The 144,179-nt window shown below is 39.8% G+C and overlaps 3 protein-coding genes and 1 pseudogene across 10 annotated transcripts; 1 reads left to right on the top strand and 3 right to left on the bottom strand.

Moving 5' to 3' along the window:
* Positions 1–8,739: 8,739 nt before the first annotated feature.
* METTL7A (methyltransferase like 7A) lies at positions 8,740–12,186 on the bottom strand. Its single transcript, XM_039241362.1, has 2 exons — positions 11,345–12,186; positions 8,740–9,105 (listed from the first exon to the last, which is right to left on the bottom strand). The coding sequence occupies exons 1-2, from the start codon at positions 11,846–11,848 to the stop codon at positions 8,869–8,871; spliced, it is 741 nt and encodes a 246-aa protein (XP_039097293.1). The 5' UTR covers positions 11,849–12,186; the 3' UTR covers positions 8,740–8,868.
* Positions 12,187–22,385: 10,199 nt separating this feature from the next.
* On the bottom strand, positions 22,386–51,529 carry TMPRSS12 (transmembrane serine protease 12). Its single transcript, XM_039241339.1, has 6 exons — positions 51,350–51,529; positions 44,370–44,925; positions 43,485–43,680; positions 36,096–36,364; positions 26,289–26,431; positions 22,386–22,797 (listed from the first exon to the last, which is right to left on the bottom strand). The coding sequence occupies exons 1-6, from the start codon at positions 51,527–51,529 to the stop codon at positions 22,546–22,548; spliced, it is 1,596 nt and encodes a 531-aa protein (XP_039097270.1). The 3' UTR covers positions 22,386–22,545.
* A 12,577-nt stretch (positions 51,530–64,106) lies between these two features.
* On the bottom strand, positions 64,107–142,119 carry ATF1 (activating transcription factor 1). Of its 8 annotated transcripts, none has more exons than XM_039241366.1 (8): positions 141,367–142,096; positions 131,960–132,058; positions 94,627–94,746; positions 92,414–92,514; positions 76,482–76,612; positions 72,397–72,579; positions 72,152–72,311; positions 64,107–65,654 (listed from the first exon to the last, which is right to left on the bottom strand). In XM_039241366.1, exons 2-8 carry the CDS (start codon positions 132,050–132,052, stop codon positions 65,510–65,512), a joined length of 933 nt encoding a protein of 310 aa, XP_039097297.1. In that variant the 5' UTR covers positions 132,053–132,058; positions 141,367–142,096; the 3' UTR covers positions 64,107–65,509. The 8 variants fall into 8 exon arrangements, with proteins under 8 accessions (XP_039097297.1, XP_039097303.1, XP_039097302.1 ...); XM_039241367.1 differs by lacking the exon at positions 64,107–65,654 and adding an exon at positions 69,081–69,194 and having other exon boundaries at positions 141,367–142,103; XM_039241372.1 differs by lacking the exon at positions 72,397–72,579 and having other exon boundaries at positions 141,367–142,119.
* LOC120237939 lies at positions 133,453–133,492 on the top strand (annotated as a pseudogene).
* Positions 142,120–144,179: the final 2,060 nt, after the last annotated feature.

Raw genomic sequence — 144,179 nt, 5'->3', positions numbered from 1 at the left:
CTGAGCAGCCCTGAGAAGTCCGACTCAGGCTTTGTGCTCTCTCCTGACAGCCACAGGGAGGCGAATGGCTGGGATTGTCTGTCTGTTTCCCACAGAGGGAGTGCTGCAGATAAAAGCTGAGTTAAGAAGACCACCCTGTCCCCCCAAGAAGCTTTGAGTCACGCTGGGGGCGACAGATGAGTAAAGCAACAATGGCAGCACATGAGAGCGTGAGAGAAGGAGCCCTGGCTCATTGGAGCCTAGAGGAAGGACCTAAAAACCCAGCTGGAGAATGAAAGACGTTCTTTTTGGAGAAAGTGACTTTTACAGGATATTTTAGAGAACTTATCAATTTGAGATGAAGAGAGGATGGGGTAGGGCATTCCAGGCAGAGGGCACAGTGTGTGGAAGGTCTCAGAGGCAGGTGGTCCAGAAAGCACAGTGTGTGAGTCCGGGATGGGAGTGGCTTGTAGAGAATCGAGCTGCAGGGCCAGCAGGGCCAGATCACAAGAGCTTGGTATTTTAACCTAGGGATTTTGAAGTTTCATCTGAAAGCCATGAAAAGCCATCAAAGGATTTGAGGCAGGTAGTAATTTTTTTAAAATTTAGGTTCCCGGGAGCAGCACAGAGGACAGATTGGAGGGGTTGGGCTGAGGCCAGCTAATCCAAGTAAGGAATGATGTGTGCCGACGCAACAGAGGGACAGCATCTGACTTGGGAGGTGAGGGAGAGAGAAAGCTAGGATGATGTCCTGGTGTCCAGCTTGAGTGAGAGTGACAAAAATAGTTTTGCCAATTACTAAGATAACAAAAAATACAGAATGGGAAGCAGATTAGGGGTCAAGGAGACCCCATGGTCAGAAACTGGCAGATTTTTATGGCGAAAGGAGGCATGAGTAGGAGTGTGAAAATGGACTGATTTTCTCTGCTGTCCAACTTGGTTAGAAAAGGGACGCAATGTTGTCTGGCAGCTGGAGACAGGGAGGTGGTATTTAGAGGTCTATAAGCTGAAGGATGGGTTTAGTGGGGGAGGTAAAAGGCTAGGAGGCTGTTTCATGACTGGGACTTCAGAGGCGCCTGGGTGGCTCAGTCAGTTAAGCGTCTGACTTGATTTCAGCTCAGATCACCCTCTCACAGTTTGTGAGATCGAGCCTCATGTTGCACTGTCAGTGCAGAGCCTGCTTGGGATTCTTTCTCCCTCTCTCTCTCTCTGCCCCTCCTCTGCTCAAAAATAAATAAATAAGCATTTTAAAAAATGGGACTTCAGGGGCACCTGGGTGGCTCAGACGGTTAATCATTCAACTTTAGCTCAGGTCATAATATCACAGTTCATGATCTCCAGCCCCGCATCGGGCTCTGTGCTGACCGCTCAGCCTGGAGCCTGCTTCAGATTCTGTGTCTCCCTCCCTTTCTGCCCCTGCCCGGTCCATGCTCTCTTTCTCTCAAAAAAACAAATAAACATTATAAATAAATATTATGTACTTATTTTAATATTGTAGCCTTTGCTTTAAAAAAAAGGTTTTTAGCTTTCTTTGTTCCTACACTTTGGTGGACAATAAAGTTGAAAAGAAACTCTTCCTCTGGGATCAGAGCAAATAATCTGTTCCCATAACTTGAGAGCTAAGATAGAATTTGACCTGGGTGTTGCTGATTTTACAGTCCTAATACTGCCTGCTTAGCCTGACAGGTAAACTATGAGCCACAATTAGAGGGATTTGGGAAATCACGTCTGTATCTTTAGCACTCTGTGTAGAAGTTCTTTGCAGCATCTCATGTAGGTGCTGAACTTTTTATTAGGTGGAAACATGAGGGCTTTGCCAAGTTATTTTTTATGGGCGATTTCTTTAACAGTATACCAAGTCTCCAGAAAAACATTCAGGTGTATAATAATCCAGCCGATTGGAATTCTGGGACTGCATTTATAGAAGTAAAATATCTTTTCCTATAGAAAAATCGACTTTGTTCTGTTCCTCTCACAATTGCTTAAGGAGGCCGGGGGCCTGTGAAGAAGCTCCAAGGCTCAGGACAAACAGTTGGAAATTTACAAAGAACTGTTTGCATTTATGTCATTCATCCTCACAAGAATCCTAGGAGATGTAGACGGTGTTCTCTTTTTACAGTGAGTGAATAAGTGTATTAGTAAAATGTAACGTTAGTAAGATTAAATTCAATTAGTTTCAGTTAGTAAGATTCAGACGTTCTGATTCCAAGCCCCACCCTTTTCCCACTGGCCTGCACAGCAGGAAGAAGTATTGAGGTGTCTGTTGACAGTCCTAAGTGCGGAGTTGAGCATTTCATTCTGGAAATGATGAGCTTAAAGGCAGTGGTGGTGAAGGCATGGAGGCCAGTTTGAAGGATTTTCTAGTATGAGAGATGGTGACTTGGATCAGACATTGGTACCTTCCTAGGAAACCACTTCATTGTGCCTCAGGAAAATTATTTGCTGAGTTTTTGTTTTTTCCGTCCTGGGTTATCGGGGTGAATTGGGTGAAGGAAGGCAAAGAAAGCTGAGTCAGTTGCAAAAGGAGTGTTTTTCTTTTCTTTTTCTTTTAGGAGTGTTTTTCTACTACTGTCTCTAGATGTAGTATCTTCCCCTCACCTTAGAGCCAGTTTTCTGCCGTATCCCTGAATCATGCAATACCTAGCAAGTTCCTACATACATGATTTGTGATTCTCGTTGTCCACAATCTATACATATAGTCATCCAGGGCTTAGTTCTCAACTAAAATGGTAGTTGTGGAAAGGCAGTAGAAGGGGCCATCTGAGAGGTATGGAGCGGATTTGATGATGAATTAATTGGTAACTACTTTGGGAGCACCTGCTATATAGTAAGCACTGTGTCTGGCGTGTGCATAAATACACTCACAAGTGTGAGTATTAGTGAATGCTAAGGGATTTTTCAAAGAGGAAGCTTTTTGAAACAGCCAGCAAATGCTTTCTAGAAGGGCCTTTCTTTATCTGGCCCTTGGGAAATAATCATAGGTGTTGAAGAAATTAGCAAGTGTCGCTTATTCAGGGAAGGACACAGTGAATTTTGTTTTTGACATGTTAAATTCTAAGAAATGGCTAAAGTGTGAGGTTTAAGAATCTTTTCCACACAGATGATAACTTAGCCTAGGAGTATAAGCAAGGCTCAAGGGATAAACGCACACTGATTGAGTCTCAGGGGACCATTCACAGTAAAATGGTAGAGAAAGGAGACAGAATGACAGAGACTTGGGTTTGAAGAGACCTCAAGAAGCAGTGTAACATTGTGGAGAGGGCTGGGCTTTGGAATCAGGTACATTTCAGGGGCATACTGGTGTGATCACTTACTAAGTGGCTTTGGGCAAGTGACATTGACCATTTGTCAATGGGCCCTTTCTCATTTGTCAATTGCAGGTAATGTATCTGCCTTGGAGGGTTATGAGTATTCTATGAAATAATTGTGTAAAAACTTGGTGCCTGGCATAAAGAAGGCATGTAATAAATGAAATTTTTTATGATTAGCTCTTCGAGTCTTGGAATAAAAGGATCATTCCAAGCAGAAGGTTGACATCAGTGTAGATCCATTTTAAAGACGGAGAAGGACACAGCCTAAATTAAGGCTGTGAAAGATTTTTACTTTTAGAATGGTAAATTCTGATGTCAATTGTCATTGTTCGTATGTAATTCTCTATAGGGTCCACATAGTTTCCTTTAGGAACAAATTAATACCTTGCTTGGTTGGCAAATTACTATGTTTTATTTTTTGTTGTTTTTTTTTCTTTTTATTTATTTCTAGGAGAGAGAGAGAGAGAGAGCATGAGCAGGGGAGGGTCAGAGAGAGAGAGAGTCACAAACTCTGAAACAGGCTCCAGGCTCTGAGCTGGCAGTCAGCACAGAGCCCGACGCGGGGCTTGAACCCACAAACCGCAAGATCATGACCTAAGCGAAAGTCGGGCGCTTAACCTACTAAGCCACCCAGGCGCCCCAATGTTGTTTTTTTTTTCAGCTGAGCTAGACATTGAGAACATTGGCCCCTCTACATTCATTTCCAGTATCCTCAGTTAACATGACCTCTGTTCTTGATTCTGGCACTTCCATGGGTCAGGGACTTCTGATTATTCTTTTATATTTTGTAAAGATCTTATTTTTAAGTAATCTCTGCAGCCAGCATGGGGCTCTAACTCCCAACCCTGAGATCAAGAGTCACATGCTCCTCCGGCTGAGCCAGCCAGATGCCCCTGGTTATTCTTTAATGTAGCCTGAATGCTTTCGGTTTTAGGTATTGAAATAGGTCAAGTGACACTTACTGAACAGTTTTCTTTTTAGCTTTTATTGGCATTAGACTCCTGTGATCATTGCCCTCCCAACTGCATTAAGAGATTAATGGGAATTGGATTTCCTTAAGCTCTAGGTCGTCTAAAGCAATACCAAAGGGAAAGGCTTCTGGTAAGGGTCCAGAGTACAAAAGGTGCTATTATGCAATATTTGCTTCACTTGCTATCCAAGTATGAAATATGTAGGAATTCAGAAGCAGCAATTAGAATGTTAGAACACTTAGGAACAGAGTTGTTTTACAATATAAACATAAGAAATTCCAAGGGTGTTTTGTTTTGTTTGCCATTAAAATTAAATATTGGGCTCATGGGTCCAGGGACTTAACAAGATTAGGAAGAAGTCTGGTGTAAATAGGAGCCATCCCCAAACACTCCTTTCGGTCTCTAGTACTCAGCCCTGCCTGCCTTCAGTTCCTTGAACACATTGTGTTTCCTCCTTTTATTTGTGCCTGGCACAGGCTGTTCTGTCAGGCTGAAATACTAATACCCTCTGGAATTCAGCTCGGATGAAACCGCTGCTCCTCCCCTCCCCGCCCACGCCAGGGCATCAGATTCCATTTTCCTGGTGCCTGCTGCTTCTCCCTCAAGCTAGCATTTATCACAGCCATATGCTCCCTGAGGGCAGGGAACAATCCAGCTTACTCAGGGCTCTATACCAAGCACCAAGAGTGGAGTACACAGAGGCACTCAGTAGCTGTCGATGGAAGTTCAACATTTGTTGAGTATCAAATGCTTCACTTCATTAATTCCGCTCAACTAACCCTTTAGGTAGTAGATATTATCCTCCTTAACAGATGAGGAAAGTGACAGTAGAAAGGGAAACAAACAAGAGAATCTTTTTTTTTTTTAATTTTTTATTATTTTTTAATGTTTTATTTATTTCTGAGAGAGAGAGAGAGACAGCATGAGCAGGGGAGGGTCAGAGAGTGAGGGAGTCACAGACTGAAACAGGCTCCAGGCTCTGAGCTGGCAGTCAGCACAGAGCCCGACGCGGGGCTCGAACCCATGAACTGCGAGATCATGACCTAAGCAAAAGTCGGACGCTTAACCGACTAAGCCACCCAGGCACCCCGGGAAACAAACAAGAGAATCTTAAGGATAGAGAACCAACTGAGGGTTGATGGAGGGAGGTGGATGGGGGATGGGCTAGGTAGCTGATGGGTATTAAGGAGGGTACTTGTGGGGTGCCTGGGTGGCTCAGTCAGTTAAGCTTCTGACTTCGGCTCAGGTCATGATCTCAAGGTTCATGGGTTTGAGCCCTGCGTCGGGCTCTGTGCTGACAGCTCAGAGCCTGGAGCTTGCTTTGGATTCTGTGTATCCCTCTCTGTCTGCCCCTCCCCTGATCATTCTCTATCACTCTCTGTCTCTCAAAAATAAATAAATGTTTTTAAAAAATTAAAAAGGGGTACCTGGGTGGCTCAGTTGGTTAAGCATCCGACTTTGGCTCAGGTAATGATCTCACGGTTCGTGGGTTCGAGCCCCGCGTCACGCTCTGTGCTGGCAGCTAGCTCAGAGCCTGGAGGCTGTTTCGGATTCTGTGTCTCCTTCTCACTCTGACCCTCCCCTGTTCACGCTGTCTCTCTCTCAGAAATAAATAAAAATCATTTTTTTAAAAAAAGGAGGGTACTTGTGATGAACACTGAGTGTTATATGTAAGTGATGAATCACTGAATTCTACTCCTGAAACCAATATTGCACTGCATATTAACTAAAATAATAATAATAAAGGTGACACTAGAGAAATAACTTGCCCAAGGTCACACAGTCAACAAATGACACAACCAGGACTTGACCTAGGTCACTTGGATGTCAAAGCCAGTGTCATTTTGTCTTTTATTTTCCTCATTGCATGCAATTATCCTAGTGAAAAGCCAGTGTTCTCAGCATGGTACTACATAAACTACACCAGGAAAGCAGACAGTCTCCTCAAAATGCAGCGATGTGGCCACAGTGAGCATTTATGGCGTGCCTTCTCAGCCTCCATTCATCCCTGCTTTCTCCTGGCCTTGTTTTCATTTGGAGGGTATACATACAAGACTCCCTGTCTCCATTCAGAGTCCGGGTGTGCTCAGCCCCAGGGATGAAGCACTTTTACCTTTACTTGAGCCAGTCAGCATAATCCATCCGGTCCAAACATTATGATTGGTCTGGGATGGGCTTGTGACCCCAGATTGTCACTAAGAGCCAGTTGAGACTCAGTGCAGAAACTGGTTGGAGTTTCCGCAAAACAGACCTGATGTTCAGAGGCACTACTTCCACAGACTCACCACCTGATAGGGCTGCCGGGAAGGGCAAATGGGACATCTGATCACATCAGCTGAGCCCTGCTCGACTGTGTGGGAGGCCTTCTGCCCCTGTGCTTTTCACTAATCTGAGTCCTTAAAGTCTTTTTTTTTTTTTTTTGCTTATGCCTTGTTTTGGTTGAACAGTCGTGTCACTTGCAATTGAAGAAATCCTAACCGACACAGGACCTAGAACACATTGGACCTGTTTTACCTTTTTCGGTTTCCATTTTGCATGGGCTTAGGTCACTTCCGTAGGCTGTTGGAATGACCACAGATGTGTGGAGTAAAGCAGTGAGGAGGTGCTGTGGCAGCTACGATGTCAAAAACAGGTCTTGTAGTTTGGGTAACCAGGGCTTCTAAGACTTGCTTAGGAACTCATGGAACGTAAGAAACTTCATTTATTTACATCTCGGGGCCGGGGGGTGGGGGGAGGCCACACTACTCAGACAAGAGGGAACTGATAAGGATGTACCTAGTACCTTGTGCTGTGGCATTCCTTCCTACATGCTGATAACATTTCAGCTTGTCAAACCTGTGGTTTTTCATATTTCTCAATGAGTAGACTCTTAACCAATAGTGAAGTGGGTAGTTAAGGAGGGCCCTACTTCAGAGTGGCTGCAGCGGGAGGAGATTTCTGTTCTAGAGTTCAGAAGGCCTTAGATGAGTATCTTAACCTCACCATAACAGTAACTGTCTTCATGTTCAAGAGAGTTAGAATCGTTACGTTATGTTTCCTTTCTTTCTGCTCTATGAATTTTACAAGTGGGGGTCTTTGGACTCGAACTTTTCAAAACCCATTTTCTGATCCTCCCCCAAATTGCTTTCTCTAAGCAATTACCTGGGTCTAGAAAGAAAAGTCCGTATGCTCAAATAGCTTAATTTTTCCCTTCCAGACGTTAAAAAAAAAAAAAAAATGAAGCCAACCCAGCAAAGACATAAATGATTTATTTCCATTCCTAAGATCTATGTGAATTTACTGATTGATTTGATAATTAAAATAGTCCCTTTGTAAAGTCATCTCCGAAAATATACTAACTTTATTAAAATGCATACAAACTATTGCTGTAAATGCTATTCTTAAGCCCCCTGACCAACCTAACAGTTGTTTTCAAGGCACTTATGATTTTTAGAGGTTCCCGTGGTGGCCGGGAACAAAGAAATCATCTTGGGACCAGAGTGGACATTTGGTCAGAATCCTCTCCAAAATATGTGTCTACTTCTTGACAGATTCACAGATTGTCTGGGTTTTAGGGGTTCTTACAAAGTGTACCTAATGACACAAGGTTTTCCTAATTACAGCAGGCCTTTTCTTTGCCTACAGTTTAAGACACCCAGCAAAGTATATGCTCCCCAATGAGGAAAATGGAGCCAAGAACCTTAAGTGTGTCAACTATTTTTTGGCCATACTCATGTGTCAAGTACCATTTACATCTTAAGCGCTGAAGACTGGAATGCAGGAAAACAAGCATTAGTGGAATACTGAAGTAAACACAGTAAAGCTGGCCAGAACTAGGTATGGCACCCTGGTCCCTTAATTTTGAAAACCGTTAATTTTGAAAATCCTGAGAACAACACATACATTCAGATTTTTTTCTGGAAAAATCGGGACCATTTAGATAAGGATTTTCAACTGGTTAGGATTTCTTTATTCATAAGATCTTGCCACGTCTCCCCTTTGAAAATTGTCTTTTGACTGACTTAACTGCTTAATAGCACCAAGCTCTCAAAAAGCGGGTGAAATTAAAATCTGTCAGGTAACCATTTAAATAGGACAGTTGTGGGTGCCTGGGTGGCTCAGCTGATTAAGCCTCCGACTTCGGCTCAGGTCATGATCTCGTGGTTCATGAGCCCAAGCCCCACATTGGGTTCTCTGCTTCAGCACAGAGCCCCACTTCAGATCCTGTCTCCCTCTCTCTGCCCCTGCCCCCACTTGCACTCTCTCTCTTTGTCTCTCAGAAATAAGACACTAAAAAATGATAAAATTTATGGTATTAAAAAAAAGAGACAAAAAAGACAGTTGGGAGGATTTTGAAGTTACAGAATGAAGTTTGGCAGTAATGGTAAACTCCAATTATGAAAGCCCAGTGTTTCCTTTTTAAGGGAGAGTCCTGTTTGGTTTGGTTTTGATCCTCTGGGAGACAACAAAAAATGGCTAGGTTATCACATAAGCTTTTAGGGGTGAAATTCAACTTAACTTTAAAAAAAAAAAAAAAAAAAGGTTTCCTTTCTCCCAATTAGTACTGTAAGTGTAAAACTGCAGCCTTAAGCCATTTGAACCATGCAGCTGTCTGTGCCCTGCCCCCCCTATTTCACGGCATATCCATAGATGTGAGGGCGCACCAGCTCCAGGGAAAGCGGCGCCTGTAGGTGCTGCAGCTCAAGTTTAGAGAAGCGCGCCCGTTCCAGGGCCTTCCAGCTCTCTCTGGTCAGGTTGCACCCATCAAACAGCAAGTACCAGGAAGGATCCAGGACTTGTTGCCAGAAGTAATTCCAAGTTGAGCTCTCAGCTGCTACATGTTCCAGGAAATAGAAAGCCCCTCCCTGAGAAAGAAAAAAAAAAAAATCCAGGATTTTGGTTTTGGAAGAACAGGTTTCTAAGATGATTTAAGCTTCGATTTCAGTGGCCCCAGAGGCTAACTTGATGAAAAGGCATGGATAAATTTAAAATTTACTAAGACACCATTTTGGCCAATAGTCTCACCTTCTGTCAAATTTTATACAAAGCTGCCAATTTAAGGCAATTAACACATATTTTCTAATCATAAAAGTAATATGTAGGGGCGCCTGGGTGGCTCAGTCGGTTATGCGACTGACTTCCATTCAGGTCATGATCTTGTGATTCATGAGTTCAAGCCCCATGTCAGGCTCTGTGCTGACAGCTCAGAGCCTGGAGCCTGCTTCAGATTCAGTGTCTCCCTCTCCCTGTGACCCTCCCCTGCTCACACTCTGTCTCTCCCTCTCTCAAAAATAAAGAAATATTAAAAAAAAATTTAAACTAAAGCAGTTACTGCTTGGACAGTGTGCTACCTTAATGCCTATCACATGTTAACTCAATCCTCACTATAAACTTATTTGGTAAGTATTATCATTCCTATTTTTACAGATAAGGAACATGAGTCACACAGAAAATAAGCAACTTGCCCCAGTTTACACAGCTTACAAATGTCACATCAGGTTTTATTTGAACCTAGGTGGTCTGGCTCCAGAGGCTGGTAACCCTGCCTCATCAATATGTTTATTTTAGGAAATGTAAAAACAGTTTTAAAAGAAAAATACCCACTATTCTCTCATCTCAAGATAACTACTGTTAATATTTTGTGGGAGGGGTGCCTGGGTGGCTCAGTCGGTTAAGCCTCCGACTTCGGCTCAGGTCATGATGTCACAGTTTGTGGGTTCAAGCCCTGTGTCAGGCTCTGTGCTGACAGCTAGCTCAGAGCCTGGAGCCTGTTTCAGATTCTTTATCTCCCTCTCTCTCTGACCCTCCCCTGCTCACGCTGTCTTTCTCTCTCTCTCCGAAATAAATAAAACATTAAAAAAAAAAAAAAAGATTTTGTGGGGGACCTGGGTGGCTCAGTCAGTTGAGCATCTGACTCTTAAGTTTTGGCTCCGGTCATGACCTCATGGTTAGTGGGATTAAGCCCCATGTTGGGCTCTGTGCTGACAGCAAGGAGCCCTCTTGGGATTCTCTCTCTCTCTCTCTCTCTCTCTCTCCTTCTCCCTCTCTCCTTCTCCCTCTCTCCCTCTCATTCTCTTTCTCTGCCCCTCCTGTGCATGCACACTCTCTCTCAAAATAAATAAACTTAAAAAAAAAGTTTTGTGTGTATCATGTAAATATCTATTTTTCCCTAAAACTAGGATTAAAATGTACATTCTATTTTGTAACCTGCTTTATTTATGTATTTGAATACTATTCTAAAACGTGATTTAAAAACTTTTCACACAATATTTCACACCACTGAAGGTACCATGTCTTAGTTAACCATTCTCACTGAAGTTATTTCCAATTTTTCATTATTACAAATACTATCGCAGTGAATAACCTTATCCATCTCTGTGACCATCTCTAACTATTTCCAAAAAAATAACTGGCTAAAAAGTGGAAGTGCTGAGTCCAAACTCCGTGCCTTCTTAAACTGTTGGTACAGGTGGTCAGACTGCCCTTTGGAAGAGTCACAGCAAGTTTACTTTTGTACTAGCCGTGCATATGAGTGCCCATTTCTTTTTTTTTTTTTTATGTTTTATTTATTTCTAGGAGAGAGAGAGAGATAGCGTGAGCAGAGGAGGGTCAGAGAGAGAAGGAGTCACAGACTCTGAAACAGGCTCCAGGCTCTGAGCTGGCAGTCAGCACAGAGCCCGACGCGGGGCTCGAACCCACGAACCGCGAGATCATGACCTAAGCGAAAGTCGGACGCTTAACCGACTAAGCCACCCAGGCTCCCCATGAGTGCCCATTTCTAATAAACTTTTAACTATCCTTTTTTCCTCTGTATCCTTGGCAAGTTGATGGGTAAAATGGTATTTCATTTTCAGTAATGAAGTTAACCTTTTTGTCTATCATCCCTGGCAAGTACTTCTATGTTTTTGTACTTTACTGTGTATAGTATTTTTTTCCCTGTCAACGTTTTACACTTTTGTGTATTCAGAATCAGTCTTTCCCTTTATAGCTTCTTTCCAACTCTTAAGATTTTACAAAACTCAACAGTGCCTTCTCTAGGAGTTTTACTTTTTATGTTTGAATGTGTGATTCACCTGAAATTGACAGAACTTCTCCCTCACTCACCGGCCTCAGCACTCGGCACACCTCCTGGAGGATCCGCTCCTGGCTCTGCACGGAGCACAGGACTAGGGTGCAGACCACCACATCCACGGAGCCATCGGCCACCTGCTGCATGTTCTCTCCCGTAGCCACCACGAAGCGCTCGAACTGCAGGTGTCGGTTCTCTGCGACGCTCTTGATCAAGAACTTCTCAAAGTTGGGGTTGGGGTCGATACAAGTCACCCTGCATCCAGCCGGGTAGAACTTGAAGTTGGCCCCGGTGCCGCAGCCCACTTCCAGCAGAGAGAGCTTCCCGGAGGGACCCACAAACTCCGGCAGGTTGCTGAAGAGCTCGCGCTTCTTGCTCGCCATCTGTTCGTTGTACATCACGGTGAACCTCCGCAGGAAGTAGGGGAACCACATTTTGCATATCTGGTTCCACAAGCCCAGAAAGTTCAGCAGGTACATGGGAAATAGCAGGATGCCGATGGCCAGCCTGAGGATAAAGATGATAAGCGCCATCACCATGAAGAGAAAGAGATCAACGGGTTAGCGACCCAGCAACCAGATTCCTTTATTGCAGGAGATGGGCTTCTGGCCAGAGCCAGTCCGCTTGCAGATGAAAGAAGAACTGGCTGTGCTAGAGACACACAGCTGAAGTCAAATCGTGGGCAAGAGGCCCATTTCACTCAATTAATAGGCGGTGGGCAAAAGATGCAGCTTAATTTTCATGAAGCGAAGTGAGAAGTTTCCCAGCTTCTCCTTAGAAGGAAAGTTGATTACAGTCCCACCTTCCAAACCTCTTCCTGCTTCCCTTCTCTGGGTTTGGAAACTACCGCTTGTTTCCGGCTGCAGTTTTATACGCACTTTGCGCTTACACACCCGATCTGGGCCCTCTCATGACATCTACAAAGAAAACAGAACCCGTGGGTGGAGCCTGGTTAAACCATACTAGGAAGCTGCTGCCGAGTCACCCTTTTGTACCTCTCCTCCCCCAGCCCTGTTTTTTAAAAGAGGAAATGAAAAGACACGCTTGCCTGACCACAGTTAACAAGAGTTTTCCCCTTTTGCATTCTGCTCTGAGGCTCTCAGACATTCACAACTCAACAGGATTATTTTTAAGTCACAGTTCTGGGCCGCCCGTTTTTTAAAGGGCAAGTTTCAACTTCAAATCGTGCGCAACTGCTATAATATTACTCAGCTAATTTAGATAAAAATAGTCCTCAGAATATTTGTGTTTGAGAACCTGAAAACCTAAAGTACACAGAAAGTAGTTTCAAGCATTCATCTGTTTTGAACAAGAAAGCCTTGGCTTTAGCGTGGGTCAGGAAACACAAAAATTTTCCAAAATTATGGTAATGTTTACTTTTTAAAATTGGGTAATGGATACAGGGGATGTTCTGTTGATTCATTATTTGTGATCCTCTATACATAAAAATATTTTTTCCCGCATTTGACAGCTTTCTTGAGGTGACATTAACATACAATAAGCTGTATAAAGTGTACAGCCTGTTAAGTTCTGACCTAGGTACATCCCTGTGACACCAACACTTTAGTCATCACCCCCAAAAGTTTCCTCTTACCCCTTTGTGATCCTTCCTTCCTGCCCTCCCCATCCCAAGGCAACCACTGATCCGTTTTTTTGTCACTGGAGATGAGTTATGCATTTCCTAGAATTTTGCGTAAATGGAATCAGGCTAGTGTGCTTTTCTGTCTGGCTTCTTTTACTCGGCATAATTACTTTGAACGTGAGCAACATTGTTGCATGAATCCATTGATTTTGTCCCTTAGTAGTATTCCATCGTATGGATGTATAAGTGTTTACCTGTTCACCTGCTGATGGACATTTGGGTTGTTTTTGATTGTTACAGATTGAGCTAATGTGAACATCAACGTACAGGTCTTCGTAGCGACATATGCTTTCATTTCTCTTGGATAAATTCTTATGAGTAGGATATATGGGTCACATGATAGACAAATCTTTAATTTTTTAAAAAAACTCCAAACTGTTTTCCAAAGCGGGCATACCATTTTATATTCTCACTGTAAGGGTATGAAAGATTTAGCTGTTCCACATCCTTACCAATACTTGGTATAATTGTCTTTTTTGATTTTAGCCATTTTAAACGGTCTGTAGTAGTCTCTCATTGTACGTATAATTAGCATTTCCCTGATGATTAATGATGTTGAGCATCTTTTAATGGACTTATTTGCCATTTGTGGTCTTATTTGGTAAGGTGTCTGTTCAGATCTTTTGCCCACTTTTATTTATTTATTTTTTTACAAATAGTTTATTGTCAAGTTGGTTTCCATATAACACCCAGTGCTCATCCCCACAAGTGCCCTCCTCCTTGCCCATCTCCCCCCCTTCCCCCCTCACCCCTCAGCCCTCAGCATTCAAGAGTCTCTCATGGTTTGCCTCCCTCCCTCTCCCCCACTATTTTTCCCCTCTTCTCCCCCATGGTCCTCCGTTAAGTTCCTCCTAATCCTCCTCTACGTGCAAACATATGGTATTTGTCCTTCTCTGACTTATTTCGCTCAGCATAACACCCTCAAGGTCCATCCATGTTGCTACACATTTGCCCACATTTAAACTGGGTTATTTTCTTATTGAAGATTGAGACGACTTTGTATATTCTCAGTGTGTCATTTATCAAATGGGTGACTTTTTCCTAGTCTGTGACTTTTTATTCTCTTAACAGTGTCACCATCTTGGCCCCCTCTACCCTGCTCCCCCTGTGTCTGTCAACCACCAATCTGTTCTCTGTATCTGTGAATTTGTTATTTTTTTCTTTTTTGTGGGGTGGTTTGTTTTTTTTTGTTTTTTGGTTACACAGATGAGTGCAATCATATGGTATTTGTCTGTGACTGGCTTATTTCACTTAGAATAATGCTGTCAAGGTTCATCGATATTGTCTTAGCTGTGTCTTTTATTTTGATAAAGTCCAATTTATACATTTTTAATGTTTATTTATTTGAGAGAGAGAGTGTGCATGCACGCATGAGTGGGAGGAGGAGCAGAGACCAAATCCCAAGCAAGTTCTGCACTGTCAGAACAGAGCCTGACACAGGGCTCCATCTCACAAACTGTGAGATCATGACCTGAGCCAAAATCAAGAGTTGGATGCTTAACAAACTGAACCAGCCAGGCGCCCCTACATTTTTTTCTCATGATCCGTGATTTTTTTTTCCTAAGAAACCCTCGCCTATTCTATGGTTGTAAAGATTTTCTCTTATATTATTTTTTTTGCATGTTTTATAGGTAGAGATTTTATATCTAGGTCTATGATTCAATTAAAGATTTTTTAAAAATGTAGGAGATATAAGGTAAAGGACAAAGTGAACGTTTTCCAGTTTCATTAAAATATAATTGACAGCATCTTACAAGTTTAAAGTTTTTAGCCTGAATGTTAATGTTTTTTCCATATAGATATCGATTTCACCACCATAATTTGTTGAAAGGACTATCCTTTCCTCAGTTGAATTATCTTGGCAACTTTGTTAAAAATAAATTGGTCATATATGTGTGGGTCTACTTCTGGGAATTCTATTCTGTTTTATAGTCTATATGGCCATCCATATGCCAGGACCACACTGCTTTGATTCCTGTAGCTTTATAGAAAATCTTGAAATCGGGTAGTTGAAGCTCTGACTTTTCTTCTTTCTCAAAATTGCTTTGACTATTCTAGGTAGCTTGCGTTTTTATATGCAATTTAGAAATTTAAAAATTATATAAATATACGTATTGTAAATTTTTAATTGCAAATTTAATTTATTTTAGGAATCTTGGGAGTATTCAGATTTTCTAGTTCTTCCTGTGTCTGTTTTGATAATGTGTCTTTCAGAAATTTGCCACCTGTGAAGTCTAAGTTGTTGAATTTATTGGTATAGAGTTGTTCATAATGTTCTCTTATAATCCTTTTAATATCTGTAGGATCTACAGAAATGATACTGATATTTTGTGTCTTTTTTTTTTGGTGAATTTAGCTAGAGATTCTTTATTGAATTTAAGGATAGTTGATACCCATAATACAATATTCTATTACTTTCAGGCGTACAACATGGCCATTCGATACTTACGTGCATTACAAAATGCTGACCACCATAAATGTAGTTAGTTACTGTCCAGCACCAAAGTTATTACAATATTATTGTGACTGTATTCCCTACACTGTACTTTATATCGCTGTATACTTCATATCCCTACTTTATTGCAGTTACATTTGTACCTCTCAATCCCCTTCACCTATTTTGCCCATCCACCGATGCCCCTCCTCTCTGGCACCAACCGGTTTGTTCTCTGTATTTATGAGTCTCTTTCTGTTTTGTGGGCTCATTTGTTTTGTTTTTAATTTTTTAATGTCTATTTTTGAGAGAGAGAGAGACAGACAGAGAGAGACAGAGCATGAAAGGGGGAGGGGCAGAGAGAGAGGGAGACAGAATACAAAGCAGGCTCCAGGCTCCAAGCTGTCAGCACAGAATCCCATACGGGGCTCGAACCCACCAATGGTGAGATCATGACCTGAGCCAGAAGTCGGATGCTTAACTGACGGAGTCACCCAGGCGCCCCTATTTTTTTATTATTTTGAGAGAGACAGAGACAGCACAAGTGAGGGAGGGGCAAAGAGGGAGGGAGAGGGAGAATCCCAAGCCGTTTCCATGCCATTAACACAGAGCCTGAGGCATGCCTTCAACTCATGAAACCAAGCGATTGTGACCTGAGTCAAAGTTGGTTGCCTAACCGACTGAGCCACCTAGGTGCCTGTTTGTTTGTTTGTTTGTTTCTAAATTTCTTTTAATGTTTATTTTTGAGAGTGTGAGCAGGGAGGAGCAGAGAGAGAGGGAGACACAGAATCCAAAGCAGGCTCCAGGCTCCGAGCTGTCAGCACAGAACCCCATACAGGGGTTCGAACCCATCAAAGGTGAGATCATGACCTGAGCCAAAGTCAGACACTTAACCGACTGAGCCACCCAGGCGTCCCTGGTTTGTTTTTTAGATTCCATATATAAGTGATATCATACAGTATTTGTCTTTTTCTGTCTAACTTATTTCACTTAGCATTATACCCTCTGAGTCCATCCATGTTGTTGCAAATGGCAAGTTTTCATTCTTTTTTATGGCTGAGTAATATTGCATACTACAATTCCGTTATCCATTCATCTGTTGATGGACACTTAGGTTGATTCCATATCTTGGCTATTGTATATAATGCTGTAAAGAACATAGCAGTGTATATAGGTTTTCAAATTGGTGTTTTCATTTTCTTTGGGTAAATACCCAGTAGTGAAACTGCTGGATTGTATGGTGATTGTATTTTGAGTTTTTTGAGTCACCTCCACAATGTCTTCCATAGTGGTTGCATCAATTTACATTTCTACCAGTAGTGCATGAGGGGTTGACACTAGGCATTCTGACAGGTAGGGAGTGATATTCTCATTGTGGTTTTTGATTTGCATCTCTCTGGTGATTAGTGATGTTGAGCATCTTTTCATGTGTCTGTTGGCCATCTGTACATCTTCCTTGGGAAAATGTCTAGTCAAGTCCTCTGCCCATTTTTAAGTCAGACTGTATTTTTTTTTTTTTTTGGTGTTGCATTTCATGTTTTTTTTTTTTTTTTTTTTTATTTCTAGGAGAGAGAGAGACAGCGTGAGCAGGGGAGGGTCAGAGAGAGAGGGAGTCACAGACTGAAACAGGCTACAGGCTCTGAGCTGGCAGTCAGCACAGAGCCCGACGCGGGGCTCGAACCCACGAACCGCGAGATCATGACCCAAGTGAAAGTCGGACGCTTAACCGACTAAGCCACCCAGGCGTCCCCATGAGTTCTTTATATATTTTGGATATTTACCCCTTATTGGATACATGATTTACAAATATCTTCTCCTATTCAGTAGGTTGCTTTTTCATTTTGTTGAAGGTTTCTTTTACTCTGCAGAATCTTTTTAGTTTGATGTAGTCCTGATTATTTACTTTTGGTTTTGTTGCCCTTGTCTTAGGAGACAAATCTAAAAAAGATATTGCTAAGACCAATGTCTTAAGAGATTATTGCCCCTGTTTTAGGATTTTTATGGTTTCAAGTCTTGCATTTAGGTCTTTAATTCACTTTGAGTTTTTCTTTTATTTTTTTTAAGTTTATTTATTTGAGAGAGAGAGAGAGCTTGAGAGAGAGAGCAGGAGAGTGGCAGAGAGAGACTCCCAAGCAGACTCAGCACTGTCAGTGCAGAGCTGGGTGCAGGGGTGAATCTCACGAACTGTGAGATCATGACCTGAGCCAAAATCAAGAGCCACTTGCGCAATCAACTGAGCTACCCAGGCGCCCAAGTTTATTTTTCTATGTGGTGTATGAAAATGTTCCAATATCATTCTTTGCATTTTTTGCATATATGCATTCTTTTTCATATGTATTCCTATCACCATTTATTGAAGACTAACTCCCCCCTCCCATGGTATTTTCTTTTCTTAAACGTTTATTTATTTTTGAGAGACACAGAGAGAGCGATAGGAGGGAAGGGGCAGAGAGAGAGGGAGACACAGAATCCAAAGCAGGCTCCAGGCTCCAGGCTCCGAGCTGTCAGCACAGAGCTCGACATGCGGCTCGAACTCAAGAACCACGAAATCATGACCTGAGCTGAAGTCAGACACTTAACTGACTGAGACACCCAAGTGCCCCTCCCCTATAATATTTTCTTGCCTCTTTTGTTATAGATTAAATGACCATATAAATGTGGGTTTATTTCTGGGCATTCTATTCTGTTCATTGGTTTATGTGTTTGTTTTTATTCTAGTACCATGCCATTTTGACTACTATAGTTTTGTAGTATAGTTTGAAGTCTGGGAGTGTGATGCCTTCATCTTTGTTTTATTTTCTCATGATTGATTTGTTGATTCAGGGTGTTTTTTGGTTCCATGCAAATTTTAGGATTATTCTAGTTCTGTGAAAATGCTATTTGCATTTTGATAGGCATTGCATTGGATTTGTAGACAGCTTTGGATAGTATGGGTATTTTAATAATATTAATTATTTTATGCTAATCCATACCATGGTATATCTTTCCATTTATTTGTATTGTTTTCAATTTCTTTCATCAGTGCTTTATAATTTTCGGAACAAGGTCTTTCACCTCCTTGGTTAAGTTTATTCCTAGGTATTTTATTGTTTTTGGTGCAATTTTAAGTGTGATTGTTTTCTTTTTAAAAAATTTTTAATATTTTTATTTATTTTTGAGAGAGAGAGTGAGTGAAAGAGAGAGAGGGCAGGGGAGGGGCAGAAAGAGAGGGAGACACAGAATCCGAAGCAGGCTCAAGGCTCTGAGCTGTTAGCATAGAGCCCAACACAAGGCTCAAACTCACAGACCACGAGGTCATAACCTGAGCTGAAGTCAGATGCCCAATCAACTGAGCCACCCAGGTGCCCTAGTGTGATTGTCTTCTTAATTTCCCTGTCTGCTACTTCATTGTAAGTGTATAGCAATGCAACGAATTTCTACATGTTAATTTTATATTTTGCAGCTTTACTCATTTCAGTTATTAGTTCTAGTAGATTTTTGGTGGAGTCTTGGTTTTGCTTTATATGATGTCATGTCATCGGCAAATACTGACAGTTTAACTCCTTCCTTACCAATTTGGGTGCCTTTTCTTTTTCTTTGTCTGATTACTCCAGCTAGGACCTCCAGCACTATAGTGAATAAAGGTTAGGAGAATGGACGTCTTTGTCTTGTCCTCAGTCTGAAAGAAAAAACTCTGTTTTTCAGTATTGAGGATGATGTTAGCTGTAGGTTTGTCACATATGGCCTTTATTATGTTGAGGTATGTTCCCTCTCAATTCCCTTTGTTGAGAGCTTTTAGCATGAATGGATATTGTATTTTGTCAAATACTCTTTGGCATTTGTTGAGATGTTATGACTTTTATCCTTTCTCTTGTTAATGTGATGTATCATGCCAATTGATTTGCAAATATTGGACACTCTTGCATTGCTGAAATAAGTCCTACCTGGTTGTGGTAAATGATTCTTTTTAATGTATTGTTGAATTCAGTTTGCTGATATTTTGTTGAGGGTTTTTTCACCTGTAGTCTTTATTTTAAAGCCTACATTGTGGGGTGTCTAGGTGGCTCAGTTGGTTAAGTGTCTGACTTTGGCTCAGGTCATGATCTCATGGCTCATGGTTCGAGTTCCATGTCGGGCTCTGTGCTGACAGCTCAGAGCTTGGAGCCTGCTTCAGATTCTCTGTCTCCCTTGCTCTATGCCTCTTCCCTGCTTGAGCTCTCTCTCAAAAAGTAAATACACATTAAAAAATGTTTTTAAGAAAATAATACCTATTTTGTCTGTTATAAATATTGCTACCTGGTGCTTTTTTCCCCTTCCATTTGCATGGTATATGTTTTCCAGTCCTTCACTCTCAGTCTGCATGTGTCTTTAGGTCTGAAATTAGTCTCTTGTAGGCACCATATAGACGGGTTTTTGTTTGTTTTGTTTTCTTTATCCATTCAGTCACCATATGCCTTTTGAGTGGAGCCTTAAGTCCATTTACATATTGAGTGGAGTCTTAAGTCCATTTACATATAAAGCAGTTATTGGTATGTATGTTTTTTTGCCATTTTGTTATTATGTGTCAGCTATACTCAAAGAAAAACATTAAAAATAAGTTGCAATCTGTACTCTAATAGTCTCTTTTGGTGGAGAGAACTGCTATGTAACTGAATTCCAGTTGCCTGAAGTAAGTGAATTCAGTGGGGTAAAAGATGAGAAATTGTTGGTCGTAGCTCCTGCCTGCTTAGAAATACGTACCTAATGAGTAATTAAGGCATACTTTTCTTTTAAGCTTATTTGTTTGTTTGTTTATTTAGAGTGACAGAATGGGGGGAGGAGCAGAGAGAGACAGAGATAATCCCAAGCAGGCTCCACCCTGTCACCACAGAGCCCTACTTGGGCTCCAGCTCACACACCATGAGGTCATGACCTGAGCCAAAATCAAGAGTCCGATGCTCAACTGACTGAGCCACGCAGGCGCCCCAAAGCACACTTTGGAAGTGAGAAGCAAGAGCTTTCCCCCAGTGCTGTCGATATATTTTAGAAGAGTTACTTAATATTAACATTCAGGGCTATCAAGTGAATCTGAATGGTACTCAGGTGGTATAAATGGGAAAAACATAATACATCATGCCGATTGCTATACAAGCATCACCAACTAATTCCTTATAAGACCTTGTTAATGGTGGGGCGCCTGGGTGGCTTAGTCGGTTAAGCGTCCGACTTTCGCTTAGGTCATGATCTCGCGGTTCGTGGGTTTAAGTCCCGCGTCGGGCTCTGTGCTGACTGCCAGCTCAGAGCCTGGAGCCTGTTTCAGAATCTGTATCTCCCTCTCTCTCTGACCCTCCCCTGCTCACGCTGTCTCTCTCTCTCTCCTAGAAATAAATAAAAATATTTAAAAAAAAAAAGACCTTGTTAATGGATAATCTAGGGTCTCTTTTAAGAAAGAGCAGTCAATATCCCTTCAGTGTTGTGCTGCTTATAAACCTATAAAAATTACAGTCTTCTACCCCATGAGTGTTAAACCAAAAATGATCCCTAAGAGAATTAATAGATGCAAAATTAATCCTTACTTTCAGTGAAATCCTGAAATTAAGTTAAAGCAAAGCAAAACAACAAAAACAAAACACTTGGTTTTAGCTTGTTGAACGTAAAAACAAAGATGAGAAAATTAGTTCTCTTTTACAACATGGGTTCCCAAAGTTCAAAGGAGATGTGAATTTATTAATAATAGATACTGAGTCAACTTGCTCTTTTGTTTTAATAATTTATTTTATAGAAGTTTGTCCCAGGTTGGACTGTCTCTTTTATCCAGTGAGCATTTTAGTCACCTCTCCTCACAGTTAATTCAGAGAGCTCAAGGAACATAGAATTGGAGCATGGGCTCCAAGACAATAGGTTTAGAAGTAGGTAAGGGGCACCTGGGGGTCTCAGTTGGTTAAATGTCTGATTCTTGATTTTGGCTCAGGTCATGATCTCAGGGTTTGTGAGATCAAGCCCTGTGTCTGGCTGCTTGCTGACAGTGTGGAGCCTGCTTGAGATTGTCTCTCTGCTCCTCCCCTACGTGTTTGTTCTCTCTCTCTCAAAATAAATAAACTTAAAAAAGAAAGAAGTAGGTAAAATGTTTTAAGAAAGTCACATTATAAATTTTTAAATAAAGGGGATCCTGGGAGGCTCAGTCGGTTAAGTGTCCGACTTCAGCTCAGGTCATGATCTCATAGTCCATGGGTTCAAGCCCCATGTTGGGCTCTGTGCTGACAGCTCAGAGCCTGGAGCCTGCTTCGGATTCTGTGTCTCCCTTTCTCTCTCTGCCCCTTCCCAGTTCATGCTCTGTCTCTGTCTCTCTCTCTCTTTCAAAAATAAATAAGCATTAAAATTGTTTTAAAATAAATTTTAAAATAAAAAGTAAGTTATTTGGGGGTGTCTGCACCATGGTTCTTTTTTGGCATAAGAAGGTAAATATTAATATCTTAGAAGTTATTTTCATTAGAATTTTAAAAATAGCAGGGCACCTGAGTGGCTCAGTCAGTTGAGCAGCCAGTTTCAGCTCTGGTCATGATCTCACAGTTTGTGAGTTCGAGCCCCACATCAGGCTTTGTGCTGACAGCTCAGAGCCTGGATCCTGCTTCAGATTCTGTGTCTCCTCTCTCTGTCTCCCCCGCCCCAACTCATGCTCTCTCTCTGTCTCTCAAAATAAATGAATAAATGTTAAAAAAATTTTTTTAAATAGGCAAATACTTCTTCTCCTTCAAGTATCCTTTGAGAACCAGAAACAAGATGATAATTAAAAATATACACTGTATAGCAAACAAATTTTGAAGAAAATCTAACTTAATAGGAAATGGTTTTGATTAATTTAACAAAAGGATGGCTTTCTTTTTAATTATCAACTCTTTATTATTTGGCATTTATAGACATAAAGTATATATTTAACCGAATATCCTATAAGACTCTCGGGAAGTATTCCAAGTGCAAAATTATGATTATAAAGTAAAAAAAAATCAAAATACATCAAAGAGGCATGTGATTCAGTGTCAAATTTATAATCACTTATCTAATATGTCACAATCCTTTTGTTCCAAAAAACATTCACATAAGAACTGTAAAGTGGGCCATTATTTGCCAAAAGAATAAATGGTTTTCATTATGTGGAACATGGAAAGAGACGCAATGCAAGATAAAGATTCTTCAGAACTTCATTATGGAATTCCTAGTAAGACAACAGAACCTGAGGCCATGAGGACCTGTCCAAGTAGAATATTTACGTTAAATATGCCTTTACTGCTTGCCCGGTAGAGGTGATCTGTCAGCCACTGTTGGTAGAAGGATGGCCCACAATAGACACCAGGAAAATTTTTCCGACCACAGCCATATCCGTAACTGGTAATTCCCATTACAAAAAATCGTCTGTGTTCTGGTAAGTAGCACATTAATGGTCCACCACTATCACCCTATTAAAAAAGTCCCAAAATAGTGTTAGTTGGTTCTAGTAATCTTTAAACAATAGTAAAGCTGGACTAAATCAATCCCATTAATCATACATTGATATAAATATACATTTTCTTTAAAAATGTTTTTAGTGTTTATTTTTGAGAGAGAGAGAGAGAGAGAGAGAGAGACAGCATGAGTGGGGGAGGAGCAGAGAGTCAAGACGGAGACACAGAATCTGAAGCAGGCTCGAGGATCTGTGCTGACAACACAGAGCCCAACACAGGGCTCAAACCCACAGGTGGTGAGATCATGACCTGAGCTGAAGTCAGATGCTTAACTGACTGAGCCACCCAGGCGCCTCAGTATACATTTTCAGTATATCTTCAAGTTATAAAGAGCCACAGATTTTCAGGTTTACATTCCAACTCGGGCAGAAAGCATTCAGTCTGGCCTGATATTTAGAGGAACCATAAATATTGGTTATAGGTAGATATCCTATTTGCATGGTGTTGAACCATGATACTATAAATCATTTGGCTTTTTTAGTGTAATTACTCAGGAGAAATACAATTTAGGAAGGAGTGTGCAAAATACTATAAGTACTATTAGAATACCTTTATTGCTTAATGCTGTATGTGAAAAGTGTAACTTTAAGATGCATAAAGGATTCTTGAAGTTGTGTGCAAGGTTTGCTAACTGGAAGAGAAGTGTAAACTGGCATCTTGCAGGAGATGGCATCTTTCCAAGTGTTAATGTTGGCTGTTGCCGGGTAACAGGAATAAATGGCTAAGCCTCTCAGTAGTATTACAATAATGAATGTCACAGTTTATACAAGACTGTCAGTGCACCAAAGCACTAAAACTAAGGCCTGTTAATTGTCAAAACAACTAGGACCTTGAGATAACTGGTTCAGTGCCTAAAGATTAAGGAATGTATTTCTAAGATGTTTTCAGTTTCTCTATATAAGGTACGCATTGAATGAATAATTATTTTTTGATAATGAAGATTAAAAAAATTTTCTAATGTTTATTGTATTTCGAAGGAGAGACAGTGTGTGAGCAGGGGAGGGGCAGAGAGAGAGAGGGAGACACAGGATCTGAAGCAGGCTCCAGGCTCTGAGCTATCAGCACAGAGCCCGACCTGGGGCTTGAACTCATGAACTGTGAAATCATGACCTGAGCTGAGGTCGGACACAACCAACTGAGCCACCAGGCTCCCCCATAATGAGGATGTTTTGCTTATGAATGCAATTCAATTAGGTTTAGATTCTCTACTGTTTTACTAGCAAAAATTTTAAGGAAAAGGTTATAGCATGGAGTACTGCTTGGGAGTGAAGTGCTAATAAATTTAGAAGTAGTGAAGAAAAGTAGAATAAAGAAAAACTTAAAAAGCACAGGAGACAAAACCAAAAACCAAGTAAACTGGACTTCATAAAAATAAAAATCTGTGCTACAAATGGTAACATCAGGGAGACGAAGACAGAGACCACAGAATGGGAGAAAATATTTCCTAACCATATGTCTGGCAAGAGACTTGTATCTATAATATATAAAAAGTGCTTATGACTCAATAATAAAAAGATAAATAAGTCAGTTTTAAAATGGGCAAACTAGGGGCGCCTGGGTGGCTTAGTCGGTTAAGTGTCCGACTTTCGCTTAGGTCATGATCCTCACGGTTTGTGGGTTCGAGCCCTGCGTCGGCCTCTGTGCTGACTGCCAGCCCAGAGCCTGGAGCCTGTTTCAGAGTCTGTGACTCCCTCTCTCTCTGACCCTCCCTGCTCACGCTGTCTCTCTCTCTCCTAGAAATAAATAAAAACATTAAAAAAAAAATTAAAAAAATAACTAGATAAAATGGGCAAACTATTTGAATAGACAAATCTTCTCCAAAGAAGATTTACAAATGGCTGGCCAATAAACACATGACAAGATGCTTAACATCATTAGTCACTAGGGAAATGCAAATAAAAACCACATTCACAAATACCCCCCTTCACATCCATTAGGATGGCTGCAGTTAAGAAGACAAACAATACGGGCGCCTGGGTGGTACAGTCGGCTGGATGTCTGACTTCGACCTCAGCCCAGGTCATGATCTCCTGGTTTGAGTTGTAGGTCTCTTTGAGCCCAGGTCAGGCTCTGTGCTGACAGCTCAGAGCCTGGAGCCTGATTCAGACTCTGTGTCTCCTTCTCTCTCTGCTCCTCCCCCGCTCATGGTCTGTCTCTCTCAGGAATAAACATTAAAAAATTAAAAAAAAAAAAAAGACAATAAGAAGTGCTGACAGGGATGTGGAGAGATTGGGGCCTTCCTATTGCTGGTGAGAATATAAAATAGTGCAGCCATCTGGAATAGGTTTGGCAGTTCTTCAAAATGCTAAACATTGATCCAATAATTCCAGTCCTACGTGCAGTAAAAACATACTGACACATAAAAAATGTATACACAAATGTGTACAGCAACGTTATTCATAATAGCCAAAAAATCGAAATAGCTCAAATGTCCATCAACTAATGAATGGATAAATTGTGGCATATCCATATGGTAGAATATTATTCGGCAATAAAATGAATAAAATATTAACACATGCTACAATATGGATGAACCTTGGAAACACTACGTTAAATGAAAGAACCCAATCACAAACCATATTGAATGATTCCATTCATACGACATTTCCAGAATAGGCAAATCTACAGGGATTACTGGTTGCCTAGGTCTGAGGGCAGGTGGGTGGAGAATGGGGAGTGAGTTGTAATGGGTAGAGGCTTCTTGGGTTGACAAAAGTGTTCTAAAATTAGATGGAGATTATGGTTGCATTGCTCTGTATATATACTGAAAATCCATTGAATTATACACTTTATTTTTTTACAGTTAATTGTCCAGTTAGTTTCCATATAACACCCAGTGCTCATCCCAACAAGTGCCCTCCTCCATGCCCATCACCCATTTTCCCTTTCCCCCACCTCCATCAGCCCTCAGTTTGTTCTCAGTATTTAAGAGTCTCTTACGGTTTGCCTCCCTCCCTCTCCTTTACTATTTTTTCCCCTTCCCCTCCGTTATGGTCCTCTGTTAAGTTTCACCTGTTCCACATATGAGTGAAAACATATGGTATCTGTCCTTCTCTGCCTGACTTATTTCACCCAGCATAACACCCTGGAGTTCCATCCACGTTGCTACAAATGGCCAGATTTCATTCTTTCTTATTGCCATGTAGTATTCCATTGGAATTATACACTTTAAATGGGTGACTTAGACTTAGATAAATAAGTATCTCAATATAGGTAGTAATAAGAAAAGGAAGATTCAAGACAAATTTTGCCTCAACTTGACCATGAAACCAAGGAAATCAGGAAAGCAATAGGATTTGGATTTTCGGAACGTAGTTAAGAAGGATAAAAAAGAATTTACTACTTTTAATCTTGATAATTAAGACTTTCCCAGAAAGTGATCAAAGGCTTTGCTCAAGTTGCCCTCTCGCTTTAGCAAATATTTCAGGAAAATTATTTGGTCTTACCCGGCAAGTATCAAAAATTCCATCTTCATCACCTGCACAAAATGAAGTGTTAGGAATTATTTGCCCATAACTCTGCTCAGAATCACAAATCTTTCGAGAGATATAATGTACTTCTGCTTCCTGTAACACATCTGTAATATTACCTATTAACAAAAAAATACCAGTAAGCTATTTTGGAGAGCAGGCATTTTGACAGCATATAAAATGTTCATGTTGAATAGGTTTTCTTTCCAAAGTGGTTCAACAATTATGTAAATTGTATCCATATATGCATGTATGCCTAGGAAGATTGTGTGGAAGAATAATTTAATCGTTCATGGTTTAATTCCTTTAAATTACTTTTTGTCTCCATGATTTGCCCATTCTGGACATTTCATCATATAAACGGGATCATACAATATGTGAGCTTTTATGTCCAGCTTATTTCACTTAGTATAATGTAGCATGTACCAACACTTCATTCCTTTTAATGGCTAGATAATACTTCATTGTATGAATATACCACATTTTGTTTATCCATTTATCAGTGAATGGATCTTTAGATTGTTTTGGTTTTTTGCTAATACGAATAATGCTGCTATGAGTTTGAGTACAGCTTTTTGTGTGGACGTGTGTTTTTATTTCTCTTGGGTATACAGGTAGGAGTGGAAGTTCGGAATTACTTGGTAACTGTATTTAAATTTTTGAGAAGCTGCTAAACTATATTCCAAAAAACCTGTACCATTTTATATTGCCCCCCAGCAGTGCATGAGAGTTCCAATTTCTTCACATCCTTGTCAACACCTGTTCCTAACTTTGGATTATAGACATCCTTGTGGGTGTGACATTTATTAACTTTGAAAATTACATTTCCTAACAATTGATAGTGTATAAAAATGAAATACATTTTGGCATTTTGGTTTTATATCTGGACACTTGACTAGACTCTCAATTCTGATGTATTATAGACTCTTTATTAATGCAGATAGTCCCATCATCTGTGAATAATGAGGGTTTTGTTACTACCTAAGTCAGTCATATGTTTTTTGCATCTTTTTCTAGTGTGACTGCACATGCTAGAACCTCTACTACAATATTGATAAAAGTAGTGATGGTGGTGGTGGGGGGAATTGTTCCTGTTTTAAGAGAAATGTTTTTCTGTAATAATGATGTTCGCTGTAGTCTGGAGGTAGATAACCTTAGTATATGTGCTGCCGAAGCGAGCACTGGAGGTAGATAACCTTAATCAGGTTCAGGAAGTTCACTTCTGTGTCTAGATTGTGGTTCAAAAAATTTTTTTTTAATTTATTTATTTTTGAGAGAGAGAGAGAGAGAATAAGCAAAGGAAGGGCAGAAAGAAATGGAGACACAGAATCTGAAGCAGGCTCCAGGCTCTGAGCTGTCAGCACAGAGCCCGATGTGGGGCTCAAACTCCCAAACCACGAGATCATGACCTGAGCCAACGTCGGAGGCTTAACAGACTGAGCCATGCAGGTGCCCTAGACTGTTATATTTTTAACAGAATTTGTTCTGCTCCTGTTGAAATAATCATATTTTTAACAATCCTTTAATCAGTTACTGTGGTGGTTATGTTAAGAGACTTTAACATTAAATCACCTTTACTTAATTACCTTAGATAAATTCATCTTGGTTATACTGAATTCTATTTATATTATTCTTGATAGATTCAGTATGTTTTCAATTTTTTTGGAATGTCTGCCTTTATAATATTGGCCTTTTTTGTACTATACTTACTAATCATAAACTGATTAGTAAAAAGAGAGTGCGTTCCCTCTTTTTGGATTCTTTGAAAGTATTCATATGAGATTTAAACACTCTATCTCTGGTAATTAAGGTAGGGCTCACTTGTTCTGAATTCTGGTGTTTTATTTTTGAAAACAATAATTATTGAATAATCTCCTTTACTCTTTATAGGACTATTCTTAGTTTGGATTACTTTGAATTTTCTAGGAATGTATCCATTTTACCTAAGTATTAAAATTGAGAACATAACATAGCTTAAAGTATTACTTTATCTTTTAATTCATAACATTATTTGTATCTGTGTCTTCTCTACTTTTCTGATCAGTCTCACCAGGGGGGTTGTTTTTTTTTTTTTTTTCAAAGAACTAGATTTTGGCTTTGTTGGTCATCATTTTTCTAACTTTATTTTCCATTCATTGATTGCTGTGCTTACCTCTATTTCTTTTCTTCTGCTTTCTATGGTCATCTAATGTTCTTTTAAACTTTTTTAAGTTGGCTATTTAATGCATGGTGGTTAGCCTTTTTGTCTCTATCAGGTCAGATATTTACTTTTTTATATTTTTGAGCCTAAAGGTATATGTATTTAAAGCTTTGCATTTCCCTTTATGTAGGACCAAAGTTGAGATTCAAGTTTTCTGTGCAGTATATACGTTACAGTTCAAGTCTAAGGATTTAAAGTTATTATGACATAGGAGTTATTTAGTAGTATATTTTGAATGTTCTAAATGTGTGAGTTTTTAAAAAATTATCTTTTTGTCATTCTTTAAAAAAGCTTTATTGGGGCACTGGGGTGGCTCTGTCCTTTAAGCATCTGACTTCAGCTCAGGTCATGATCTCATGGTTTGTGATTCGAGCCCCACATTGGGCTCTCTGCTGACAGCTCAGAGCCTGGAGCCTGCTTCAGATTCTGTGTCTCCCTCTCTCTCTGCCCCTCCCCTGCTCATGTTGTGTTTCTGTCTCTCAATAATAAATAGACGTTAAGAAAATTTTTAAAAAGCTTTATTAATATTTAATTTACTCAACATAAAATTCTCACACTGTAAGCTTGCAGTTCAGTGATTTCTGGTAAATTTATACTGGCACCACAATCCAGTCTTAGAATATTTCCTTCACTCCAAAGGGTCGTCCCATGCTCATTTGCAGTCAATTCCTACCTCCAGCCCACATTCAAAAAATGACTGATATGATCACTGTTGCTATGGGTTTGCCTTTTCTAGAAAGTTTGTATAAAGAAATCAATTGGCCATAAATGTAAGCTGGGTTCCTTTTTTTTTTTTTTTGGACTCTACTGTGTTCTTTTGATCTCTATGTTCTCAGTAAAGAAAACAAACCAATACCATACTGTCTTGATGGCTATAGTTTTATATGAAATTAGAGTAACTCCTTCAGCTCTGTTGTCCTTCAAAATAATTTTGGCTATTGTAGATACTTTGCCTTTTCATATAAGTTTGGTTAAACTGTATGAAGAATCTTGCTGGGCTATAGATAGCAATTGCATTGAACATATAGGTCAATCTAGAGATACTTGCAATATTAACAATAATGAATCTTCCAATACACAAATTATATGACATTCGTTTATTAGGTCTTCTTTACTTTTTCTGTGTAATGTTTTGCAGGATAGTTTTTAATATTTACTTTTTTTTAATGTTTATTTTTGAGAGAGAGCACTATGTGCACGCACAGGCAGAGGAGAGGCAAGGAGAGAGGGGACAGAGAGGCTCTGAAGCCGGGTCTGTGCTGATAGCAGAGAGCCCGATGCGGGGCTTGAGCTCACGAACCATGAGATCATGACCTGAGCCGAAATCAAGAATTAGTCACTTAACTGACTGAGCCACCCGGCCGCCCCTTTAAGTCTTCAATGTATAGACCTTGCACATCTTTTGTTGACTACATTGAATGTAGGTGTGGATTTCTCTTTTTTTAATCTTAATTGGGGATTCATTGAGCTTTTGTAAATGCTTTTCATGAAATTTCAGGAGTTTGGGGCCATATTTTCTTTGAATATGTTTTCTTCCCCATTTTCTCTCTCTTCCCCTTCCAGAAATCCCACTGCACACATGTTGGTGTACCTGATGTTGTGCCAGAGATCTCTGAGTGTGGATTCACTTTTCTTCAATATTTTGTCTCTGTTCTTCAGATTAGGTCACTTCTATTGCTTGTTTCAGTTCACTGATTCTTGTGCCATTTTATATATCTAGACTTTTTATTTAATTCTTTTGAAAAGTGATGATTTCTCTATAGATGTTCCCTATTTGGTAAATTGTTGCCATCACATTTTCCTTTATTTCTTTGAACAACAGTTCCTTTGACTTAGTATGCACATTTGAAGAGCTTCTTTGGGGAGCCTGGGTGGCTCAATCAGTTTAGTATCTAACTCTTGATTTCGGCTTATGGAATGATCTTACAGTTTGTGAGATCAAGCCCTGCATTGGACTCTGTGCTTACAGCACCAAGTCTGCTTGGGTTTCTCTCTCTCTCTCATTTTCTCTCTCTCTCTCTCTCCCCCTCCACTCCCCCAATCTGGCTTGCACTCTCTCTTTCTCAAAAATAAATAAATATTGTTTTAAAGAGCTTCTTCAAAGTCTTTATCTGCTAAATTCGACACCTGAGCCTATACAGAGTCAATAGACTATTGACCATTTTTTCCCCCTGAGAATAGGTGACACTTTTGGGTTTTGGTTTTTGTTTTTTGTTTTGTTTTGTTTTTGCATGTCTTATACTTTTGTTGAAAATTGGACAGTTTAAGGGCACCTGGGTGGCTCAGTTGGTTAAGCGTCCAACTTCAGCTTAGGTCACGATCTAATAGTTCATGAATTTGAGCCCTGCATCAGGCTCTGTGCTGACAGCTCAGAGCCTGGAGCCTGCTTTGGATTCTCTGTCTCCCTCTTTCTCTCCCATGCTTGCATGTCCTCTCATGCTCTCTCTGTCTCTCTCTCAAAAATAAATAAACATTAAAAAAAAAAAGAAAGAAAATTGGACATTTTAGATAATATATTGTAACAACTCTGGATTTTGATTCCTTCTTCAAGAATGTTGTTGCCAGGGGCACAGGGGCGGTTCAGTCAGCTGAGTATCCAACTCTTGATTGCTGCTTAAGTCATGATCCCAGGGTTGTGGGATTGAGCCCTACATCAGGCTCTGCACTGAGTGTGAAGCCTACTTAGGATTCTCTTTCTCTCCCTCTGCCCTTCCCTTGCTCACATGCTCTAAAATTTAAAAAAAAAAAAATGTTGTTGTCGTTTTGAAAGTAACTTGTCTGGACTTAAATTATAGCCTCTGTCTGTTGTGACTGTTGATGTTTCTGCTCTGCATTTTAATTCTGATATTTACCATTAGCCTACCTTCATAGGGCTTGCCGTGTATCTGCATAGGTTAGGGGTCAGTCAGTGATTTGGGCTGCTGGTGAATAAATCTGTGTATGGGTTGGGGAATGCATTCAAAGTCCAGTCAAAGCGAAATCTACTTTGACTTTCTCTTTATTGTGAGTCCTCTCAGATTTTCCTGACACATGTATGGTTTCGCAATCAGCCAAGCATGTTTGGAGAGTTTATTGAGATATTCTATAGCTCTCTCACTTTCAGGATTTTTCTGTCAAATTTCTGACTGTTCTACTGCTGGCCATATCTAGGACTATAATCCCAGGCCAGCAGAGTGGTGGGTTTTCCCCGTTTGTCTCTTGCTGTGTCCATTACTTTTATTGAGAGTGCTGTTAGCCTGGATTTTCATCTGCTGTTCCAGATAGAGTTCACCTCCTCTGGCAACAAGATTCTGTTCTTCAGAACTACTACTGTGAAACTACTGCACTGATTGATCTGAGAAGGGAGTTGGGAGCAACCACAGACAAGAAAGCTGCAAATTCCTCTTTCACCCAAATGTATAGCTGTTTATGATGAACAAACCTTCCTCAATTTGTTGTGTACTCTGGTTGATTTCCAAGACCCTGAAATGGTTGCTGTTGGCAGTTTTGTCCAGTTTATATTTTGGGGGTAGGGGAGAAGATCTGCCAACCTCCCCATGCCATCACAGCCAAAATTAATCTAAATCTAAATTAATCATAATCACAGTTCATAGTTTGTATATTACTTATTCTTTGAACTTTGAGATTTGCTTTATGGGCAAGTGGTCAATTTATTATTATTTTTTAAAAATGTTTCTTTTTGAGAGAGAGGGAGACAGAGTGTGAGCAGGGAAGGACAGAGAGAGAAGGAGACACAGAATCCAAAGCAAGCTCCAGGCTCTGAGCTATCAGCGTAAAGCCTGATGCAGGGCTTGAACCCACAGAAGGTGGCCAATTTTTATAAAGATTCTACCTATTCTTGAAAAGATAAAATTCTCTTAAGTTTTTGAGGGCTATTTGATCAAGCTTGCTAATTATGTCGTTCAAACATTCCAAATCTTTACTAAGTTTTCATCTGTTTGATATGTTAATAATTAAAATAGAGTGTATTAAAATTCCCTGCCATCACAGAGAAGTTATAATGTTTGCTTTACAATTCTACTTTACCTTAATATTATCTGGGTCCTGTTAGGCTCAGAAATCTAGAATTGTTCTATCTTCTTGGTGAGTTAAACCTTTTCTGAATATAAATGACCTTCTTTATCCCTAATATTCTTTTGTCTTAAAGTTTATTTTGTTTACAATTTGCATAGTGATACTAGCTTTCTTTTAATTTGAATTTACTTGATATATTTCTTTACTATTGTTTTACTTATCCTGTTAGGTAAGCTGGGTTCCTACTCCCTAATCTGATTATCTGTCTTTTAACTAGTCGTTTGGTCCATTAACATTTATTGTGATTATGGATATATTTGGGCTTGTTTCTACTGTCTTCTTTTATATTTTCTATTTTTCTCACTTTTCTTATGCTTATTTCTTTCCTGATTTATTAAGATTTTGTGTTTATTTTCTTATTCCATTTGTTTCTTGCTACAAGTTTACATGTTATATCTTCTGTTTGTATTATTGAAATTTGACCATTCATGCTTAAGTCTAATGTTAATCAGTATCTTGAGACTTCTGAATAATACATGGACCTGAGACCACTTTAACTCTGATCATCCATTCTGAAATACAGACTTTCCCCCAAATATTTAAATATCTTGTTTTTAATTCCGTGAATTATGCATTATTTTTATTGTATTCCAAAGTTTCCCAATCTTGGCACTACTGACATTTTAGGCCAGATAATTTTTTGTTGTGGAGGGTGACAAGACTATCCTATGCTTTGAAGGATGATTAGCAGCATTCCTGGCTTCTACCCAGTAAGATGCCAATAGCATACTTAAATCCTTCCTAGTAGTAACACAAGTTTTTTTTCCAAATATTACCAAACATCCCCTTAAGACAAAATTGCCCCCAGTTGAGAATCACTGTTATATACAATATTTATTTATCTTTATATATACATATATATATATATATATTTGCTCACTTCTGCATTATATATCTTCCCTTTAGAATCATTTTCTTTCTTTCTGATACATTTCTTATTTCCTTTGGTGAAAGATTATTGGTGGTAAATTCAGTTTTAGTCCACTCTTATTCTCGAATGATAGCTCTGTTGGATACACAGTTGTAGGTGCATAATTATTTTCTCTCGGTACTTTCACCATGATAATTGTGAAATACAATTGATTGTATTTCAATTGTTAGTATTGCTATTGAGAAGTTTTCTGAAATCAATCTGTAATTATTTTGTAAGGATTTTATTTTTGTCTCTGGCTATATTCAGATTTCCTCTTTGTTTTTTGTTCTATAATTTCATTAGTGCATGAAAAGGAATAACATTTTATTTTGGTTCATGAATGTCTGGATTAATGTCTTCCATCGGTTACAGAAAAATTTCAACTCCGATCCATTGAATATTGCCTCTCTTCTATTCTCTTCATTTGTTCTTTCTAGTATTGCATTAGGTGTGTATTTGATCATAACTTGAGCCAAGATCAAGAGTTGGACACTTAACCAACTGAGCCACTCAGGTGCTCCTTAAGCACATATTCAATGTCACTAGCAAATACCCTCAACGTAAAAGCCAACTTCAGTACTTTAGGTACCTAAGTTCCCATCTTCACACTCAGTCCTTGACCTATGTATTTTCTCTCTTAATAGCTTTCAATGGGAATGTTGGTGTGTGCATGTACTTTACCATGTTGCTGGAGAGCCAACTTAATCCTCAAAACAGCTCTCTCATAGTATTATTTTTTTAATTTTTTTTAATGTTTTATTTATTTCTAGGAGAGAGAGAGCGTGAGCAGGGGAGGGTCAGAGAGAGAGGGAATCACAGACTCTGAAACAGGCTCCAGGCTCTGAGCTGGCAGTCAGCATAGAGCCCGACGCGGGGCTCAAACCCACGAACCACGAGATCATGACCTAAGTGAAAGTCGTACACTTAACCGACTAAGCCACCCAGGCGCCCCAGTATTATTATTTTTTTTAATGTTTATTTTTAAGAGAGACAGAGTGTGAGTGGGGGAAGGGCAGAGAGAGAGGGAGACCCAGAATCTAAAACAGGCTCAAGGCTCTGAGCTGTCAGCACAGAGCCCCACACAGGATTCAAACTCATGAACTGCCAGATCATGACCTGAGCCGAAGTTGGATGCTTAACCAGCTGAGCCACCCAGGTGCTCCTCTCATAGGTATAATTGCTCTCATCTCCCATATCATAAAAACATATGACATTGTGAAAGATGATATAATGTAGTAGAAACACATGAGTTTTGAAGCTGACCAACCAGGATTGAATTTTTACTCTTCACTTAGCTGTATAATTTTGGGCAACTTACTTAACCTCTTCAAACCTCGGTTTATCCATGTCATAGTATTCTTCATGGTGTTATTGGGGGCATTAATGAGAAATGCATTAAGTACCTAGACCTGAATAAATGAAATCTGCTGTTATCATGGTTCTAACTGTTGGTCAAGAGTCAATAACTTGCCCAAGGTCACTCAACTAGTGCACTGCAGGGCTGAGATTTAGTCTTAGGTCTGTGGTTCTAAAGCCTATATTTCTTTATCTTGTTTAAACAGTATTCACAGAGGAAAAAAAGAAAAATAATTCACAGATCTTTCATACATTTATCTGGTATTCTATCTAGTCTACACATATTTATTTATCTAGTAAAAATTTTTTTGTTTGTTTTCTTTTTGAGAGAGAGAGAGAGAGAGAGAGCACAAGCAGGAAGGAGCAGAGAGAGAGACACTGAATCTGAAGCAGGCTCCAGGCTCTGAGCTGTCAGCACAGAGCCCAATGTGGGGCTCAAACTCATTACTTGAGCCAAAGTCAAACACTTAACAGACTGAGCCACCCAGTGGCCCTGATCTATACATATTTAAATGGCTAGTTTCTTTGGTGAATAGAAAAAGAGTTTCAACACTTGATCTCACATATTGCTAACTAGATTTTGATTCCCTCAAGAGCAATTTGTACTTAGTGTAATACTTAGATACTCAGGCTTTACAATAAGGAAGACCTGGATTTGTGTCCTAGCTTCTCAACCTCTAGGAGCCACAGTTCCTGGTCTGTTAAATGGAAATAATATTAACTTCCTAATAGGAATATTTTGAAGGTAAGATAAAAGAAAATGCTACATTTAGAAAAAAAGGTCTAAAACATGGTAAATGCTCTCAAATAGTAGCTATTGTTAACCCCAAAGGCAGAGACTAGTTTCTACACTTATTTGTTCTTCTCAATAGTTCAATCAACCAATAATTAGTGTCTGTGCACTAAAGAAACTGTATGGCAATCCACCTGTTTGATACTAAACAGGACATTAAATTAAAAGGACCTTAAATTTGATCCCTTACAGCCAGAAGCTTATTAAGATAAGCCATTCTCTTATGGCCGGTATAAGCAGAGAAAGTCTCTATTTCTGCTTTGGAAGATAATTTCCTCTTTCCCACAAGGAAGAAAAAAATTCAAGAAAAAAAACCCCATTTCCTTTTCAATGGCTTATAAAGACTAATTGCTCAAGCTCATGATATAAAGAGATAAATCTATGGAAGGATTCACCCTCTCTAATAATCAGGAAAAAATACATAAATAAAATTCAGACTATAATTACCTCCTTCTTTTGTTCTTCCCCAGCCGCTTATAAAACACTTTGTGTTTCGGTCCAGTTTTTGGAAAACATCAAAAGGTAGACAAATAGGCTGAATATAGTCGTTATACTTCACAGCTTTTTTTAAATGAAAAAGCGCAATATCGTTTACATAAGTTTCCAAATTGAAGTCTGGATGGATAATGATTGCTTTAACTTTTATCCTTTTGGAGTATGGGTGACCTCCATGTATGTTATTAGTTCCGATCACAGCTCTCCACATTAAAGGATCTCTGAAAGAGAATAAATGTTGTTATAAACATGTTTATTTTTTTCAATCTTTGTTTATTTTTGAGGCAGAGAGAGACAGCATAAGCAGGGGAGGGGCAGAGAGAGAGGGAGACACAGAATCCGAAGCAGGCTCCAGGCTCTGAGCTGTCAGCACAGAGTCCGAAGCGGGGCTTGAACTCACGGGTGGTGAGATCATGACCTGAGCCGCAGTCAGATGCTTAACCAACTGAACCACCCAGGCACCCTATAAACATGTTTATTAAGTAAGTATTCTTAATCTCCCACTAGTTTTTGTTTTTCTCGGGTTAATCAGAAGAATTGAATCTTACTTTCATGTACGTCAAGTCACATCAAATAAAAGCCAAAATATCATGATGTAGGGAAGGAGAAAAAGATCAATGGGACAGAGGCTCCAAAAAACAGATTTAAGGACATGAGACTTTAATATATGATTAAGGTAGCACTTCTTAACCAGTGGACAAAAGAATGAATTATTCTATAAATGGTACTGGGACACCTAGCTAAACTAACTAGTTTGAAAAGTGAAATAAAATTAAATCTCTGAAAAACATTAAAATAAACTCAAAATGGATTAAATATTTAAATGCAAAAATATTTTTTCAATGCAGAAATCTTTTAAATAGCGTCTTCATTTCTTTTAGAGATATAGAAAGTGGTATGTGTGAGATTTGCTTCCAGATAATTTAAGGGGGAGGAGTTGGTGAGGATAAAGATGAAATAAGATCAGGTATGAATCGATAGCTTGAAGCTGGGTGCTAGGTATATGGAATTCACTAAAATATCCCTTCTACTTTTGTAAAGTTTTGCAATTTTAGAATGAAACATTTGGATATTAAATTAGCATGAGAAGTATAAAAAATGAGAAAGAAAATGTAGATGAATACACAGCATTGATAGGAAAAAGGACTTGATCAAGCATGATACTAAATATATAAAACAGGATGTACTTACGGATTTTGAGAATCTTAAAAAAAAAAAGAACAAGTAAAAAACCAACCCAAAAAATCTTCTGTAGGTCAAAATCAACAATTAAAACCCTAAGCATTTAATAGTTGTTACATCTGGAATTGGACTGGGAAGGAGGGCCTTTTACTTTGTAAACTTTTGTTTACAAATGGTGAAATTCCTTTTATCCTTCAAATTGGCAAAGTGCGTGTGTGTGTGTGTGTGTGTGTGTGTGTGTTTGTGTGTGTGTGTGTGTATAATGCTCAGGATAAACAAAAGTCACAAAAACAAAGGACCTCTTATTTATGTGGAAAGTATAAACAGATGGGTACTTTGCCAGCGGTATCAATAGCCTATAAAAGGTTGCATTGTATTTTATTCTGCAATTCTACTTCCTAGAATTTCTCCCAAGGAAATAGAAGATATTTAGCTATCTTAAAAGTGGATTAGGTAACCTCTAGAAAGTTTACCAAAAAATTTTGAAGCCCAAGTTGTATTTTGTGTAAAAAGAAATCATTGCTTTAAGCTACTCTGAAATAATGATCTTTCTTTTCTTTTCCAAACTTACTCAATTTATATTCCTTACTTCAAATTATATTCAGACCATAAGATTACAAAACAGGCTGTAGGGGGCGCTTAGGCGGTTCAGTTGGTTGAGCATCCAACTCTTGATTTTGACTCAGGTCATGATCTCAGGGTCATAGAATTGAGTCCCACATCAGGCTCTGTACTGAGCATGGAGTCTGCTTGAGATTCATTCACTCTCTCTTTTTCTCTCTCTCCCTTCCCCCCCCTTTACTTCCCCCTGCTTTTCCTTGCTCTCAAAGAATAATAGTAAAAAAAAAAAAGAAAAAAAACCCAGGCTGTATACACTGAACACTGTAAAACATTGCTGAAATTAAAGAAGAGATGAATAAATAGAAAGAGAACCTGTGTCCACGGATTGGAAGACTTAATATTGTTAAGATGACAATAACTACCCAAAGAAATCTATAGATTCAATGCAATCCCTATAAAAATCCCAATGATTTTTTTGAAGAAATAGAAAAGCCCATCCTAAAGCCCTACAGAATGTCAAGGGATCCCCAAGTAGCCAAAATAATCTTGAAAAAGAAGACTCTAGTTGGAGGACTCCAATTTCCAGACTTCAAAACTACTGCAAAGCTACAGTAGTCAAAATAGTGTAGTGCGGGCAGATACACACACACCAAATGAAAAGAATAGAAAGCCCAGAAATACACCTTTGCATATGGGCTCAACTGCTTTTCAACAAAAGTATCAAGACAATTCAGTGGGGGGAAAGGACAGGTTTTTTCAACAAATTTTGCTGGCAAAATTATATTGTACATGCAAAAGAATGAAGTTGGACACTTACCTTACATCACATGCAAAAATTAACCCAAAATAAAGGCCTACATATAAAAGTAAAACAAAAAACTCTTAATGAACACAATGGAGAAAACTTTCATGTTATTGGATTTGGCAGTGATTTCTTGGATATGACACGTAAAACACAGGTAACCAAAACTTAATCAGTTGGACATCTTCAAAATTAAAAACTTTTGTGCATCAAAGGACATTATCAATAGAGTGAAAAGACAAGCCACAGAATGAGAGACAATATTTACAAATTATATCTTTGATAAGGGATTAATATCAAGAATATAAAAAAAAAAACTTCCTACAGCTCAGCAAAAATCCCAATTAAAAAATGGGCAAAGGATTTGAATAGATGTTTCTTCAGCAAAGATCTACACATGGGTAATAAGTACACGGAAAGGTGGTCAACATCACTTGAGAGTGATCACTTCTCATTCAAGAAAATGTAAATCAAAGTCATAGTGAGGGGCGCCTGGGTGGCTCAGTCAGTTAAGTATCTGACTCTTGACTTTAGCTCAGGTCATGATCTCAGGATTGTGAGACTGAGCCCCAAGTTGGGCTGCATACTGGATGTGGAGCCTGCTTGGGATTCTCCCTTCCTCCCTTCCTCCTCCTCTCCCTCCCTCCCTCTCTCTCTCTCTTATCCTTTACCCCTGTCCCCCTCCCCCGCTCTTGCACTGAGAAAAAAACAAAAACAACAGCCACAGTGAGATATACTTCACACGCATTAGGATAGTTATTATAGTAGTAGTGTAAGTGTTAAGTAGTGTCAGTGATGAGCTAGGCATACGGAGACTGATATTCTGAATCGATTTCTAATCAGTGTGGAGTATTGGAAGACAAGAAACAAATTGAAGAGATATTATGCAGAGAGAGCTAACTCTGGGTAATGGAGCTGTTAGTGATGGTGTTATCTGAAAGAACAGAGAAGGCACAGGGTTGTAGAGGAAAGTTTTTTTTTTTAATTTTTTAAATGTGTTTTACTTATTTCTGAGAGAGAGAGAGAGAGAGAGAGCGTGAGCAGGGGAGGGTCAGAGAGAGAGGAAGATACAGAATCCAAAGCAGGTTCCAGGCTCTGAGCTAGATGTCAGCACAGAGCCCGATGCAGGGCTTGAACCCACGAACCGTGAGATCATGACCTGAGCCAAAGTCGGACACTCAACCGACTGAGCCACCCAGGCGCCCCGAGCAAAGATTTTTTAAATTCATTTTCGAACTTGTGAGGACGGCAATCCAGTAGAAATGTGTAATAGGGAGCTGGAAATGTGGCTCACCTGGGGAGACTTGGAAGTGTCCAGTACATGGCGACTGCTGAAGCAAGTAGATGAGACATTCTAGCAAAGAGTACAGATGATAAGGCAAAAGGATAACAAGTGGAACTCTAGAAATATTGCCCTTTAGACGGTGACAAAGACTTGTCAAGGAAAAGGAGGAAAAAGATGGTGACTTAGAAATCGTTTCAGGAGTCTGTGACTCCCTCTCTCTCTGACCCTCCCCTGCTCACGCTGTCTCTCTCTCTCTCTCTCCTAGAAATAAATAAATATATTAAAAAAAAAAAGAAATCGTTTCAAGGAGAGCGGCGGTCAACTTTGCCACAAGTTATAAAGATCAAATAGGAGGGGCGCCTGGGTGGCTCAGTCAGTTAAGCGTCCAACTCTTGGTTTGGGCTCAGGTCACGATCTCACAGTTCATGAGTTTGAGGCCCATGTCAGACTCTGTGCTGACAGTGCAGAGCCTGCTTGAGACTCTCTCCCTCTCTATGCCCCTCCCCTGCTTGCACACACTCTCCCTCTCTCTCAAAAATAAATAAATAAACTTTTTAAAAAATCAAATAGGATGGGGACTAAGAAGAGGTCGTTAGATTTGGCATGGAGGGCGATCCTGAATAGTGTATTTGGCCACAGAACTCAGACTGCAATTGGGATTTTATGCGTCAATGCAGAGGAAGCAAAACGGGGTCACTCAGGGAGTCTAACAGTGACGGGAAGAACAGAAACAGGTTGGGTTCCTTGGTAGGTTGCTTAGGTTTTTACATAACGGTGGAGTGACCCACACATGTGTGAGCACTATAGGGAAGAAACCAGAGAGAGGTTGAAAAATACTAAAGAAACCCTGAGGCATAATGAAAAGGCACAGGTCTGAGAACTGGCTTGAAATCAGGGGGCTGCTACTTAACAGCAGTGTGAGCTCGAGCCAGTTACCAAATCTCCCTGCTCTCTGGATTCCTTACCTGTAAAACAGAAATAATAATAGCTATCTCAGAGGGTTACTGGGAGGGATTGTTTTTTAAACACAGAATTATATTCAATATCCTTAGACAGTACGTAATCTCAGAGCAAGTCTTTTATCAATGGTTGTTTTAAGGAGGAATAAGGGATAATTGATGGTGCAAGGTAAATAAGGAGGAAGTGGAATAAAAAGTGGCAAAGTCAGTCCTCTGACAGGAGGGCGCTCTGAAAAACAGAGACCACGCCTCAGTGACGTCTGCACCCCCAGCCCCCAGCCCAGCCCCTAGCATATAACCTATATCCAGTAAATGTTGAGTGCAGAAGTAAAACCATCAATGAGATTTAGTCTTGAGATATGTTAAGTGGAATATGAACACTATCTTCAAATCATTGGAAGAGGAACTGGGTTCAGTATATCTGGCTTCAGAAAGCAGATAAAAAACCAAGACCCTTATTTTAACGTAAGAAAAGGTGTCTAAGAATTAGAGCTGGCCAAAAAAAGAAATGAGATTCTTCCCAAGGTAGCAGTCCATCATCATAAGAGATGTTTCGAGGAGAGAGCCATATGGTATGTAGTTATGGTTACATGTGTGGGTTTTCATTCTGACAAATCTGGATTTGATCCCTCATTTTGTTGCTCTAGCCGTGAGCAAGGTCCTTAACGCTTAAGCCTCAGGGTCTTCCTACAGCAAAGGATGGTTGTAAACAGTAGTAAAATTAAGTAAGAAAAAAATGCCTGTTATTTTTTCGGCAATAATTATTTCAGACTCAACAGCCCCTTACTTCAATATTGTAAGAAGGATTCAGATACAGGACGGAGGATTGAACCAGACCTTTAAAATGCCTCTTTGAACTCTAAGATTCTATGACAATACAACAAAGCTATATTATTTGACCAAGGTCATATATCTGGTAGGTTTTGGAAACTTTCTTAAAGCCTCTGCACCAGAAGACTAGGCTACAGGTGTCCTCGGTCTAAACTCACTATTCTTCCTACTGTGTCAAAGGACTAGACCAGTAAAAAGAACAATGTTAGAAGTCGGCAGGCAAGAAAAGCTTTTCCAAGAATCTTTGAACCATACCAAGCAGGTTTTTCCTCCCTTGATTCAAGGTCTAAATGCTGTTGAAAAGCAGTTTTTAAAGGTAGCATGTTAAAAACAGTTGTAAAGCACTCGCCTTTGAAAGTACAGAATTGATTCTAACTGTGACGCTTTTTTTCTAGATCTCCACCCTTGGCTTATACCTTAGTACCTTACTATTTTTCTGCCTCTGTTCCTCAAAAGGCCAATTTATGGAACTGAAATGCATGTTTCAAAAATTGAGTAGACAGGGGCGCTTGGCTGGCTTAGTTGTTCTCAGGGTCATGAGTTCAAGCCCCACGGTGGGCAGAGAGGTTACTTTTTAAAAATTAGTATACAGACTAAAACCTTATGTACCCCATCAGGCCAGTTGCCCTCAACCGAATTTTGAATTTATTAGTTCCTCTTAAAGACTTTTCATTCTTCTCTCTTGGAGAATAATTTCTCTTATAAATTAAAGACTAAAGGGAGACTGTATGACAGGTACCATCATTTCCCAGAAGATTTTTCTTAGAGCTTCATATTAAATGGTTATGAGGGTCATGAAGTTCTATTCTAACTGTGGTAAATCCTATTTCTCTAAGACTGACATCAACCATAGAATCAATAAACATTTATTATGTCTTCTCTAAAGTAGGCCAAGACCTATATTAGTCCGAAGAATACAAAATAAAACATGTAGCTCTTGGTTAAAAACAACAACAACAACAACAAAAAACTCCTGATCCAATCATGAGAAAGACAAACACATGGTTACAATATAATTGTAAAACCTAAAAGAAAATTGTCAGTATTTAAGGCAAAGTCTGACAAATTCCAACCCATAGTCCAAATCTGACCTGTTTCCTATTTTTGTATAGCCCGTGAACAAAGAATGTCTTTTATACTTCTAGATAGTTGGGACCCTCCCCCAATAGTATTTTGTGAAACTTCAGTGTTCATAAATATTTATCGGATCACAGCACACTTACTCAGTTGTATTGTCTGTGGCTACTTTGGTTCTATAGCGACAGAGTTGAGTAGCTGTGACAGAGTCCTTAAAACTTTTACTACCTTGGCAGAAAGTGTGTTGACCTCTGGTTTATAGGATTCACATCAACAAATATTCAGTGTGCTAAGCGTAAAGCATCATGGCTATTTGTAAACACACAGCTTAACTGAACATGGCTGAAATCAAATGGTCCTCTGTTATTTTAAAATATTCCCTAAGAGGGGGCGCCTGGGTGGCTCAGTCGGTTGGGCATCAGACTTCCGCTCAGGGCATGATCTCACACTCACGGTTCAAGCCAGGTGCTGGGCTCTGTGCTGACAGCTCTGAGCTTGTAGCCTGCTTTGGATTCTGTCTCCCTCTCTCTCTGCCCCTCCCCACCTCTCTCTCCTCCCAAAATAATATATTTTTTTAAAAAACATAGTTTAAAATATTCCCTAAGAGAATTTTTAAAAATAGGAATTGTGTTTTGAATACATACCTAATGTCCTTAGTGCAGTGGGCAGCTGTGAGGACCCACTTACTTTTCACTAAGCTTCCCCCACATACATGAGCAAGGATGTTGCCAGATTGGATCTGCAGGCTGACTAGCCATGGCCATGCACCAATTTGAGCTTCTGTGCCCCCTATAATGCGAGACCCTTTCAAGGCATCTGCAAGTGGTGCTGTTCCACATTCTAAAAATAAAAATCATATATTATTTGGACTGAACATCTAATAATATGCATTACTTCCTAATCTTAACACATTAAACGTTTAAATTCCTATTTAAAAGATGGATACAGCAAGCTGGACCCCTAAGTCATGCCCATCTTTTGGAAAAAAAAAATCTTAAAGGAGAGTTAAGACAAACATGCCTTAATCGATCACTTACAAATAGGCATTAAATCGACACGATTCATTAATTTTAAAACCCTATTCCTCAAAAATATAAAATACTGAGACTGGGTTCTTTGACCAGGTATCACATTGTTCCTTGTGCAAAATGGCAATTAAAGAGCCTGGGACTGGTAAATCACGGGCTACAGATTATAATACTTACCATTTAACTTGTTAGGTTAATTTTTCTCAAGGGTAGTATGAAAAGGTCACCTACGGGCCCTTTCAACTCTGAATCCACTAAATTATTAATCATTAAGGTGGGAATGGCAAACCTTAATGTTTTGAGGAGCGTACACAGATGTGCTACATAAGCGTATGGCCTTTTTGCTACGACGACTACTACCCCGTCATGCCTGGACTGCTTAGGTCTGTACATTTTAAAGGCTGTTGGAACAGCAGAAAGGGAGGGACCCAAATCCAAACACTACAGAAGTGGGGAAAATGCACGGGACACTGTCCAAAAAGAAGAATGAACGGATACTGCCCTCTCGGTCTGCTGCTCCCTCCTGCAGGGCCTGGTGTGCCCTCCGCCTCGCTCGTGGGACCCCCGGCCACCCCGGTGCAGCCGCCTTCTCCCACCAGGGGCCGCGCCCAGGCCTTTCGGAGAGCGAGGAGTATCCTGTGGACCGGAGAGCGCAGCCCACAAACAGCAGCGCGGCGCTCAGGAGCCCCAGCCCCATTTTGGAACTCCCGGTGCACAAGATGGCGGCAGGCACGTCCTGCCTGCCTGGGCCGTGGGCCGCGGCCGAGGAGACCGGTGGGCAGGTGGTCCGTGGACTAGGAGACCGGACGGGGGTGGGGTGCTCAGGGGGGCCGCGGCCTAAGAGATGAGGTGGGGTGCGCAGGCGCTGCACGGGGTCGGGGTGGGGGGAGGGCGGTGCGCCGACGGTCCGCGGCCTAGGAGACCGCGGTGTGTGTCGGTGGCCGCAGTCTTGGAGACTGGGTGCGTGGGCACGCGGAGTGGAGGCCCAGGCACACTGGGCAGGCCAGGGGCGTGGGGGCAGGAAGCCCGTGAAGCTGGTGCAGTGGCCCAGATGGGGCTGTTCCCGTTGGCGGCCCACTCACCTGAGGAATGCTGCCCTCAACCGGATATGAGCGTTCATTCACTGGCTAGATCCTCTGCGTTCTTCCAGTACAGTTGGGCCCCTGTTGTGGGAGGGGAGGTGCGGGGTCCCGGGGCATTGCTAGCTCAGACTTGTAGGGCCCAGAAGGCTTCCAGAAGTCAGGGCAGCTAAACTGAGGCACGGAAGCTGGGGAGGGGAGACGGAAAGCAGAAGATAGCAAGTGCAGAGGTTGGGATCTGAGGTAGTATAGCCACCAGGGAACCCAATTTCTGTGATACAAATCGATTTCATTGTTTTGTAGTAGTTTGCCTTCAAGTGATCACCTCAGGGTGAGCCGATAAAATCAAATTGCAGGACCACTAAAGTTAAGGACAAAGACTACCCGATGGTAACTGCTCGCTGGCTCTCTCTTTCTCTCACTCACTTCAGTCTGAAGGCTGAAAGGTGCATTATTCCTGGCCCCTATCAGAACCCCTGAGATGCCTTTTGACATTCCAAACATTGTGGGGAGAGGGCAAGATAAGTGGCACCAATTAATTGATCCACTGAACAAGTAGGTATTAACCTCACATTATGTACCCGTACTGAAAAACTGAAATAAATATCACATCCCTGGAGAGGTGTTAAGACCGTCCCTCTGACCCAGAGAACTTTGTAACTTGGCTAGCAGAGAAAATCACCTGGGGAACAAAGAAATAAACCATGACACTCAAACCTAATACAAATTCATACACAAGGGATTGGTGTGGGCTGTGGCAGTCTGGGAAGGCCCCTGAGGAGGGGGATGTGAGCTGGGCCTCGACTGAGGGGGAAGATCAAGAAGAGGAAGGAGATGTAGTAACGACCGGCTAGGCTAACCGTACAGAATAAACAAAGGCATGAACATATATCCATGCATGTTTCCCAAGAGAAACAGAACCAAAAGGGTATTTAGAGAGAATATATTTATTATGGAACTTGGCTCACTCAATTAAGGAGCCTGAGAAATCCCACAATATGTCATCCACAAGTTAGAGAACTTGGAAGACCAATGGCATCAGTCAGTCCAAACCCAAGGGGGTGAGAACCAGGAGCTCTGTTGTGGGAGAGCAGGAGAGAAGATGTCCCAAGTCAAAGTGAAAAGGAGAATTTACCCTTCCTCCGCCTTTTTGTTCTATTTGGGCTCTCAGTGGATTGGATTGAATGGCTACATTGGTGAGGGCAGATCTTTATGGAGTCTACCGATTTAATACTAATCTCGTCCAGAAACACTCTCACGGACACACCCAGAAATACTGTTTTACTAGCTCTCTGGGCATCCCTTAGTCTAGTCAAGTTGATACATCAAATTAACCATCACAATAATGATAATGTAAGTGTGTGTGTAATTTTATTACTGTTTTTACTGTTTTCTATCATCTTACAAACGAGAGAAGCCATGCCTTAAAATTGTTGATCAGGATATGTAAGAGAAAAATTAAGTTAAAGGCTTCTTCATGCTTTTGTCTTTGATTTTTGTTTGGAATCCAGAATCAACATGTATGGCCCTTCTTCCCTTTAGCCGTCATTTAATACAGTTTTTGGATATGCAGTAGTCAGCCTGGAGCTTGCCTCCTACTTAAGGGTAAAGGCATTGATTGCTCAGCAGAACTGAAGAGAAACTTTTCAGTGTGCAAAGGAAGCTGGGGAAGAGGGAGGAAAGAAGCACGCAGCCCAATAACATGGCAGAAGGCCAGGCCTGAGCCTAAAAGAGATCTAGGAGAGTTTCACTGTGGTGGGTTGACCCAGGGTCTTTAAGGACACTGATGATTTAATGTTTGGTTTTAAATTGTTTTCTTGTTGCTCTCTTGAGTTGTGCTGAAGGCTGCTTCTCTTAATCCCACACTGTCAGTAACAAGGGAACAGTGTGGGCTGTGGTTAGTCTAGGAGGTAGGTCACCCGGTGAAGAATTAAAGTAGGGGTCAGTAAAAGGACAGCCACCTTGCTCATATCATCTTTCTGAGGTCGTCATGGTTGGCAGCATTAAATCAAAAGAGGTATTGGGGCTTACAGGTGGTGACGCATGGGAAAGGGAACAGATCAGGGCTGTGCTGAAATCCAGGGGGGTAGGAGGTGGGCCATATTGGAGTGAAACAAGTTGCAGCATGAACTGACCCAGAGGCAGACAGGAAACAAACTTTCTGTTCTCCGAGTATCTTGGTGGAAAGTGATAATTAAAGGAGAGAAACACAGGGTATATTTCTGTGTATGGGGGGGATGTGATCAGACAGAGTATGGCTTTGAAAGCAGGTCAAATGACAGGTCTTGGTATGACAGTTAACAGGGATTCAACACATTCTTCTACATCTTCTGATCAAAACCAGGTGCATGTAGCCAAGTTACGAAAGGGCAATGAAAAATGCAGTGGGGCCAGCAAAGGTCCTACACCTGAGTTTCCTCTGCATTTTCTAGATTTTCACTCTTCTGTAACCATCACTTCCTTTCTTTGTGGGATCCCTCCCATCAGCAGACAGAGGTAGGCAGCTTCCCAAATGACCTCCAATACGCTGTCTCCTGGTAGTCACAGCCTTGTTTAATCACCACCACCACCGCCCCTCCCCCACCGCCTATAGGGTTAGCTGGATTTAGTGACATGTTTCTAGCCAATAGAAAGTGGCAGAGGGAATGGGCCATCCTTTCCAAGATTAGGTGATAGAAAGACTGTGACTTGTTCTTGACATTCTCTCTACCTATTGTGCTCTGAGGGAGGCTGGCTGCCGTGTTGTGAGTTGCTCTGTGGAGTGGCTCCCAGCAGTAGCCAGTGAGGAACGGAAGTCCTCGATTTGATGGCCCAGGAAGAACCAAATCCTACCATGCCCCGTGAGTGGGCTGGGAAGCAGATCTCCCCCTGGTCAACCTTCAGAGGAGAGCACTCAGGCTAATGCCACAATTGCAACCTCATCAGAGATCTTAAGCCAGAGGCACTCTACCAAGCCACACTCAAGATTCGTGCCCCCACAGAAGCCGTGAGACTGTTTTCTAGTGTTTTAAGGCACTGAGATTTTGGAATAATTTGTTATGCAGAGGCAGAGAATACATCTTATTTCTCCTACTTTTTTTTTTAATGTTTTACCTGTCCTTAGGAAGAATATGTGTGTGTTTTTAAATGTTTTATTTATTTTTGAGAGAGATAGAGAGACAGCGTGAGCAGGGGAGGGCGAGAGAGGGAGACAGAATCCAAAGACAGGCTCCAGGCTCTGAGCTAGCTGTCAGCACAGAGCCTGACACAGGGCTCGAACCCACAAACCACGAGATCAAACCCACAAACCTGAGCTGAAGTCAGACACTTAACCGACTGAGCCACCCACGTGCCCCTAAAGAAGAATATTTATAGTACAGTTTATGTACAGTTTAAAGAATAACAATACAAGGATACCTACTTAAGAAAAAACGTTATTGTTACTTTTGAATCTGCTGTGTATCCCTCCCTGTGCTTAATAACCACATATGTCTAGTGGTTACCATACTGGGCAGCAACGTTATAGAATATTTACATAACTGCAGAGTTCCTTTGGACAGCTCTGCTCTATACGGTATGTTTAGTTTTGCATGTTTTTGAACTTCATGTAAGTTGAATCATACAGTGAGTTTTCTTTTGCGGCTATCTTTTATTCGTATTAGTTTCTTGACTTTCATTCATGTGGTTATCTACAATTGTAATTCATTTATTTTACATACACCTACTGTGAATATGATACAATGTATTTATTTACTTTGGAATCCATTATTGATGGACATTTGAATTGTTTCCAGATTTTTGCTATTACAGCTACTACTGTTATGGGTATGAGCATGAGTTTCTCTGGACTGTATGCCAGGTTGAATTGCTGAGTCATAGAGAATACACACCATTACCTTCTCTAAGCAAAGTCAAATTGTTTTCCAAAATGTTGTAACAATATACTCCAACTAGCAACATAAAAAATGTTCCCATTGTTCGTATCAGCACCAAGTCTCTAATTTTCTACCAGTCTTGTGGGTACGAATTGAGAACTCATGGCTTCAATCTGCATTTTCCTGATTTTGAATGAGTTTGAGTATTTGAATATGTTTTCATATATTTAAGAGACATTCAGTAATTACCTCACATTAAGTGCCTACTTAGGTCTTTTATTTGTTTGTCTTATTGATTTCATTAACTGGAAGCCTTTAACCTTTTCATTGTCTCCATAGTTTGCCTGTTCCAGAATGTGACATAATTGGAAGCATACAGTATGCAGCCTTTTCAGATTGGCTTCTTTCACTTAGAAATATGCATTTAATGTTCCTCCATGTATTTTCATGGCTTGATAGCTCATTTCTATCAAGTGCTGAATAGTCTTCTGTTATCCGGATGTACCACAGTTTACCCTTTCACCTACTGAAGGACATCTTGATTGCTTCCAAGTTTTGGCAATTATGAAGAAAGCTGCTATAAACATCCCTGTGTAGGTTTTTGTGTGAACATAAGTTTTCAACTCATTTGGGTAAATACTAAGGAGTGCAATTGCTGGATCATATGATAAAAGTTTGCTTAGTTTTGTAAGGAACTGCCAAACCATCTTCCAAAGTGGCCGTACTGTTTTGTATTCCCACCTACAATGGATGGAGTCGCTCCACACCCTTGTTATTATTTGGTGTCATCAGTATTCTGGATTTGAGCCATTCTAATAGGTGTGCAGTGGTGTCTTGTTTTAATTTGCATTTCCCTGATGGCATATTATGTGAAACATCTTTTCATAGGTTTATCTGCCATCTGTATATCTTCTTTGGTGAAATGTCTATTAAGGTCTTTGGCCTTCTTTTTTGATTGGGTGGTTTTTATTATTGAATTTTAAGAGTTCTTTGTATATTTTGGATAACATTCCTTTATCAGCTATGTCTTTTGCAAATACAGCTGATCCTGGAACAGTGCAGGGGCTAGGGGTGCTGATCTCCTGCACAGTCAAAAATCTGCGTTTTACTTTTGACTACCCCCAAATTTAACTACTAATAGACTGCTGTTGACGGGAAGCCTTACTGGCAACATAAATAGTTGTTAAACACATATTTTGTATGTTATATATAATATATATTGTATGTTCTATATGTAATGTATATATACTGTATTCTTACACTAAAGTAAGCTAAAGAAAAAATGTTATTAAGAAAATCGTAAGGAAGAGAAAATACATTTATAATACTCTACTATATTTATCTAGACTGTAAGTTTACATCATTGATTTACAAGGCGAATCATCTGTCAGTACCTATATCAATACCGTACTATATGACACAAAACACAGTAGATGTTACACATATTCCTGACACTAATCATCAACAATGAAAATAGAATGTGAAAAATGCATATTTACTTATAGGTATAATGATTCATTCATTAATAACAAAGAAGCAGCAATATGATTGCTTTATGATAGCCTAGAATAATCAATAAGATTGCCTCACAGTAGCCTTGCCTGCACACCAACGAATTAATCACTATAAAAAATTTTTTGGCGTACAGTATCACAGTAATAATCATCACACAGGATCAGAAATACTGTTACGGTTTTAAAAAACCACGTACCTGTGATGATAGGCTGATGTGAAATTTCTCCAGTTACAGGAGAGAAACATGCTGTACAATAATACAATTCTTTGAAACCAAAGGTATAAAACAGTAAGAAAACTAACACATTATTAATTTTAAATATGCCTGCGTAAGGACAGGCTGTCTGCTTCTGTACAAGCCTTGTGCATGATGTTCCCCATGATGGACACTTAGGCGATGATGACGATGACCCGAAATGTCTCATGAGTTCTGCATGAAGACACTGACGTACATACACAACACACAAGTTTGTTTACTGGACAACATGGCGGATGATTGTTTACTATTCATTAAGTGGAGATAGCTTATCATAAAGTTCTTCATTCCCCCCACCGCCACCCCGTCTTCATTTTGACTAGGCTGACGAGGAGGGGCTGGTCCTGCTGTCTCCGCGTGGGAGGGACAGCAGGAGAGGCAGGTGCATGTGGTGTAACTTTCTGGAAATACATCGTAATTTCTGTCTTTTTCGCTTTTTCATTTCCCTAAAGATGGTTCCATACGCTACCAATCCTTCTTCCACCGTTTGCTTTAGTTTCAGTGCCCATGTCTGACAAGGGTCCCATCATAAAAGGAGTCAAAAGCAGTCTTGAATAATCAGAACCCTTCTGTCAGATTATTTAATGTCCATTTGTTTCCTGGCACTGCTTCTACATCTTCTCACTGTCTGGCACCGGTTCAGACGCACTCACCTCCGTCGAGTTGTCTTCAGCTAATTCCTCTGCAGTGGTATCTTAAATCCTCTGGGTATCCTCTGGTGTCTGTTAGCTCTTAAATTTCTCCAAAATCCATATCTTGAAACCCTTCACCCCCTACCTTTCTCGCTATATCCATAATCTCTTTCATGATTTGATTGGCTCTGTTGTAAATCCTGTGTCTGACATCTGGGCACAGTTTTCTCCGACAGCAAAGTATTGTTTCGTGCTTCGTGGCTTTCATGGCTTTTTCTATAACAACAATGGCATCTTCAAAGGTGTAATCCTTCGAGGCTTTCATGATGCTCTCTCTGTCAGGGTTCTCTTCCACAGTGTTGACAGTCCTTTCATAGAGCACAGTGTATAATGAGCCTTAAAGGTTCGTATCCCCTGATCTAGAGGCTGAATGAGAGACATTGCCTTTGGGGACAGGTAGATCACTTCGATGCCTTCAGTATTGAACTCATGAGGGGCATTGTCCGATATCAAAAGAACTTTATTTTTTTTTTTAATTTTTTTTTAATGTTTTATTTATTTCTAGGAGAGAGAGAGACAGCGTGAGCAGGGGAGGGTCAGAGAGAGAGGGAGTCACAGACTGAAACAGGCTCCAGGCTCTGAGCTGGCAGCCAGCACAGAGCCTGACGCGGGGCCCGAACCCACGAACCGCGAGATCATGACCTAAGCGAAAGTCGGACGCTTAACCGACTAAGCCACCCAGGCGCCCCTCAAAAGAACTTTAAAAGGCACTGTCTTACTGGCAAGGTACTTCCTTACTTGAAGGACACAAGCATTCCAGAAAAAGGTTCTTGTCCAGGCTTTCTTGTGTGATCAAAAGACAGGCAGCTGGTGTTTATCTTTTCCCTTTAAGCTGGGGGGTTAATAGCATTATAGATAAGGGCAGTTCTGATCAGAAACCCGACCACATTTGCAAAAGATAGTAGAGCTGGCCTCTTCTTCCTGGCTTGAATCTTGGTGCTTGCTTCTCTTTCTTACTCATAAGTGTCCTTTGTGGCTTTTTTTTTTTTTCAAAATGGGACATTTTAGCTGCATTAAAAACCTGTTCAGGCTGATATCCTTTCTCCTCAATGATTTTCTTTTTCTTTTTTTTTAAATCACATCTGGGAACTCCTCTTGCAGCCTCCTGAGCTGCTTCTCCTGTTCCTTGCTTTTTTTGAAGTCAAACCTCTTTTTAAAATGATCATACCATCTTTTGCTGGCATTCAATTCTCCAGCTTTATTTTTTTTAGTGTTTTATTTATTTATTTTTGAGACAGAGACAGAGAATCCCAAACAGGCTCCAGGCTGTCAGCACAGAGCCCAGCGTGAGGCTTGAACCCACCAACTGTGAGATCATGACCTGAGCTGAAATCAAGAGTTGGACTCTTAACTGACCGAGCGACCCAGGCGCCCCTAAATTCTCCAGCTTTATATCCTTCATCTCCCTTTTGCTTTAAGTTGTCATATAATGATTTTTTTTCTCAAATCATATTGGAGTCTATGGGTATGCCTTTCGTATAGTAGTCCCGCAGCTGCATAAAAGATGCATTTTCGAGAAAAGATTTCACAAAAAGTCCAAGGGTTTTTGCACCTGCTGGTGTATCTGCAGTGATGACTTCATGAATTTTCTGTTTTCACAGTGCTCCTTCTGCTGGATTCATTTATCTTGAAACAGGCAATCAACAGCCACAGACCTCAATCTCTGTGACATAGCAAACAATGAAACATTTTCTTGTAATGCCATGACTTTTCTCTGCTTCTCGGGAGCAGTCCAGCATCGTTAGTGCCATTCATATGGATCCCATGGTGTTATTCAAGGTTTACAGTGTTGCACCAAACATGATGAAAAATACTGAGAAGCGTGGGAGGTCCCTTTTGACTGATAAGTTTAGTGAAGAGACCAGCTACTCATGGGGGGAGGGGGGTGCTTTGCATCACATGGTGTTTTAAGCGGATACTTGAGCTCACTGCAAGAGTAACAGGCAGTAGCTATGAAATTTACAGCAATACAGCGTATACTGCAGTTAACTTTATGCAGCTATGATTTAATACTGCATCTTTATGTTTGTTTACATTTCTCTTCACTGAATGGCACAAGTACAGCCTGTATGTGCAAAAGTTTGGAGAGCTTTACCTTTTTATAATAGACTATATTTTATGGTAATAGATGATAGAATAGTATCCATATATTTTATGCATTTATGACATAGCTTTTTCTTAAATTTGTTTATATTCTTAGGCTAAGTGGTTTATCTGCACCTTTTTTTCAAATTGTCAAAAGTCTCCAAAAAATATTCCAATGTATTTATTGAAAGAAATCAGCATATATGTGCATTCCTCAGTTCAAACCCATGTTGTTCAAGGGCCAGCTGTATTTTCTCTGGGTCTGTGGCTTGTCTTTTCATTGTCTTCAAATTGTCTTTCACAGAGCAGAAATTTTTAATTTTAATGAAGTCCAATTTATCAATTCTTTCATCTATCGTGCTTTTGGTGTTCACCTAAAGTCATCAACAAATCCAAGGTCATCTATGTTATTCTCTTGTGTTCTAAGGCTTTTATATACCTCTGTGTTTTTACATTTATGTCGTGATCAGTTTGAGTTAATTTTTGTGAAGGACGTATCTAGATTCCTTTTTTTTCCCCCATGGGAATGTCCAATTGTTTCAGCACCACTTGTTGAAAAGACTATCTTTGAGGCACCTGGTGGCTTAGTTGGTTAAGTGGCCGACTTCGGCACAGGTCATGATCTCACGGTTTGAGTTCGAGCCCCACTTCGGTCTCTGCGCTGACAGCTAGCTCAGAGTCTGCAGCCTGTTTCAGATTCTGTGTCTCCCTCTTTCTCTGCCCCTCCCCTGCTCATGCTCTCTGTCTCTTAAAACCGAATAAGCATTAAAAAAAAAAAAAAAAGACTATCTTTTTGCTTCATTATAGTGTCTTTGCTCCCTTGTTAAAGATCAGTTAACTATATTTATGTGGGTCTATCTCTGGCCTCCGTGTTCTTTTCCAATGATGTTTTTGTCTGTTCTTTTGCCAATACCACTCTGTCTTGATTACTGTAGCTTTATAGTATGTCTTGAAGTCAGGTACCGTTAATCGTCCAACATTATTCTTCTCCTCCAATATTGTGTAGTCTATTCTGGGTCTTTTTACTCTCTGTATAACATTCAAACAAATGTTTGAATGTTTGTTGATATCCACAAAATCTGGGATTTTGATTGAGCTTAGGAATCTTGACAATATTATCTTTCTGTCCATTAATGTGGCATATTTCTCCATTTACTTAGTTCCTTGATGTCTTTTATCAGAGTTTTGTAGTTGGCCTCCTATAGCTCTTATATATACTTTTGGTAGATTGATACCTAAGTACTTCATTTTGGGGAGTGGTTAATGTAAATAGGATTGTATTTTAAATTTCAAATTCCGGTTGTTCATGGCTGGTATACATGAAAGCAATCGACTTTTGCACATTAACCTGTATCCTGCAATTCTGGTGTATTCACTTATTTATTCCACATTTCTTACTGAATCTTTTGGATTTTCTGCATAGATAATCATGTCATTTGCAAATGAAGATAGTTTTATTTCTTCATCCCTGATCTGTATACTTTTGTTTCCTTTTCATATTTCACTAGGACTTAATAGTGCAATGTTGAAAAGCAGTGGTTGGAGGGGACGTCTTGCTTTGTTCCTTACTATAGTGGGAAAGGTGTGAGTTTCTCCCTAGTAAGTATGAGGATAGTTGTAGGTTTTTTTGTAGATATTTATCAAGTTGAGGAATTCCCCCTCTTGTTTACTGGGTTGTTGTTGTTGTTTTTTAATCATGAATGAGTGTTGAATTTCGTCATATGCTTTTTCTGCATCTAGTGTTATATGATGTTTCTTCTTCAGCCTGTTGTGATGGATTGGTTTTATTTTATTTTTTAATGTTTATTTTGAGATAGAGAAAGTGTATGCGTGAGCAGGGAAGGGGGAGAAAGAGAGAGAAAGAGAATCCTAAGCAGATTCTGTGCTGACAGCAGATTGGCTGACAGCAAATTCCGATGTGGGATTTGATCCCATGAACGATGAGATCATGACCTGAGTCGAAATCAGGAGTCAGAGGCTCAACCTACTGAGCCATCCAGGTGCCCTGTGATGGATTGATTCTAAAGTGTTGAACCAGCCTTGCATACCTATGATAGATGCTACTTGGTCATGGTTTACAATTCTTTTTATACATTGTTGGATTTGATTTGCTAATATTTTGAGAATTTTTGCATTTGTTCATGAGAAACATTTTTCTGTAGTTTTCTTAGAATATCTTTGTCTGGGAGGCATCTGGGTGGCTCAATCAGTGAAGCATCCAACTTCGGCTCAGGTCATGATCTCACAGTTTGTGGGTTTGAGCCCTGCATCGGGCTCTCTGCTGACAGCTCAGAGCCTGGAGCCTGCTTTGGATTCTGTGTCTCCCTCTCTCTCTGACCCTCCCCTACTTATCCTTTGTCTCTCTCTCTCTCTCTCTCTCTCTCTCTTTCTCTCTCTCTCTCACTTAAAAATAAATGTTAAAAAATTTTTTTAAAAAGAATATCTTGGTTTTGGATTTAGGTAACTCAAGAAATGAGTTAGGAAATATTTCTTCTCTTTATACCTTCTGAAAGAGACTGTGGAGAATTGGTTTAATTTAATTAGCATAATTATAATTCCTTAAGTGTTTGGTAGAATTCACCAGTGAACCCATTCAGGTATAGTGGTTTCTATTTTTTTTTAATTTATTAAAAAAAATTTTTTAATGTTTAGTTTTGAGACAGACAGACAGAGAGAGCGAGCGCGCGAGTGGGTTAGGGGTCAGAGAGAGAGGGAGACACAGAATCTGAAGCAGGCTCCAGGCTCCAAGTTGTCAGCACAGAGCCCGACACGGGGCTCAAACTCACGAATGGCAAGATCATGACCTGAGCTGAAGTCAGTTGCTTAACTGGCTGAGCCACCCAAGTGCCCCTATTTTTTTGTTGTTGTTTATTTATTTATTTTGAGAGAGAGAGTGCAGGTAGGGTAGGGGCAGAGAGAGAGGGAGAGAGAATCCCAAGCAAGGTCTGCACTGCCAACACGGAGCCTAACGTGGGGCCAAAGCCATGACTGCAAGATCATGACCTGAGCCAAAGTCGGATGCTCAACCCACAGAGCCACCCAGGTGCCCAGTGCTTTCTATTTTGGAAGGTTATTCATTATTGATTCAATTTCTATAATAAATATAGGTCTATTCAGATTGTCTATTTATTCTTGTATGCGTTTTGTCAGATTGAGTCTTAAGGAATTGGTCCATTTCATCTAGGTTTATCAAATCTGTTGGCACAGTTTTTCAGAGTATTGCTTTCTTCTTTTAATATCCACGGTTCAGTAATGATGTCTCCTCTTCCCATTTTAATAATAATTTGTGTCTTTCTTTTTTTCTTAACCTGTTTAGAGGCTTATCAGTTTTATTGATCTTTTTAGAGAACCAGCTTTGGTTTCATTGATTTTTCTCCACTGATTTCCTGTTTTCAATTTCATAGATTTCTAATTTTTATTTTTTTCTTCTGCTTACAGATAACTGAATCTAACAATGTTTCTCTGTGTTTTGTGCTTCTTTTGTAACTTGTTTAGGATGTACTTTATGTGACTTGTTTAAGAAATCTTTCCTTAAGTTGAGGTTTTAAAGGTATTCCTTACATTATCTTCTAAAGGTCTTATAGTTTTTGTCTCCCATATTTAAGTTTTCTATCCACTTGGAATTGATTTTTGTGTATGGTGTGAGGTAGGAATCCCATTTCCATTTTCCTATGTGAATAACCAGTACTTCCAGCACCATTGATTTCATTGTTAAACTTTTTGTATGGAAAAATCATATATATACACGAAAATAGAATAAACCTGACAATTATAATTTCATGGCCAATCTTGCTACATTCATATCCCTATCTACTTTTCCCCACCACCAAAATTATTTTGAAGTAAATTCCAAAAATTATGCCCTTTTCATATAAACATTTTATTATTTATTCAAAAAGCAAGGTATTTTAAAACATATTTGCAGCACCATTATCACACTTAAAATGATAATTCTTTCATAGAGACCTATTGACTAAATCCAGCATTACCCTGATACCCAAAACCAGACAAAAACATTATAAGAAAATACTACTGCAGACGAATATCCCTCATGAATAGAGACAAAAATCTTTGATAAAACATTAGTAGATCACATTCAGAATTAATAAAAAAAAAAAAGATTATACATCATGACCAAGTGGTAGTTCTCCTGAGAATGTAACACTGGTTCAATATTAGGAAATCAATTAGTAAAATCTATCATATAAACAAACTATTAAAGAAAAGCCATATGGGGCACCTGGGTGGCTCAGTCAGTAAGCATCTGACTCTTGATTTCGGCTCAGGTTATGATCTCACAGTTCATGAGTTTGAGCCCCATGTGGGGCTCCACACTGATAGTGCTTGAGCCTGCTTGGGATTCTCTCTCCTTCTCTCTCTGCCCCTTCTCGCTCCTTCACTCTCTCTCTCTCTCTCTCAAAATAAATAAATAATTTTTTAAAAAGCCACATGATAATATCAATGGATGTAGAAAAAGCATTTGATAAAATTCAACATCTGTCTTCGATTAAAAAAAAAAAAACCCTTCTGAATTAGGAACAGAGGGAAACTCCCCTAACATGAGAAGTGACTTCTTTAAACAAAACTCCTACAGCTAATATTATAGTTAGTTTTAAAAGATTGAGTGGTTTCCCCCTTAAGACTGGGAGAAATTAATAATGAAAGAAGTCCACTCTTACCAGTCCTGTTTAACACTGTACTAGAAATCCTAGGCAGTAAAATAAAGCAAGATAAATTAAAGGCTTATAGGTTTTAAAGAGATAAAACTATATTCACAGATGACATTATCTACATTGAGCCCACTCCTTCTGTCTCCAGGGCCCCAGCAATCTACAAAAAAAAAAAAAAAAACAAAACAAAAAAAAAAACACACACACACACAAATACACAAACTCCTAGAATAAGTGAATGTAGCAAGGTAACAGAACATAAGGCGCCTTCCTAGCCGGGAACAACTGGAAACTGAAGTTTAAACATTTTAAATAGCTTAAGAAAAAAAGAAAAAGAAGTAGTAACTAGGTATAAATCTAACAAAATACATGCATAGTCTCTATGCTGGGGGGGGAGAAACAAAAGAAAAAGAAAAGGAAGGAAAGGAAAGGGAAGGAAGAAAGAGGAAGGAGGAAGGGAAAAAAAAGAAAATCTGAGAAAGAAAAAATGTGAGGAAGAAAATTGAAAAAGATCTAATTAATGGAGATATATTGTGCTTATGGACTAGAAACCTCAATATTGTTAAGTGCCAGTTCTTCCCCAGTTGATCTATATATAGGTTTAATACCACCCAATCAAAATCCAGCAGGATTTGTTTTTAAAATAGAATTTATATAGAAAGGCAAAGGGACTAGAATAGCCAAAGCAATTTTAATGGGGAAAAAACCCAAAAACAAAAACAAACAAAAAAAAAACTTGAAGAATTCATACTTCCTGATTTCAGGACTTACTATAAAGTTATAGTAATCAAGGCAGTGTGGTTCTGAAGGGACAGACACATAGATCAATGGGACATAGTCGTTGAAACCAATCCTTTGAAAAATGTGACTTAATGCCTAATATATTATCTTTTCGTAAACACTCTAATGCGTTTGAAAAGAACTATTTCCAGCTTTATTTTCTACATCACATTTCAATTATAAACTGCACATTTTTCACATTTAAACATCTCTGGAATTAGGATGATCTGCCCCTCAGTGACATGTCACACTTTCACTGGCAGTGGCGTTTCTTCCTTACTGGTACTTGAGATAATAGTGTGTCTTACTATCAGTTGTGGTTTACAGTTGGTGAAACTCAGTATATTAGGTCAAGTCTTTTAATTGATTTGATTGTTCAAATCAATGTCTTTACTTATCGTTTTCATGTCTTTTTTTGGTATCCATTATGAGAGGGATGTTAAAAACTTACTAAGATTTTGTATTTTTCTTTCTCATTATATTTCTACATTTTGTTTAATATCCTGATCCTGTATTATTATGTGCATTCAAGTTTAGAGGTGTTTTATCTTCCAGGTGAGTCAAATCTTTTAGAATTTCATAGTGACTGTTTTTGTCCCAAGTAATAATTTTTTCTTTAAAGTCTATTTTGTTCAATGTAAAGGTAGCTTTACCAGTACTTTCCTTTGGCTAGTATTTGAATGGTATAACCCTTTCCATATTTTCCCTTTCAACTCTTCTGTGTCCTTTTTTTTTTATTTCAATTAAAAAAAATTTTTTTGTTTATTTACTGTGAGAGAGAGACAGAAGTGTGAGCAGGGGAGGGGCAGAGAGAGAAGGAGACACAGAATCTGAAGGAGGCTCCAGGCTCTGAACTGTCAGCCCAGAGCCCAACGTGGGGCTTGAACTCACAAGCCACGAGATCATGACCTGAGCCGAAGTTGGATGCTTAACCACCTGAGCCACCCAGGTGCCCCTATTTTAATTTTTTTAAATATTTGTTTATTTTTTTGGGGGGGGAGGGGCAGAGAGAAAGAATCCAAAGCAGGCTCCAGGCTCTGAGCAGTCAGCACAGAACCTGATGCGGGGCTCAAACCCACAAGCTGTGAGATCATGACCTAAAGTTGGATGCTTATCTGACTGATCCACCCAATATGAATATGAATATTTATATTTTAGATATATATTTTGTAAATAACATATAGCTAGATTTTGTTTTCTAATTCAACATGGCACTCTTTGGTATTTAAAACACCCTGTGCATTTACATTTATTGTCATTACTCATATATAAAGATTTCTACCGTTTTACTTTGGGCAGTTACTTTGCCTGTTTCTTTTTCCTCCTTTCCTGTTTTCTTCTGGATTGATGAGTGTTTTCTATTAGGTATAGAATTCTAGATTTTTTTTTAATGTTTATTATTTTTGAGAGAGAGCGTGTGTGAGTGCACACACAGAGAGAGGGAGACAGAGGATCCAAAGCAGACTGTGTGATGACAGCAGAGAGCCCAATGTGGGGCTCAAACCCACTAACCGTGAGATCATGACCTGAGCCAAAGTCAGATACTCAACTGACTGAGCCACCCAGGTGTCCCCTAGATGTTTTACTATGTACAGTGACATAGTGAAAATCAGAGGACTCTTTTGTCATTTCCCCAGGTAGTTTGAGCTTGTGAAAGGCCATGTTTTTCTTTTTTTTTTTTTTTGTATCTTCATCAAGCACAGTGTTTTGTACATAGTCAATTCATAAAAATTGCATTTAATTACTTATGATGGTAAAGAGTAGTGGGCAAAAAAGGAATGTGACCTTTTTCCTTTTTGAAATTGTCTAAATCCATTTTTGTTTAGTATTCTGTAAACTATATCCAAGTGTTCTTTGCACAATGTTTCCTTAATTAAAAAAATTTGGGGAGGGAGCAAGCATTTTTTTCCATACGTGATATTAAATATCTATTGCCAGTGGGAAAAAAAATCTTCGATGAGGTTTTCCTCAAAACAAAGTATTAAATTACCACAGATAAAATCTCAAGTTTTTATCAGTGACCTTTCATTTAGAGAATGGAACATTAGCAAAGTACCATTTATGAACTTCCAAAAAAGACACTATCTGCTAACGTGTTATTTATGGATTCATGTAATAAACATAAAAACATGAACTGGGGGTGCCTGGCTGGCTCAGTCAGTACAACGTATGATTCCTGATCTCAGGGTTGTAAGTTTGAGCCCTATGTCAGGTGTAGAGATTATTTTAAAAAATAAAATCTTAAAAAAAATAATAAAAACATGGACTCGAGGGAAACTGGATTAAGGAAGAAAATGATCTGAAGATAACAAAATGTTAACATTTATTATTATGAGTGGTCAGTGTACAAGGATTTTGTGTGTCAAACTTCAGTTTTTTATTATTTTAGAAGTTTGTAAAACTGTGATTTTTAAAATGGAGGTTGCCATCTAGTGGACACATTTAAACAGAACTTTAAAAATCTTTTGGTGGTAAAGACAACAATGGAACAAATCTTTTAGATTCTTCAACACAGATAGAAAAGAAGGTCCATTCTTGTGGTTAAGACCACAAACTTTGGAATTGATCCACACCTAGGTATGAACCCTAGTTTTGTTGTATAGAGACTTTATTTTGTTTTTTGTAAATGGGATTAGTAACCTTGTATTTTTAATTTTTTTAAAAGTAAGCTGTATACCCAACACGGGGCTGGAACTGACAACCTCGAGATCAAGAGTTGCACGCCTCTTCTACTGAGCCAGCCAGGTGCCCCAAGACTACTATATTTTGTCTTTATTCTTTATTAAAAATTTTTTTTAATGTTTAGTTTTGAGAGACAGAGCACAAATGGGGGAGGGGCAGAGAGCGAGGGAGACACAGAATCTGAAGCAGGCTCCAGGCTCTGAGCTGTCAGCAGAGTCTGACATGGGGCTCGAACTCATGAGCTGTGAGACCATGACCTGCGCCGAGGTTGGACGCTCAACTGACTTGAGCCACCCAGGTGCCCCAAGATTATTTTCTATTGAATGGTTAGATATTATTAGGTTTGAGCCCCAGATCCCTAGTTATGAATACTCCTATAATCTTAGGCAAGTTAACAAGCTCACAGGATGAGCTAGAGATCTAAATTCCACAAGAGCTGTAGCACTGCCTTGTTCATCGCTCTTTCCCTAGTAAAGCCTTTAATAAATAGCTGAATAAATGAATGAATGGATGGCATTACTTTAATACAGTTCCTGGGTACGTTTACTAAGCTTGTTGCACTCAGTGAATAGTAGATATTAAGTAAATGGTATGACTGTGTATGTTGTGTATATAGCAAACCCTGAACTTGTAACAATCTATAACCTATTTACATAAGTTACCAGTTAAAAACTGTTATATATACTTATGGAAGGCAGCAAACTACTGTTATCTGTTAATTTTGAGGAAAAGGATCCCAATCATGAAATGATAAAAAGACTTGACCTCTAAGACCTGTTTGCTTCAAAGAAATTTAATACTGATAAAAGGCGATAGTTATCAGAATTGGTCTCTTAAAAAAATGAGTCCATTAAGCCTCTGACTCCTGATAGTGGCTCAGGTCATGAGTTCATGGGTTCCATCCTCACTGACAGCGCAGAGCCTGCTTGGGATTCTGGCACTCTCCCTCTCTCTCTGCCCCTCCCCAGATCACGTGTGTGTGCTCTCTCAAACTTTAAAAAAAAAAGGTTACGGGCACCTGGGTGGCTCAGTTGATTAAGCGTCCAACTTCAGCTCAGGGCATGATCTCACGGTTCATGGGTTCGAGCCCCACGTCGGGCTCTGTGCTGACAGCTCAGAGCCTGGAGCCTGCTTCAGATTCTGTGTCTCCCTCTCTCTCTGCCCCTCCCCCACTCATCTTCTGTCTCTGTCTCAGAAATAAACTATTTTAAAAAAAGGTTAAATGGCCTAAATCTCCTCCGAATGTCTGTCCCTCAAGACTCTTGCCAGGGGCACCTGGCTGGCTTAGTAGGGTGACTAAGGGAGCTCTGGGGGAGGGGCAGAGAGACAGGGAGACCCAGAATCTGAAGGAAGCTCCAGGCTCTGAGCTAGCTGTCAGCACAGAGCCCAACGCGGGGCAAGAACCCACGAACCGTGAGATCATAACCTGAGCCGAAGTCGGATGCTTAACCAACTGAGCCACCCAGGTGTCCCTACTCAAGACTTGTTGATGGTCAATATTTCCATCACTATAATAATAAATGGACAATATATGTAAAATAGACAATTGAGCCAATGAAATAATTTCACTAGTCTATTGAACTTTTGGAATCTAGTTTCAGGTTTGGACTGTAATCACTTTTAAAATTTCTTAAGTTCCTCACTGGCCTCAAGTTAAAAAAAAAACCTCTTGATAAAAAAAAAAAAAAAAAAAAAAAAAAAAAAAAACCTCTTGAGGGATGCCTGGATGGCTCAGTGGGTTAAGTGTTTGAAATAGCTTGGGTCATGATCTCACGGTTCATTGGTTCACGTCCCGTGTTGGGCTCTGTGCTGACAACTCAGAGCCTAGAGCCTGCTTTGGATTCTGTGTCTCCCTGTCTCTCTGCCCCTCCCCCAGAGCTTGTGCTCTGTCTCTGTCTCTCTCAAGAATAAACAAACATTAAAAACAACAAAAAAACCTCTTGAAACATAGTCTGGTATGCATTTACGGCCTCAGCAGTAGCTTGCTCATGCCTATTATGTATTGCTAGCCTCGGTAACTTGGTGTAGTGAAAGCAAGGCCCTACAGCAAAAGTCTGCAAGCCATTGCTAAGTTTAAATATTTGTGGATGTCACCTGTTAAGGCATTAAGAGCAAAAGGATCTCTACGGCAGCCAAGCGTAACAAATAATCTTTTAAAATCTTGTAAAATAGCCTATATATAACCTTTAAAATACCCCTGGTATAACACACTGACCCTGCTCACCTTCTTCAGGCCTAATGGCCGGAGGCTCTGGCTATATATCAAATAATAAGTGATATAAGTAATCCTATTGGTGATCAAACTTTTTTTCTTCTTTTCATAAACTGCTGCCAAATCAACAGTCTCATTTAAAAAAAATACTGTTAATGAAAATTTTTCATTAGGATTACACAAATTTGTCAACTGTGTTAAGCTTTCTACGTAACAGACTCCTTAACTGTAAACACTTGCCGAACAAGAAATTTAGCTACTTTTAGTTTATTATAATTGGTTCTGACTGAATCAAACATATAAAGATATCTCTCTTAAAACAGGCTGTGTAGACCAGAATTTAAAATTTATCCTCATTTTAAAACCAGAAGGGCCCTATAGTTAGTGTAATTAACAGAGTGGCCATCAGGAAGTTTGTTGATCACATAACAAGCAATATATTTTACATTCAGCAAACTTAATTTTATCAAATATCCTTTAATTTCACAGACAACAATATGATACGTATTGTGTAAGAAGCGCACAACAGTTCTGCAGTACAATTTCAAAGTGTATACACACTAGAATACAGAGGTTAGACACTGGGGTACAGATGGCATTCTTGACCTTTGGATAAACTGCATACAAAACTTGCAATTCAAATATTAGCCAATCTGGAAACTTTACTTCTCATAATATAAAAATGATACTTTGAGATGCAAAATATTTTTTTTTTTACTAAACTATATAAACATTTAAAATAATCATTAAAAACTCAACTTTAGAATTTATAAAGATTAGCTATAAAAATATATTGGCAGTCACTTTTCTTAGAAATGTACCATTCACTACATTACAAAATAGTCTCTAACATAAAATTGCCTTAATAACCATACTATTTTAGAATCTGATAAACCTTACATTAAACTGATTATAAAATCCTCTTGGAAAACTTTGGTATGCATCTTCAGAAGGTTTGTTAAAAATACTCTAATATCATCTCACAGGCCTGTAAACATTCCATTCTATTAAAGCACAACAGAATAGGTAATGTATATTCAACTGCATACAGAATATAGAATCAAAAAACAATTATATATTTGTAGAAAATCTCCATTCCCAGAGTAACCAAAAACCAAACTATTTAAAAGTATCAAACTTTTAAACAGAAGTTCTCTTTCCATTCTGATAAAAAATGTTACAAAATCACCATACTCCATTCATGTACCTTAGATGCCTTTGAGGACAAAGCCTCAAAAATAGTTAAACCCAAGTCTCAAAACCCCTCTCAAGTCCAAGAAACAAACTTTAAAAAACCCATTTCAATGATCTGACACTAGAACAAATATACGTAATCAAAACACATAATTTATATATTTATGTATTAGCTTTTCTATTTGTAATTTAGAATTTATTGGCAGAAATAAAACACATACACACGCGCGCGCACACACGCAAACAGGTGAAAAAGGTAAATTTTAGGAAATGGTACAAATGCAAACCAAAGGGGTAAATTGAAATCAATTTACCGAATATCACCTTCTCAGGCATTTTTGGGTTACTGTCATTTAGGAAACTCAAATTGGCGAGCGCTCACTGGCCCCTTCGTGAGTGGGTTTCATCTTTCCAGAGTTTCCAGCTGTGCCAGGGACTTCCTTGAGCTCATTTTCCACTTTATCTTCTGTCACCAGATCTCTTGCATATGATAATTATCTCTGAGTTGAAAAAGCCTAAATAAAAAGCTTCATTTGACCTTTTAATTTATAAAACTCCACTAAAAAGAAAAGAAATCCATCTAATTTTTAGGCAAGTCTGCAAAAAATATTTTCTTTCTTAATCAAACACTTTTATGGGAATAAAGATCCTTCAAAGTTTTTAACTCTTCTATTAGAGTTTTATTTTGATTTTCCAAGACTGCAACTCGATTTTCCAGGCATTTCACATATTCTTTCTTCTTTCTGCGACATTCTCGAGCAGCTTCTCTAAATATAAGCATTAAAAACCAATGTCAGAAGAAAGTTCACATTCCTTAAATGGTAAATGCACCTCAGTAATCCTGCCTGGTCACCTCTCTACATCTCTACTCGGCGGAATACATGGATCTTAAGTGCAGAATTCAATCAGTTTTGGCAAATGCACATACCTATATATAACTCCCACACTTACCAAGACACAGGACTTCTTTGTTGTCCCAGAAAGTTCCCTCGTGCCCATTCCTGGTCAGTCCTCACCCCCAAACAACTACTGTTCTGATTTTTATCACCACAGATGAAGCTTTTCCTATTCTAGAACCTCAACTAACAGAGTCACACAGTAGACGCCCTTGTGTCTGGTCTCCTTTCACTGTCTTTTTGAGGCTCATGGATGTTGCTTCGCGGCGGTCTGTTCCTTACTGTTGCTGAGTGTGTTCCATTGTGCGACCATCACCAGAGTCTGCTCATCTATTCTCCAGGGCTGTGTCTAGTTTTAGCTGCCATGCATGTTCTTATGCCAGTTTCTTTGTGAGCATATGTTCCAGTACCAAGGAGTGAAATTTATGGGTCCTCTGGCTAACTTCTGACACTGTTTCTTCAATTTTTATTTAGGTTTTAATTACAAACAGTGCTTGATACTCAGTTTTGTACATGTCCTCTTAGAATATTTCTGTGAAGTCACATACATGTATTACTTATGTAGAGAAGTATTATTTTGAGTATTTTCTATATTCTGTATAGGTATAATCTGCAGCTTGTTTTACACTGTCTTAATGTTTCCACATAGGCACAGATCTTTGCCATGTGAACACTTCATTGTTAATTCATTTTTATTTCCCCGTCTCCTAGTGAGATTGAACGTCTTTTCAAAAGCTTATTGGTCTTTTGGCTCTCTTATGGAAACTGCCTATTCATACCGTTTTTCTATTCATACCTTTTCCTGTTTTACAATGAGAAATTACAAAGACCAATGACCTAAGAACTCTGTGTGCATTATACATATTATCCTTTATCTGTTTCTATATTATTTCCTTTTTAAAAGTTTATTTTGAGAGATGAAGAGCGAGTGTGAGTGAGGGAGAGGGGGAGAGAGAGAGAACTTGGGCCCAAGCAAGCTCTGAGCTGTCAGGGTGAAGCCTGACACGGGGCTCAAATCCACAAATCATGAGATCATGACCTGAGCTGAGATCAAGAGTCGGAAGCTCAACCAGCCAAGGCCCCCAGGCACCCCTGTTTTTATATTATTTTCTATCATTTGACTTCTCATATTTTTGTATCCTATGCCATAAGTGCTTCTCTCTTAGTCTTTTTCTTGGCTTAGATTAAAATTCTATGCACTGTATATTTCTCTCAAAGATAATTTTTTTGCTTAATTTTTCACAATTAAGTCTTTAATCCATCTGGAATTAGTTTTGTATGTGATATAATATACAGGAGTTCAATTTAATTTTCTCTCAGATGTGGTGTTGTGTCAGATAACATGTATTAAATATGCTATCCTTTAGAAGTATTGTACTTAACTAGCATAAGAAGCTATTTCTGGGCTCTATCCTGTTTGCTAACGCTATTGTCTGCCTCTTTGCTGATACCAAATTTTGATTTACAGTGGCTTTAGAGAGTATGTTTTAATGTCTAATGGACAAGTAACCTCTTTCTGTTCTTGACCATTCTTGAACACTTTGTTCTTTCATGTAAACTCTTATCTTATTTTGTCCAATTCCATGGAAATCTATAGTTTGAATCCCATGAAATTTATATGTGTATTTTAGCGGTGCCTGGGTGGCTCAATCGACTAAATGTCTGACTCTTGGTTTTGGCTCAGGTCATGATGTCATGATTCATTGAGTTTGAGCCCCGAATGGAGCTCGGTGCTGATAGTACAGAGCCTGCTTGGGATTCTCTGTCTTCCTCTCTCTCTAGCTCTCTCAAAATAAACAAACAAATACGATCCTCTCCTATTGAACTTACTAAGTATTTTATGATTTTTCTGGTCACTAATGTGAATATTACTTCCCATTATTTTCAAGATAGTAATTCACAGTAGAAAAACTTACTAAATTTCCTTATAAATCACTATAATTAAAAAACATTATGAAATAGTATACACACAAAAGACTGTATGTGGTGTAGATATGTTATGAAACATAATAAAATGAACACATGTAAACCCAACACCTGATTTAATAAGAAAATATGATCTATACTGTTGAAGAGCCTTCTGTGCTATCTCCTGATTCCATACCCCTCTCTCGCCCAGAAGCAATTACTAGCTTCCATCTTTTACTTATTTTCAGTGTTAGTAATATTTATAGGCCTCTATTATATATAATTTAGCTTGCTTATATTCTAAAGCTTGTTTTAAAATAATGACACTTTATGTATTGTTACAACTTGTTTTCACTCAACTTTATTTTTCTAATACTTATTCCTGTTACAGTGATCAGTCAATACCCATGAACACTATCAGACTGTATAAATACAACACAATCTGTGTGTCCATTCTGTTACTATGACTATTTAGGTTGTTTCCTGATTTTTGCTGCTGTGAACATTTTTATGCATGCTTCCTGCAAAAGTCTCAGTCACATACCCAGAGTAAAACAGCTTAGTCACACAGCATATCCAGGTCAGCTGTACAAGATAAGGCCAATTAATCCGAAGGGGCTGTACCAACTTTCACTCCCATAAGCAGTCTAAGTTTCATTATTCCAAATTCTTGCCAATTCCTGGTTAGACTTTTAAGATTTTTGCCAACTGGATGGGGATGAATGGTAACTAAGTATGTGGTGTTAATATGCATTTCTTTGATTACTGATTGATAAGGGTGAATAATCCTTCATGATTATTAACCACTTGTGTTTTCTGAGAAATGCCTATTCATATATTTTGCCAATTTTTCTTCTGTTGGGCTGTACTTGATAATTTAGAAGACATTTCTATTTTTTCGAACAAATCTTTTATTTTTTTGTTAGCTATATTGCAAATATCTTCTGGAGGACTGGAGCTTGTATTTTCACTCTACAGATGAACAGAAATTATTAATTTTAATGAAGATTAATGAATCTTTTATGTTAATGTTTGTGGGATGGGTGTGCATTGTTTTCCTATTCCTGAAACCATATTATATATTTTCACCTAAAAGTTTGAAAATTTCACCTTTCACATTTGTGTTTTTAATCCTTCTGCAATGATTTTGTGTATGGTGTGAGGAAGAAATCCAATATTTTTTCATTTATCAATAACTATCCTAATACCATCTACTGAAGAGTCCCTCCTTCCCCTAATAATCTTTCATGTATCAGGGTGTCATGTGTCCATGGATTGGTTTCTGAGCTATTTAACTGGTCATTTTGTTTTTTTCTCAATGCCATGCCAGTATCGCATTATTTCAATTACCACAGCTGTAAGTAAAACTTGATATCTCCTCACCTTATTCTTGTCTGGAATATTTTGGCTGTTCTTGGCCCTTTACTCTTCTATAAATTTTAGTATCAACTTGTCAAGTTCTTCAAACAACCTGTTTGGGTTTTGATCGGAACTGCATTGAATCTATGGATCAATTGGGGGAAAAATAGTCATCTTTATAATACTGAGTTTCCATATCTATGGACATAGTATCTATTTCTCCATTTTATTTAGGTTTTCCTTAAGGTCTTTCAAAAACATTGCACATATTTTTCATAAGTGGCCTGGACATCTTTTGTTGTTAGATTTCTTCTAAAGTATTTTGTTGATAACATAAATGGTATCTTTTCAATAATTATTTACCAAACTACTGCTGATATAAAGAAATACAATTTTTTGAAAATTGGTGTTACATTTAGCAATGTTATAAATTCATTACTTCTAATAATTTTTCTGTAAGTCCATTTCAAAACAATAGACAATTATATAAAAAAATGGTAAGGATTTCTTTCCTTTAAATCCTCATAATACCCCCTGTTCTTTTCTTGTTTTACACTAAATAGTTAAAGGTTTGTTTCTAGTACACTGTTGGTTCCTTTCCAAGCTTTCAAATACTTTGTAGATGATTCTCGTGGATATTCTAAGCAGATGAATATATATTTACTACTAAGAGCGGTTTTTTTCTTTTCCAATTTTTATCATTTTTATAATCTCGACCTTTGATGATTTTCACGCATATTTTTTTTCAGCTTGTATTTATTTTCTGAGAGAGAGTGTAAGCAGGGGAGGAGCAGAGAGAGGGAGACAGAATCTGAAGCAGGCTCCTGTCAGCACAGAGCCCAACGTGGGGCTTGAACCCATGGACTGTGAGATCATGACCTGAGCTGAAATCGGACGCTTAACTGACAGAGCCACCCAGGCGCCCCGTGTTTTCTTTAAATATAGTAGACAGGTAACTGAAGGCTTTACAAAAGGTGTTCTGTTGTGTGCTCTTTCTGATGACTCTTGCTCCTGAAAGGTAGTATGGTATATTTGAATATCTAAGTCTTTGGACTCTGAAACCTGGACCCGTGTGTTTAAATCCTACCTCTACCACTTACTAAGTAGTTTAACCTTGGGCAAAGAAATTAACCCCTCTACACTTCAGTTTCTTCACCTAAGAAAAACTGAAAATAATATTATATACACCTCAAAGATTTTTGTGAAAATTACATAAAGGCTTGGCACATATGATGATGGAGGCCTAACTCCTTGGATAGTCTGTGATTTTTCAACTTGTATTTGTTAGAACTTGATGTATGGGAATCTGTTAGAGCCTGTGATAAAACTGCTTTCTTCCAAAAAGTTGGGGGCACTATGGACCCAGACCATTTTTAAATTACAGCTGACTCTTGAACAACACAAGTTTGAACTGTGTGAGTCTACTTATATGCAGATTTTTTTCTGATAAGTATAGTTCTATAAATGTATTTTCCTTATGATTTTTTTCATATTTTTCTTTTCTCTAGCTTACTTTATTGTAACAATACAGTATATACTACATATAAAATAGAAAATGTGTATTAATCGGCTATTTATGTTATCAGTTAAAGATTCTGGTCAACTAATTTTTGGGAGTCAAAAACTATATATAGATTTTCAAGTGTGGGGCGGGGCAGGGAGGGTCGGCACCCAACCCCTGCATTGTTCAAGGGTCAACTTTACTTGGGTCTTGACTTCATGAAGAATAATCCTCTCTGATCCAGTTGCAGCCTGCACAGACCCCAGGCTTTGTCCCTAGTCCCCCCTGCATACCAAAGCTCTACCAATCACAAAGATTTGAACTGATCTACAGATTATACAGGGGTTGCTTCAGTGCTTATTAACTTCATGGTCTTGTGCTTCTGATTCATTCCTAACTTCAAGAGCTATATCTTACTTGCCTGCAGGCTCATCCAGTCATTTAAAAGGGTGTTTTTCATATTTCATCAAGCTTTTAATAATATTACACAGCCGAGGTCATATGGTCAGAAACAGAAGTCTCATTCTAGAAATTCTTAACAAATCTTTTGGGTTCCCTAGGCACATAATCATATCAATAACAAAAATCACAATTCTTTTCTAGTATTCACCTAACTTACTTCAGTTCCTTGTCTTATTGCAATTGTCAGAACCTCCAGAACAACAGACAATCCTGCCATGTGACCAAGTTCATTCACGATGATGCTTACTCTCAGTTTTTAGTAAAGAAACATTTACCTTGAAGTAATTAAATGCCTCTCTCTGGTCTTTGTATGATAATTTTTATTGCTCTAGAAAATCATCCTTTTATTCTAATTTTCTAATTTACTGGTGAGGAGTTAAAAAATAGAATCCTACTGTAATTTTTAAAATATGTGTTTTATAGGTGGGTACCTACCCTTTTTGATTCCTAACATAGTTTTTATTAGTGTCCTTTCTCTTTTTTCCCTTGAACTCACTGCAGAAGGCTACCCATTATATTCTTTTTCTCAAAAACTGGTGGTTCTTCATGGCTGATGTATACACAGCTTATATAACTATGTTTAAAATACATTTTGAGTGAAAGTAAGTGTTGCTGGAGGTTAAATCACTGCTATATATTCATGGGTAAGACTCATTTTTAGCATTTCTGTGTCCATCAGTTTTTTTAGGAATTCTTTCCTCTTCTCGCTATCAATGGCAAGCAGCAAATTATTATTTTCATTTAACTTCTGTCAGCCCAACAAGAACAAAATATATTGTCTGAAAAGCTGTGCTAGTCAAAAGACACAATAAAAATGAAAGAACTCGAGGTCATATATTAAACAGAGTGTGCAGTGGGACCCATTGGAAATGAACTAGATACAACCTAAAACTCAGTAAAATAAAGTTGAGATAAACCTTTTTTTTTTTTTTTTTTTTTTAAACTAAGCTGTATGGCCATTGTGGGGCTCAAACTCACAACCCCAAGATAAAGCCATGTGCTCCACCGACTGAACTAGCCAAGCTAGCCAGGCACCCCAAATCTCTCATTTTTAATTCACAATTCCAGTTAACAGCTGGTTATGTTTCGAGATTTACAAAAACATTACCCATCCCGGCAGTACAATTTTACTACCTACCTGTTCTTCATCAACCTTATTTCTCTTTTCAGTTGGGGGTCATCTGTCTTAGTTGTCTGAGATGTAAGTGTCACAGGAGAGGTCATCACCACAGTCTGTGGCAGCGAAGTAGCTGAAGGTGTGGTGCGGATCTGATACGTCTGCATATCTCCTGATGCAGCTGTGTGGTCAGAAGAATGAGTTAATTCAGACATGTCTTTGAAAGAACATGGGGATGTTTACCACAGACACTTAGACATACTTACTTTGTACAACCACCTGGTTGCTGGGCACAAGTATTTGCTGTCCATCAGAGGTCTGTGCGTACTGGAGAATTGTTGTGCCTTGCTGAGTACTGCCTGAATTTGTCATGGTTAGTGTCTGAAGTCCCTGTACTCCATCTGTGCCTGGGCTGGCCAGTTGTAAGGCTCCATTTGGGGCAATGGCAACTTTAACCAAAGAGAGAACATAGCTATTGTAAGGCTATACGATACACTAATTGCAAAGGACTGGTGAAAAAAAAAAAACCCAACCACTATATATTAAAACAGGTTTGAGTGCAGTTCCACCTGGTAACTGTTAACTAGTCTGAGCGAACTATATGTAAAAAATAAAATGGCATTTCTCTATAAAATTTTATAGTTCAGATGCACTAATCTGAAATTTAGTCTCAAACTGTAGATCAGTCAAAACACATTTTGGGCTCACTGGAGCACTGCGTGCTAACTGCTAATGTTGTCACAGCAGTTCTGGGCCATTAGGAGAGGGTACCAATGGCTAACTTTTAAAGGGAAAATCAGTAGAAGGAAACATTAACACAGTTTGTAACTTTTATTCAAAAGAAGCATTAAAAAGATTATAAGCTTAAAAATATTTGTGAGTAGATTAAATGTGCCTATGCCTACAGAAAAAATTTTAATAGGATAAAAGGCTACATAATGAAAATATAAATCTTCATACTTTGTTTCTGAGCTCTACTGTCTAGTGGTAACCACTATTAAAATGTACTAAATGTTATTAAGTGATAATTTAAAAAATGTAATCTATTCAAGTCCCTTCCTAGTGAACGTCACCAATAAGGTTGTTGTGAGAAAGAGGTCATATTACTATGTGCCTCACCACATTTTTCAATGAATTATACTTTTTTGTTTATTTTGAGAGAGAGACAGATAGAGCAGGGAAGGGGCAGAGGGAGAGAGAACCCCGTGCAGGCTCTATGCTGCCAGCGCAGAGCCCAATGCGGGGCTCGATCTCACAAACTGTGAGATCATGACCTGAGCCAGACACTTAACCGACTGAGCCACCCAGGCACCCCTCAATGAATTTTACTTATGTTTATGCTTTCCTCTCAAACCTTAAATGAACACCCATAAGATATGACCTAATGGAAAACATTTTAGCATTATGCAATCCCATGTAATAAATCCCCTTCAGAATCTAATGCCTCATCTCTGTGCCCTCTTATCAGCTTATAATGCATGTTATATTCTGGGTATCAGGAAGCCAAAACACACTTGTCTGGGTGTATGTTTTAATTGAAAATATTTTTTTAGGAGTATGTAATTATCCCTCATCCGCTGCCAAACAGCAAACATTCCACATAATTTAATGTATATGACTTTAATGACAGTTAAGTTTTAGATGCAGAGATTTGTTTTAAACTTAGATTAGCAATTGTTTTTAATTGTCTTCCCTCCAACACATATTATGTATATACATATATATTAACGTAAATATATAAACAAAACAAGAAGTCCTATTCTTGATTCCGATTTATTCTACTGGCTGCCCCACACTTGGGGCAACCATTTTCAACCCCAGACATCCTCTTCTGAATGATTTTCCATGTTCGTATAGACGGATACATTAATACACATCAAAATGTGTATGCACACACACACGTATAGAGATACACTTTTTTTTTTTTAAATGTTTTTATTTATTTCTAGGAGAGAGAGAGAGACACAGCGTGAGGAGGGGAGGGTCAGAGAGAGAGAGGGAGTCACAGACTGAAACAGGCTCCAGGCTCTGAGCTGGCAGTCAGCACAGAGCCCGACGCGGGGCTCGAACCCATGAACCGCGAGACCATGACCTAAGCGAAAGTCGGACGCTTAACCGACTAAGCCACCCAGGCGCCCCAACAGATGCACTTTTTAAATGTTTATTATTTTTGAGAGGGCCAGAGAGAGACAGAGCCTGAGTGGGGGAGGGGCAGAGAGAGAGGGAGACACAGAACTCGAAGCAGGCTCCAAGCTCTCAACTGTCAGCACAGAGCCTAATGGGGGGCTTGAATTTACAAGACTGTGAGATCATGACCTGAGCTGAAGTCGGATGCTTACTGACTGAGCCACCCAGGCACCCCTAGAGATACATCTTTTGATGTTAAATATACGTAATAAATAATACAGAACTGTTTCCATTTTTATAACCTATCTTCCTATTTTTGATTAACGTGTATTTTCTGGTTGAGTCTACTCTAAATCTACACTAATGCAGTAGCCATTAGCCACATGGCGCTACTTAACTGAAACAATGTAAGAAATTCAGTTCCTCAGTCTCACCAGCCACATCTCAAGTGCTCAACAGTCACACATGGCTTAGTGGCTACTGTACTGGACAATGCAAATATAGAACATTTTCATCAAGGAAGTTCTACTGGATCAAGCTGCCTTAAACACCACTTTGAACTGTACTTATTTCAATTATATATGAAATATTTGCCTAAGTTTCTATGTAGTTTTCATAATTCTGAACTTTGTCTTAAAATAATCTGCCCTATTAGTATGTCATAATTTTTAACGTGCTAATATGCTGCTTTCAGAAAAAAACTTCTTAGGGGCACCTGGGTGGATCAGACAGTTAAATGTCCAACTTTAGCTCATGTCATGAACTCACAGTTGGTGGTTTTGAGCCCCATTTTGGGCTTTGTGCTGACAGCTCAGAGCCTGGAGCCTGCTTCAGATTTGGTGTCTCCCTCTCTCTCTGTCCCTCTCCTGCTAGTGCTCTGCCTTGCTCTCAAATAAAAACATTAAAAAAGATTTTAAAAAGTTTTTTTGAAAGCAGTAATTAATGGATGTGTATGGTTAAAAAAAATCAGTTTTACTTAAAATGAAAGTAAACTTCTCAACGTTCTCTGATCTTTACTCCCAGGTTTCCTTCCTTGCAACCATTGTTCTCAGTTTTTGTGTGTCCTCATTGAGGTGTTTTTTATGTGTTCTTTAAATAATTTATTCATAACAAATTTCACTGAAGGCCTACTATGCGCCAGGCCTGCTAGGCCAAGAACCCAGCTGTGAACAAGACAGTTCTTTCCCTCAGGGAACTTATCTTTGAGAATTGATCATAAATAAACAGATGTATAATTATATGTAATCTGTAATTAAATATGTACTTTTTAACAATTTCATATAAATAAAAATGTAAGAAAGTTAGCTAAAGAGAACATATTTTACAGAGTGGTCTCTTTGAGAAGTGACACCTGAGCAGAGCAGAAGTGAGGACGTAAAAGCCATATGAGGCTCTGGGAGAAGAATATGCCAGGCAGTGGGGGTGACAAGCCCAAGTATCTTGAGGCAGAAACAAGCTTCATATATCGGAAAGACACCAACAAAGTCTGTGTTGCCAGAATGCCAGACAGTGGCAGAGAAGACTGGAGTTTGGAAAGGGAGGCCAGATATTGAATGTAGCTTAGCCTTATCAGACTTACTCTAGGGATGATGGAGAGTCACTGGAGGGTTTGGAGCCAAAGTGGTGTGATCTAATTGACATTTTAAATAAATCGCTTTGGCTGCGGTATGGAAAACAATGAGAGCAAGAATGGCAGCAAAATGACCAAGCAGATGCGCACTGCAGTGATTCAGATGGGAGTACGAGCCAGGGTCACGGTGGTGACTGGAGACGTGAGAGGTGGGGGGATGGGACACAGATTTTGGGGCAAGGGTCAATTAGACTTGAGGAACAGGAGTTAGAAACGGAAGGAGAAATCCTCTACAAATGGACAGCACAAAGAATTCCAGGGGGTGATGAAGTTACATCTTGACTATGGTGGTTAGACGACTCCATGCATCTGTCAGAACTCCAAAGTAAGCGCAGCACTTACAAGCTGCATGACTCTAAGGACATCATCTAAGCTCTCGAAGGCTCAGTTTCCTCATAAATTGGTAACTGCCTTCCTCACAAAGCTGTTGTAAGGAGTAAATGAGATAATGCTGAAAAAGTATTTTGCATGATTTTTGGCTCAAAATGGTAACCTTCAATTAATTATCCTCTCTACTGAAGCATGACAGTCTTCTCCACACCCCTTCTTTAGATTTTGTGTATCCGTCACATAAAAATGTATTCCTATACGTACTGTACTGTCCACTGCTGGTTTGATAGATGGGAGTTGGAACAGACATAGAAGTGACAGCAGAAACTCCAGGGTTTTCTCCGTCTCCTTTTCTGCCACGTGTATCTTCAGAAGATAGATCTTTCAAAATTTTTCTGTGAAAAATAAAACTGTTAATGCCGGTAAATAGCTTTATAAAAACAAACTGCCAAAACTTTTTCAATCTCAGGTTAAAAGTACAATAATCTAGATATCGAAACCGTTTTGTCAAGGAACCCTTTAGTTGAGCACAGACTACTGTAATGATGTACTGCAGGCGAGTCATGATTTAAAGTTTATGGCTCCCTGAAAAGAGACACTGAATACTCACACAGAGTGCCTTTTAATGTACAAGGCCCTTATAGAGGTAGGAAGTGTCTCTTTCCCCCAGAAGAGAGAGGACTCTGTTGTAAGGTATTTCATTAATTAACAAGAACAGTATTCATTTTCTAAATAGTGACCTTTATTTAAAAAGACCAAATTTGGGTCACCTGGGTGACTCAGTTGGTTGTGTCCCACTTTGGCTCAGGTCATGATCTCAAGATTCAGGAGTTCCAGCCCCATGTTGGCCTTGCACTGACAGCTCAGAGCCTGGAGCCTGCTTCAGATTCTGTATCTCTCTCTATCTCTGCCCCTCCCCCACTCATGCTCTCTTTCTTGCTCTCAAAAATAAAAAGACCAAATTTATTTTTCCAACCTTCAACTCTATAGTGAGAAGCCCACAGTTTTAAGAAACCAGTAAGAAATAAGAATACTACTATAAAAAGCACACGCTACCAGTGATAAACTGTTTATGATTTTTAATATTTTTAGGTAATCTCTCAACCACCCTGAGGCTCAAACTCATAACGCAGAGATCAAGAGTTGCATGCTCCACTGACTGAGCAGCAGGTGCCCCAATAAAATTGTTTAACAGGGAAAAAAAAAAAATTGTTTAACAGGAAGTAAATATAATCCCACAGGTATTCCTCAGACTTGGTAAAATGGGGCTTATAACAAGGAATATGGGAATAGAAAAAGATTCTTTTAATGAAAGGAAAGAACTTCCAAAACACAATCGGGGGTGGAACAACAATTAAGCATTATTTCTTTCTAGAAGAAAAAGAAAAAAGGAATCTTAAGAATTCTATGTTCATTGTAAAAACAAAAAAGAGTCACAAAGGGGGAAAACAACCTTATCATTGAAAAGGATCTTATTTGTTATCTATGCCAACCATCCAGCCTATGCAGGAATGCCCTGGCATTCCTAACAGCCTCTATTTCCAGGAATAAGTCATCTACAACCTCCAAATAGCAAACCATTCAATCATTAAGCCCTTTCTTACTTAGACCAAAAGCTGGTTCTACCCAGTGAAAATTAAGCTTCAATTAAAGAAATTAATGCTATTAGCTATGGGCTTTTGGAGATGTACCTTATTAGGTTGAGGAGCTCCCCGCCCCCCTTTTTAAGTTTATTTATTTGAGAGAGTGTGCATGCACACGAGCAAAGAAGGGTCAGAGAAAGAATCCCAAACAGACTCCATGCTCAGCACGGAGCCTGTTGCAGGGCTCCATCCCATGAACTGAGACATCGTGATCTGAGCCAAAATCAAGAAACATTCAACTGACTGAGCTACCCAGGCACCCCCGAAAATCTCCCATCTATTTGTTTGATGAGCATTTTATCAAATGGATTTGTTTAAAAAAATGCTTTTTCTTGTGTCTGCTGATGTAATCATATATTTTTTGTTTTTATTCTATAAATATGAACAAAATTGATTTCCAGACGTTAAGCCAATTGTGCATTCCTGGTATAAATCCTATTTGTTCATCATGTATAACACCTTTTATATGTCACTGGATTTAGTTTGCTAAAGCTCATATTCTGCTAGGGATCTCTGTTTATATTCATTTATATTGGCTTAGAGTTTTATAATCTCTTAATTAATGAGTTGAAGCCATGTCTTAATTATTGTTGTCACTTGATCTACCAATTATTTGCTGTTTTTAAAAAAATTTTTTTTCAATTTATTTTTGAGAGAAGAGTAAGCAGGGGAGGGGCAGAGAAGGGGAAAATAGAGGATGTGAAGCACAGCTTCACATGTGCTGACAGCAGGGTGTCTGATGTGGGGCTCAAACTCACAAACCGTGAAATCATGACCTGAGCCACAGTCAGATGTTTAACCAACTGAGCCACATAGGAGCCTTGCTTTCTGTTTTAAAAAAAGACTTCTGGGCATGCCTGGCTAGCTCAGTTGATAGAGCATGAAACTTTTTTTTTTTTTTTAACCTTTATTTATTTTTGAGAGACAGAGACAGTATGTGAGCAGGGGAGGGGCAGAGAGAGAGGGAGACACAAATCTGAAGCAGGCTCCAGGCTCCAAGCTGTCAGCATAGAGCCTGATGCAGAGCTTGAACCCATAAACTGTGAAATTATGACCTGAGCCACCCAGGTGCCCCAGAACATGCAACTCTTGATCCTCAGGGTCAGGAGTTCAAGCCCCATACTGGGCATAGAGCTTACTTAAAAAAAAAAAAAAAAAAAAAAAAAAAAAAAAAAAATCAAAAGTCTTATGTATTCTTTTGGGTTATTTGAAGAGTTTTCAGAACTCCATTTTAATTTACCATATGTTTGACTAAATCTCTTCATATAATTTAGTAATTGCTCTAAGGGGCTATAATATAGAGACCTCAGCTACTTAGAATCACTGTTTTACCATGTCAAGTGAACCTTAGAAACCTTACCTCCAGAATGAGTCTCTTTATCTCTGCCCTTATGTTCGTCTGCATACACTAAAAGCCCCAGACAATGCCATATTTTCTTGTCAACCAAACATATTTTAAAGAATTCAATCGGAGAAAAGTTCATTATTCTTGCCCAGATCTTGCTGTTGCTGTTTCTTCATTCTTAAATTTCCAGGCTTTTGTCTGTCTTAAGAGCGTTCTTAGCAGTTACTTTAGAGCAAGTATGCTGTCAATGACTGCTCTTAGTTTTCCTTCATCTGAGAATATTTATTTCACCTCCTACTCCTGAGGGATATTTTCACTAGACAGAGAATTCTAAACTGACAATGCTTTTCTTTCAGCAATTTAAATATGTACTTCTCTTTGGGGCACCTGGGTGGCTCAGTTGGTTAAAGCGCTTGACTCTTGGTTTCAGTTCAGGTCATGATCTCCTGGTTTCTGGGTTCCAGCCCCTCAGGCTCTGTGCTGCAGTGTGGAGCCTGCTTAGGATTCCCTCTCTCTCTCCCTTTCTCTCTGCTCTTCCCCTAATTGCGTGTGCGCACGTGTGCTCTCTCTCTCTAAAAATAAACAAACTTAAAAAAAATGTATTTCATTTCCTTCTAGCCTTCTTGTTTTTGATCAGAAATCTGTAGTGATTCACACTGTTCCCTTTTAAGTAACGTGTGATTTTTCTCTGTGCACAAGATTTTTGTTTTTAGTTTTTACCAGTTTAATTATGACCTGTCTGGGGAGGGGTTTGTGTTTATATATATGGCTTAGTGTTTGCTGAGTTTTTCGAATCTGTGGGTTTCACCAAATTTGGAAACATTCCAAATATCTTTAAATATTTTTTTCGGCAACATACTTTTCCTAAGACTCGAATGACACAAATGTTAAAACCTTTGGTATTGTCTCCCAAGTCTCTGAAAATTAGTGAATTTTTCTCTATTGTTCAGATTGGATAATCTCCAATGAACTATCTTTGAAGCTATCTCCTTATCTTTATTTTCCTATTCAACCCATCCAGTGAGGTTTTATTTCTAAAATTTTTATTTGGATCTCTTTTTATAGCTTCTACTTTTTGCTAGGAGTTTGTCTTTCTATTCATTTTGAGAGAATTCACACTTGTTAGAATATTTTAATAGCAGCTCCTTTAAGTTTCTGTCACAGAATTCCAACATCTGTGTCATCTAGGTGACAGCATCTCCACTGACAGTCTTCCGGTGCCGAGTTAAGATTCTTCTGGGTTCTTTATATGCCAATTTGGGACATTTTCAATATTATGATATCAGACTCTGGATCTTGTGTAAATCCTATGGAGGAATTTTTATATATTCTTGTTTTAGCAGACTATCAACCTAGTTGTGCCAGGCCACAGATTCTGACCAGCATTCAGTGGACTCTGGTTCCAATGTCATTTCAGTTTTCAAAGCCTTTGCAGGGTTACTCAGATCTAGTCCATATGTACACCCTGTAATTACTACTTAGTCTGGGACTTGAGCCATGGTCTGTCCTATGTGTAGTTCAGTTCCCGTAGTCTATATATGCTAGCAAAGCCCATTTTTATTACTTATTTGCTAAAAATTTATGAGTAGGTGCTGAATTTTATCAAATGCTTTTCCTGCATTTATTGAGTTGATTATATATTATATGTATGGATTCTCACTTATGGTGGTTTATTTCCTTGTATGTTTATGATTTTTCACACTGAACTCATATTTGGTTGATCCTAATTTGGTGTAACATAGAAAGCTTAATGTGGGAAGCTTCCTTTCAGATGTTCTAGCTTCCTGCAGGGATCCCGGCTTAATACAGAAATCTCAGGTTCAGAGTCCCTTCCTGCAGCAGACCTAAAGCAATGAGTGTACTTTGGTTTTCATGCTTGCTTCAGCTTCCAGCTCATGTATTTGTACGGTTTAAAAGAAAACCACAGACCCAAAATGGCATCACTTAGGCTGAGTCCCGAAACCAGGGCTTAATACCTAATCTATAAACCTCCCCAAGAAATGTAGTCTTTAGTCAGTCAGAACTTTTCTTCGGATCAGTGCCAATGAGTGCCACACAGACCCTCTCCTTCCCCCAGAGGAGGCTGAGGTCATCTGCATCAAAAGAACCACTGCTCTTCCCACTAAGAAAAAGACACCCTGCTGGAACAATCCTTTTCTTTTGCTAAAATCTTCTTGCCCCATCTTCCTTCCTTTAAAAAGCTTCCATTTTGTACAGCTCCTTTGAGCTCCCCTCTACTTGCTAGATACAATCTGCCCTATTCAGGAATTATTTAATAAAGCCAGTGAGACCTTCAAATTTACACAGCTGAATTCTGTTTAACAGATTTGGTGGCTTCCGGATCAGAAACGAACTTCTGGCAGTATCTGGGGACAATGAAAAACACAGGCACAGAGCCCTGCAAAACCCTTCAGAGTTCACCGTCTTTCTCCCTGTTGCCGAGGGCCATTGGTAAGTCCCTCTCAGTTTTAGCTCTGCGCTTTTTGCATTCAAACTACAGATCTGACTTTCCAAAAAAGTCTAGTCAGGCTGGACTGATAGGAGGTTCTAAGGAACCACCAGCCCTTAGCCCTTGGTTCAGCCCACGCTTCCACCCTGGAATTCTTTCCTAGTTCCAGTCTGCAGTCCCCATTTACTGGAGCATGCTGGTTTAATCTTGTTCATTTCCCTGAATGGAGTCTGTTGGTTTAGTTCACTTTGGGAATTGCTGGTAGTACACAAAGGCTTCTCTTAACCACTCTGCAGTGACAGGTTTTGGTTACTGGTGGTGTGTTGAGGGGCACATATTTGTCTTGTTTTATGTAAATAAAGGTTATTGCTAGTGGAGATTTCAGAAACCAAAAAGCCACAAAAATTAGTGGGCCCAGGTCAAATCGCTTAAGAGCTGTTAGAGTACTCACCACCTAACTTAAGACTCTCAACGTTAGTATAAGCTGGTCCTGTTCTTTGGCCAGCTTAGATTGATACTAGGTCACCCATCTAGTGACATCCAGAAAACTTCCCTGCAGTGAAGCACACTGTAAAACAACTCATAAATCCCACCCAGGGCAAGACCCTTTTAGGTATTAGTTTGGCTCTGAGAAACCCAAAGGCCTAATTAAAACAAATGGGATCCTTTAGATCTAGAGTTAGTGTGCCACCTTCCAGCACACCTGCTTATTTTATGTTTAAGAACTATAGTCCTGGAAGTTAGATACCTAGCAAAATAATTTTTTCTTTTTTCACTAAAACAAAGTGGAATTACAATGGCTGGTATGAGGAATACTGAATTAGACAAGTTCATTCAAGAAGTCCACTTGAAAGCAAGGGTTACCTATTTTAATTAGCAAAAAGAGGCATCCAAAAGATTTCAAAATTCCAAAATAGTTTCATTAAAAACTCATGGCAAATAGCTAATGAAAAAGAGAAAAAGTATCTAAAACAAGACTAGAAGACTGATAGAACTCCTGCCACTCTCTTCTGTCCTTTGAGTATTCATCCTAGCGAGCTTCTGTCCGAACTGCTTTTCCACTCTGAAAAGGCAGTGACCTTTTGAAATACGACCGACCGGCTTGGGGCTCCTGGCGATCCTCTTCAGGGATCTCTCATTCCTTGCTCTCAGGCTGAACTGAGGGCTATAGTAAAAGAATTTCTTAAACTAAGGAGGACCCTCAAGAGTTTTTATAAATAGATTATCTCCTGAGCTGAATTGAGAGAAGAGAAATGAAAATTCATGTTGTCCCTTCCTTTCCAAATCCAGACCCAGTGGATAATAATGATCCTTTCTTTCCTGGGAATAACTATTTCCTTTTTGCTTCCTGTTACCTCCTAAGAATATGGCTTGGCTTTCTGCCTGCCTGGGACATGAGGCTATCTGTTCTTTCTTTGTATATGTTTGGGAGTAACTCCAGATTTTCTTCTTCTTCTGTTTTTAAAGTAGGCTTCATGCCCAGTGCAGAACGCAATGCAGGCTTGAACTCACAATCCTGAGATCGAGACCTGAGCTGATATAGTCAGATGCTTAACCAACTGAGCCACCCAGGCACCTCAACTCTAGATCTTCTTAAGATAGTACCTTTCACTCCTTCTTTGAGGAGACATCTTGAGTCCATAAGGTTGCCAGAAATATTTACTGTTTGTCCCGGCTGAAACCTAACAAGATATATATATATATTTTAATGTTTTACTTATTTCTAAGAGAGAGAGAACATGAGCAGGGGAGGGTCAGAAAGAGAAGGAGACACAGAATCCAAAACAGGCTCCAGGCTCTGAGCTAGCTGTCCGCACAGAGCCTGATGCGGGGCTCGAACCCATGAACTGTGAGATCATGACCTGAGCCGAAGTCGGATGCTTAACAGACTGAGTCACCCAGGCGCCCCCTTAACAAGATATCTGAGAGGGCTTGATAACTCTATAATCAGAAATTTGACCAAATTGGAAGCTGATACTGAGAGCCTGACAGAAATTTTTTGTGAAGACCTTCTTCCCTAAGCTAAATGTACTCGGTGGGAAAGAAGACATTCTTTTTTTTTTTTTTTTTTTTTTTTTTTACAAATAGTTTATTGTCAAATTAGTTTCCACATAACACTCAGTGCTCATCCCCAAAGTGCCCTCCTCCATGCCCATCCCCCCCTCCCCCCCACATCCATCAGTCCTCAGTTTTTGTCAGCATTCAAGAGTCTCTCATGGTTTGCCTCTCTCCCTTTCCCCGACCATTTCCGCCCTTCTTCTCCCCCTTGTTCCTCCGTCAAGTTCCTCCTAATCCTCCTATACGTGCAAACATATGATATTTGTCCTTCTCTGCCTGACTTATTTCGCTCAGCATAACACCCTCAAGGTCCATCCATGTTGCTACACATGGCCAGATTTCATTGTTTCTCATTGCCATGTAGTATTCCATGGTATAGATAAACCACATCTTCTTGATCCATTCATCTGTTGATGGACACTTAGGCTCTTTCCATGTTTTAGCTATTGTGGAGAGTGCTGCTATGAACATTGGGGTACATGTGCTCCTATGCCTCAGCATTTCTGTATCCCTTGGGTAAATTCCTAGCAGTGCTATTGCTGGGTCATAGGGGAGTTCTATTGTTAGTTTCCTGAGGAACCTCCACACTGTTTTCCAGAGGGGCTGTACCAGTTTACATTCCCACCAACAGTGTAGGAGGGTGCCCGTTTCTCCACATCCTCGCCAGCATCTAGAGTTCTCTGATTTGCTCATTTTAGCCACTCTGACTGGCGTGAGGTGGTATCTCAGTGTGGTTTTGATTTGTATTTCCCTGATGAGGAGGGATGCTGAGCATCGTTTCATGTGTCTGTTGGCCATCTGGATGTCCTCTTTGGAGAAGTGTCTGTTCATGTCTTCTGCCCATTTCTTCACTGGGTTGTTTGTTTTTCGGGCGTGTAGTTTGGTGAGTTCCTTATAGATTCTGGATATTAACCCTTTATCTGATATGTCATTTGCAACTATCTTTTCCCATTCCGTTGGTTGCCTATTAATTTTCTGGGTTGTTTCCTTGGCTGTGCAGAAGCTTTTAATCTTGATGAGGTCCCAACAGTTTATTTTTGCTCTTGATTCCCTTGCTTTTGGGGATGTGTCAAGTAAGAAGTTGCTGCGGTGGAGGTCAAGGAGGTTGTTTCCTGCTTTCTCCTCTAGGGTGTTGATAGTTTCCTGTCTCACGTTCAGGTCCTTTATCCATTTTGAGTTGATTTTTGTGCATGGTGTGAGAAAATGATCTAGTTTCATTCTTCTGCATGTTGCTGTCCAGTTCTCCCAACACCATCTGTTAAAAAGGCTGTCTTTTTTCCATTGGATATTCTTTCCTGCTTTGTCAAAGATCAGTTGGCTGTATACTTTTGGGTCCACTTCTGAGTTCTCAATTCTGTTCCATTGGTCTATGTGTCTGTTTTTGTGCCAATACCATACTGTCTTGAGGATGACAGCTTTGTAGTAGAGGCTGAAGTCTGGGATGGTGATACCTCCCGTTTTGGTTTTATTTTTCAGTATTACTTTGGCTATTCGGGGTCTTTTGTGGTTCCATACAAATTTTTGGATAGTTTGTTCTAGTTTTGAGAAGTATGCTGGTGCAATTTTGATTGGAATTGCATTGAATGTGTAGAGTGCTTTGGGTAGTAATGACATCTTAACTATATTTATTCTTCCTATCCATGAGCATGGAATGTTTTTCCATTTCCTTGTGTCTTCTTCCATTTCCTTCATAAGTTTTCTATAGTTTTTATCATACAGATCTCTTGTATCCTTGGTTAGGTTTATTCCGAGGTAGTTTATGGTTTTTTGTGCAATTGTGAATGGGATCCGTTTCTTGATTTCTCGGAAAAAAGACATTCTAAGTGGATGGGTATCAGTCCTTTGGTGTCCTTTAGTCAACTACCCAATTCTTTGAGGAATTAAAAAGAGCTGTCCTTGTTTTAAGAATCTAGTATTTACAGGACAAGAGACATGGTTCCAAGAACAATTCAAAGACCACTAATGTCCAAAACTCCCCTATTTATCTCAAAAGGCTTATAACTGGGGGGCCTGGGTGGCTCAGTCGGTTAAGCATCCAACTTTGGCTCAGATCATAATCTCATGGCTCATGAGGCTCTGTGCTCTTCACCTCAGATGCTGCTATGGATCCCGTGTCTCCCTGTCTCTCTCTCTCCCCTTCCCTTGTTCCTGCTCTCTCTCTCTCTCTAATATAGAATAAAGTAAAGTAAAATAAAACAAAATGTAAATGGGGGAGACTGGGTGGCTCAGGTGGTTAAGCCACCGGCTCTTGATTTCAATTCCAGTCATGGCCTCATGTTTTGGATCAAGCCCTGCACTGACAGTGCAGAGTCTGCTTGAGATTCTCTCACAAAATAAACAACAAAAGATGATAAAATGTTTGGGGCACCTGACTGGCTCAGTCGGTAGAGATGCAAGGTTTTCTTTCCTCTCTCTCTCAAAATAAACTTAAAAAAAAAAATAGCAAATTTAATGGAGGCAATTTTTATCAAGAAACAACAAAAGGGGGAAAGGCCATTTAGAACCTGACTTGCCCAGGGGTGCCTGGCTGGCTCAGCCGGAAGAGCATATTATTCTTGATTTCAGGGTCGTGAGTTGTGCCTCATGTGTGGTATAGAGAGTACTTAATAAAAAGAATAAAAACTTAAAAAAAAAAAAAAAGAATTCGACTTGTCAAGGATAAATCCAAATCTGAAGGGTCTTCTCCACAAGTCTTTGAAAAAGCTTTAGCCATTCAAACAGATAACCTTACCTTATTCCATCTACCAAAACAAAACAAAACAAAGAACCCAAACTCAGACCTAACTTTTATAACTAGTTATTTTTTGTACCTATTTCATGGTAATAATTTTAAAACCGAAGCTATAAGGTCTCTGCAGTCTGTATGTTCACGTGTGTCTATATAGATGTGTTGTAGTTATGTGGTATTTTCTACCTCTGGATGGTATTGCTTAAGTTAATTTGTAAGAGAGCTCTACTTAATTGGTTTAAAGGCAAGCATTTGTAAGGACTGGGCATTCTGAAACTCTCAGAAACTAACACAAATGTTTTCCAATTCAGAGATCTGAAGAAATATTTGACATGAAATCTAGTTTAAGATTGATGGCTTAATTAAAGCAGACATGTCTTTAGAGTTACCAACATTAAATAGAAAACTTTTATTCTACATAAGTTCATGTTATCTCTTACCTGGTCAACAAAAAAAAATAATAGCTTAGGATAATGGCTGACTTTGTCTAATGTTGAAAGAAGTTTCAGTACATAATAATCTACACGTAATTATTAAAAACAAAAGTCTATTAATGAATTTTTCAATGACATTATGTCTTGTTTTCCCCAAATTGGAGGCAAGGGGTGGCAGTAATCTAAAACTTTAAGGTTTTACTGAGTTAGATTAAATGATTTAGCTAACACTAAACTCATTAAATACCTAAATCATTTCCAAATAAGACAAAATGCTGCAACATTAATAACCCTTCTTATTACAGAAAACGTAAAAGATATTTAGATATGTTAATGCTATATCGGGCAATTTTAAAAGACTTGCAAATTTTAACAATGCTTTAGTTTTCAGTAGAAATTCAGGCTTCTAAGGGGTAAGAATTCTAATTATTATATGTAATGAAAGCTAATAAGAAAACATCTCCATGTGCCAGGAAAGATTTTTTTTTTTAAGGGGCATGAGAAATATACTTTTTTTTTTTGTTCTAAAATGAGGATGGTTGTCTTTGAGGAAAAACAGGACAAATCAGAATGTAGAAAAAACAAAAAAAACTGCTGTAGTAAGTTTGTGGCAGAGGAATCCAGCTGATTAAGATTAAAATAAAATTATTTTTAAAAATGAGTTTAATATCAGAAGTAAGCTGGTACAAAATGAGAATTTGGTTTTCTATTAAAACAACAAAGTTCTCTTGGACTTTGTTCTGATTTTGGTAATACTGTGGAAAACTCCTTTAAGTTTCATAATGATCTGTGATCCTGTTTAAGGCAAGTGCCTTAGACCTATATTTGATGCTTTTGATGAACGTCCCAAAATTAAGTTCTATTTTTTTTAAGGTTTTATTTTTAAGGAATCTCTGTATCTAACCCAGGGCTTGAAATGGTGACCCTATGGAGCCAGCTACACCCAAAATTAAGTTCTAAACAAAGTCTTTTTGACTTAGAATATCCCAAAGGATTTGTTATGCTTATTTGATATTTGACAATGCTTCCCATGTAGTTTACATATGTAATTCTAAGCCTTCTTTATATTGTGTTTGGAAGACCATGGCATGTGTGGATAAGTTGATTTTGCTTCCACAAAAATGGCCCCTATATGCCAGACTTCTGCTGTCATGATGTCCTTACAACATGGCAAAAGCCTGCTCCAAGAAGGGCCTCTGGGTTCTTTCTCACGTTCTGGCAAGTTTCATTTTTTGGCTTCTACATTTCTTCACCCACCATGGTATGTTTAAGAGGACTCCAGTTGTAAATAAACATTGGTGGGGAGACTTCTGTAAGATTGAAAAAACATCTTACCATCAATGTCTAACCTGTCAAGTCCATAATCCTGGAAAAACTTTTTGTTCCCAGGGCCTCAAGCCTCCTCCCTGTGAGCACCCGCAGCTGGACTCCATTCATCTGCCACCTCGTATGGCTTATCACTATGTTCTTGTTACCGTACATATGTTTTCTGGATAGACTGAAGTTGCCAGTGTGAGGGCATTAGTCTTGTAGCAGGGGAAAACAAACAAAACCCTCAGAAAACGTGTTTCCCATTTGGCCTGTACTTTCCACTGAGGCACACCCTTCACTGGGCAAACCATCCAAGCCTTGATAAAGACCTTACGAATATCTTGGAATTATCACTACCCCATCACCCTTAATCATCGGGCAAAGTGTAGAGAACTAATGGAATTCCCCAAATCTCTAACCTTGCTGAATTTGGCAAGGTGCTGGCCTATGGTGTCGCCACTAGTTCTGCTCACTCTTTGCAACATACTCCTTAGGAGACAGTCATAGGTAGACCACTCGCTGTCTCCTGGCACACAGCTTTCCGTTGATTCCTTGTTGTCTCAGGCTAGTATAGCCAGTTACTAGAAGTCTTTAATGTCTTATATACTAAAGCCTATCACCAACAGGTTAAAGGAGTTTATTAGACCCTATCAAAGGATCCTGTTGGTCAGTGTGGAGACTGGTGACTGGTATTCTGGAAAGGTCACCAAGAAAAAAGAAAAAAAAAACAACAAAAAACACCAAGAAACAAAACTAACAAACACCCAGCTCGCAAGCCCTGTTGGAAAGTACCTTAGCAATGCTCCTGACTACTGGCATTGCTGCAAAACTAAAAGGTAGGAAGCCTTGGGTATATGGCACACAGCTGCAAAGGTTCCACCTGATACCTGGTCTTGTACAGATGCTGAGGATCAAATTGACAAGAAAGAGAAGTAGCTTACAGCAAGGTAGACTGTTTCCATCCAAGACGATGGATCATACTTGTATTATATTATCTGCTAAGATCCTTAGATCCTCTAGCCAAAGTTGTCCTTGATAATAGACTTGATTCATCTGTTTTCTTGGCTAACACCACCTGCTTTTGTATCTGGATTAATGAACACTTTTGGGGAAGTTAAAAATCAATTACAAAAGAGCACAGGCCAAGACTTTTGGCTTAAAAAAGTGACTCCTTCCATGAGGTTCTTTCTTTGACTTATTTGATTTTGATTGGCTTAGGTCTTGTAGACCAAGGCTCTACAGTGAACTCCAAATATTGAGAATTATTCTTATAGTAATCATAATAATCTCCCGTGTACATTGTATTCTCAAAAGTTTTATGCATGTTCATAGTCACTAACCACCAAACAAATGATCTAAGACTGAAACACAAACAGAATGTGAACCTAAAGCCATGACCTATGAGTATCACAGTGATTAAGTGCATGTGTGCACACAGACACACACACGTCTGAGGTCACACAAACGAACAACAAAAACCACTGAGAACTTTTGAATGGTAACTGAGAGTGGCACTAATACCTTAAAATCTGATCACATCTCTCAGTTAAGCTGAAAGTCTGATCAAAAGGAAGGAACTGTTAAAGAGAAAATCACAGCCCAAAATGGCATTGCTTAGGTGGAGTCCCCAAACCGGGGGGTTAATACTTAATCTAATTGCAGTTTCAACCTTCCCCCAGAAATGTAGTCTTAACTAGTCAGTCAGAAAGTTTCAGAACAGCATCAGTGAGGTAATTTGTCACATGGGCCTTCTCCATCCCCCCAAAGGAAGATGAAAATCTGCAATGATAAGACCTCCTGGCACTTACCCCTAAGGGAAAGATAACCTTGCCTGGAAAATAACTTTCTTGCCTCACCTTCTTTCCTATATAGAAACCTTCCATTTTGTACAACTTCTCGGAGCTGCCCTCTACTTGTTAGATGGGATGGTGCCCAATTCATGAATTATTTAATAAAACCAATTAGCTCTTCAAATTTACTCAGTTAAGTTTTGTTTACCAGTATGTGTATGGTTTTTTTGATTACTGGGAGAAGAGGATATTTCTATCATTTCCTATAAATGCGCAATATGTTAACAAATACTTTAACCAGGAACTTTTGTGCTGGTGAAGCCCCCTTGTTTGGAAATTAAACTTTAAAAAAACTTTTTTTTTTTTTTTTTTAACATTTATTCATCTTTAAGAGAGAGAGAGTGGGGGAGGGGCAGCAACAGAGGGAGACACAGAATCTGAAGCAGGCTCTGAGCTGCCAGCACAGGGCAGGGCTCAAACCCACGAACCATGAGATCATGACCTGAGCCAAAGTTGGACGCTTAAGCGACTGAGCCACCCAGGCACCCAAAAGAATGCAAAAATTAGACAAACTTAGATTAGTTTTATTATTAAACTTTCATTCGCATTCTTTTGGTGACTGCCTCCAATAATCTAAGGTTGTCTAATCAATAACAATATAAATAATCAATACAGGGATCTAATAAGCCATTCCTTGTCTTACATATTTCTGCCTGGTAGAATTCTTTGCATTTTGTTTTTAAACTACCCAAATGAATCATTACTGTTCTAAAAATCAATAGTTCTAAAAAGTCAAAAGTCAATGACTGTCTTAGTTCACCATTCTTATATTCACACTCCTTCCATTTGGACTCATTTTCTTCTTCCTGAAGTACACCCTTTAGTGATTTCTTAAATCAGTTTAAAATGAATTTATTTCACCATTATTTTGGAGTGATTGTTCGGTTGAGTATAAAGTTCCAGACCAACAGTTACTTTCTCTTGTTATTTACTGTTAGCCTAATGGTCATTCTTTTCAAGGTAATTTATCTTTTTTCATTAGAAGCTTTTAAGATCTTACTGTTCTCTTTGGTGTTTTCCAGTTTTATTTAATAAGTTAATCTAGGGGCGCCTGGGTGACTTAGTTGGCTGAGCATCTGACTTTTGACTTTGGCTCAGGTCATGATCTCATGGTTTGTGGGTTCAAGGGGTGCATCGGGCTCTGCGCTGATAGCCTGGCGCCTGCTCGGGATTCTCTCTCTCTCCTTCTCCCTTGCTCACACTCTTTCCTTTATTCTTTTCTGTCCCTGTTTCCTCTTACCTTCTAATTTTGTTCAACAAGTAATTACCGAGCATCTACTCTTGTATGGTCACTTTGCAATGCAAAATTTATTTAAGAGCACAGTCCAGGGTTGCCCAGGTGGCTCAGTTAGTTAGGTGTGCGACTTTAGCCCACATCCTGAGTTCAAGCCCTGCATCGGGCTTTGTGCTGACAGTGTAGAGCCTGAAGAGTACTTCAGATTCTGTGTCTCCTGCTCTTTCTCTCTCAAAAATAATAAACATTGAAAAAAAAATTAAAAACAGAGCAGCCTATGTATTATTATGATAATAATTATTATTCAGTTACCTCTACATATAACATGGGCTTAAACTCACAACCCTGAGATCAAGAGTTGCATGTTCTCTGACTAAGCCAACCAGGTGCCCCTGGCCCACGTATTATTAACTGGAATTCTAAGAGGACAAGATAAATACTGTAACAGGGGTCAGAAAAAGAATGCCACAGAAGACAGACCTAACTTGGTCTTAGGAGTTGGAATGAAGGTAATCAGAGGACTTCTAGGAGGAAATAAGGCTTAAAGCATGTGCAGGAATTATGCAGAATGCAGAAAAATGTGTTTCAGCAAAGGGACAAGAGTTAGGAAGCTAAGAAAGGGAACACAAAGTAGTTCAATTCCTAAAATCTACAGTCATGTTGCTTTTAAAGTTAACTATCGAGGCGCCTGGGTGGCTTAGTTGGTTGGGCGTCCGACTTTCGCTTAGGGCATGATCTCGCGATTCGTGGGTTCGAGCCCCGCGTCGGGTTCTGTGCTGACTGTCAGCTCAGAGCCTGGAGCCTGTTTCAGAGTCTGTGACTCCTTCTCTCTCTGACCCTCCCCTGCTCACGCTGTCTCTCTCTCTCTCTCCTAGAAATAAATAAAACATTAAAAAATTAAAAAAAAAAATAAAGTTCACTATCTAAAAGTAGATGTGGAAATCTAATACTTTGCCAGAAAATAAGATTAAATTCCTCTTCAGCAAAGCAACTTAGGCCCTTCATAATCTGGCTCAAATCTCTCTCTTAACATTTCCCATCCTATATGGACACACGCTTCCTCTTTATATAGTTTGCTTTGCATGGTACCATTCCAACTCATTGTAATAGAACACACACAGGATCTGAAACACCGAGTACTCACCTGTAAGATGGGCGCCGTGCTAGGATCCCGTGGGCTTTCTGTGAAGAGCCTATACTGTCTGATGAGTCCTGAGACTCCTCACTTTCTGATAAAGATGATACCTGAAAAAGAAAAATCCACAATGCAGGTGGAAAACAGTTTAATTTTTACTTTCAGAAAATACGATCTGTCTCCTGCCACTCAAATTCATTTGCCATTAAATCTAAGGTTTAAAATAAAGGAAGATATGAAAAAACAAATTTATTTCAAGAGCTCAAACTAATTAAAGGAATGCACAATACAGCATGCTCAGAACAAAGAATAAAGTCTATCCCTAAGATAAAGCAATACTATTTAAGTAGAGTTATAAAGGCTAGTCTCTGATTTCCACCTTATTTCTATACAGATAAAATTATTAATCTGATTTGGATTCTGGACATGCTAATTTTGATATGTTATTAGATATCCAACTACTATCAAATTATTAGATATAACACTGCAGAAACTGCTAAATATACAAGCCTTTGAGTCAGGCACGAGGTCTTGGACTAGACATATAAACTTGGGAGTCACAGCTCTTTAGATAAGGCTTTAGGGACTGAGACAGGATGAGCTCAATATACAAAGAAGATTACCAACAGGAACACTCTAACATTAACAGGTTGGGGAAAAGGGTAGGAACCAGCAATTAAGACCAAGAATAAGCCACCACTGAGGCAGGTAAGTGAGGTGTCCCACAGAGCAAGCAAAAGCAGTGTATTGAAGAGAATGATCCACCATGTTAAGTGCTGCTAACAGGTGAAGTAAAACAAAGACTCAGAACAGATCATCAGGAATAGCAAGATGGAGGTCAGTAGCAAGGACAGGTATAAACGCATGCAACTTAGAAATCTGTACTAATGGCATATAGCAAGGTACATGGCATATACCATATTAAATGGTAACTGTTAATAAGTTCTATAAAATTATGTCAACACAATAATAACCACATGCAAGTTTTAAGCTATAACAGTATCTTACAATTAAGAAAACAAGTTATTTTCAATTTTTAAAATGTATTAAATTTCCCAATGTGTCCAAAGTTGCACTATGATTTTTTACTTCAACTTTATTTTAAAAAATAAAATAACCCAACCAGGCTTCTAGAAAGGACCTAACAATTCAGTGCTCTACATTACTATTTGTAGAAAGCCTTCCCCTACACTAATCAGACTTAGACCTTAAATTTCTATAAATCTGTTTTACATCCTATAATCTCCCTCAAAAACAAGTTCTAATGTACAGCTATTTACATTTCATATTAAAATCTGTATCTTTTGGCAGAAAAGATGAACTGGTCACAACCTATAGTAACTGAGAGATATGTCCCTTTTGTATTTCCTCAAGCATCATGGATATACCATTTCTAACCTAAACCCTTAACTATTTTTGCTGTCCCTAAATTTACTCCAAAGTCTCCCACTGAACTCAAGAAAATAATTTCTGGAACCAAGAGTTTACTTATATAATTAAGATCAAGTATTTCTCTTTAATGACAGACTAGCAAGTAAAAGTAAAATCTCCATATAAAAACTCACAAATCTATACAGTTGTCACCTTTCAAATAGGAAAACCACATAAACATGCAGCTCTAGAGCTGACAGCACCGCCAGATACTGAATAGTCAGGAGGAAAAAATGAGGGGTGACCAAAGGCATTCGGAAACTCACAAGAGCCAGAAGATAAAATGGGGAGAAAGAGTAGAAGGAAAATGAACCCAGGGTCGCTTTTTCCTTCCTACGGCTGCCAGGTGGTAATATGAAGGTCAACAGATATAAATAAGAACTTGCCTCCACTATGAGAACTCTCTTATTTGACTTCCACAAAGCATAAAGTAGGTATGTTTGTTTTTTTGTTTTTCACTTTGTTCACACTAACACCATCGCCTTTGCTTCAGAATTCTCTTTTTCATGAAAGATACCACTGGGACCAAAAGATTCTGTCTTTCTTAAAGTCCTCCATTTCCAAGTAATAAATTCCTCCCAAATTGCTTTCCTTTTTCACTGGGTAGTCCATACATGAGATCAGAAATTCACAAACTTTTCTATTTGCCTCATTTGTTCTATTGTCTAATTTTCTAAGACAACTTTACTATCTTGGTTTATAATATTATAACTATAGCAACTTCAATGTGTCCAAAAACTCAGGGTATAAAAGTCCCCTCTCTCAAACACTAAGTCTTTGAATTTCTGTACCGTTTGCACGTGTGGTGGGTGAATTACAGAAGACTGAGCTGTCTGGATGACCCCCTGAACCTGTACTTGCTCTCCAGGAAGAGGTATAATGGTCACTGGCGCAGATCCTCTTAATGCCATCTAAGAACAAATAAAAATCCAATTAGCATCTATTATATCTATGCATAGCCGGGTTAACACTGGAAAACATATTTTAGAGCCCACTGTATTTAATCACATCTATTAACACTGGGTATCTTCTATGGGCCAGAGACTGTACTAGGGAGTTGACGTTACAAACTAATTATAACAAACAGAATAAGGGCTGGAATAGAAGAGGAAAAGCAGAAAATACTGTACCGCTGGAGCAAAGAAAGGGTGCTACTACATCTGGGTCTTGAAGGATAAACAATTCCCTGAAGTTGTATATGGGGGTGGGGGTTGGGAGGCATTTTGGGCAGAGAATAGATTGTACAAAAACCTGGAGGCTGGGGGCGCCTGGGTGGCTTAGTCGGTTAAGCGTCCGACTTTCGCTTAGGTCATGATCTCGCGGTTCGTGGGTTCGAGCCCCGCGTCGGGCTCTGTGCTGGCTGCCAGCTCAGAGCCTGGAGCCTGTTTCAGTCTGTGACTCCCTCTCTCTCTGACCCTCCCCTGCTCACGCTATCTCTCTCTCTCTCTTCTAGAAATAAAAAAAAAACAAAAAAAAACCTGGAGGCTGTTTAGAACGAGTTATCTGGGGCGCCTGGGTGGCTCAGTTGGTTAAACATCTGACTTCGGCTCAGGTCACTATCTCAGGGTTTGTGAGCTCGAGCCCCCAGGTCAGGCCCTGCAGTGACAGCTCAGAGCCTGGAGCCTACTTCTGATTCTGTCTCCCTCTTTCTCTGCCCCTCCCTCCCTTGCTTGTGCTGTGTCTCTCTCTCAAAATGATAAATAAACATAAAAAATTATAACATGTTAATTCTGAAGAGATCTGGTTGAAAATCAATCCAGAAATCAAGAGTCAAAACGTGAGAGAAATAGCAACTTTGGGTAATGTTTTTAAAGAAAAGTCAAATATTTAAAAATAAATAATTCAAGTATGAGATTATAGTGTATTTCTATGGAAATCAGATGAGGTCTCGTAGAAATACCATAATAAAATGCTAAGCCAAGAAAGGGCCACCCATCGACCTTCAAGGCTCAGCTCAGGTTCTCTCTTACAAGAAGCTTTCTTATGTTTTCAGTTAACTGCGATCTCTCACTTTCCGGTGGGCTACTCTGGTCTATACCATTTATCTTAGAGTTAAGTAACAAAATAAAATCCAAGGCTGCTTCTCAGGTCCTATAAATCAACTTTCTGACTGCTCCCCTCTTTTCTTGGCATAAAGTCCCCCAAACAATGCTTTATTCACTTTCACTAAAGGTTATTTTCCTGTTCCCAAGATGGGATTAAATTCCAGCCTCATCATCCCTCCAAAATGCGCAGGTCCTGAAATTTTGTATAGAAAATTTTATCCAGGAACTGAGAACTGCAAGCTTCCACACAAATAACTCCATCAACCTCTCTCATCACACATTTAAAGACATAAACCAAATTCTAGTACTGCTTTTATCAGCCTAAGGCCATGTCCCTAGGATGACCCTAGCCCCATTATGCCTGCCTGAGAAAGCTCAATGTTGCCCCAAAAAACCCAGACTATTTGTTCCAGCTAAAACCTAAGGCCCCTGACTGTGTTTTGCTTAGAGCATTTACTTTAGGAGACTTGCAGTTGTAAATCCTTTCTCTGATTTCTTGAGATATAAATCTTCCATAACCCAGAAATGTCTTTTCTCAAGAACCTGGGAGCCATCCCTTTGAAATGTCATCAGCAAGAATAGAGCCCTTATCTCCCAGTCTCTGTGGGAGAGAGGAACGTAACTTTGATAAGCATCAATTAGTAAACACTGACAACTAATCACACTGACCAACCTAACATCTTTAGTCCTTTTTCTTAAGCATGCCCTAGCATTTAAAAAGTACCTTTGGCTTCAGCAGATTTGGGTTCAGTCGCTCTTCTCTACTGCCTTGATCTGAATGAAATTATGTCTTGCTACCTTTAACATATGTCTGGCTCTCTTTCTCTTTGACAGCACCCACTGGGGGGGGGGGGACACAAAAATTAAAGAGTTAAAACAGAATTCACAAATCCTAAGAGTCCAGCTCTAGAGCTACCATTATATTCAGAGAAAATAAATGAAGGTCGTCTTATGATTCAGATCCCAGCTAAAGCCAACCACTCAACTAATGGGGAGAGCTTGTGACAGGATTAATTTACATTTCTACAAAGATAAAAGCAATTATTGATTCAGGGTTTCTGGCAATCCTTATGATTTTGTGCAGATTGTGGGTCCGGCAGGTGGGAAAAAGGCACCAGATATTGTTTTAGCTATTAGTAACCCCTCCCCCTTGTTATCACTGTTCTAACCTCACAAAATGCTCATTATTCAGGGTCCCAAAGACTGGTTGGTGTTTTCCCACTCCTACTCTCAAGCTTCATAACCTAAATCCTGAGATTACTCTGAAAGCAGAAGAAAAGGGGACTGGTCCCCCAATTTTAACATGAGGTTGAAACACAGATGGGGCACGTGAGTGGCTCAGTCAGTTAAGCATCCGTCTCGGGCTCAGGTCATGATCTCGCGGTCTGTGAGTTTGAGCCCCATGTCAGGCTCCCTGCTAACGCTCAAAACCTGGAGCTTGTTTCGGATTCTGTGGCCCCCTCCTCTGCTTGCACTCTTCCTCTCTCTCTCTCTCTCAAAAATAAACAAACATTAAAAAACAAACAAACAAACAGAAGACTACCTCCACCCATTACATTTCAGTGCTAACCACTTTCTGCAGTGGTAGAAGTGTTCTACCTCTGTACAATCCAATAGAGTTGTCACTGGCCACATGTGAATAGCAAGCATTTGAAGTGTGGCTAATGTGACTGAGGGGCTGATTTTTCATTTTACTTAATTTTAAATAATTTAAATTAAAATGTAAATATCCACTTGTGGCTAGTAGCTACCGCAATGAACAGGGCAGTTCTAGATCTTAAGAGCTGTAGAACTTTCTAGTACACTATGGCTGCAACCCCAGAACTCCTCTTAGGAGATGTTAGAGGAAGCAGAAAGAAAAGGATTTTTCTGAGGCTGCTCTGGTTAAATTGGGAGCTGATGGACTAAGCCCCCTGACTTCTTCTCACTCTCTGGGGGAGCTGAGACCACAGTTTTTCTTATACAAGTGACTCGACAAAAATCAGCAAACTCCTTAGCTACCTAATTCAGGGGTCCCTGGACATAAACACTTGGATGAGGGAAGACAGATAGCTAGTAGAATGTCATGGGAAAGAAGCCTCTGTTTGGTCAGTTTGAATCCAAAGTCTTTTAACTCTGAAAGGCACACACAAGCTTTGGAGACAGATAGGCCTGGGCTGATTTGCAGCTAAAGGCACTCACTAACTCTGCAAATTACTTTACCTCTCAGGACTTTAGCTTCCTCCTTTGAAAATGGAACTAATATTACCTTTTTCACAGTTATAATGAAGATTAAACGAGTAATAAGGTAAAAACAAAGGATGGAGAAAAACAGTGACCAGAAAGACCCTACATATATTGTCTCTTATTTGGATCCTGGCTCAATAAACTGTTGACATATATGTGTGCAGACTGTGAGGAAGACGGCAAAGTAGAAGTACCCTGAGCTCACCTCATCCCACAGACACATGAAGAGACTCTGAACACGACCTAAAGACTGGAAGAACAGACCTTGCAAAGGTAAATCATAGTGAGGAGGCCACCTTGAAAAGCACAGGAAGAGTAGAGAGGGGGTTGGGGAGACTAATCACAAATGGGAGAGAGACACCACAAGTACTGAGAAGCGAGAGCATCACACCCCAGACCAGGCACCCCATGCGCTGGGGACCCACACTGGGAAGAGAAGCCTCTGTAACATCTGACTTTGAAAAACAGTGGGGCTTAACTCTGGGAGCTTTAAAACTCAGTGTGACTTAACCTGAAGCACTTTAAAAATCTGGGCTTAACTCTGGGAGAGCTGGAAGGATATAGGAAACTGAGTCCCCATCCTTAAAGAGCCAGTGTAATAAATAATCCTGCCTGAGACACAGCATAGAAGCAGCAGTTTGAAAAGTGCCTGGGGTACATGTGAAGGAGACAGACTTATTTACTAAAGGGGCAAGGATCAGGAGCGCCTGGGTGGCTCAGTCGGTTAAGCGTCCGACTTCAGCTCAGGTCATGATCTCACGGTTCGTGCCGGCAGCTCAGAGCCTGGCGCCTATCTTCAGATTCTGTGTCTCCCTCTCTCTCTGACCCTCCCCTGCTCACGCTCTCTTTCTCAAAAATAAATAAAACATTAAAAAAATAAATAAATAAAAGGGGCAAGGATCTTCCAGAGAGTCCTCCAAGAACAAAAGTGAAGACAAATGACCTTTGTCTTCCTCTTCCCCAGCCTACAGCACAGGACGCTTGCAGGACCCAGTGCTAACTTTACCAGCACAATGTGCCCCACCCCTGTGGTCTCCAGCAAGCACACCCCATCCACCCACACGCCTCAGGGGGCGTCCCTCCGAAATAGCTCCTGCCCTACCACACCCTGCAAGCAGTCCCAGCAGAGACTGATGCTACTCCAAAGTGACTCCTGCCCTGGTGAGAGGGGGAGATAACTACACACGCAAGTGTGCACACCGTTTCAATACCAAGGCTTTTTAGCTGGCCACGGAGGGAGAAAAATGCTGCCCATCAGTGTGCCCCCAACTGTGACAGGGAGATGGATTGGAGACACCTACTCTGACTGTTGACCCCTCTACTAACCAAAACCTCTCAAGTGGCTGAGCACAGAGAAAGCCCTTTGGTGGGCCTGCAGCTGTGGCAGAGAGACTAACCGCAGACAGCTAGCATGACCGCTGACCCATGCACACCTGCTGCCTGTGGAGGCCTCAGACAAACCCCTCAACACTGCCTGGTGAGCCCACAACAGGAAAAGTGGGTCACTGCAATCAACTAGGTTGAAGGCAAACAGGGCTCAGCCACAACAGCAGGGAGCACATGGCCCACATACATAGGGGACACCCTTGGAGCACCCGGTTCTGGTGACAAGGGAACATTATACTACAGGGCACCACAGGGCCTCTTTTATGCAAGGCCATTACTTTTAAGACCAGGAGACAGAGCAGACCTAATATGCAGAAAGAAATACACACTGAGAGTGAGACAAATGAAGAGACAGAGGAATATGTCCCAAAGGATAAACACAGCAAAAGTACTAAAAGAAACAGGGATAATATGCCTGATAAAGAATTTAAAGTAATAATCATAAAGATACTCACTGGACTTGAGAAAAGAGTTATTTTATTTCATCAAAATAAAGAGAAAGGAATCCCAGCCTAATACCAAAGAAAGCCATCAAACCACAAGAGAAGAGATCAAGAGAGGAAAGTAACAGAGAAAGACTACAAAAACAACTGGAAAACAAGAAATACCAATAAATATATACCCATCAATTATACCTTAAATGTAAATGGACTTAATGCTCCAAACCAAAGACACAGTGTAACTAAATGGATTTTTAAAAAGACCCATCTATCTGGTGCCTACTAGAGACTCATTTCAGACCAAAAGACACCTGTAGACTGAAAGTGAAGGACTGGAAAAACATGCAGAGCCTGCTGAGGATTCTCTCTCTGCCCCTCCCTTGCTCACCAGTTTTCTCTCTCAAAATAAACAAACTTTAAAAAACATAATAAAAATGTTTATCTACACAACACTTAAAAAGAGATGTGGAGTCCCACCAGTGGTGGGATGTATACTGTATTTTGAGAAACACTACACTAGAGAACTGGAGTGGGGGTGGAGTGCTTAGATAAGCAAACCTAGGCAACACGGTTTTGAATATCAGGACAAAGAATTTGGATTAAATAGATAACAAGACCCAGTGAGTGCCTCCTCTGTGCAAGGCGCTGTGCTACGCCTTCAAAATAAAGACAACAGACAGTTACTGCCTTCAGAGCCAATCACAAAGAAACCAATTAAAAAGTTTTAAATATATGGTTTCAGTACACATATGCCTCAACATGTGGCACTTATTTGTTTCTAAAAGCCTTGCTAAAAAGTAAAGTTTCACACCAAAAAAAAAAAAAAAAAGTAGGAGAGTATAATGGGGTTGTGTGGAAAGATATATGTGACAAAGTAAAAGAATAAAATCATCTAGTTTTCTGTCATCTAGGAAAAAAAATGTTGGGAAGATAGAAACCAGGAGAAGGCAGGACAAAAAGCATATAGTCTTATATCCTTCTGGTTGAGAGCGAATTCTCTCTGGGTCTCTTGTACTTCTGTAGGTCTTCCAAGCAGAGGCAACTTTTGTTCTGGACTCTTTTCAAGGATGCTTGTATGGTGAACATCTTTGAAAGTAAGTTAGTATATTCCTTCTGGACAAAGGGCAGATTTGTTTGCTGTCCAGAATAATGAAGGTAATGTCTCCTCTAAGGCAGTTTGGACAGGTGTGCTAGCAGCTTTCTTTAAAAGTTTGGGGTTTCCAGGGTACCTGGGTGGCTCAGTCAGTTAAGCGTCTGACTTTGGCTCGGGTCATGATCTCGCAGTTCGTGGGTTCGAGCCCTGCATCGGGCTCTGTGCTGACAGCCAGCTCAGAGCCTGAAGCCTGCTTCAGATTCTGGATGTCCCTCTCTCTCTGACCCTCCCCTGCTCACACTCTCTCTCTCTCTCTCTCTCTCTCAAAAATAAACAAATATTAAAAAAGAAGAGAAAAGAAAAGTTTGGAGTTTCCTTTTTCTTTTAGAGAGAGACAGAGAGGGAATACACAAGAGGAAGGGAGGGAGGGAAAGAATGAATCTGCAGCAGGCTTCACACATAGCACAGAGTCCAACACAGGGCTTGATCTCACAACCATGAGATGATGACCTGATACAAAATTAAGAGCTGGCTCCATAAATGACTGAGCCACCCTGGTGCTTCAAAAGTTTAGGGTTTCTTAAGCTTGGAGTCCCCCTGAGCAATGATGCAAACTTTACAGTATTCCATGCAACTTGGAGGGCAAGGGGATACTGAGCAAACATGAGACGCATGCTATTTGCCACATCAGGCCCTTTTTTCTAAACCAGAATTTTCATGTCTTCTGCTAGCATCCATGAAACTGAAGCAACCGAGCTTATCAGCTTGCACACAGTGTAAAATGTAAGACCTTTTATATTTCTTGACACTTCTCTGTCCTCTGCTTTGCTTATGTTCTGAAGACTCTATATTCTAAGTCACCAGGGCAAAATCTTAGATAGGGCAAGAACAAAGGAAGAGTAAACAGAGTTGCTTATTTAAGGTAGATATGAACTGACTGCTCTCAAAGAAGAGGGGACATGAAAGGCCACGGTTTTTTCTATGTGAAGATAGGAGACCCCTTATTAAGCTGGGACTTCCAAAGGGCCACACCGCAGGGTGAGTTAACAGGAGGAAAGTTGCATGGAGACGGGCAAGGGCAGGGCTGAAGATGTAACTGGCTCTCCAGCAGACTTAAGGCTCATATTAACATTACTTAGATGGTCCAGAAAGGGGAACAAAAGAGCCTCAGGGCACCTGGGTGGTTCAGCTGGTTGAACATCTTGATCTGGACTCAGGTCATGATCCCAGGGTTGGGGGATTGAGCCCCACATCAGGCTCCATGCTGTATGTGGAGACTGCTTAAGATTCTCTCTCTCTCCCTCTGCTGTTCTCCCCCAATAGTGCACTCTCTCTCTAAATTAAAATAAAGTGGAAAAAAGAGCCTGAAACACTGAAAATGGTTATCCAGGCAGCTGGTAACAGTAAATTCTGAGAAATTTACTCACATCCTTGGCCACAAATAATTCCCATTAACATTTTTCAAGGTCAATAGATATTAAATTAAAAAAAAAAACCAATCACACAAAATAGCATGAGCAAAAAGCAAAAACAAGAGAGAATAGAATCAGACCCAAGTGACTTCAGATACTGACATAATCAAACACATCTTAAAAACAATTATGCTCATATGTTTAAAGAAGCAGATTGTTTCAAAATAAGCTTACAATATCTTCAGAAAAGAGGAAACTACAGTAGACTGGAAAATGAACCAGATATACCACATTAGAGCTAAAATGAGAATTAGTGAACTGGATGACAGAAAAGAAGAAATTATATGAACTGAAACATGGAAACAGACGCAAAACACATAAAAAGTTAAGACACATGGAAGACAGAGTGAGAAGGACAAAGAGTTGTTCAAAGGCAAAAGGTAAAGAAATATTGCACAAAAACAGACCCTAAAATCAATAGAACAGAATAGAGAACCCACAAATGTGTGGCCAACTAATCTTTGACAAAGCAGGAAAGAATATCTAATGAAATAAAGACAGTCTTTTCAGCAAGTGGTGCTGGAAAAACTAAACAGCAACATAGAAAAAAATGAACCCGGACCACTTTCTTACACCATACGCAAAAATAAACTCAAAATGGATGAAAGACCTAAATGTAAGACAGGAAGCCATCAAAATCCTCAAGGAGAAAGAAAGCAGGCAAAAACCTCTTTGAGCTTGGCCACGGCAACCTCTTACTCAACACGTCTCTGGAGGCAAGGAAAACAGGCAAAAATGAACTATGGGACCTCATCAAAATAAAGAGCTTCTCTGCACAGCGAAGGAAACAATCAGCAAAACTAAAAGGCAACCGACCGAATGGGAGAAGATATTTGCAAATGACATATCAGTTAAAGGGTTAGAATCCAAAATCTATAAAGAACTTACCAAACTCAACACCCAAAAAACACCAATAATCCAGTGAAGAAATGGGCTAAAGACATGAACAGACACTTCTCCAAGGAAGACCTCCAGATGGCCAACAGACACATGAACTGATGCTCAACGTCACTCATCATCAGGGAAATACAAACCAAAACCACAATGAGATACCACCTCATGCCCGTCAGAATGGCTAACATGAACAACTCAGGCAACAACACATGTTGGCGAGGATGTGGAGAAAGAGGATCTCTTTTGCACTGCTGGTGGGGATGCAAACTGAGTGCAGCCATTCTGGAAAACAGTATGGAGGTTCCTCAAAAAATTAAAAAAAGAACTACCCAACGACCCAGCAATTGCATTACCAGGCATTTATCCAAGGGATACAGGTATTCTGTTTTGAAGGGACACATGCACCCCAATGTTTACAGCAGCACTATCAACAATAGCCAAAGTATGGAAAGAGCCCAAATGTTCAACAACAGATGAATGGATAAAGAAGATGTGGTATATATCCCGATAGAGTATTACTTGGCAATCAAAAAGAATGAAATCTTGCCATTTGCAACTACATGGGCGGAACTAGAGGGTATTATGCTAAGCGAAATTAGTCAGAGAAAGACAAATATCATATGACTTCACTCATATGAGGACTTTAAGACAGAACAGATGAATGTAGGAAAGGGAAGCAAAAATAATATAACAATGGTGGGGGAGGTGCCTGGGTGGCTCGGTCGGTTAAGCGTCTGACTTTGGCTCAGGTCATTTTCTTGCAGTCCATTGAGTTCCAGCCCCGCTTCAAGCTCATTGCTGACAGCTCAGAACCTGGAATCTGCTTTGAATTCTGTGTCTTTCTTTCTCTGCTTCCCTCCTGCTCACACTGTCTCTCTCTCCCAAAAATAAATAAACATTAAAAAACAAAAACAAAAACAGAAAGGAGGACAAAAGAGACTTACATATGGAGAACAAACAGAGGGATACTGGAGGAGTTGTGCGAGAAGGGAGGGGCTAAATGGGGAAAGGGTATTAAGGAATCTACTCCTGAAATCACTGTTGCATTATATGCTAACTAACTTGGATGTAAATTAAAAAAAATAAAAATATAATAAATTTTAAAAGAAGTGAAGAGAATGGCTGAAATTTTTATATAACTAATGACAGACACCAATCCATAGATACAAGAAGCTTAATAACTCCCATGTGGAATAAATAAAAAGAGTTCTATACATAAACAGCATAATGGAAACTGCATAACACCTAAAGAAAATGAAAAGACTATAAAAGCCACCAAAGAAAAAAAAAAAGGTTATATTTAAAATAGCATTTGGGCACCTGGGTGTTTGGGCACCTGGGTGGCTCAGTCAGTTAGGTGTCCGACTGGCTCGGGTCATGATCTTATAGTTCGTGAGTTTGAGCCCCGTGTCAGGCTCTGTACTGACAGCTTGGAGCCTGAACCCTGCTTCGTATTCTGTCTCCCTCTCTCTCTACCCCTCTCCCACTCATGCTGTCTCTCAAAAATGAATAAATGTTAACAAACTAAAATGAAATAGCAAATAGTTCCCTGACTTCTCAAGCGCAACAATGGAAGAGAGAAGCCAAAAGAAAGTTATTTAAATGTACAAAAAAAAAAACAAAAGCAGAATTCTATGCCCAGTAAAAATTCCTTTTAAAAATGATGATGTAAAGGGGCACTTGAGAAGCTCAATCAGTTGAGCATCCAACTTCGGCTCACGTTATGATCTCCTGATTCGTGGGTTCAAGCTCACGTCAGACTATGAGCTGGCAGCGTAGAGCCTGCTTCATATTCTCTGTCTCCCTCTCATTTGCCCTCTCTCTCTCTCTCAAAAATAAACATTAAAAAAGATTTTTTAATGATGATGAAAACAAATGATGATGAAATAGGTACTTTTAACAAAGAAATCACCACATCAGCAGACTTACATCAAATGAAATTCTAAACCAGTAGTTCTCAATCAGGAATAATTCTGACCACTAAGGACATTTGGCAACATCTTAGGGACTTTTTGGGTTGTCAAAATTGGGGTGCTGCTGACATCTAGTGGGCAGAGGCTAGAAATGCTGCTGACAATCACACCGAACTATCCAGCCCCAAACATCTGTAGTGCTGAGGTTTTTCTAAAGCATAAACTTAAGGCTTAAATTAAAAAAAAAAAAAAGAAAAGAAAAGAAAAGGAAACCTCTAATGAAATCTTAAGACATGTACAATGGAATGAAAAGCAAAGAAAGTGATAAATATGCGGGAAAAAACATAATTTGCATGAAATAATTATGATGTTTTATGGGATTAAAAAAGAAAAAGATAAAATTAAGTCCTAACAATGGTAATAAGTTAGAAAGAGGATAAATGCAAATAAATGTTCTAAGGTTACTGGATCATCTGAGAAGAGAGTAAAGGTATTAACTTTAGACCTTACTAAGTAGGTGTGCTATAATTAGGATAATCACTAAAAAAAAAGTAATAATCAAATTTATGTACAGTACAAATTGATACAAGAATGAGCAGAGAAAATAAGAAGAAATGACTCAAAGGAAGACAAGAAGGGGAAGAAAAAGAAACATGGAACATGTGAGTCAAATCCTAAGGTAAGATGGTAGGTCTAAACCTATATGTATCAGTAACTATGTTAAATGTACATGGACCAAAAGTTCTCTGTTTAAAAGTCTAGGAGACCAACACCCAAAAATCAAATAATCCAGTGAAGAAATGGGCAGAAGACATAAATGGACACCTTCCAAAGAAGACTTTCAGATGGCTAAAAGATACATGAAAAGAGGTGCAACATCACTCTTCATCAGAAATACAAATCAAAACCACAATGAGAGACTACCTCACACCTGTCAGAATGGCTAACATTAACAACTCAGGCAACAACAGACATTGGCGAGGATGCAGAGAAAGGGGAACCCTTTTGCCCTGTTGATGGGAATGCAAACTGGTACAGCCACTTTGGAAAACAGTATGGAGGTTCCTCAAAGAATTAAAAAAAGAACTACTCTATGACCCAGTAATTGCACTACTAGGTATTTATCCAAAGGATACAAAAACGTAGATTTGAAGGGGCACACGAACCCCAATGTTTATAGCAGCACTATCAACAATAGCCACAGTATGGAAAGAGCCCAAATGTCCATCGACTGATGAATGGATTAAGAAGCTGTGGTGTAGGGGCGCCTGGGAGGCTCAGTCGGTCAAGCAACTGACTTCGGTTCAGGTCATGATCTCACAGTTCGTGGGTTCGAGCCCCATGTCGGGCTCTGTGCTGACGGCTAGCTCAGAGCCTGGAGCCTGTTTCAGATTCTGGGTCTCCCTCTCTCTCTGACCCTCCCCTGCTCATGCTGCCTCTCTCTCTCTTAGAAATAAATAAAACATTAAAAATTAAAAAAAAAAAGAAGCTGCGGTATATATATAACAGAATATTACTCAGCAACCAAAAAGAATGAATCTTGCCATTTCCAACAACGTGAATGGAACTACAGTGTATTATGCTAAGCAAAATAAGTCAGAGAGAGACAAATATATGATTTCACTCATATGTGGAATTTAAGAAACAAAACAGATGAATACAGAGGAAGGGAAGAAAAATAAGATAAAAAGAGGGAGGGAAATCATAAGAGACTCTTAAATACAGAGAACAAACTGAGGGTTGCTAGAGGAGAGGTGGATGGGGGGATGATGGGCATTAAGGAGGGGACTTGTTGGGATGCGTTATATGTAAGTGGTGAATCACTGGGTTTTACTCCTAAAACCAATATTACACTGTATGTTAACTAAGTTGAAGTTTTAAAAAAATCTAGGAGACTATAATGGCTTATTATTCAGCCATAAAAAAGAATGCTATCTTGCCATCTGTGACAACATGGATAGGCCTTTAGGGCATTATGCTAAGTAAAATTAAGTCAGAGAAAAACAAATAACCTATGATCTCAGTTATATGTGAAATCTAAAACAAACAAAAAACCTGAACTCACAGAGAGAACGTACTGGTAAGTGCCAGAGGTGGGGGGTGGGAGTAAGTGAAATGGTGAACGTGGTCAAAAGGTACAAACTTCCAGTTATAAAATAAGTCAAAGGGATGTAATGTGCAGCATAATGACTATAGTTGTTAACACCATTTTGCATATTGAAAGGGGCTAAGAGCATAAATCTTAAAAGTCCTCATCACAAGAAAAAATTTGTTACTATTATGGTGATGAATTATTGGTGAAGACTTATTGTGATGCTCATTTTGCTGAATCATTGTGTTGTACACCTGAAACTAGTATAATGTTGTGTATCAATTATATCTCAAAAAAAAAAAACAAAACACCAAACCAAACCCACAGTGAGATACTGCTACATAGTTTCAACCTAAAGAACCAAGTAACTCATGATACCAATTTGGGCACTTAAAAGAATCAACAGTTCTCATACACTTCTGATGGTATTATAAACAGGCACAAGACTGTAAAACTGTTGGCAATATCTTCTGTAACTAAACGTTCACATGCCCTGTGATCAAGCAATTATGTACAACATAGACACATATAAGAACATTCATTAACGGGTACCTGGGTGGCTCATTCCGTTAAGTGTCTGACTTCAGCTCAGGTCATGATCTCGCATTTCTAAGTTCAAGCCCCACGTAGGGCTCTGTGTTGACAGCTCAGAGCCTGGAGTCTGATTTGGATTCTGTATCTCCTTCTCTCTCTGCCCCCTTTCACACTCTTGCTCTCAAAAATTAACATTTAAAAAAAAGTTCATTAAGCACAATTCACAATATCTAAAACTGGGGGAGGAAGGAAAAGAGGGGAGAATCCAGAAACTAGATTAAAAAAAAAAAAATCAAGGTGCCTGGGTGGCTCAGTCTTAAGCATCCGACTTCAGCTCAGGTCATGATCCCACAGTTCATGGGTTTGAGCCCTCCATCAGGCTGTGTGCTGCCAGCTCAGAGCCTGGAGCCTTCTTCAGATTCTGTGTCTCCCTCTCTCTCTGACCCTCCCCTGTGTGTGTGCTCATGTTCTCTCTTTCTCTTTCTCAAAAATAAACTTAAATAAAAAGATAAGGACAGAAAATTTGAAAGTGAAAGCACAGGAAAAAAAGATGCCATTAAGAAACTACTAAATTAAAGCCAAGTACTATGAAACTAGACTTTAAGATAAAAAGCATTTCTAGAAATAAAGATACAGATAAAATAGACAACTGCCTGAAATATACAATTGAAAAACTTACAATCATATAACATCTCCTTATAACACACACTCAAGCACAACAAAATTGAAGGACCACTGGAGGGAATCAGTCCATAATTATATTGGAGGATTAATACGTTTCTCAGTCATAGAATAAGCAAAGAGTGATAAAGCTATAAGATTTAAACAAAACCAAAAACCTTGACATAATCTATAGACTTCTGCATCCAACAACCACAGAATACACCTTCTTTTCAAGCACACACCAAGAAACATTTTAAAAAATTTACCACTGATTCTGTGAAAGCAAAGTTGTACTGCAGATTAGTCCTTGGTTTATTAATTTGGGGACCAAAATCATACACTTCTACTACTTCGTGGGAAGAGACATTAAAGAATCACAAAATTGCTTCGCAAGTAAAACACTCAAAATTATGGGATGGCCTGAGCATGGGTGGCTCAGTCAGTTAAGTGTCAGATGTCAGCTTGGGTCACGATGTCACCCTTGGTGGATTTAAACCCTATGTCGGGCTCTGTGCTGGCAGCTCAAAGCCTGGAGCTGCTTTGGATTGATTCTGTGTCTCTCTGTCTCTGCCCCTCCCAACCTCATGCTCTCTCTTGCTCGCTCACTCTCTTCAAAAATAAATACACATTAAAAAAATTTTTCAAGTACTCAAAATTGTATCACTGTTTAGAAAAATGCACTAAATATGAAATATTTGAGATCCAAACAATATTTTTTAATTAACTCAGCAGAGTTGGGTGTCTTACCTTAAGGACAGAAACTTGCTGGTCACTGTGCGTCTGAAAGGTTGTAGGTGATACAATGTACTAAACTTTCTTCTAAAGCACATTGTCCTTAGTCCTATTACAATAAAGCCTCTTTCAACAACAGAATGCTACTGTGTGTACTATTTCCTTTGGAAAATTTCATATATAATCAAGACCTCTTGGGATTCCAACATCCAGACATTTTCAGTAACTCACCAACTCAGTCTTAACACATTCTAACACTCTTTTGCTACTACCATTCTTCAGTTGTAGATGAGAACATTCACTCTGTATTTGGGGGAAGATTCACCTATCACACAATGTTAACACAGGACCTCTTGTGTTAAATTCCTCCATATACACTGCTTAACTTATGAACCCATTTGCTCTATTCAGACGTATTACTGCATGGAATTTGGGGCTGTTATCTAACATTTGTATGGGCCAACTCCAGAATATTATAATCCTACACAGTTATTACCATAAGATGATGGATCTAAATTATCCTAAAATGTCTAATACGGGAAAAGTTTTATCACAGCACGGTATTTGCAAATCATATCTATTCTCACAGCCCAATGAAGATATATTTTCTCGTACTTTCCCAAGCTAAGAATGATTCCATTCAATAAAATAACTCATTTCATGCTGTCTGTAAAATAAACAGATAGATGATGAGAACATCTGAGCTCTTTATAACTCTTAATCTGCTTTCAGAATGAAAAATCTTTTCAAGTACCCAGGGAATATTCACCAACATACCACATCCTAGATAATTAAAAAAAATTTTTTTTTAATTTGCAAGAATTATAATCACACAGAGTATGTTTCCTGACCATAATGGAATCAAACTAGAAATCAATAACAGAAATAGAACAGAAACATCATTAAACACATGGAAACTAAACAACACACTCCTAACTAAGCAACTGGTCAAAGAGGAAGCCTGAAAAGAAATTTAAATATATATAAAAGTGAATAAAATTAAAATACAACATATTACAATGTGGGAAGCATCTACAACAATGCCTAGAGGGAAATACATAGCATTAAATATTTTCATTAACAAAGAAAAAAGATCTCAAATCAATAATTAAGTTCCAGGGCACCTGCCTGCCTTAGTCAGAAGAGTATGAGACTCTTGATCTCACAGTAATGAGTTTGAGCCCCATACTGGGTGTAGAGATTATTAAAAAAATAATAATACAAAACAAACTTTTAAAAAATAATGTAAGTTCCTCATGCAAGAAACTAGAAAAAAAAGGAACTAAAAAAAGTAAACAAAATAAACTCAAACTGAGCAGAAGGAAGGGAATTATATAGGAGCAGAAATCAAATTGAAAACAGGAAAATAGAGAAAAATCAATAAAACAAAAAGCTAGTTCTTTAGGCGGGCGATGGGGACGATAGTTGATGAAATCTATAACGCCGTGGCAAGACTGACAAAGATAAAAAAAGAAGAGAGAGAGAAACACAAATTACCAACACAAGTAAGGAAACAGTGATATTATTATAGACCTGTGAAAATTAAAGGAAATCTCACTAAACTGGAGCTGGGAGGCCAAAAGGGAGCTGTACTCACTCAATGTCAATCACAGGCCCCAACAGGGAAAGATGTACACTGCATCACCTCCTACGAGAAACTATCTCTGCATCTCAGCTAATCATCACCCTGAACTCATGCTTTTCTCCAATGAACTTTCTTTCAAAACAACCCCCTCCGAAACTTCCTTCTCCATGAAACAATGTTCCTCTCCCTTGTTTATGGGATGGGTCTACCGTTTTTCCATAGCTTGCATGCCCCAAACTGTAATTCTGTTATTCCCAAAGAAACCCACTTCTGCAGGTAAAATATGGATTTAATTCTTAAGGTTAATTTTTAACCTCATTTGGTGATGAAAAGTGAGGTTAAGGGAAGACCCCTAGTATCTCTACACTTGACTTAGCCAAAAGGCCGAAAAGGAGTAAGACCCCTAGTATCTCTGAGGTTTGTAAGCAAACAGGTGCCAGACACCTAATAACTGAGCTATTTTCTTACCCACTCTGGAGTTGGAAAAGAAGTCTCCCCTTATATTCGAACTCTGCTCTCTGCGTTTGGGCTCTTTGGGGTTTATCAAGGATCTACTTTAAGGATTTGTCTTTTCTGAGAATACTTGTTAGGCCTTTAGTCTGACTCCTTTTTAGCACCAGACTGTTCCTATCGAAGTGTGCTAACCCGCAGTCCATTTCCTTTGGAACTGGGCTGTTTGTACTGGAATGTGCTGGCCTTTGGTCTGATTTCTTCTGGAACCAGGCTGTTCCTGATGAAAGTGTGCTGTTTAGGAATTTTTGGCTTTTGCTCTAGAAAATGAAAAAAAAAAAACAAACAAAAAAACAATGCACTAAAAAATGGGATCCTAGTTCATCAAATGCTTTGAGGGTCCCCTACTGGGACTCTGGCCCAATTTTATGTTTACTGTATTTAAATTTTTTAAAGTGGTATTTATTTAAGTAATCTCTAGACCCAATATAGAGCTCAAACTCACAACTCTGAGATTGAGTTGCATGCCCTTCGGAATGAGCCAGCCAGGTCCCCCTGATTTTATATTTAAAGACTATAATCCTTCCTCATGCACATTTCTATTAAAAACACCAGTTTACAAGTAACTTAGACCTCAAATGGCCATTATGGGGAACTTTCAGTTTTTCCCAACTTTTCTCAAAACTGAATCGAACAGCTATGGGTCTAAAATTATGAAAACTAAGGGGCATCTGGGTGGCTCAGCGGGTTAAGTGTCTAACTCTTGATTTCAGCTCAGATCATGATCTTGCAGTTTCCTGAGTTCAAGTCCCAGGTCAGGCTCTGAGCTCACGCAGAACCTGCTTGGGATTCTCCCTCTCCCCCTCTCTCTCTCTGCTCCTGCCCCACTCACACACTCTCTGTCTCTCTCAAAATAAAATTTAAAAATGTTTAAAAAAATAAAAATAAATAAAATTGTTGAGGGGCGCTTGGGTGGCTCAGTTGGTTAAGCATCTGGCTTCAGCCCAGGTCATGATCTCATGGTTCATAGTTCAAGTCCAACGTCAGGCTCTGTGCTGACAGCTCAGAACCTGGAGCCTGCTTCAGGTTCTGTGTCTCCCTCTCTTTCTGTCCCTCCCCCACTCACATGGTCTCTGTCTCTCAAAAATGAATAAACGTTAAAAAAAAATAAAAAATAAAATTGCTGAAACTGAATGGGATGTTTTTATATTTCAAAACTTCCAAGTGTTATCAGGAATCTAAAATCGCCTCTACAAAACAGAATTTCAAACTGAGGCAAACCATCAAAGACAAAAGGCTTCTGAGGCTTCTTTTTCCCCTCTCTTGTTGCAACAGCTAGAGCTCAGGCCGCACCTCCAGCACCATCTTGACCTCCTCTCTGTGCCCCCTACTCCCTCATGCTAATCCTTTGACCAAACTTCCTTTCCCCCTTGAATCTTTCCCCACTCCCTCTTCCTCTGAGTTTATAAGAACCTGTCCCTTTTAAAGTTATCCTTTGAGGATCCAAATAAACCTTAAATTTCTTAGGTTCCCTGGACTAAGGCCGAATTTTGAGTCATAAAGAAATTCCTAAAGAGAAAAAGGACTACCCCTATAGTTTTGCTAAAGAATTTAACAAAATTATTCAGATTCATAGTTTCTCAGATTTATATCAATTAGTCCACATGCTTGTAGGTGAGGGCCAGGTCAAACACTGGATGAAGCCAGCCTGGTGGCAATATCCTGAAGGGGACTTAGAGACATAAACCCCTAATTTTTGGCAAGATGCTAGAACACTTGCTATAAATTTCCACTGAGCAACTATGGTAGCTTTTCCTAAGCCTGCTGATTGGAACAAAATTCAGGCTTGCACATAAAAGCCTGATGAACCTGCTTATGAGCATTGCAATCAACTCCGAATTGTCTTTAAAGATTTTTTTAACCTTCATGGGGCGCCTGGGTGGCTCAGCTGGTTAAGCATCCAACTTTGGCTAAGGTCATGAACTCTCATTTCCTGAGTTCAATCCCTGCGTTGGGCTCTGTGCTGACAGCTCAGAGCCTGGAGCCTGCTTCAGATTCTGTATCTCCCTCTCTCTCTGACCCTCCCCTGCTCACGCTGTCTCTCTCTCCCTGTCTCTCTCAGAAGAGAGAATGTTTTTTGTTTTTTATTTTTTTATTTTTGAGAGAGAGAGAGATAGAGACAGCATGAGCAGAGGAGGATCAGAGAGAGAGGGAGGCACAGAATCTGAAAAAGGCTCCAGGCTCTGAGCTAGCTGTCAGCACAGAGCCCGATGCAGGGCTCGAACCCACGAACCACGAGATCATGACCTGAGCTGAAGTCGGACGCTCAACTGACTGAGCGTCAGGCACCCCAGAAGAGAGAACGTTTTAATGCTTAAGTAAAACATTAAAAAATAATGAAAAAACAAAAGTGTTACCAACAGGAAGTGCTCCAGAAGCTTCAGCCCCCCAGCCAGCTTTTCCAATGTCCTCCTAATTCCCAATGACAGAGCTCCAAGAAACTCTCGATCTTCCCACTTAATTGGGTTAGAGAAACCATTCTCCAGATTGAAGAATTCTCTCTGTCCTTACTGACACAGGAGCTATACTCTTGGTGCTCAACTCAACTGCTATAAACCAGCTCTGTCTCAGAGTACTAAAACAGTTCAAATAGTGGCGTCTCTAATGAACTTCAACAGGTTCCTGTCTTCAAACCTATTCCCTTTTGTTTAGGCCCTTTGAGAGATACCCATCTTTTTTCCCCTGCTTTGTTCCTCCACCCCTATTTATTTATTTATCAGGCTGAGATTTCTTAGAAAAATCTTATGCCAAAATTTCATTCTCCCAGGTAAATAATTCTAGAATCTGACAGTAGTAATCAAGATAGCTAACCAGGACCCAGAAATGGAACCACAAACGTATGGCCAACTCATCTTAGACAAAGCAGGAAAGAATATTCAATGGAATAAAGACAGTCTCTTCAGCAAGTGGTGCTGGAAAAAACTGGACAGTGACAGAGAAAAATGAACCCAGACCACTTTCTTACACCATACGCAAAAATAAACTCAAAATGGATGAAAGACCTAAATGTAAGACAGGAAGCCATCAAAATCCTCAAGGAGAAAGAAAGCAGGCAAAAACCTCTTTGAGCTTGGCCACGGCAACCTCTTACTCAACACGTCTCTGGAGGCAAGGAAAACAGAGGCAAAAATGAACTATGGGACCTCATCAAAATAAAGAGCTTCTCTGCACAGCGAAGGAAACAATCAGCAAAACTAAAAGGCAACCGACCGAATGGGAGAAGATATTTGCAAATGACATATCAGTTAAAGGGTTAGAATCCAAAATCTATAAAGAACTTACCAAACTCAACACCCAAAAAACACCAATAATCCAGTGAAGAAATGGGCTAAAGACATGAACAGACACTTCTCCAAGGAAGACCTCCAGATGGCCAACAGACACATGAACTGATGCTCAACGTCACTCATCATCAGGGAAATACAAACCAAAACCACAATGAGATACCACCTCATGCCCGTCAGAATGGCTAACATGAACAACTCAGGCAACAACACATGTTGGCGAGGATGTGGAGAAAGAGGATCTCTTTTGCACTGCTGGTGGGGATGCAAACTGAGTGCAGCCATTCTGGAAAACAGTATGGAGGTTCCTCAAAAAATTAAAAAAAGAACTACCCAACGACCCAGCAATTGCATTACCAGGCATTTATCCAAGGGATACAGGTATTCTGTTTTGAAGGGACACATGCACCCCAATGTTTACAGCAGCACTATCAACAATAGCCAAAGTATGGAAAGAGCCCAAATGTTCAACAACAGATGAATGGATAAAGAAGATGTGGGTGTACACACACACACACACACACACTCCCGATAGAGTATTACTTGGCAATCAAAAAGAATGAAATCTTGCCATTTGCAACTACATGGGCGGAACTAGAGGGTATTATGCTAAGCGAAATTAGTCAGAGAAAGACAAATATCATATGACTTCATTCATATGAGGACTTTAAGATACGAAACAAATGAACATAAGGGAAGGGAAGCAAAAATAATATAAAAACAGGGAGGGGGACAAAAACATAAGAGACTCTTAAACATGGAGAACAGAGGGTTACTGGAGGGGTTGTGGGAGGGGGGAGGGGGTAAATGGGTAAGGGGCATTAAGGAATCTACTCCTGAAATCATTGTTGTACTACATGCTAACTTGGATGTAAAATTAAAAAATTAAAAAAAAAAAAAGATAGCTAACCAGGGGAATTAAATGACCCTTGAAGTCTTTTTATTTGCTGTCTCTCTGATGGCACTATAGCGGAGTCTAGGGACACTAGTCATTTGTTCCTACTGGATCAACTGCTTTCCTCTTTGTGAGCAAAATCTTCAACTGATAGCGGCAGCATCCACAGTGCACCCTCCATCAATATTCAGATTCCTCAAAACCTCTCCCCAGAATGAATCAATACCCAGTAAATGAAGATACCCTTCAAGGCATCAGGCACATAATAGAACACAAAGCTCAGGGCATCAATACCCTCTGCCCTAATGCCTGCAATACCCCTAATTTGCCGGTGAGAAAACCCAATGGTTAAGGATAGAAGTTCATCCAGGACCTGTGCAAAATACACGTCATCATTATCCCTTGACGCCCTGTTGTTCCTAACTCCCATATGCTACTGACATCCATTCCCACCAAAAACAAACTGCTCACTAATTGATCTAGGTGATGAATTTTTTAGTTTTCCAGTTGAGAGGGAAGTTTGTTTTGTTTGGTTGGTTATTTTGCTTTCACTTGGGAAGAACAGGAATACACTGGGACAGTAATGCCCCCAGGATTATACGGACAGTCCGTTGACTTTTCACAATCCTTAAAAGCTGATTTGAATGATATGAAGCTTTCTGTAGACTCTACTTTGTTACAACTTGTAGATGATTAGCTGCTCTGCTGCTCTTGTCCAACCACTTCACAGAAGACAGCATCCACCTCTTAAAACTCCTGGCCATAAAGGGACATAAAGTCTCAAAAAAAAAAATTAATACAGTTTGCCTAAATTCAGGTTTAATACATGGGGCACCTGATCTTGGAACGAGAACTACATTTGGATCCAGGAAGACTCCACGGCATCCTGAATTTTTCAATACCTCAAACTATACACCAATTACAAGGTTTTCTTGGACTGTCTGGCTACTGTTGAAACTGGATTCCAAACTTCTCTTTAATGGCTCAACCTCTATATACTTTACTAAAAAATGATAAGCCTAATGCTATTATTGAGAAAGATCAAAACATAGCTTCTGAGACTTTTTTTTATTAAAAATTTTTTTAAATGTTTTAATTTATTTCTGAGAGAGAGAGAGACAGACAGAGACAGTGTGAGCAAGGGAAGGTCAGAGAGAGAGGGAAACACAGAATCGGAAACAGGCTCCAGGCTCTGAGCTAGCTCCCGGCACAGAGCCTGATGCGGGGCTCGAACCCACGAACCATGAGATCATGACCGGAGCCAAAGTCGGACGCTCAAACAACCAAGCCACCCAGGCGCCCCACTTCTGAGACTTTAAAGAAAAGCCCTCTGCCCTCCAACATCCTGATTATCAACTTTCCTTTCTCGTCTTTGCACATGAGAGAGAAGGAAATGTCCTTTGAGATGTCATCCAAACACACGGGGGCCATCATCGACCCATAGGGTATTATAACCAACTGGACCCTGTGGTGGCAGATGTCCTCTTTGCCTCAGAGCCAAACCATTTCCACCACTGCCCTTCTAAAGTCACTGAAGAAAGAATCCTGGGGCCCCCTTAACCATCCTTGTGCCCCACACAGCAGAGGCCCTCCTGAATTCCCCTCACTCTCAGCACTTCTCAGTCATCTAACCTCCTGTAACATCCTGTTGCCAATGGCTCCTCATAGAACTTTCTTCCCGCAATAACCTTAACCCTGCTAGCTTCTTCCTTTCTTCCCTGATGAGAAAGCCCTCATGACTGCTTACCGCTGACAGATCACCTTTTGACTACCTGTGACAAGGTACAGTAAACTCCTCTAACCACTGCAGATTTTTAATGATTTACTCATGGTTCTTATTTAAAGGATGAAAATGGTAACTATCATGCCAGATATGCTCCTACAACTCCTTTTGAGTCTCAGAGACAGCACCTTTACCTCTGGTTATTCCACAGGCGAAATTTTACACCCTTACTCAAGGCTGCACTTTAGCCAAAGGTAAAGCTGCAAACGTTTATATCCATAGTCAGTATGCCTTTGGGGTACTCATGACTTTGGAATGTTATGGAAATGGTGAAGTTTCCTTATCTCCAAAGTGGATAAAATTAAAAATGGTTGCTATGTCCACAATTTACTAGATGCCATTCTTTTGCCAGTTGCTCTGGCTATTATTAAGGTTCCTGGACATTCCAGACTCAACTCTCTGGGTGCCAAAGTAAACCACCTTGCTGATATTGCCACCAAAAATACTGCTCTCAAGGAAACAAACAGCCAAACTTTTGTCATGGTCCAAAGGGATATTCCCCCAAGTTATCATCTGGGAAAACTAATAAGAGATACGCAACAATTAGCCCCAGAGAAGGAAAAACAATATTGGAAATCTAGTAATTGTTGTTTTAATAAAAAGAGAATGCTGGTTTGGATCAAATTAACAATCTGGCCCTACCAAAACTTCTAAAATTCCTATGCTGTGCATGCATTAAACAACTGTTCTACTTACAAAATGTTATCATTCATGAACCAATATGGTGGAGAAATAATAATAAGGCTACAAAAAGTGCTTACCCTCACTTGTCCTGCCTGTCCAAAGTCTAATTGAGAAAAACTCATTCACACAAGTGGGTTTTATATAGCTTTCCTGTCTCATGGATAGATGTTTGATTTAGTCATGGTCTGTGTTTTTGTGGACTGAAGCTTTTTCTTATAGACAGACCAATGTTTTTTGTGTGCCTAAAATTTTGATAGAAAAGATTATCCCTACCTGGAGAACTCTTCTCGAACTTCATAGTGATTGGGAAACCCATTTTTCTTTCTAGTCAGGTGCTTCAACAAGTCTGTGCTGTTTGGCCCGTTCTACAAAACTTCCATTGTGCATACCAAGGTTGTCAAACACAAAAATGGTACTATTAAGACTCAAAATTTGTAGAGACTCTCCAGATACCCTGGCTATAGGTACTCATGTTAGTCTTTCAAATTCCAGATCCATCCCCATTGGAACTCACAGATACTCACTTTTTGAGATAATCACAAGATGCTAACACATCTGGCCCCCACCTTCTTTGACCCATGGCTGATAAAAGGAGATACACTCCAATACTGTAAATCCTAATTGCTTCTATTAAAAATAACCATGTGCTGGTAGAGCAATCTTTTCACCATGAACTCCTGGTGACCTTAAGCATCACACCTTGCAAATTGGAGATTTTGTCTACTGAAAAAGACACCTCCAGAAACATTCTTCAATCTTGCTAGAAAGGGCCTGACCACTTACTGCTAACCACCCCTGTGCCGCCAAACTCTAAGAAACAGGCTCTCAGATTCACCTGACACCTCTAAAGAAAACACCAAACCCTGACAGGACCTGCAAGCCATATGGTGACCTGAAAAATAAAGATTTTCCCAGAATTGAAGCAGACACCATTGGATGACGAGTCCACTTTCCCAAGACGTCTGGACCAGGCCTATATACCTTCTTCTCACTGCTGCTGCTTCTCTTTTGTGGGAAGACAATGAATGCCCTTGTCTGCATTTCCTAAAACCTTGTGAAGGGGGGCATTGTGATTATGGGCATTCAGAAACAGCCTCACTGTGATCCCATGACAAATTAATTTTTCCTCTTGCTTCCTCTAAAGGGTTAGAAGGTTCAGAATCCACAAAAGTCTTTCTTTCACCTGAACTATTAACTGACTCTGGATTCTTACCCGAATTCATGGTCTCTGAATTTGCAACCTTAACAAACTAACATACTTGGTTCCAAACAGTCCTTTCAAAATAACAGTGTTGTTTTAAAATGACTTTGAGGTCTTATTCATCAACTATTGCTTCATGTTTATACCTGCACTGTATCTTCCCAAATCTACTTGGTTAATTCTTTCAGAGTGTACATTCATAAACTTGACAACTCAGAAGAAATTATCAATTTCTTGAAAACTACAAACTACCAAAACCATGATAAAATAGCCTGAATAGTCCTGTGTAAAAAATAAAAAAAGAAAGAAAAAAAGAAAGAAAAGAAAAGAAAAGAAAAAAGAAAAGAAAAGAAAAGAAAAGAAAAGAAAAGAAAAGAAAAGAAAAGAAATTACAGGCTCTGGTTTCACTGGAGAGTTTTATCAAACATTTCAAGAAAAGTAATGCCAATTTTATATGATCTCTTCCAGAAAAGAAAAAAGAGGAAGGGATTATCTCCCAACTTGTTTTTTGAGGCCTAAAACATTACAAAAAAAAAAAGAAAACCACAGACCAGTATCTCATGACTTTAGATGTAAAAACCTCAACAAAGTATTAGCAAATATATATAAAGATTAGCAATATATAAAAAGAATATAACACTACGGCCTGGGGTGCCTGAGTGGCTCAGTCAGTTAAGAGTCCGACTTTGGCTCAGGTGATGATCTCACAGTTCATGAATTCCAGCTCTGCATCAGGCTCTCTGCTGTCAGCACAGAGCCTGCTTCAAATCCTGTCCCCGCCTGGCCACCCCAACGCACCCTACCCTGTTCATTCTCTCTCCCCTCTCACAAAGTAAATGAAACAAAACAAAAAACACCATGGCCCAAGTGCTATTTATTTCAGGTATGCAAGGCTGCTGGTTGGACATTTAAAAATCAATCAATGTAATCCATCACCACAACAGGTCAAAGGAGAAAAAAATCATTCCAATCATTGTAGAAAAATCTCATTTCATGAAATTTTTAAAAAACGTTTATTTTACTTTTGTGAGAGACAGACACAGCATGAGCAATCAGAAGCAGGCTCCAGACTCTGAGCTGTCAGCACAGAGCCCAAAGCAGGGCTCAAACTCACAAACCATAAGATCATGACCTTAGCCGAAGTCGGGCGCTCAACCAACTGAGCCACCCCTCATTTCATGAAATTTAATCTCATTTCGTGGAGACAAAAAACTCTCAAAAACTAGGAATAGAAGTAACCTCCTCAAAAACTAGCAATAGAGGTAACTTCCTCAAACACACAAAAAGCACTTATAAAAAATCTACGGCTAATATCAGACTTAATGATGAAAGAATGACTGCTTCCCCTTTAAGACTGGGTACACAGAAAGGATGTCCAGGGGCGCCTGGGTGGCTCAGTCAGTTGGGCGTCCAACTTCGGCTCAGGTCATGATCTCACAGTTCGTGGGTTCGAGCCCCGTGTCGGGCTCTGTGCTGACAGCTAGCTCAGAGCCTGGAGCCTGTGCTCAGATTCTGTGTCTCCCTCTCTCTGACCCTCCCCTGCTCACACTGTCTCTGTCTCTCTCAAAAGTAAATAAGACATTTAAAAAATTAAAAAAAAAAAAAAAAAGAAAGGATGCCCATTCTCACTACTCTATTCAACATAGTTCTGGGAGTTCTAGATGGTGCAATAAGGCAAGAAAAAAGAAATAAAATGTATTATAAATAATTGAAATAAGTGGAAAAAAAGAAGCAAAACCATCTCTATTTGCAGATGACAAGACTGTCTACCTAGAATATCACAAGGAATATTAAAAACAAAACAGAACAAAAAACCATCACGCTATAAATAATGATATAAGGTACTGCATTTCTATATCCTAACAAGTAAAAATCAACACAACAAAATTTACAAAAGCTCCAATGAAAATATGCATTATTATTTACAATTTTCCAAAGAAAATTAAACACCCAGGTATAAGTCTAACAAAACAGGTACAGGATCTGTATACTGAAAAAGACAAAATACTACAGAAAAAAGCAAAGAAATTAAATAACTGGAGAGATTTACTATATTCAAGGATTGGAAGATTCAACAAGATGTATCAATTCTCCCCAAACTGGTTTATAGGTTTGTAGACATAGACAAGCTTACTGTAAAATTTATACAGAAAGGGTAAGGCCCTAAAACAATTTTGAAAAAGAAGAATAAAATGGGAGTAACCTTTCTTCTTGATGTTAAGGCTTACTATATATAGTAATCAGGCATGGTAGTGACAGGAGGACAGCACACAGATCAATGGAACACAACAGAGAACCGGAAACAGACACATATGCCCACATAATTTCTGACAGAGGTACGGAAGTAATGCAGTGGTGCTGCAATTGTACATCTGTAAGCAAAAGCAAAAACAACCCTCTCAAATCTACACAAAAATTACCTTAAAATGGATTAGGGACTTAAATGTAAAACATAAAACTAAAAAACTTTTAGAACAAAAAAATCTTTGAATTTAGGACTAGAAAGAATTCTTAGACACCAAAAGCACAATCCATAAAGGGAAAATTTGATAAAATGGACCTAGTGAAAATTTAAAACTTTTGGCTCTGTGAAAGACACTGTTAAATGAATGAAAAAGAAAAATCATTCTACTCTCCCATGCCATCCATGCTGGAAAATCCAAATAAACTCACCTAGATTTCTAAGTTACTCTACAGGAGAATCTCTCTTTACCAAAAGAAAGGAGAATCTTTCTTTACCAAAGAATGTCCAAGATGCTAGATAGAGTATCTCCAAGTAAGAAAGAATCATCAAAGGCACCGATACACAATGGCGTACACAGGCGTGCGCGCGCGTGCGCACACACACACACACACACACCCTTAGCTTATCCCTGGATGAACCTTGCCTTAAGTTTTCATGTCAAAAATATATATGGCATGGGAATGCCTGTCTGCCTCAGTCGATAGAGCATGTGACTCTTGGTCTCAGGGTTGTAAATTCAAGCCCCTCATTGCAGTGTAGAGATTATTTAAAATTTGAATTTAAAAAGTATATGAATGGCATGAAGATCAAGCTGTTTTAAATTTTTTAAATAGTTTTAAAATTTATTTTTGAAACAGAGAGAGACAGAGCATGAGTGGGGGAAGGGCAGAGAGAACACAGAATCTGAAACAGGCTCCAGGCCCTGAGCTGCCTGCACAGAACCTGATGCGGGCTCGAACCCAGTAACTGCGGATCATGACCTGGGCCCAAGTCAGACGCTTAACTGACTGAGCCACCCAGGTGCCCTTCGAGCTGTTTTAAAAGGTATTTTGTAGCCAAGCCTATTTGTCATTTCTTCCATATCCTCGTTCGTCGTCATCCTGTGCCTGGAGACAACAGACTCTGGAGTTGTAGCTGACACTAGGATGCAACTCACAGATCCCTTTTCACTAGCAGAAGACTTATTCCCAGCTGCTGGCAGATGGTGTTCAGGTGTTCAGTTGTCGGCCTCTTTGGAACTGGCTAGGCTGATGAGTCACCTTGCCTGAGGTCACACACACCCCTTGCCAGGTCAGTCAAGATCCAATGATTGGTGCATGCTGAGATATAGAGGCCTGGCTGGCCCCTTCCCCTAATTCTGAAGAGCTATCTCAGCTTCAAAGCTCTCTAGGGGGTTAGTTGAGGCCTTCACTGGAGACTGAATCACAGTCTCACTTCTCCTGCCCAATGCTGTGCTTCCTTCTCTTCTTTTCACAAGTGGCAATCCCAAGAAGACTCCCTAATAAACCTCCTACATGCTAATCTCCATTTCACAGTCTCCTTCCCAGGAAACCCGAACGGTGACAGAAGTCAAACTGCTAGAATTCAAATCATGTCGATAGCCTACTACTTGTGTAGGAGTTATAAAGCACAGTAGGTTCACATGAGGTTTGAAGAACATTAAAACATGTAAAATGCTTAGAAGCACCTGGCACACAGTGGACACTCAATATTAGCTGTTACTATCATCACTGTTCCCCATTCACACCTGGTTAAAATATACAAATTTCTCTATAAATTACTGATTTACTGAGAATTACTGATATTTATGAGCTAGAAAAGACCTTAGAGATCACCAAGTCTGACACTCTTAATTTCCAGATGATGAACATCAAGTCTAAATGACAAACTAAACTTAGTGACAAAATCTGGGGCTCAGACCAGGTCTTCTAAATGCTTCCATCATTCTTGTCATTAGGCAAGACTGCCTCTCAAATCTACATATACTTTGTAATTACATGAAATTCAGTAAGTACAAAGTCCCACCCCTTCACCTTCCTGCCAACAATGAACCTCAGCTCTCTTCTGAAGAACACTACCTTTCCTATGGCTCTCTCCCGCACTCATATCCTAAGCCTACAGATAGAGTGTGCAGTCCCTTTGCTTTTCATCAGTACTTCCAGACCACTGTCCCTTCAAAGTCCTCCCCTAAAAGCTCCCAACTCAAGCCTCATAGCAGCACACAGTCCTTAGGCAGTCATGTCCCCTCATTTCTTTAAGACATTAGCACACAGACCAATCTATTCTTTCTAATACTATTCCTGATATAATTTGTGGTGCTGTCAATATGCAACATCCAGTAACCTTCCACACCCAGACCTCTGTCTTTTATTCTTCTCCAAAACGCTGTCTTCCATCCTCTTCAGCCACCCGCTCCTATTGTCATACCCTACAAGGTTTCTAAACAGGCATTTTGGGCAGGACAATTCTTCCATGTGCAGAAATATCCTGCTCAATGTAAAACACTTAGCATCTCTGGCCCCTGCCCATTATATACCAGCGGCATTGCCCCCACCCCAATACACACACGAGACATCTCAATGGGGAAGCAGTACACTCCAGGTGAGAGCTACTTTTTTTTTTTTTTTTTAATGCTTATTTATTTTTGAGAGAGATAGAGAGTGTGAGCAGGGGAGGGGCAGAGAGAGAGGGAGACACAGAATCCAAAGCAGGCTCCAGGCTCTGAGCTGTTCGCAGAGAGCCTGACGTGGGGCTCCAACTCACGAACCATGAGAACATTACCTGAGCTGAAGTCAACCGCTTAACTGACTGAGCCACCCAGGTGCTCCAAGGACTACGTCCTTCTTATCATTATCAATAAAAGCATCCCTCCATAATCTCAAACTCAAGTATCCCTCTGAGTATCACCTTATCACCTACTTCCAATTCATTACCTTTACTACTATTTGGATGCTCAACAATTCTCCACAGAGAATAGGGACTCCACAGGAACCTAAAGTCCATGAGGCTACTACTATACTTTTCCTGCTCTAGACCCTATCAAATTTCTACTTTCTTCCCTATACAGCTTACATTTCATGGCCCAGCATTATAATCACTGTATCACATATCGTCAATGTCCTGGTCTTTTCCTGCTTCACTGTAGTCCCTTAACTAAATATGAGCCCTGTTAACTGAATGCAAGTAACCAGTAACCTGAATGCAAACCACACCTGAATTGGACTGGAGAAAAAACACAATTGAATTTAATAGTCTCACTTTAAATTCATGATCAAACTTCAAGTGGACTGATGGGATGCCTGGGCTGGTTAGACATCTGATTCAGCTCAGGTCATGATCTCATGGTTTGTGCGTTCAAGCCCTGTGTTGGGCTCTGTGCTGACAGCTCAGAGCCTGGAGCCTGCTTCTCCTTCTGTGTCTCCCTCTCTCTCTAACCCTCCCCTACTCGTGTTCTCTGTTTGTCTCAAAAATAAACATTAAAAAAATAAAAAAACTTCAAAAGGATTGCTAATGATCTCCAGCAATTCTGCTGCATATTCCTAGTCCACTTACATTTCCTACTGTCCCAACAGACTACTTCACATATTCTCCTTCCCTATCTTCTCAAGGCATTTTATTTCACTGAAAAACAAGTTATCAAAAGAAAACTTTCAGAGTATCTCATCCCCAACCTACCCACCTAACCTGTATTTACTTTCTTACTATGCATGATGTACCTGTGCTCATATAAATTTTTCCACCTGCAGACTAAATCTCATTCCCTCCCCTCAAGGACTTCATCCCAGAATTGACTTCTCTTTTCTGTATCATCAAATCTTTCCCTTCTATTTCATCATTCACATCGGTGCATCAACAGACTGTTGGCATTCTTCCCATCTCAAAAAGCAGTAAGTAGTAAAAGCAAAGCTCCCACGACCTACAAACCACTCCAGCAATTTTATTTCTTAGCCCCCTTTGCAACAAAATTCCTCAAAGAAGTTGTCTATTCATTTTGTTGTCATTGAATGTCTAATTCTTTTCTCCGCTCTTTTTCCATGTTCTCTTAGATCTAATTAGATTTTTATCCCCACCCCCTGAAACAGTTCGTGTTAAGGCTGTCAATAAATTTCATGTTGCTAACTACAGTCAATTCTTACTGTTTGTGGTAGTTACATTCTATAAAGTTGCATGTGCATGGAGTTGGCAAATACTGAACCACTGCTCCAGAGGGAATATGGCGTTAGGTTCCTGCAAGCCTCTGGGCACCTTATTTTCAACATGTGGTCAACATGTAACCAGTGTTTCTGTTTAAAGATACTTTTTTTTTTTTAGCATATATAATGTTGATCCATTAATACTGAACTCAAGCACAGCAAAACTATAGCTCATGCTTGAATGAAACTTATTTAACACACGCATTTTCTCCATAAGCTGCATCACAGCCTCCTTGCACTTAGACAACACCTAGCACAACACTGGGAGGCCATTTCAAACAGTACACTCAGCAACGAAAAGCAAAAAAAAAAATGCAAAAATCATTGCACTAACTAGACTACAAAAAGAACTGCTTATAGTATGAGAGCTAAAATAGGACAAAGCACTGGTGGCTTGTTCAATGTGAACTGGAATGGTGTGCATTAAATGACTGTTTTTTCACCACTTGGGGCATGCATGCTAATGACCACAGAAGTGCTGGACTAATTCTAGGGTCACAAATAAATTTTATCAAGTAGGCAAATCTGCAGATGCAGAACCCTTGAATAATGAAGACTGTGTAACAGTTGCTTTGTACTCCTTATTCAATATGCCAGCAGAATTTTACATTTGACCATCACCTTATTCTTAATTTCCAAGATTCTAATTTCTCTTGATTTTCCTCTTAACCTCACTGACCATCCGCTTCCATCTTCCCAAACTCCAACAAATGCTAGACCTCATCTCTGTGTATACAAGACCGCCAGTAATCTCATCTAGTCTCATGACTTCATTTACACTTATGTTACAAAGACATTGCCCCACAGCTCTTGGATGCTCTGGTCTGTTTTCCCCCTATTTGCTTTCTCTTTGTTTTCAGTGTGGATAATTTCTGCTAATCTATCTTCAAGTCTGTTGATTCTTTCCTTGGCTATGTTAAATCTGCTAATAAGTAGTCCTTAAACATACTTCATCTATATCAAAGCATCTGCATTTGACTTTCATATACTTTTCATTGCAGTGCTGAAATTTACTGTTGTACATCTTTTCCACTAGAGCCTTTAATATGTTATTCACTGGTACTTTTTTTTTTAAGTTTTTTTTTTTTTTTTTTTTTTTTTTTTGATTTAGAGCAGGTACGTTTTCAAGTGAGCAGGAGAGTGATAGAGAGAGGAGAGAGAGAATCCCAAGCAGCTGTGACTCAGGGTTTGATCCCATGAGGCAAGAGATCATGACCTGAGCCAAAATCAAGAGCCAGATGCTTAACCAACTGAGCCACCCAGGTGCCCCTATTCATTGGTACTTTAAATTCACTGTCTGACAGTTCTGTTAACTATGTCATCCTCAGTCTGTTGATTATTTTGATTCTTCAACAGTGGGTTGTTTTTTATTTTTTTGCATGTTTCATAAATGTTTGCCTGAATGATGGACATCCTGTGTAAGAGGAGACAGACTGAGGAAACAGTATAAAAATGGGTATGGCTAAGGGCACCTGGGTGGCTCAGTCACTTAAACGTCCAGCTTTGGCTCAGGTTATGATCTCACAGTTCTTAAGCTGGAGCCCCACACTGGGCTCTGCGCTCTCAGCGCAGACCCTGCTTTGGATCCTCTGTCTCCCTCTCTCTCTGCCTGCTCCCCTGCTCCCCTTGCTCACTCACTCTCTCGAAACTAAATAATAATTCAAAAAAAAAAATAGGTATGGATCTTTTTCTCCAAGCTATTAGTTTGGGATCGAGGGGAGGGTTTGAGTCAATCTCTTCAGGAATTGGGCTGGGCTTGGGTTTTGTTAGGATTACCTGAAGTGCATTGTCTGCTTCAAATTCCTCTAGTGCCACCCTCTGCTTAGGGTGGGAGCTGGTTTGCCCAGAGTGTTTTCTCAATGTTCTTGCTTCACCCTCAGCTTTAGGTTTTCGACTCTCTTTCCACAATCTTACCCTTCCCCAGGGGTAGACCGCTGTTGCTTTTACTTGCTAGCAGGGAACAGGGAAGTTCTCGGTTGTCCTGGCTCAGTCTCAGGCAAGCCCTATATCCCTGGATCGCAGGGGGTTGGGCTTTCTCCCATTAGTAAGAAAACTAAAGGCCTGAACCCAGAACAGTTTCCTCCTCTTCCCTCAAGGTTTATGGGTTTTTGTCCTTTTCACTCCTCCTAGCCACAATGGAAAATGGAGTTTACTCCCTTCCCCCAGTGGCTTAAAGCTGTTTTCTGTAGGGAGAAAAGGGTCCAAGCAGGCCTGTACCACCTAATGAGTCTTTCTCTGGTATCCCTTGCTTTCCCCACTTTTTCTCAAGAGAAACTGTTGGGAGGACCTTGGAGAAATGCCTATGGTGGTGGTGGGGGGGGGTACCTACCATGTGTCTGCAGCTCTCAAAGATTCTATACTTTCATGAAGCCCACATTTAGATTTTAGCAATTCATTAAAAACTTAGCTGAATTCTTCTTTCCCCTTGTATGACAGCCCTGTCTTCTTCCTGTGCTCTGTTACAGATTAGCTAGGCCTATATCCCACCTCTTATGGATCCAGAGAGATTGTGACTGTATATTACAGCTCATTCTTATTTTAGGATGGGAGCAATACTCTTTTCAGCTTTCTGTATCCTAAGTGGAAGACAGAATTCACTCTGTGAATTGAAATACAACCTATAAATCCACAACTCCTAAATTTACATTTCTAGTCTGGACTTCTTTCCTAGACTCTGGACCCATATATATATCCAACTGCCTACTGGACAAATCTACCTGCATGGTTTGGCAGACAGACTCTAAGGTGGCCCCCATGATCCCCACCTGGTATTCATGCCTGAGTAATCCTTTCCCCTTGAGTGTGGGAGGGAACTGCAACTTGCTTCTAATCAACACAATAAGGCAATGGGGTATCATTCCTATGACTGCATTATATTTTTTGGCAAAGGAATGGGGTATCATTCCCTTGATTATATTATATGGTATCATAAAAGACTCCGTCTTGCTAGCCGACTCATTCTCACCCTTCTGCTGGACTGAAGGAAGCAGGCTACCATGCTGTGAACTACTTGGGGAGGGCCACATGGCAGCAAATTGCAGATGACCTCTAAGATCTGAGGGTGGCTTCCAGCCAACAAAACACTGAAGCTCTCAGTCCTACAGGTGCAACAAAACGAATTCTGCCAACAACCCAAGTGAACTTGGAAGTGGATTCTTCTCCAGTCTAACCCACAGATAAGAACCCAGCCCCAGCCAATACCAGAGTACCTAGCCAAGAAGTTTCTGACCTCACAGAAACTGTGAGATCATCAATGCTGTGTTGTTGTGAGACATTAAATTTGTGGTAATTTGGCTTGCAGCACAGAAAACTAATACAGACAGTATCACAAACTTAACATGCCAATATTACCTCCAAAAGAAAAAACCATGCTCTCGTGTTGTCCATCTTAATTAAGTGGTAATTCCATTCCTACAGTTTATTCAAGCCAAAAACTATAGGGTCTATCTTAATTTCTTTTTCCTCTCAAATCCACATGTAATCCAAAAGTAAACACTGTTGGCTTCACAAGCAAATTTTATTATATTATTACCTCACCACCACTGCTGCTACCACTGCTACTTGGTTCAAGTCACTATCACCTCCCACACCCATGACTGTAACAGCCTCCTAAGCGGCTTTCCCACTTCCACTCGACAAAGCAGCCAAAATAGTCCTACTAAAGTATCAGTTAGAGAATGTTTTTACTCAAAACACTCCAAAGGGTCCTCATCTCACCCAGATTAAAAGCCAAAAGCCTTACAGTGGCAATACAAGGCCTACCTTATCCAGCACTCCCCTTCCCACTCCAAACCTCTCTGTCTCATCTCACGTCATTGTGCCCTCACTCAGTCGTCTGCCACCACACCAGCCGCCGTGATGTTCCTAAACCATGTCAAGCTCATATCAGTCTCAGCATTTTACAACTGATGGGACTTCTCTGACCACTTCAGATAAAAAGGCAAGTCCACCTGTCCCCACCAACTTCCTATCCCTCCTACCGTTTTCTCAGTCTCCACAATACACACTATGAACTGATACCTGTTTTATTGCTTGTCTCCTCAAAATTAGAATGTAACGTCCATAAGAGCGGAGACTTCTGTTCACTGCTGTATTCCCAGCTTATACTGAATGACTGAACAAATATTACTGTAGTAGACACTGTTTCCTTTAAACTAATTTAGAGTCTGATCAAGTAGTCAAGCCACAAGAATTTGGACATAAAGTCAGTCACATTATTTTTCAAAATCACTACAAAATTACTTAATTACTTAGAAATGTGCTTATTCTACAACTCACTATAAATATGCTTCTAAGGAAACTTGAAAAACATTCATATCACACCAAAATAACTGAAGTATACAAGTAAGCCAAGTGTACTTAAACATGTCTGTGGAGGGAGCTATTAACAGAAAGAAAACTGGAAGACTCCATAACTGTTTTTCCAGCACCATCTGGAGTAGATATAATTATTCTACACAGATACAGGCAAATAATATAGAAGGATGCATCAAGCTAGAAGCATTAATAACCCATTAGGGCCTTGGCTCTCAAACATTACGGTCTTAAGACCGTTTAACACTCTTAAAAACTGAGGACCTCCCCAAATTCTTATTTATAGAAGAATCTACCTTAATCTACTAACTTTTAATCTTTAACCTACTAACACTTACATTTAAATTAAAACAAAGGGCACCTACATGGCTCAGTTAGTTAAGCATCCAACTCTTGACTTTGGCTCAGGTCATGATCTCATGGTTTGTGAGATGGAGGCCCACGCTGCGCTCCACACTGACAGCACAGAGCCTGCTTGGGATTCTCTCTCCCCCGCTCTCTGTCCCTCCCCTGGTGCCTCTCTTTCAAAATAAATAAATAAATAAATAAAACAAAAAATTTAAAAATATTTAATAATTCATTTAAAAATAATGTAAACTATTACATGTTAAATGTTTTCATTTCTGTAACTAAACTTCCCACCCCAAATTAGTGAGAGAATGGCATTATTTTTACATTTCTGCAAATTACCTTAATGTCTAACAGAAAGTAGATGAACTCTTACTGGCTTCTACATTAAATATGTTGCCATATGTTGTTTTGGATGAGATATACGAAGAAAGTCTAGCCTCACACATACATGTAATTGGAAAAGGGAAGACTGTTTTAAGTCTTTTCAGATAATTATGGATATTCTTGGACACATTAAAACTCGACAGGTTGTAGTTTCTTACAGGTTGTTTGCAATGTACAATCTGAACGTTGCACTGCATATTCGGTTAACATTAAAATCCACTGGTCTACGTTGTGCTTTAATCAAATTTTATACTCATGCATGATTCTGTTACACAAGTTTGTAACTAAAAAGTCTATACCTACTGGGAAACTGTTAAGCTCACAATGGTGAATACAAGCTTTGACCAAATCTTATACTCCTGCATGATTCTGTTACAGAAGTTTGTAACTAAAAAGTCTGTAACTACTGGGAAACTGTCAAATTCACAATGGTTGAAAGTTCAAATGTTATAGCTGACCACAAATAGTCAGTTGTTTCCTTAAAGTGGGTTAGGTGCATTGATCAGACAATTTGAAATTTATAAAATATCATTTCTGCAACATGCATGCCTATCAATTTAAGGTCTCTAATGTATATACGACTATTTTCCAGTTAAGCAGAAATATTTCCTACATACCCACAATAAATTGTTGAATTAAAGATGGTTTGCCTCTTAAAACTATTAGTCTGTTTTAAGTTAGCTTAAAGAGCCAAATAATTTTTCATTTTTCTCACACAGCAACATCAGTCTGAAAAAAATCTAATCATGTCCCACATAAAATTAAACCCATTTCTTCAAGTTTTGAGACGTATATACCTATTAAAACAACACTGAGTATACTTCACATGAAAGAAAATAAAACTGATCTTGGGGCGCCTGGGTGGCTCAGTCAGTCAAACATCCGACTTCAGCTCAGGTCATCATGATCTCACAGTTCGTGAGTTCAAGCCCTGCGTCAGGCTCTGTGCTGACGGCTCAGAGCCTGGAGCCTGTTTCAGATTCTGTGTCTCCCTCTCTCTCTGCCCCTCCCCTGCTCACGCTGTGTCTGTCTCAGAAATAAACAAACATTTAAAAAAACAAAACAAAACCTGAGTAATCTTGACAGGATTTTAAAATCAAATCTACTTTCCTTCCATACATTTCAACGTTTTACAGTCCTTTCTGCTTGGTTCTTTTTATAAAATATTACTAATTAGCCCAGCATCTTGGCAGGGAAAGCCTTACCTGTTGAGCAATATGAGAAATACGAGCTCCCTGAACTGCTGACCCAGGCTGCGGTGCTGTCTCTGAAGTGTTACTCTTGTGAGACTCTTCCATAATCAACTACAAGGGGAAAAAAGACAGTTAAAAGATGCTTTCTAACTTCATTTTCAAGAAATCCTAAGACATTTCCCTCCAAAACGTGTACTTTTTCAGAGGAACAAGACAAAGCTTTTCTATGCTATGGGCTGAGCTCAATTTATCCAAACTCAATATGTTCTGACGTTCTGCTCTGTGTAGAGATCTAATTATAAGATCTCAAGAAATGGCAAATAAAAAGTGCTACAGATTACGTGTAACATACTGCATAGTTGTATAAAAACTGGCAATGTGGATGCCTCCATAAAAAGAATTGATAGCTATGGAACAGAGATAGGAAGACTTTACCTTGTATACTTTTTCATTTTTAAAATTTTGTTCCCATGAACATGTTAAAATTTAATGAATGGCACATATATGTGTAAATTATTGTGACTAAGTTTTCAAATGTTATCCCACTCAAGAAGTATGACAGTCATCTAGGGAACCCGGGTGGCTCAGTCAGTTAAGCCTCCGACTTCGGCTCAGGTCATGATCTCATGGCTCATGGGTCCAAGCCCTGCATCAGGCTCTGTGCTGACAGCTCAGAGCCTGCTTGAGAGAGAGAGAGAGAGAGAGAGAGGGAGGGAGGGAGGGAGACTCAAAAATAAAATAAACATTAAAAAAAAAAAAAGGAAGTATGATAGTCTTCCTATCTATAGACACTAGCATTCTTCTCCAGTCTAGGGAGTAGTTTCTCCCTGCACATAGGTTTTTATACAGAGAATTAATTGAGTAGAAGCTGAAGTAAATAAGTAAATAAGTAACACCACACCTAAATAGGTTCTAAAGATCTAGATGATCTAGATAATCAACTACAGGATATGCAGGCTTGGTAACAATGAGAATACATAGGTTATGAGAGATGGGGTATGTCAAACGGGAAGACAACCACTTAGAAAAAGACTGCTGGGGTGCCTGGGTGGCTCAGTTGGTTAAGCGTGCGACTCCTGATTTCAGCTCAGGTCATAATCTCATGGTTCAGGAGTTTGAGCACCTTGTCGGGCTCTGTGCTGACAGTGTGGAGCCTTCTTGGGATTTCTCTCTCCTCACCTCTCTGCCCCTCCCCAGCTCACTCTCTTTCTCAAAAAATAAACATTAAAATTAAAAAAAAAAGAGTATTAACAGATCTGGGTAGAAGTTAAAGTTTTTATGATTATGTACAAAGGCATAAAGAGAAAAAAGAGGGGGCTGGCCAGCAAATATGAAAAGATGTTCAACATCACTAATCATTAGGGAAATGCAAATCACACCTACAATGAGATATCATCTCAACACCCATTAGAATGGCTAATATTAAAAACAAACAAACAGAAAATAAGCCTTCAAGAGGATGTGGAGAATTTGTGCACTACAGTTGGGAATATAAAAATGGAGTAAGATCGCATAAATCTTTCGCCTTTTACTAAAGATTTCCGTGGGGAATATAAAAATGGTGTAGCCGCTATGGGAAACAGTATGGTAGTTACTCAAAAAATGAAAGATAGAATTACTATATGATCCAGAAATCCCACATGGAAGTATATATCCAAAAGATTTGAAAGCAAGGTCTTACAGATGTATTTGTATACCCATGTGCATAGCAACACTGTTCACAAGAGGCAAAAAGTGGAATTAACCCAAGTGTGCACAGAGATGAATGGATAAACAAAATGTGCTATATACATATAATGGAAATTTTTTTTAATGTTTTTTATTTATTTCTGAGAGAGAGAGAGAGAGAGCATGAGCAGGGGAGGGCCAGAGAGAGAGAGAGAGAGAAACACACACACAGAATCCGAAACAGGTTCCAGGCTCTGAGCTAGCTGTCAGCACAGAGCCTGATGCGGGGCTCAAACCCACAAACCGTGAGATCATTACCTGAGCCGAAGTTGGACGTTCAACCGAATGAACCACCCAGATGCCCATATAATGGAACATTATTGAAACTTGAAAAGAAAATTGTGACACATGTTACATGAATGAACCCTGAGAACGTTATACTAAGACAGTCACAATAAGACAAATACTGTATGATTTCACTTATATATATATTCTATATATTTCACTTATAGTCAACCCTTAGAAACAGAATCAGAATATTGGTTGCTGGAAGCTGGAGGGAAGGAGAAATGGGGAGCTGCTGTTGAATGGGTATAAAAAAGTCCTGCAGACTGGTTGTGCAACAATCTGATATATTAATCACTACTGAACTCTGTATTTAAAAGTGGTTAAGATAGTAAATTTTATGTTATGTGCGTGGTACCACAATTTATTTTTAAAGGCAGAAAGGCAACTACGTACTTGCCCCTTACCATCACTGACTTGGTAAATGTGAAGTTTAACTCTACATATTTTCTTCTTCCCTTTTTCAGAAAATAGAAATTCATTCTTAACATCTGGATTAAAGCTATTATTTTTTAGTCACAGAGAAAAGGTATGTCGCCTTAAACATAAGGTGTTTTTAATTTCTTTCCATCTAAATATATAATTAGCCTTTTTTTCTAACATGAAAAATAAATAACAGAAAGAAAAAAGGATAACAAAACCTTAATCACCACACTGTCTAGTTTCTTTTCAGTGTTCTCTTTCCACAACTTTTAAAAAGTTGTTAACATAGGACAGAGCCTGGGTGGCTCACTCGTTTAAATGTCCAACTCTTAATTTGGGCTCAGGTTGTGATCTCACACTTCAGGAGATCAAGCCCTGTGTTTGGCTCTTTGCTGACAGTGTGGAGCCCACTTGGGATTCTTTCTCACCCTCTCTCTCTCTGCCCCTTCCCCACTCACGGTCTCTCTTTCAAAGTAAATAAACTTAAACAAAAAAAATTGTAAACATACTGTATGTACAATTTTGTATCCACTATATTGTATCTTGTTCCCATTTATCACTAGTATTTCCTAGATTTTAAACTGAAACATACTTGGGAGGGTGCCTGGGTGGCTCGGTCAGTTGGTCATCTGACTTTGGCTCAGGTCATGATCTCGCCATTCATGGGTTCAAGCCCTGTGTCAAACTCTGTGCTGAAAGCTCAGACCCTGGAGCCTGCTTCAGATTTTGTCTGCCTCTCTCAAAAATAAATAAAAGCATTAAAAAAAAAAAAGAAAACTGAAACATATCTAAAAGCTACAAAATATTCCATTCAGTGAATAGATATAATTCCTAATTTTTTACCAAACAATACTGTGATTGGTATCTTTCGTACAGAACACTTTTCCACAATTAAAATTATTTCTATAGGATACGTTCCAAAAAAAAGAATTACTTGATCAAACAGTTTGAATATTTAAAGTTTTCTGAAGGAATTATACATGGAATAAGCACATAAGAAAGCAAGGATAGGTGAAAAACAATACATTGTTTACATTTCTTTAATTCTCTATTAGTTGTGTGATATATCTGTTCATATTATTTCTCCATCCATCTAACAGATTTTAGTGTTTTTCTTAATATAAATTTCATTCTATCAACTGGAGGTAAATATTTTCCCAATATGACTTCACTATGATTATTTTAAAGTTTTAATTTTGGGGGCACCTGGGTGGCTCAGTCAGTTAAGTGTCCGACTTTGGCTCAGGTCATGATCTCATCGTTCATGGGTTCGAGCCCCGCATCGGATTCTGTGCTAACAACTAGCTCAGTGCCTGAGCCTGTCTTCAGATTCTTTACCTCCCTCTCTCTCTGACCCTCCCCTGCTCACGCGGTCTTTCTCTCTCAGAAATGAATAAAAATTTAAAAATAAAATAAAATTTTAATTTTGACAAATTCATCTATTCCTTCTTATGTTGCTTCTTCGGTCACATATGCGTCTCTTCCTTAGGAAGAGCATTTTGATTTTTAATCTTCACTGATACGAGGGTTAACCCCACAGATAAAATATACAGACAACATCAAAGATGGAATTATTTTCTACATACTGCCTCTACTTTTTTTTTAAATATTTTTATTTATTTCTAGGAGAGAGAGAGAGAGAGANGACAGGACTGCCACATTTTGCTTTCATTTAAAGTTCTTTTTATTGAAGTAACAATGTATACAGGAAAGCAAAATCATAAAGGTGCAGCTCAATGTATTTTTTCAAAGTAAACACCCATGTAAATTCATTAAAAAAATTTTTTTTAATGTTTTTATTTATTTCTAGGAGAGAGAGAGAGAGAGACAGTGTGAGCAGGGGAGGGTCAGAGAGAGAGGGAGTCACAGACTGAAACAGGCTCCAGGCTCTGAGCTGGCAGTCAGCACAGAGCCCGACACGGGGCTCGAACCCACGAACCGCGAGATCATGACCTAAGTGAAAGTCGGACGCTCAACCGACTAAGCCACCCAGGCGCCCCCATACTGCCTCTACTTTTCTAAACATTTTATTTTTAAGTAATCTCTACACCCAACACGTGGCTCAAATTACAACCCCGAGATCATGAGTGGTATGCTCTACTGACTGAGCCAGCCAGGAGGCCCAAAAATGCCTTTTTTAACACTCCATTTCAGAAGATGTAAGTTAGAATGTAAAAGAAAAGTATACAGTGCTAAAGCACTGAAAAAAAACTATAAAAGATTTTTAGAAACCTTTTTAGGAGCACTTGGGTGGTTAAGTGTCCAACTTTGGCTCAGATCATGATCTCATGGTTCGTGAGTTCGAGCCCTGTGTAAGGCCCTGCGCGGACAGCTCAGAGCCTGGAGCCTGCTTCCGGGATTCTGTGTTTCCCCCTCTCTCTGCTCCTCCTGCACTCACGCTCCCTCTCTCAAAAATAAACATTAAGATTTTTTTTAATTAAAAAAAACTTTTTAAAATTACTGGAAATGATACTTTTCTGTTTCACTGTGACTCACTGATGTTTCCTCCGTAACAATATCATTAAGAAATCCTATATCTAATGGAAACTAACACAATCAACAAAACACACATTTCCTAGTAAAAGCCACCATAGTCAGCAAATAAGATTTTGGACAATTATTACAACCACATTTCCTATGGAAAATAAGATAGCCTATTTTCTATTAATTTTTTTTAAAGAGTAATCAACTAGGGGCACCTGGGTGGCTCAGTCAGCTGAGCGTCCAACTCTTGGGTCATGATCTCATGGTTTCATGAGTTCAAGCCCTGTGCTGGGCTTAGCATGCTGGCAGTGCAGAGCCAGCTTGAGATTCTCTCCCTCTGGCCCCTCCCTCGACTCACACTATCTAGGTCTCTCTCAAAATAAGCTTTAAACAAACAAAAAAAAAGGAATCAACTAATTTGTTTTTCCCAAAATGGAAACAGCTTTATAGTTTCCTCTCACTGTAAACAATACATACACTATACTTGTTTAATGTTAAGAGTGTAACCTTTATTTACTCACTTTTGAACTATTATTCCTAAAATTAAGGTTAAGATTAACGATCTGTTAAAAACTTGTTCCTCAATACAGAATAAACTGTATGTGTACAAAGGCATTTTCTATGAAAGTAAAGTAGTCCCTGGCACCAGAGGGAAGCTTAACATTAGACAAGGGTAAGTAGGACAGAATGGGGGGGGGGGGGGCTGTGGGGGGCGAGCAATGAAACACAGCTTCACAAGTACCATCAATGGGAATGAATTTTGGGAACTGGGAAACTGCAGCAGGTTATGATCTTGCTGACATATAGAGATCGTAATTAAAAAGCATGGTAACTTTTAAGAAAACTTGCAGAGAAAGGAATATAATATGCTAGGTACTAAACTAGGAACTTTTTAAATATCATTTCCTGGATTCTCTATTTTAGAGATGTGTAAATTGAGGCTCAAGGAAATTGTCATATACCATGGATCTCACAGTAAGATGTGATTACATGATCGGAGGCAAGAACTATTTAATCCAAAACCCATGTCGGTTTTTTTTTTAATTGTTGTTGTGTTTTTTGTTAATTCCACACTGCCCCTCTTCCTCTCACATTGTCGATTTGTCCATCTGGCAAACTCCTACTCTTTTCAAGTTTCATCTCAAAGGTTATGTTCCCAACTGCTCCAGGCCCTTTCTTCCTTCCTACTTCCACTGTGCCCTGCAGTTATTTCTAATGAGGTTACTTAACACTGGGAACTCTGTTTCCCCCAGTCTCAAGGTGCCCAAGGACAGGGCCCGTATCCTGTGAATGTGTGCCCTGCCCAGCAGAGACCCTCACGCATGCAGTTGATAAACACCAACAAACACAGTATTCTCATTTGCTGAATGAAGAGGGTCTTCATTTCCTCACCTACAGAGAATACTGAGCTATGATAAGCTTGAGGGCAAGAAGTCTTTTGCTTGACATTTCCACAAGTGCATTTATGACCTCCCCCTCAAAACTGTTCCTATTAGTCACACTGCATTTATTTCAGATTTGCAAATGTGTCTGCCTTGCTTTCTCTCACCTTCAGGCTTTCACATATGCCGTTCGCTCTGCCAGAAACACTCCTTTTCTTCTCTTCATATGGCCTATTCCTTGGAGTTATTTATTCTTCCAGGCAAACTTTCATTACTCCCTCAGACTAGTCTAGAAACTCTGGCTGTATCCCCATAGCATGTTATCCCCTCTTCTCATGGCACTTATCCCAGTATTGCAACGGCCTGTTTTCTGAACAGCACCAGCAGGCAAGCTCTAGGGAGCCAAGGACCATATCCTGCCCCAACTAATGCCTTGCATATTTATTAATGCTTAATCAATCAATGGGTTTAGTTAGGTTTATCTAGCTACAGATGTAAATAATGGTTAAAGAAATAGATTTAGGGGCACCCTCCTACACTGTTGGTGGGAATGTAAACTGGTGCAGCCCCTCTGTAAAACAGTGTGGAGCTTCCTCAGGAAACTGACACTAGAACTCCCCTAGACCCAGCAATAGCACTGCTGGGAATTTACCCAAGGGATACAGAAATGCTGAGGCATAGGAGCACATGTACCCCAATGTTCATAGCAGCACTCTCCACAATAGCTAAAACATGCATGGAAAGAGCCTAAGTGTCCATCAACACATGAACGGATCAAGAAGATGTGGTTTATCTATACCATGGACTACTACATGGCAATGAGAAAGAATGAAATCTGGCCATGTGTAGCAACATGGATGGACCTTGAGGGTGTTATGCTGAGCGACATAAGTCAGGCAGAGAAGGACAAATATCATATGTTTGCACGTATAGGAGGATTAGGAGGAACTTGACGGAGGAACAAGGGGGAGAAGAAGGGGGGAAATGGTGGGGGAGGGGGAGAGAGGCAAACCATGAGAGACTCTTGAATGCTGACAAAAACTGAGGACTGATGGATGTGGGGGGGGAGGAGGGATAGGCATGGAGGAGGGCGCTTGTGGGGATGAGCACTGAGTGTTATGTGGAAACTAATCTGACAATAAACTATTTGTAAAAAATAAATAAAAAGAAAAAAAAAAGAAATTGATTTAGGGGCGCCTGACTGGCTCAGTCAGATGAGGATTGGACTCTTGATTTCGGCTCTGCACTGACAGCGCGGAGCCTGCTTGGGATTCTGTCTCCCTCTCTCTGCTCGTCCTCTGCTTGCTCGTTCTCTCTCTCTCAAAAATGAACAAACATTTAAAATAACATATATTTAGCCAATTACTTCAATTCAGCTTTAGACTCAGGACAATTCAGACACAAGAAAACATCCTACTTTAGAGTTAGAAATTAATTATAATTAAGTAGAATGCTATGTGAAGGAAAAAGCATGTTTGGACGGGACTACCACCTGCTGGTGACACAGTGGTACTGTACAAATGTACCGCAGACCAAACATAACCTTAAAGGATAACTACAAGTAGTAGAACGAACACATTCAGCATTAGGACAACAGTACTGATTCTGATTGGGACACTGCACACTATAAACACTATAGGAAAAACAGCATTTTAATAAAACTACCTCTTTTTGTTGGTTATGAAATTCTCAAGACAAAATACATTTTGCAACGTAAACAAACAACATACAGACTCTTATCACAGACCAGGTCAGCCTGACAAAGATGCCTGCCAAAACCACACTGAAAAAGCCTTAGAAGGTACCCTCAAGGAGTAGGACAGCTATCCCCGAGTTTATCGAAAATTTGTGTTACACCACTTCACTTTAAAAAAAAAAAAAAAAAAAAAGACGTACACTAGTACCCGATTTCGCTAACCAAAAGAAATCTGAAGACGGTTTTCACTTTCAGGGGAAAGGAAAAGAGCGAAAACGGCATTCAGGGTCTGTTTCGCAGCCAGCCATCACAGAGGCAGCCTGGACCACAAGGGCAAGAGTGGCCGGCCAAACTCCTTCCCCCAGAATTACACCCGCATCTCAGCCTCAAGTCTCCACGGCTTTGAACTCTGTGAGCATCCGGGCTTTACCTCGACTTATTCTGGTAGTAAGATGTGTCCTAAGGTAGCAGAAATGCCTGAGAGATTCTTTTCCGGGTCTGGGAACACTGAAAATGTTTTCCGCATACATTAATGGTAATTGCTTCTTCGCTGTAGGCTCTTTTCTGACGGAAAGGTTGCACAGGTATGCTCTTCCTGGTAGCTTAGGGAATCCGTACTAGCCCACTGCTCCTCAAAAACTAACAGAGTAGCCATTATTGAACACGAACAATTTTAAAGCAGATCAAGCTGCACGCTCCACCGTGTCGCTGATGCTGAGAGTATACCATGCTTTGCTTTTTGTGATAAAGGAGAAAATCAAAGAGACCGTTTCCTCGGTTTGACCCTGCCTAGAGATGAAAAGAGGAGCTTCTATCATCCCACAGCCTCCTTCCTCGCTCATCAGCTCCACCTTTCCATTACTGCTTGGTACGTCTGTGTCATTACCGCACCCCACTCAACCGTAAGCTCCCTGAAGGTAAGGGCGGCTTCCGCCCTCCACGAGGGCGCCCGGTGTGCTCCGGGGGCTCCCAGACGGACCTGAACCGGTCCCGAGCAGCTGAGCGGAAAACGCGCGGAGGCCAAGGCCACGCTGCCCTCCCCGCCCCATTCCTAGACCTACGACGGAAGGCGCTGTGCAAGGGCCACAGAGGGGCCGCTTCAGAAGCTAAACGCACCCCCCGCGGGAGGTCTCCGGCTTTATTCTGCTTGGGGGCTGGGAACCAAGGGGGGAACAGACGACTTAAGGGGAAACAGCCGGGCCAGGCACGAGAACCGGAAGCGCGCTCGGTGCGGGGACAGCGGGCAGCCCCTCCCCCTTCCGCCGCGCGCCCTCCGCGCCCCTCCCCCACCGCGGCCGCCGACGCGCGCGACCCCCCACCCGGCGCGAGACCCGACTCGCCGACCCCGCCGGCGCCTAGTCCCCGCGCCCTCCCGCTGCCCAGGGACACGGGAACACGTCCCACCCCCGCCCCCTGCTTACCTGTGGCTGCCGCCTCGCCGCTGTCCGGGGCGGGAACTTCCACTCCCCCCTCCCAGGTGGATCCGAAATTCTCTGCCCACTTCCCCACGCCCTCACGCGGCGGGGTATGTGCGTCTCTCAGGGATCAGGCGGAGCGGGGAGAATCTGTGTCACTCAACAGCCAACTGTCCTAAGCCACCGTTTCCTCGGCAGTCAGGGCTGCCACTGGCGGCATGATCTACACCAGGCCGGGGGCGGGGTAGGAGAGGGGGGCAAAACTGAGTAATTGAGCGTGGGGGGTGAAATTAAGGCGGTCCCTCCCTACGGGCCGCCGTCCTACGTCACCGCGTTGCTCACGTGACGCACCGCCATCTTGTGCCGGGTTGCTTCGGAAAGCCCAGTGCGTCCCCCACAGGTGTTAACGCCGGCGAGAGTTGGAGTAAGCGGCCCGGGGTCTTCAGGACCTCTGCCGTCACTCCTCCCTCACGTGTGCTTTCGGAGGCTCGCGACAGCTTGGTGGCGTCGGAAGGCCGCTCGGTGTGGGGTGGTGTTTTCATCGATTCGGGGCGTCGCTCTCCGCTCAGCTGCGGCTTGGTCTGGGTTGGGTGATCAGGTCCCGAACTGTCGTCCCTGGCCTTGGTCCACACGTCCTCTGCCCGGGACTTGTAGAGAGAAGTGACTTGAAGCAGAGACGTTTGCCTTCCTCCTCTTTTTTTAGTTTGCCCAGACTTTCTAGCGCCAATTGCGTTGAGCTGCGTCCTTTATCCCGTATGAAAAGATTTTCTCCAAGGACTGCCTGCGCGCGCACACACACGCAACCACGTTGCCGGCAGGGTGTTTTGTGCTCTGCTTCACGTGTCACGCTGACACGTTTTAACCCCAGCAATGAGAAGGGAGTGCTGTAAAAATGTTACGCCGTCATCTTAATACGTTACAGAAACTTAAAAATCTTCTTACATTCTCTAACTTTCTGCAGTAGGGAGTATGCGTTATTCTGATTTTTCTTCTTTATCCATTTGCTTGCAAAATATTTTTTGTGGCTTTATTGTGATAACAATGATTAAGTCTTTTAGTGTGTTCTTGACAAAAGTCGCGGGGTTTTCTGGAGTTTGACTAGTTTGAGATCTCCACAATGTAGGAAACTGATTGAGTGGATAGAGCCTATCCTGGTTTTGACCTCTAAGACCAGATAATGTTATTTAAAGCTCAAGAGTTACTCCGCCAGATACTTAAGAGTTTACCAACGTTTAGCTAATACTATTTATTCAGTAAACGTTGACCACCCATTTTAACTTAAATCAGGTGTCTGCCCTTATTTTAGGTTTTTGATTAGGCAAATTACCCAAATCTCTTCTAAGTTTGTCTTGTTATCAAAATTAGGAAAAGTATAATATTGAAGCCATGTTCCAGAATTATTCAGAGAATCGAAATGTCATCTACCATAGAAAAGCAAAACCTTTAGAGGTAAGGGAGTGAGGAAAAGGTTCTCAGACATTAGCCTTTCCTAATTAACAAAACTCAGCACCAGTCCTTCTTGAATCCAGAATGTCAAGTAACAGAACTCTGGGGTAAAACTATAAATGTTATTCTTATCCCTTCTACATGAATGTGAACTCCTTCTGATTCTCCTTTTTAAAAACTTTAAGGGGCGCCTGGGTGGCTCAGTCGGTTAAGCGTCTGACTTCGGCTCAGGTCATGATCTCACAGTTTGTGGGTTCGAGCTACTCGTCAGGCTCTGGGCTCTGTGCAGACAGCTCAGAGTCGGAGCCTGCTTCCGATTCTGTGTGTCCCTCTGTCTCTGCTCCTCCCCTGCTCATGATCTGTCTCAAAAATAAGTAAATATTTTTTAAAAAGTTTTAAAAACTGAGATATAATTGCCATATGAAACTATATTCGTTTCGGATGTACAACAAATACGTCTGAAATAATGATGTGATATGTATGTATTGCAAAACAATCACCACCGTAAGTCCCAATAGTTAGCATCCAACACAGTTACAATTTTTTCCCCTAGTGATGAGAATGGACTGGAATAGAAAAAGACACATTTGTCAAGTCAATGGCTACATACCATGTACCTGAGACCATTTAATCTGATCTAGCAAAGATATCAGACTAGGTACAATGGCGACAGTTGAGACTACTATTTGGTTAAGCTTGCCCTGGTGTACTGCCATCCTCCAGGAGTCTGTAGAACCAGGCTGGTATACACCAGACCGGAGACCATTACCTCTGAGTCCTGACTTACTTACAGGTGGCACTCATCTCCCCATTCCCCTGAGATGCAGTATTATTACCATTATTGATTTATTATTTGGCTGGGTTGGGAGCAGTTTCCGAAGCTTCTCCATTTCTGAACTTTTGGTTCTATTCCGTGGATTTATTTATAAGTCTTTCCTTATGCCAGTACCATAGCTTCATAGTAGGTTTTGAAATTCTGGAAATATGAGTACTCCAACTTTGTTCTTTTTCAAAACCGTTTTTGACTTTTCTGAATCCCTTGCATTTCCATATGAATTTTAGGATCCACTTATCCACTTCTGCAAAATAGGCATCTGGGATTTGGATAGAGATTGTGTTGAATCTGAGATCAATCGGGGGAGAATTGCCGTCCAAACAATATTAAATTTTCCAATCCATGAATATGTGGACGACTTTCCATTTTAGATCTTCCTTAGTTTTTTTCAATGGTTTTGTAGTTTTCAGTATGCAAATTGGTGCTTTCATTAAATTATGATGTATTCTATTCCTTTTGATGCTATGTTAAATAGAACTGGTTTTAATTTAATTTAATTTTTAAAGTTTGCTTATTTTGAGAGAGACAGCACGAATGG

The sequence above is a fragment of the Hyaena hyaena genome, unplaced genomic scaffold (genome assembly GCF_003009895.1).
Source record: "Hyaena hyaena isolate Hyena2069 unplaced genomic scaffold, ASM300989v1 scaffold_192, whole genome shotgun sequence".
NCBI classification, from domain to species: domain Eukaryota; kingdom Metazoa; phylum Chordata; class Mammalia; order Carnivora; family Hyaenidae; genus Hyaena; species Hyaena hyaena.
Note: the sequence above shows the minus strand (reverse complement) of the source record. Positions and strands in the feature narration are given on the sequence as shown.

Coding starts and splice junctions, on each gene's coding strand:
- METTL7A (XM_039241362.1), bottom strand. CDS start 11,848: ATGGTGATGGCGCTTATCATCTTTATCCTCAGGCTGGCCATCGGCATC. Junction 9,106..11,344: donor TGTGCCGAGTGCTGAGGCCG/GTGAGTGAGGGA, acceptor TTTCTTTCTCAG/GGAGGGGCTTTCTATTTCCT.
- TMPRSS12 (XM_039241339.1), bottom strand. CDS start 51,529: ATGAAAGCCTCGAAGGATTACACCTTTGAAGATGCCATTGTTGTTATA. Junction 26,432..36,095: donor GGGAAGAACAAAAGAAGGAG/GTAATTATAGTC, acceptor TTTTGTTAATAG/GTAATATTACAGATGTGTTA. Junction 22,798..26,288: donor GAATTTTTGATACTTGCCGG/GTAAGACCAAAT, acceptor CTTTTTTAATAG/GGTGATAGTGGTGGACCATT.
- ATF1 (XM_039241366.1), bottom strand. CDS start 132,052: ATGGAAGAGTCTCACAAGAGTAACACTTCAGAGACAGCACCGCAGCCT. Junction 92,515..94,626: donor ACCCACCACACGTGCAAACG/GTACAGAAATTC, acceptor TTTCTTTTTCAG/GTATCATCTTTATCAGAAAG. Junction 72,312..72,396: donor CAACCAGGTGGTTGTACAAA/GTAAGTATGTCT, acceptor CTGACCACACAG/CTGCATCAGGAGATATGCAG.